General features: G+C 42.2%; 2 protein-coding genes and 1 long non-coding RNA gene across 7 annotated transcripts in view; 1 reads left to right on the top strand and 2 right to left on the bottom strand.

Moving 5' to 3' along the window:
• The window catches only part of MXI1 (MAX interactor 1, dimerization protein), a 55,290-nt gene extending 54,372 nt beyond the window's left edge, over positions 1-918 (bottom strand). Inside the window, exon 1 of the mRNA XM_039709119.1 lies at positions 682-918. Coding sequence (XP_039565053.1) covers positions 682-877 — 196 coding nt within the window. The 5' untranslated portion in view covers positions 878-918. The remainder of the gene's footprint in view (positions 1-681) is intronic.
• A 15,904-nt stretch (positions 919-16,822) lies between these two features.
• Positions 16,823-108,794, bottom strand: ADD3 (adducin 3). 5 transcript variants are annotated; one of them, XM_039708977.1, is made up of 17 exons: positions 108,680-108,794; positions 75,668-75,713; positions 56,764-56,921; positions 41,139-41,362; positions 30,322-30,460; positions 28,771-28,922; positions 28,576-28,656; positions 27,348-27,497; positions 26,304-26,447; positions 26,117-26,215; positions 24,774-24,956; positions 24,271-24,528; positions 23,116-23,235; positions 21,752-21,841; positions 20,930-21,050; positions 19,925-20,020; positions 18,919-19,211 (listed from the first exon to the last, which is right to left on the bottom strand). In XM_039708977.1, exons 4-17 carry the CDS (start codon positions 41,331-41,333, stop codon positions 18,919-18,921), a joined length of 2,121 nt encoding a protein of 706 aa, XP_039564911.1. In that variant the 5' UTR covers positions 41,334-41,362; positions 56,764-56,921; positions 75,668-75,713; positions 108,680-108,794. The 5 variants fall into 5 exon arrangements, with proteins under 5 accessions (XP_039564909.1, XP_039564913.1, XP_039564911.1 ...); XM_039708975.1 differs by lacking the exon at positions 56,764-56,921 and having other exon boundaries at positions 16,823-19,211; positions 108,680-108,792; XM_039708979.1 differs by lacking the exons at positions 19,925-20,020; positions 56,764-56,921 and having other exon boundaries at positions 16,827-19,211; positions 108,680-108,786.
• A 233-nt stretch (positions 108,795-109,027) lies between these two features.
• Positions 109,028-109,616, top strand: LOC120502004. The gene is made up of 2 exons (XR_005627430.1): positions 109,028-109,173; positions 109,485-109,616. It is a non-coding gene; the product is annotated as an uncharacterized LOC120502004 (long non-coding RNA).
• Positions 109,617-127,872: the final 18,256 nt, after the last annotated feature.

Below are 127,872 nucleotides of genomic sequence, written 5' to 3'. Positions count from 1 at the left end.
CGCGCTCCGCCGCGGGCCCCGGCCGCCCCTTTGTTCCCGAAGCGCTTCTTCCTCGCGGCGCCGCCGGCCCGCGCAGCGCGCGTGCCCGCTCGGCAGGCCGCTCCGCGGGGGAAAGCCGCGGGCTACGCGCACCCTCCGCGCCCGCGGAGCAGGAGGCTAGCGGCGCGGCTGGCCACCGCCCCGCACCGGACGTTTGCCCTGCACTGCACTGCTCTGCCCTGCCCTCTGCTCTCCTCCCCGCCGGCTACCTGGCGAGCGCTGCCACTTGCCTACGTGACTCTGCCCATGCCCCGGCGGGGGGAGCGGGGACGTGTCATCGCCTCCTCCCCCGCCGCTCCGGCTCCGCCACCGGCTCTGGCTCCGCGCGGGGCCCGCCGCCCCCCCGGCTCCTCTCGGTGCCGCTCCGAGCCCGCTGTCCCCGAGAACCGGAGATGCGCCCCCCTCCCCGCGCCGTCCCGCTCCACTCTCCATCCCAAACTTTCCCCCGGGCCCGCTTTGCCCAGTGGCGGCGGGGGTCGCACGCACGCCTCTGCCGCGGGGGGTGCAGGCCGGCCCCGGCGCCCTTTGTCACTGCGTCGCCAGCCCCTGCAGCCAGCCGAAAGTTTGGTTTATTTTTCTCACTCCCCTTGGCCGCCCGGCGGTCACGCACACGCGCGGCCACGGCCGCCAGCCCGCACTTACTTTTATTCTCCTTCTCGATCCGCTCCAGGTAGCTGGCGGCCTCCAGGAGCACCTGCACGTTGTAGAGGAAGGTGTCCATGCCCGCCGCGGGGCTCGTGTTGCAGATGTCCCCGAGGGGGCACCGGGCCCCGCCGGCCGCCCCTGCGCTCCGCGGCTCGCTCCGCGGCTCCCTCCGCGGCCGGCCGCGCTTCCCCATGCCCCGCCGCCTCCCCGCGCCGCGCTGTGCCCGTCCGTCCGTCCGTCCGGCGGGTCGCCGCTCAGCAGCCCCGGGGTGCGTTACAGCTCCGCGGCGGGGAATGACCCCGCGGAAAGGGGCGGCTGCGCTGGCGGCACTGGTGGGGGCCCAGCTGCACCCGCCCCCAGGACACAGAGGCACAGCCGAGCCTGCCCTGGCGCTTGTCACCCCGTGTCACCTCCCGCCACTGCCCGAGGGTCTGTCCCTGCTCAGGGACCCAGCGTGACAGGGGAGCCCGTGCTGCGCCCAGCGCTGGGGGCGATGGGGCCAGCACTGCAGGCAAGCCCCGAGCTCCAAAGGGGCTCCTCGGCATGAAGCACTAGCGGTTTAATGTCAAATTACTCCTCTATTATGCAGTGCCCCCCAGAAAGCTCTCTCTGGGTTCAGACACTAAAAGCAATTAATAAAATATTTTTTTCAAAGTAAATCGAAGGCAGAGGATGCACCAGCCTCCCTCACCCTCTCCATATCCATCCCTGCAGAGCTGGGGTCAGGGCCGGGCACACTACAGATTGTTTTCCCTTGTTTTGCAGTCAGGGAGGTGAGAAAGAGCAGCTGCGCCCGGAGGAGGGAGCGCAGGACCTGACCCAGCCTGGAGAAGGGCAAGGATTTGCACTTCCAGAAGTCATTTGCAATCTCGGGTCCATGAATTTTGAGGGCGTAGGCGGGGTGGACTCCACTAGCACCAGGCTGGCAACAAGTGACCTCCAACACCCTCCTGGCCCCTTCCATCGGTGACAGCAGCACCTGAAGCACGGAGCTGGGCTCGCAGCACCCAGCCCCGCTCCTGCCCGGCCGGTCGGGTCGGTCTGTTCCGCTCGGCAGCCCTGTGGGAGCGGCTGGGGAGAAGCATCGCCCCACAGATGTGCTGGGGCGTGGGGACCTGCCTGCCGTGGGGCTCCGTGGGTCTCACCCGCCTGCCAGGGACCGGAGCTGGCTGGAGAGCAGAGAAGGGAGGTGGTGGTGGCGTTTGGGAATGCTGTGAGTGCTAATGGGTACCTGGAGCCCGCAGCATCACGGGGCCCTGAATCATCTGAGAGGGGACGGTGCCCCAGCCTGCAGCGCATGCAATGCAATCCACGCGGCACCCAACTGCTGGGGGCCAGCGGGCTATTTTTGGGAAGCATGGCTGCGGGATTTCGTCGGTCACATGCCCTTCCCCCGGCACATGCCGGGGCTGGGCCAGCTCCCGAGCAGGGCGGCTCAAGGCAGCCTCTCCCGCGGCCATCTGGCACCGCCTCCGCGCCGGCAGCACCGCGCGGCTGCTGCCACACCAACAATGCCACCACTTGTCCCATCACTGCGTTTGGCAGCCCAGAACGGACTGATGTAGCGGGGAGGGCACAAAGCATCCTCTGGATTTACTGAAGAAGAGTGAGGAGGCAGAGCCTGGTGTGCTCGGGACAGAACGCCGCTGCCAGGCTCAGGTGTGCTCAGCACCCGCAGGTGGCTGGCCACCCCTAAGAGCAGGATTAGGCAAGGGCTGAGCAGAGGTGGGAGCCAGGCTGAGCCGTAGGGTACATCCAGGCAGTGAAGGTCTCAGAATGTACTTGGCTTTTATTAACTCCACTGACTAGCTGAGATAAGACACGATCCCTGCTTTACGAGCGTGCATGGGCAAACACTCCCATTAAAACATCACTCAGAAAGTCTCTGCCTTTCTAACTGTGCAGGGATTGAGCTGGTGGTGGGACTGCTGTAATGAACCTCAGCTGCAGCCACTGGGGACCTGGACACGGAGGGCACCTCTCTGCTGGCTCACCATCGGGCAGAAGGCTTTCCAGGACCTCACCTTAAAGTACAAGAGGTCATTGCTGAAAACACACCAAAGGCACCAGAGGCAGCCAGCATCAGATTGCTTATAAATCAGATGATTTAAAAATCTCAGGTGCTCTCCCAGAGGATGAGGATGTTATGGCTATCCAGAGTCCATACTGTAGATCTTGTACCTAATGGTAACCCTGTGTTACCAGCTGCATTTCTTGGTCCTCCTTGTGCACCTGCACAACACTTCTCTAGTGATTTTTGGAATGCTCTGTGTGAATTGGTGCCTGATTCAGCAGGTACCACTTTTCCCAGTGACTTCTCAGGTTTGAAGCCAGAATAATCATCATTTTTATCCCTTTCCCTTCTAGCTTAGTTCCAGGATAATTTCTCTTTAAAGGCACTTCCACAGAGAAAAGTATTCCTGAGGGAATGGTCCAAGGGCAGGCATTCAAAGGGAACTGGCTCAAGAGGAATGGAGGATTTAGGGGATGTGGGCAGTGGAAAGCACCCAGAATTAGAGAGGCAACACAGGAGTGATAAGATACGAAGTTTTGCAGCATTGCCAGCTCTGCACATCCAGCAGCCATGGTCCAGCACCCTCAGCCACTTCTGAATACAGCCAGTTAAGGGCATGCTCTCTTTATTTTCCTTCTCTTGTACTTTGCTCAGCCTTTGAGCTCATCCTGAACTCTCACTGTCAATTTTTTCTCTGCAAGGCCATGGGGAAGCTGCTTCTCAGGTAAAAGTGGAAGATCTGAGTGCAGCCCCATGGGTCCATGGCAATGGGAGTTGGGGTGAGCTGGGGTGAGCCCAAGGCCCACACCATCAGCATGGCCCGAGCAGCTCTCGCATTGTGGGACATCCCTGGACCTTTTATCAGCAGCCTGTGGCTGCAGGCTGCCCTCAGCACAGCGAGGGGAGCGTGGCCCAGGAGTGCAGAGGTTGGGTGCCCACAGGGATGTTGCCAAATTCATACCTGTGAAAGTGGGGAAAATATCCACCCCATCATTTGGGGATTGGATTAGATAAGAGGTAGGATTGCTGGAGTGAGTGCTTCATTTTGCAGTGCTGCATAACATAGCAAGGTGTGGGTTTAGGTGCCAAGCTGCCAGGTGGTGTGAGGTGCCAGGAGAAACCCCTGGGGCAGAGAGAGGGCATCCCTTCCCCTCTGCCATGGGAATCACCTCGTGTGGGCTGAACAGAGGAAAACAGAGCTCCTGCCCTGAGCACAAATGCTGTCCCCTTTGGTGGGTGTATTTTGACCTTGTTCTGGTGCTATCACACACAGCAGCTGTTTCCCCACGTCGCAGGTGTTATCCATTCAGCTTGTACCAGTGGCAGCACCAGTGTAAATCACCCCCTGGACAGACCTGGCAGGGTTCAGACAGGGTTTTAAAGGGTGGGAGCCAAGACAGCCCTGGATTTTGGTCTGCAAAAGCTCCTGGAAGCACCTGCTCTCTTTCCTTTCAGGCTAATCCCAGTGTAATCCCTTTAAAATTTCACCTGCCTATAAAAGCCTGCTGCAGTAATTTTGGAAGGACTAACTCATTTTCCAAGTGATAGTTATGCTGCTGTCTGCCATGGGCAGGCATTTCTTGCTGCACAAGAGTGATACAAAGATATTGAAAAATTGTTTGGAGGCTATCACACGTCTTTTTTTTTCCTTCTTTGAAATGGACACAGTTGTTGTGGTGGGGATGGGCTAGAGCTGGTCTGGAGCAGCTGTGCCCTGGAGGGAGAGAAGATCTCTCATGGAACCTGGGTGACTCCTAAAACCCTGATTTTGCTGTTGGACCCAGGTAGTTTTTAGTGTTACTGGCATCACTCCTAATGGCCCCAGCCCCATGGTGAGTGCAGGTATCACCCCTCTCCTTGCCCAAGTATGATTTAATGGGGGTGCAGAAATCTGCCTGCATGCAGGAGACACAGAGGTCAGTGAAATCTCATATCTCTTCTTTCACTAGTCAATAATTAATACATGTAGCTCTCCCCTGGAGCTCCAGGCTGTCCTGCCAGGCCCCCAGCTGCCACCTGCTATTGCTGCCTGTTGTCCCTTGTCCCAAGGCATGACATGGGACTGCAATTTACAGCAGGCCACACATCCTTCTGTGGGGCTGCTAGATGTTTGCAGCAAGGGCTCCATGGCCTTAGGGTGCTGCCAGAGCCTGATTCTCACTTGGCCAGACCCAGAGTGGGGGGATGCATCCAGCCCTCTTATGAAGCCATCATTACAATGGCCTTTCACTTCCCCACTGCTTCCTAAATGAAACACGAGATCAGGATAACTCAGAGGAGCTCCAGGAGAAAGGCCCTTGTCAGGGTTTCAGGTGCCTGCTCCAGCAGCTGTCATGCCTAAGGTGGGTCCTCTTGAGCACTCCTGATCCTGTGCTGGGGCTCAGGAAGCTCCGTGGATTCACTGGGTGTCTCTGGCTGCCCACACTGCCACATCGCCTCTGCAGTCTGTCCTTGATGCTCTCTTTTGGCGTGTGCTGGGAATAACTAAGCTACAAATAGTGGTGATGGTCCCTCTCGCCTGCTCCTGCCTTGCCATACTGCTTCTCTCAGATCCATTTATGATGCTGTTATTTACAGGTTCATCCTGCTAGTACCTCTAAAGCTTCTACTTAATTTCCTTTGAAATGCCTCCTTACAATCCTGTAAGGATTGGTCCTCCTTGAAATCCTGTGTGGTGCCCTCTGATCTCAGCATTCATCAGGCAAACCTGAGCAATGATCTCTGCTTTTACAATGAGCTCTTTTTTCCACTTCCAGCCTCCTAATTGCCCTCCCCACTCTCCATCTTTGTAATAAATAGTAGCTTTCCTGTCTCAGAGGGTGGGAGATGACACGAGCTCTTCTCAGCTCCCACTAGTTCTCTGCCATTCACACTTGGCCTTTCACAGTAGTTGCCATGCAGCTCTGATATAAAAATAATAAAGATTTTTTCTTGCCCACCCTTAAGGGAAAGCACACATATGGTCTGAAATTGCCTTGTGCCGGCAGAAAAAAGGCACATCTCTTGGTGGGTGGATTAAATGCTGAATATTCCTGGTGGGCCTGGGTGGCTCTGTGAGGCATGGATGGGACCTGCTAAGGCAGGTGGGAGGATGGAGGTGGCAAAAGGTCCCAGGGTGTCTCCCCTGGTGCAAAGAGCCAAGTGGAGGATCTGGCTCTCCGTCTGTTCAGCTGAAAGCTTTACACCACTCCTAGGAATACACCGATTGATCCTTGAGTCCTGGCAGATCAAGAGAAGGTCATTTGACATTGCTCCAGGCAGGAGGATCTTGTAATATTCTCAGTGTGCAATTTTGCATGGTTCAGCTTTGAGTTTTTATGTTCAACTCAGTAATGTGACATCCAACATGTCTCCAACACATTTCTGGGATTTGTGCTGTCTGGGCCAGGGCTGAGGAGCCATTAGGACAAGCCCAGCAGGATTCACTGTGGGAAGAGCAGAGAAAGAGGATCCCACACCCCCCAATGGAGGTTTGAGCCTCTTCTCTCTTTGGAATGCTTTGTGTCCCTCCCCTCAGCTGGCCTTTTAACTGGTGTCAGAGCACAGCCTCCTGGTCCCCCCAGCTCAGGAGGCCCTTCCTGAGGTGGTGGCTGCTGTGAAACCAGGCATCTCTGGGGCTGTGCACAAACTGCCCCTGCTCAGGGGCCTCGTTTTTCCCTTTCATCCCCTCAGGCCTTGTCTTGGCAAACTGGCTGCAGAAGATAAAGCCTAGAGGAAAAGAAAGGCAGAGGCTTTACAAGGGGAAGTGTCCTGTGAGCTTTCCAGCCATCCCCACCCTGAGATGGCGCATGCAGAAATGATGCCCAGGGTTTTGGAGGGGCAGGGGCTCAGTTTTGGCCTCCCCAGACTGTCCTTCAGCAATTCCTTATTTCTGATTTGCCAAAGCTTTCACAGCTTGGACTCTCCAGACATTTTCTACAAAGAGGAGATCCTGGTTTGCACAGTAAAATTAGTTTCCTCGGATTTCATGGCTAACTCGGGCTTTGTGGTACCTGGGTCTGGTGTTAAGGTGGGGAAATCCATTAGGGCACAGCTGACACTTGACTCCAGAAACAGCAGCAACTAAATAATAGTGAAAAATTACATTCTTCCCTTCAAAGGAAGGGAAGAATGCTGGTTATTCCAAATAAAAGGCTGGATGAAGGTTCAACTTTAAAAATTTGTTAAACTTCAGAAAAAATGTCATGGGCTAAAGAGGTCATGCTCAGACCTGCAGTTACTGCTCACCTGCAGGCAGAAGAAAGGGTCAGTGCCCAGGGAAAGACTGCAGGAACCTGATGGGCAAAGGCTGCTGGGGTTGGTTTGGAGGCTGGGGGCACAAGGATGCTGCTCTTGGCAGCCAGAACACAGTGGGCAGGGGAAAGCAGCCCTGGCTGGGAGCCACAGTGATGGGCTTGGAGGGGACAGTGCTTCCAGGAGGAGCTTGGCTTTGGGAGGGACCTTGGGAGCCTCCAGTGCCTCCAGCCAGCAGCTCTGCTGGTTCAGTGAATGCATCCAGAGTCATCTCGTGACTCTTGCAGTGTAATTGCTGTTGCCTAATAATTTCCTTCACTTCTTACCAGCATCTCCCTCCAATACAGCTCACTGTGCCAAAACTGGCAGGCAAGTTTTGACCCCAGAAGCTGATGCAGGAGGGTTTTCTGGTGCATCCCAAGAACAGAAAAAGCACACCAGTATTTGGATGTTTTTTCTCATTTTTACTTGCTTGACATCCTAATATTCAAATACAAATAGACCAGCCCTGCTGCTACTCCAAGCACCTGGTGCCATAAGGGGAGGGCAAAACCAGAGGGGATAGGCTGGGTCATTTAGTCCAACTATTCTGAGCAGCCACGTCATATAATCCCCTTCACAAATTTCCCAGTCTCCCAGCAGCCCCCACCACTTAATACCCATTTGTTCATGTGCCAACATTATCTGTGGTTTAAAAGCTATTTTCTCCCCCCCACCTCATCTTCCTCTGCCCCCTGTCATTGTAACTAAGGAGGAGGATTGTGCATCCTCCCAGGCTGATCCTGCCTGGCATCCTCAGTCCTCACCCTGGCCGTGGTTGATCATTGCACCAGGGACAAATCTCAGCATCCCAGCCTCTGGTTTGCTGCCCACAGCGATCCCACAGGAACCAATGGACTGAGATCCCACATCTTATGGCAGTCATGTCACAGCAAAACCCTCTGCTGCTGGTCCTGAGTCTCCTTTTGTGCAGCTTCCAGCTCTGCTGAGTGGGGGTGACACCCCCAGCCCTTCTGCTCCCCTCAGCCAGTGTGTTGCTCACTTTGCAATCCATTTCCTAATCCTCACCTGCTCTGATTCCACTGATGACGACTCTCACTGTGCTGTCAAATACCTGTCTGAAGAAGAGATCTGATCTCTTATACTGCCTGGCCTAGAAAAATCTCTGGTTGTAAAGACAATAATCAGTGTGACCTGTTCATTGCACTTTTAGCCCTGTGCCCTTCCCTGTGACTGTTGTTTCCCCCGGGACTCAGATTCTGTAGGATCCCCCAAAGAGCAAACAACTTGCAGAATAAAACCACATAAAATGCCCCAAACCAATGTGCAGGGCAAGAAAGAGTGACTGTGGGGTCCTGATAGGGCCAACCTGGCAAATACCCTTGCTTAAATCAGCAGCTGATTGTGGGCAATGGCTTTGGCAGGAACATGGTTGTTCTCTGTTAGTGATGTGCTGTCCTGCCATGGGTATTCCCCTTCCTGGGAACCCCCTGTGCACCCTTTGTTTAGGGCTCAAAACCCTCTGTAAACCTGGGACTGTTGGCTCTCAGACAGCAGCAAGCAGCACAAATTATCTGCTCTGCATTTCAGATGGCTGAATTTGGGGGCAGATGAGTCCACACAGCCAGCTTAAATCCTTGGCTCTCACGAGACTCCAGCGATGATTTTCTCATTGCCTGCTCCAGGTGCCAGAGCACTTCACCTCGAACATCACTTCAGTGATTCTTAAAAGTGCTGTTTGCAAAGGCAGCCCTCTAAATCTACCCAGAAATTCTCTCAGCACCTGCAGGAAGTTGATTCCAGAGATCCTGATTCAAACCTACCCCTGTTTATTTGTATAACACTGAGGAAACACTCCAGGCCACAGCAAAATGGCTCCCTCCCCTAGAGCATCTGGGGAGAAAAAATGATTCATTAGGGTGTCCACGATTAGCAACAGGATTCGTGGTCTGCAAAACACTTGGGGTGATTCAGCACTGGAGGCTGAGGGATAGAGATGTGAATGTGCTGTTGATCATGGCAGGTGAAACAGGAAGGGGACGGAAAATCTCATCTGGGGACAGCACAGGAGACTGTGGTGGGGTGGCACTGACACAAGCTCAGTGCCAGGAGCTTGGGTGCAAGGGCACTGAAGAAGCTGCCATAGAAAACCAGGGTTGATTTGATGGGAAACTGAGCTGGAGCACTAAATCCTAGAGGGATGTACAGGATGTGCCTGCAAGAACTGCCCACAGGGCTGCAAGGGCTGCAAAGCAGCCGGAGGAATGCTCTGCAGGGCAAAAGCAAAGTCCTGTGACCTCTGGTGACCTGACCCAGCACCACACAGGACGGGCACCACTTGGGCTGAAGTCAAACCAGAGAAAACTCCCTGGATCCAGGCATAATCCCTGCCCCGCGCAGGTTTCACCCGGCCGGGCAGCCAGACACGGCAGAGGGTAGAGCAAAGGCACAAATAAAGAGGTTCATGTTTTCCACCCGTCTCTCCCAGCTGCCATGCAGATTGCAGCTGTTTCTCCCCAGTCATGCTGGCCGCAATACTCGTTGGGTTGGTGTTTAATTGCCTCTCCCTAACGACGCATTAGGCAGGGTGTAATTTGCTGGCACTGGTCAAACAATACAGATAAACCCGGTTTGCACACAAAGGCAGCGGAGCGGGGAAACTCCGCCGTCTGATTCTGCTCCCCTTTGGAGCTGGTGGCTCCAGACATGGGCGGGATATGGAGAGACAGACGTCTCGGCCTTGGGGAGGAGGAGGGGAAATGTCAAACAACTGGAGACACCCGCTTGCACCGCGGCGAGCTGGGGTGAAGTCATGAGTGCCCACAACGTCACCAGGGCTGTGCCAGCACAGGGGCTGCCCACGTGTTGTTACAGCTCAGCACATCCCTTATCCTGCCTTTGCTTTTCCTTCTTCCTGATTTTCAGGTATCAAGATATTTTAAGACTTCTCTCTCTGCTCTTTTTTAACCTTAGTGGGTAAGATAGGGGAGATGGCAACTTCACTCCTGCTTGGCAATGACCCAGCTGGATATGAAAACCCAAGAGGTTTTTTTAACTTAGGAGGCAGAAGGGCTGTCATAACACCTCTGCTAGCCCTCAGTGTTTCTCAGGAGATTGGTTTCAGCAGAAGTAGTCAAAAGGAACAAAAAGGGAAAACTTAATTCATACTCAGATCTCACCCTGCAGCACCATGATGCTCAGAGCATCCCTGCCCTCTCCAGCTCTGCTTGTACCCCAGGCTCCAGTCAGTGGACAAAGATTTCACCCAGATGGTGTGAATATTAGGAGAGAGTTAAAAATTAGCCTGCCCTTGCAATGCAACTGCTGGAAAAGCAAAACACGCCCTTCCTTGTATTGGCCAGGGCACAGACCTCCATTTATGACCACATCTAATACAGCCATGCATTACATGAGCAATCCCCAATATTGATACAGAGAGAAGGGCAGCTATATAGACCATGGGTGGATTTTAGTGTTCCTTAAATATTTACCCAAAAGATGCTGGTAACCAGAACTGCTGTTAAAGGGTAGCAAATTGCCAGCAGGAAGTGAGCTTTCAAATGCCTAGAAATTAAGTATCGCCCTTAAAATTAATTGGGGAATCACCTCATGTTCAACACTCCAGTATTTTTGGGATAGTGGAGGTGTGATGCTGTCTGGGCAGCGGTGAATCCTGTGGATCACCCACTTCAAATCCAACCCATGCTTGGATTTGAAGGAGCCTGACTGCTCTGCCTCACCCTGTGGATGGAAGACTTGTTTGGGACAGCACCAGGCTCCCATATCCCATCCCCAGACTTCTCAGCATCCTCCTGCCATCGCTAACATGCTGCACATGCAATAAAACCAGCTGCTTTGTCACCAAGTTGCACATTAACACCCACACCTTCAGCATGGGGTAATTTATGGGAAACTGGCAGATAACCCTGTCCCGGCGCTCGGCATCCTGGCACCTGGCACCCGACGTGCGCCCAGGCACAGGCACTGCCACCGGCGCCTGCCCCGACACGGGCTGGGAGGAAGCAAACCAACAACAGAAATAGGAGCTGTTTGTTTGAAGGCCTCTGGAACAGGAGGAAATCAAGGGTGCGTCAAAATGGGAAAGCACAAAGACAGCAGGGAAATGGGGTTTATTTATAAACTTTGAGAGGATGGCTGTGAACAATAGGGTGGGTGGTTTTTATCCCACCAAGAGATGGAAGAGGAGTCTGTGTCTGTCAGGGCTGAAGAGCCCTGGCCAAGTGCTCAGCTGGGGGGTCAGAATGTGGCTCCACTGCCTTTGCAGAGCTGCATCCTTGGCAGGCAGGCATGGGATGTTTCCTGGCTTCCTCCAAAGCTCCGCCACAGCAAAGTCTCTGTGTGGGCAATGGCAAAGGGGTGCACAGCACCCACAGTGCATGTTTCTGCCTGGGGTGGTTGGGAGCACCCATCAGTGGGTAGGTTTGGGGGTAGGTCCTGTTCCTGTGCAGCAATGCTCCCGAGCATGTTTGGGAGCAGGTGATGCAACAGCAAACACACTCCTGCTCATCCGCTCTCTGGGAGCTGCTGGTAACTTACTGCACACCCTCACTTCTAGTGGCTTTTGTCTTGTCTGCCAGGACAGTAGGGCTGAGCCACGGCTGGTGGCAAATCACACCCTGGTGGTGTTCCCAAGGCAGGAATGGGCAGAGGTTTGGCAGAGCTGTTGGAGCAGCTTCTGTTCACTACGTTACCACCCGAGGAGCCTTTCACCTCTCTGCCTTAGTGATGTCTAGACAAGCTCAGTCACACTCCCATTCTCCCTTGCCATGTTAAATGCTCTCTGACAGCCACAGCTGGATGAACTGGGGTGGCACATGGCATTAAGGAGATTGGCAAGGTAACTCACAGACAGGAAATGGACACTGAACCAACAGGGGAGTAAAGGGATGAAGGGAGCCATCAGTAACTTGTCACTATCCCTGCTGCCCAAAGTGCAGCACAGGGCATCCAACAGCCACTGGCTGGCAGGGAGGAGCACCCTTCCCACCACTGGAGCTGGACCATGGAAATAGCCATCCCAGCCCCTAGACACAGCATTTTGATTAACACAGGAGCTAAGAGGTGCTGTCATTTCTTTATGACTAGAGGAATTGCATTGTCTAAATCCCAAAATCCTAAAATCAATTCATAACTGCATCTATCCAATTAAAGGCAGCTGCCAAAAGTGGCACTTGCACACGTGCTCTTGAGTTGCTCAAAGAGCCTGTCTGGCTTTGTGCAGCAAAAATTATTTAATCTATATGCTGGGCATGGGCTGACACTGGGGAATGCTTCCTGCTTGCCAGAGCTTCTCTGCTTATGGGAACTGCCCATACTGGAACTGGAAAGGCAGAAACCAAGCCAAGTGGAGTAAGACAGCCCAAAATATCTGTTTATAAGAAAACTACTGCAATGCCCAAATATTCTCCCATTAGACTGACAGTGGCAGAGCAAATTCTGCCCAATGTGCCTCTTCCAGGTCATTTGTGAAGTTAGCTCCATTAAATAAATCCAGGAAGAACCAGCTGCTCCAGCTGAAGGTGAATGATCACATGTAGGTAACATGCCAGCCAGGAGATCAGGACTTAAATGGATGTGGTTACTTATTAGTTATAAACACTGTTGAATAAATCTAAATAAACTCTACTTATTTATGCAGCATATTCCTAATGTTGGTTGGATGCTGCCAACTTTAAAATAAAACTGAAGTCAAGCAGGGTAAATGTTTTAATGCCTCTGTAGATATAATTAGCATGTGTAATATGTATATACAAATATATATAATATATGTAATTATAGGTATTGGTGTTTGAGAGAGCTGTCTAGCCAGATGGAAAGAGTAAGTATTGAAAACACTGTGCCTCTGCCTGCTAGAAAGGGGAGGATGCTTATACTCACTGGAATAAGAAATTGGTAGTTCCTGTTTGGGAAAGGGAATTATTGTCCCACATTCCCATTCTGCTGAGTGGATTTAATAGCCAGCCTCTGTCTTGTCCATCCACTTAAAGAAGGATTGGGGCTGAAAGTGTCCAACATCCAAGGGCAAAGCACTGTGTAAACTGCTGCTGATGCAGTGTGTTCAGAGTTTTCTGTAGGCTCTTTTTGGCACCCAGCAAAAGTACAATTCAGGAGGTGAGGTGGCTTTGGTCCTCTGGAGCACCTCTGAGGCCCCAGCTCAGCACCTGTCTGGGTACACGTCTGCCCCACATGGCCACTGGTGCAGGGACCTGAAGTGTCCCCAGGCTTCAGTGCCACTGTGCCAAACACCAGCTTAGAGACAAGCTCAGCAGGTCCCCACACTGCCATTAACACTCAGAGACCCCCAACATGGCAGGTTTATTTGGGGTCAGTCAGTTGCTCTCAACACCCTGGACACAGAAATTCAGCCATCTGCAGCAACCTTTCCTCTTCCATCCCATTGGGGGCATGGAGGAGAGGGAAAGGTGACAGGATGTTCACTGAGAAATTCAGTCCCTGCAAGATCCTCAAGCACAGCTACTCAAAATGCTGATGTTGGGGGCTACATTTCCCCTGCAGTTCAGGGATTATTTGGCTCCCACTACGTCAAGCTGAGGGCTAAACAACTTGGTCTCCTGCAGCTCTCCCTGGCATGGCTAAGTGCTCAGCCTTTCGAGAAAAGCCAGGCCATTAAGTTAAGCACCTCACTTCAGTCTGGGTTTGAACTTTCTGTACCTTTGGGAGGAGAGGGATGAGTGCTGTGCCTGGGAGGTCAGAGAGCAGCCAGCAGCTGACATGCCGAAGGTCAAACCCAGCTGGCAATGTCAGCCAGGGCTGGGAGCGGTCAGGACCATGCCCGGGACCACGTCACCACCCCAGAGAATTTCACTTGCTCCTTACAGAGTTCAACTACTCACCACCCTGATAAGCCAGGGCACAAGTTTTGTTTTGACAAATAACATTTGCAAATTAAAAATTTGCAAAAGCTCCAGAGACACATAGTTGTATCGAGCTACCACTGCAAATGTGAAAGGAAATGCACCTGGAATTCATCATGTGGAAGCAGGTGAGAGAGAAGGGTGTGGGAACCTCTGGCACCAGTGGTCTTCTACTGGGATCTCCTGTGACTTCTGCCCCACCATCCAGAACCACTGAGAAGTCTCGGGCCTCTAGGTAGGGTTGGTAGAGATAAAATATTGAACAAACTGATATTATTCTGCTTAGTGGAGTGAGTGAAAAAGTTAAAAAAAGCTTCACCAACATTCTTAGCTTGCTGCAAAAGGATGGAGGGGAGAGGAGGAGTCTTGACTCCCTGACAAAGCCTGCTCCATTGCTGGATTTTGAAATGAATCAATATAGAAAATGAGTCCGGCAGCCAGATGTCTGCTTTCATCTCTCTGCACTGGAACTGGAATAAAGCCCACAAAATCTCCACCAAAAATACCTTCTTTGAAAGCGCTTTGTTGGTGGCTTTGAGACTGCGGGGAACAAAGGCAGCAAACGCGAGGGTCTGATGCCACCTAAAGGCCGCTTGAATTCTCACCTCCCAGAGGCTCTGTTTGACTTCGGAACACTCAACCACAATTTCAGAGTGTGAACTCTTGTTCAACCCCCAGTTCCCATCATCAGACTTTGTTTTGTTTGCGTTTAAGTTGATCAAACTGGACGGAAGCTGTCCACGCTGTGTGTTGCTCCATGTGAAAACTGCCTGGGTGTATTTCATGTACTGCTGGCACATGTGAAAAGTACAGCTATTGTACCCCAACACTTCCAAAGGACAAAGCTGTACAAAAATACAAGTTTTTTCATAGTGTATTCTGTCAATCCTTTCTCCTGGAAACCTAAATTACTGCTGGCTTTGAAACCAAGATTAGAAACTGTGGTGAAGGGCTGAGTGATGTTTATATTGAGGATGGGCTTTCTACTATTCCCCCAAGAGTGTGCAAGTTTGGCCAAGCTGCAGAGCAGTTCCTGCAGGCTGTGTGGCAGCCAGCATGCCAGCAGTGCCCTGAATGCTGTCCTGGTGTTCCCAGCACGCTGCCGTGCCCGCGGCAACGCCCACGGCCAGACTGGCCCCGCTCCAGCTGCCCACACACACACGGCCAGGCAGCTCCTGCTCAGTGCCTTTCAGAGCCCTGCACCTCTGGAAACACCCTGGGTCTTTGAAAGGACAAACACCAACCCACGCAGCAGCCCCAGGGGTGAGGGGATGTGTTTCCCTGCCAGTCTGCAGAAAGGAAGAGAGAGAACATTGGCGCTCACGTCAGAAGTTTCCATCAGATCCACGTGCACAGCATGGGACACCAGGGCCCTTTCTCACTGTGCTTGGATACACTGCAGTACATCCTGTTTGAGAAGTTTCCATGGGCTCAAATAGTGAAAACTCAACAGTTTTGCAAGCTAGATATGTAGAAAATAGAAAACCCTCAACTACTTGCCCCAGAAATGACAGCAATTTATGCCACGTGCTCAAAAATGTGTAATGGACTCGACTGGCAAGGCAGGAAAATATGAGTCAAAATGGCCCATTACAGCCCTAACCATGACATTATTCTGTCTCATTGTGGCATCTAAAGCCTGATACACCTCATTCTGCAGATTCTGCAAAATCTGCTTTGCTATGTAACACTTATCTCCAGAACAGGTGGAAGTCTGTAAAAGACAACAACAGGCAATCACCTGGATGTACAGCTTTATAAATCCTTTTTAATGTTCTTGTGTGGTAGCTTGCATGCAATTCACAGTAAACACTGCTTCTATGTATTGCTCTCTCTTGGGTTACGCAGCCTAATGACAATAATTATTTCCTATCATATTAATGATCCATTTTGAAGCTCATCTGTCCAAGGGCTCCTACTTCCCAAAACTTAAGTTTCAATGTTTATTATGCCTGTTACAAACATCTCCTTTATTTTCATGCTTCAGCTTGCAGAATATCAGATCCTTCAAGTAACACTGTGAAAGAGTAAGATTTAAGTAAAAATGAAGGGTCTGATGTGGTTTGTAGACTCTTGGGAATAAAAGGAACCTAAAGAAGTAAATTATATATGCCCTTGGCCTTACAGTGGATGCTCCTCTGTGTTGATACAGTGTCTACTTTCACATCAGTGCAGCACTAAAAAGCCTGTAGATGCTTTTGGAGACAAATTATGGTCAGAAAAATACTAAAATCTTGGTCAAGATTTATTTAAAATGCTAAACCAAAATTATCCTACCACATGGGGACCGAGTTCATCAAACTGTCACCAGACTCAGAGGACTGAATTTTGACTTTCTTGTTAACAGAAACAAAAGGCTGATTCGTGGAAGGCCAAGGAAATAAAACATTTGTGTAGTCCTTAAAGACATTTCCAAGAGTGATACAGCTACAAAAGATATTCCACAGAGTTGATACAGCTACAAAAACAAAACACTGCAACTTCTGTAGCTTCACAAGCTCTGACACACACCATATGTCGGCAGGGCGTGACACAGATATCTTCAAATAACGTTGCATTAAGCTTTTTCTATAAGAAAACCTTTGTTTTATTAGTAGTAATTTTTAAAAGGGTAATTTCTTTGAGCTATTTCCTTGCTCTGTATGTACTCAGCACTAAAACCACCCCAGTCCCTCATGTCACCTGTGATGCCATGGTGCTGCAGAGCAGGAGGCAGCCCAGGCTGGGCAAGCACAGACTCCCCTTGGCTCAGAACAACTGCCTGGCAGTGCCCTGCCTTTTACCACAGGCCTGTCCTCTTTCCTCTCCAGCACCTGTGACAGAGACAAAAGCTGCTCAACAGCAAGATCAGGTTATTTTCTTGCAGAGCTCTCAGGATAAGCACAAGCAATAAGTCCTCTCCAGAATAAATTCTTGAGAAGCAACGTGCAAAATCAAAGCATCTTCTCCACAAGCAAGAGATGTAAGTACATAAACAAAAGGCTGCTATATGAAATCCATCTATTTAAAATACTGTTTATTTGTGATTTAACATTAATTAGCATTACATCTATGAGCAATTTCAGATAACATTTATATATTTTCCACAGGACACAAGAGTTGGCTGGCTCATTCTTTATGCCAAAGCAAGTAAATAGAGGCATTAGCAAAAGGTGCAAATAGTTCACGGTTGCATTTTAAAAAATATTTATGCACATTGCATTCATTTAGATATATTTTTAAAAAAGTTATGAAAAGCGTAGTTCACAGGTTACTGTTTCTACATATGTTGTAATACAACACAAATAATGTAGAACATAAAAAAACAAAGTAAGCAACTGAAAGTTTCCACTATGATTAAAAACACTGATTCCAGTATTTAGTGACAGCTAGAAAATTGTTTCCAGGATCCATTCCAACATTGCATTATCACACTTACACGGTCAAAGCTAACCAGCCCCCAAACATGCTATAATCAACATTTTTGCATGCCAAACCACTCTCCAGCCATATTTAACAATTATATATTGTATAATATTTCAACCGGTAATTTGGGAATCACATGGATCTTAAAAGATGTACTTCCTATTGCGATGACTGATTTACAGACATTTGACACAGCGAAGAAACCCCTATGTTAATTTCTATGTTTAGTTTGTATTTACAATACAGTAAAAGTACTAAAATGACAACACAAGTAAAAATGAGTAAGTGGCAGTACCACCCTTACCCATGGCACTAGGCTCTGATTTGCTCTGGGTTCATCCAAAGGACAACACAGATTCACGAGACCCTTTTACAATTTGAACAAAACTGAAGAAAAAACCCAAAGTGTTGCACTCTGCATGAATCCATACAAATTATTTAAAACATCTAATATGGAAATGTCACTCTGCTGATTTAATAAAAATATTTCGCAATCCATATCATATATTTAAAAAAAATAATCACCGAACTTTTACTTTCTTTGTCTCCTCCTATTTCCCTACTATTTCACTTTCCCTTTTAACATTTTTGTTTCCTTCATTTGGTTATGTTAAGAGATTATTTTTCTTCATTCATTAGCAATACCATGAGAGAAAAAAAGAACAACCCACCAATAATTTTTAAACATGAATCCAGTTCAATTTTATATGCTTTTACCCTTTGATTTTGAAGTCCCTGGATTCCTGAATTATATTTAAGTATACTCTAAACCAAGCATTCTTAAATACACTCTAACTATTAATGCTTGGTTCACATGCTTATAATACCTTTATACTGAATGGTATACAAACATTTGAACATATAAAATCTTCTTTTTGTTTTGTCAGTTAAACTAAATTATCAATGTTAAGTGTATAAAATCCCCCTTCTTGAAAAATAAGGGTTTCCCCCGCCCCAACTGATAGAATAAAAAAGAAGTCTTCAAAAATTATATTTCACTAAAATGAAATATTTGGCAAAAAAGTTATTGAATAATGGAATTCTTTAGACATTTTGTATAATTCCAAATAAACTTTCTCTTACACAGTTTTTCCCCTAGTATTATGTGCCAGTGTATATTATTTCTATATGAGCTAATCTTAAAAAAGATGTAAAGGTGTGCTGTTAATATGTACCCACTCAAACAGGGGTACAGAAACATAAAATATATGGTCAAAAACCACAATACAAAAATGTATGATCTGGTTTCCAAATGAGACAGCAGTTTTAAAAAGTCATATGATCACTCAACAGTAACTTTAATAAAGACTTTAACTGTACTGAAAATTTTCAGGTCTGCAAAATACTCCGAGCAGAACTTGCTGCTGCATACTGTGATGGTATTTGACCTTGCTATGATGGTAATTGAGCACCTGCCAGTGTAGTTCTACATGAAACTAATCAATGTTTCCAACCCTCATAGCAATTTTGGACACAGCTAAGTGAGAGATGAATTAATTTGCAATTAACATGAAAGGTTTTTTTTGTTTTGTTTGTCTCTTTGTTTGGTTTCTTTAAAGCAAAACCTCTTCCAGTTTCTACTTGTTTAGGTTAAAAGTCCAGTTACTGCACACCCCTAACACTACGCTGTTAATGGTCAACTTAAAGATTTAAAATGTGCAATGTCTCCTCACAACAGAACTGCACTTACGCTTCCACCTTCTCCTTCTTTTTACTCTTTTTCAGGAAGGATGGGGTGCGGAATTTCTTCTTTTTCTTTGAAGGGGATTTGGAAGGTGACCCCTCAGGGGACAGAGCCTCTTCTATCTTTTCAGAGCCTTTGATGGTAATCTCTACGCTGTCCACAGTACTCAACTGACTGACCCTCCTGGTGAGGTCTTCTTCCACGTCGTGTGCATCCTCCTTCCCGTTCACCACCACAACTGGCATCTCCACCGATATTAGGTTGGCATTCTGGGTGTAGAAATCCTCATGGTTTTCTGAAAGAGCAAATGATTTTGCAATTATTTATGTACACTTTCATGCAAAAAAACCCCAGTATTGAGACAAAGCCTGCGAGTCTGGACTGTGATCCAAAAAATGAAATCTGAATTTTGCTTAGGTGTGTTTTTTTTTTCCCGTTTATCCACAGTCTTAGTTGCTGTAAGCAGACAACACAGTCAAAATGTCATTAAGGGAAAATGGGCTGAAAAATGTAACCTTATCTCTGCCAGGTGCACACACAGCTCAAGCTGTATAGAGTATGTACAAATATAGTCTACCCAGCATACACAGCCTCAAGCATAGTCAGAATTACATTTTACTGCAGGAGACTGATTTATGAAAACACAGCCATTCCATACAGAAGGCACTGGAGAACTTGCATTTTAAAATGCCTACTTAGACTTCTGGAAAAGTCTTAGGCAAAAGAACCATTCTTAACATTTTCAGTAAAATCAAATTTAGTATCTATATGCTCCACCTTGGTTAATATCTAAGTTTCAGCATGCCCTGAGTTGTCTTCTGTTTGTGAGAATGTTGTATTAGAAAAAGTGGGGGAAAAATAGTTTTCTGGACAGAGTACCACCCAAACTTTGCAAAAGAGGGCTCCTTTTGACTCAGTTGACTTCATGCAAATGTAAAAATGCAGCAGAAGAGTCGAGGACTTGGGTTATTGGAGCCCTTGGCATCAAACAGAAATTGCATGGAATACCTTCTAATCTTTCTGGGACATTTTGCGGGGATTGAGTTTGTGACTGAATTTGTGACACAGATGAACCGTCATCTGAGAATAATTCCTGTTCAGCATCTGCAGGACAAGATGTGAGTTAGTAGCCAAGCAAAAGTGAAAATCAAGCAAGTGTGTCAGTGTTGATGCTACAAGATTTACAGGTCTGCTACAGCTTTGTGTTACTCATGCTGACAACAGCACAAAGGTATAATACACAGCTGAAACTCTAAAGAATTATAGATTTGTTTTATCTGATAAAATTGGTATATATTAGTTCTTTATTAGAAAGCATTAAAAAAGGTGGCAGGACTGCATTCCAAGTAGCATGTCCCATGGTTTTATCTTGCCACAGTCTGCTGGTACAGTAAGCAATTACACTATATCCTGAGTGTGACATATAGCAAAGTTGTTTTATTACACAGTATTAGTGAAGAAGAATTCACAGTAAGTGTTATTGTTAAAAACTGGAATCAACTCTGAATTAGTAATTCTTTACGGAATAGTAGTATGGGAAGAAGATATGAAAAGTGAAAGTAGATGAGACTTGCACACTGAGAGAACACAAGTAAAATTAGAGAAGCCAGGGCCAAACATCTCAGTAAACTTTTCCTCAGTTTGGCACAGACTTGAGATACTTGATCTAACTTTAGTATCAGCTCTGAGGAGAAGTTGGCTTAAGATGACCTTTGTGGATTCTTCCACCTTAAGTTATTCTATGATTCTGACATAAAAATTCATTACAGTTAATTGTGTTTTTGTCAACCCCATTTCTCTGCAAACCTTTAATTGCTTTATTTTCAGCACTAACTAAACTAAAAGAATGAACCACATTTAACAAAAGAATTCTACCACCTCAAGGAATGATTCGTTCTAAGCTAGTTGCCAGCAGTATATGCTAATAACTAACATGTACACATTTTTTACAGTAGATATTTTCAAGCTGATTATTAAAATGTAAACCCCAGCAATTCAAACCACACTGCTGACCTTCCAAGCCCTGCTGCTTGCGCTCAATGGTTTTCTTGTACTCTTCCAGTTCCTTTTCAGTGAGGTGGCTGAACGGGTTGGGCGGTGCTGGGGGTGCATGCTCATCATCAAACTGCATTGGCTGGGAAGGAGAAAGCCAAAGAATTTAACAGTTAAAAAATATGAAGCAACAAGCAAAACGTTCAGGTATTTTTTTTTTTTGGCCAGTTTGATGACAAAGTTTTGGCAGGGAATACAGAATTAAAACACACATGTACTAACTGTTGGATAGCTGGAAACTTAGAATTCCAATTCACCACAGTATGTTGGATAACCTTATTAGGAATATCTATAGTGTTTGGAAGTATATTCTAGTCAAGAAAATATTAATATGGGCAGGTAAGAAACTGGAAACCCTCTCTCCCAATAAGAAGCCTGTTTCTAATGAAGGCTGCCTTCCACATGGTCACATCCCACCTTTTTAACTCAGCTACTTCTTGGACTCAATTGTTATCTTTAGCATCACTTCCACAGACTAATGAAGGCTATTTTTGGCCCCATGCATTCCAAAGTTCTTCCTCTCTCACTTAAATGAGCTTAGATAAGGATCCTACTTCATTAACATTAATGGCAGTAAACTTAACATGCACATCTCAATTTGAAACCAACTTTTAAAACCTTTAAAATGAAACATGAATAAGGTGCATCACACCTCTAAAACTGGCATTAAAATAATCAGTTCTAACAACACATTCAGAATGAAAATGACCCAAGCTGACATTTGAAAGACAGACAGCCAAATTACCTGAACATCTGCAAATTAGTTAATTATGTTGTACTCACTGAACTTGGCTTTTTATCCACAACAATCCCTGCGAGCAGCTGAGACTGAGGTCCTGCTGTCTTTAGGTCATATCGGTTTTGCTCCCTTATCTATAGAAAGAAAATAAACCAGGTTAGAAAAAGATATTTCTCTTTAATGAACCCTATGCACATCAGTTTTGCAAAACCAGTAACACAGGCAGCAGTGAATGGCTGGAGAGTCAAGCTGTGTGCTGCTGCACCTAAAGATTAAGAACTCTTCTTCCACCTCTGAATACACAGCATATGTTGTTTGGCTCTTCCAATACTCACAAACATATACCCCAGTCCCAGTTCTTGCACTTTTTGTAAGCCAACATTTAGAAAAAAACTCCCAGGAATAGGCCCTGAACTGTCCTCTCCACATCATAAAGGATGCATGTTCAGCTATTGGAGAAAACTCTGTGGTCACACAGATGGGTAAAGTTTTTCCTTCTGTGAATAGTTTATAGTTTTCCCTAAAATAACAGCCCTAGCTTCTAATTGTCAGAGCTTAAGAGATCGACAGATAAGATATAAATACCAATACAGATCATATAGAAAAAATCTTATAGCAGAGAATTAGGAATAAACTCTCTGTGAGCCAGTGACATGCATGAATTTAAAAATCATTGCCTGGGACATGTATTATTAATCTCTGGATGATTAGAGGGTGCCTTTCCAGTTCTGAGGAAAGGAGTTACTCCTTCTAACGCCACTTCAGTCCCCAAGGACACTGATACAGTGCTTTCCAAGAAAGAAAAAAATATGCAATCCAATGAAAAGTGTCCTGAATATCTGTTAATATAGTTATGCTGAGGGTGGAGTATTTGGTCAGTCTGATAATCAGTGCCTTTCATGCTGGAAGGGAAAAGCACAGTGATATTTCTGTTTACAGAGAGATCCAACAATAATCTCTCATTTTCTTTTTTTACTGCCGTTAGAAATTCCAGCTTAACAAGCACTAGGCAAATTAAAACAGAACAGAACAAGATTAGAGTCTGAGATTGAATCATGTTGCAGATGATGCATAGCAATTCTGTTGGTGTTGACACGTAATTATCTACTAAATAAAATACTAAATAACAGAGACTACCATTCCAAATCTATCATTTCCAGAGTTAACACTCATCCTTCATCAGACTATTGCATTCAAAATTTAAATATATAAATATTGCATACATTTCTACAGATTTTATGTATATCATACATTTAGATATATGTCTTTGGTGCCAAAAATCACATATAGTGTAAGAACCTTCTTAATAAAATCAAAACATTTGAAAATGTTATTTTACTTCTCTGCTGAATCATTACTTGAACACATAATTTTATTTGGAAATGTTACAATTTTCAGTTCATTTTACCTTATTTCTCTTTTCCAACACTTCACTTGGGTTGGTGTTTAGAGGAACAAATTGGTTTGGATCTTCAATTTTGATTGGCGTTCCTCCACTAGTCTTGGAGGAGTCATCAGCTTTCATCCACTTAAAGAGGGGGAAAAAAAAAGATAGAAGCTAAAATACCCAGTATGATGGAAAGGAACAATTCTCTGTGTTCTTAATGTCAAAGAAGAGATATCAAGAAAGGACTTTCTGACTTTATTTTCAATTCCACATGACACCTAAAAATAATTCCAATTCCTTTACAGGTCTGTGTGTTTGCCCAAGAGGATTTTAAGTTGCCTTGAACATGACTAATTTTGTAAATACTGACATACATTCCTGAAAAATGCAGTGTCAGCTGTGTACTAATGATGCTGAATTTAGAAAGGATCACACTTTCTAGTAACTGGCACATAGATCCAGAGCCCTTGCTCATGCAAACAACTTCCACCTCTGCTGACCACACACTGACTATAGTTTTTTTCCCTTCTCAAGCAGGGTGTTTTTCCCAAACTCAAGTTTAGAAACCTGCCAGCCTGCCAGCAGGAGGAGCTGATGCTTTTATAGTTGTACTGGGAGCAGCTGAAGAGCAATAACACGCTCTGTAGTCCCACGAGGGCCACCTCTCTGCAGGCAGGAAACTAAGTGTAAGCATCTTGCTGAGCTGCAGGAGGGGAAAATCATCATCGTTAAAAGCCTGTAGCACGAACAGACCTTTTGAAAGCTGTTTTCAGCAGGCTCACAAATAGAAAGGGGACAGCAAGAGATGAATTAGAGCTTGTGTCTCCTTCATGTGAAAGAAGAACAACCCACGGCTGACTTAAAGCCTTACTATATTTAGTGGATAACTAATAGCACAAGAAGAAGTGGTAGAAAAACTGTTTTCTATTTCAGGAATAAAAAGAACTGCAAAATCATTGTTAAATTTTATCATAAAGTGTTACTCTTACAGTCAACCCCTGTCTCCTCAAAGGGAGGAGACCCTTAGTACCAATGTCATTAAGGCTCTGAAAAGCCAATTTAAATTGCTCAATAAACTTATTTGTTAATCCTATTCAAGATTTCCTCATATAAACTGTGCATGACTTACTTTCAAGTAGGGCAAAACCAAAGTGACTGTCCAACATCTCAACCTACCGTGATCTTAGTCCTGGGACTGGTTTCCCCGTTCCAGGACTCCTCAGGCACATTAACTTTCAAGTATGTGTTTGGAGAGTTCAGCCATCTTGTCTTCTCTCTCTGTTGCCTCTGTGCAAGGAATTTCAGGGGGGAAAGTGGGACTGTATCATCTTCAAAGGAAAAGGCAGTCACAGTGGCTGGGATCTCAACATCACTCTTATGTCTGGGTTTTTCCCTGACTAATGGTTGCCTATAGGCATAGCCAGTTCTGTATCCCTGTGGAGGAGGAAAGAAAGAAAAAAATGTTTAAAAAATTAAAATTAAGATTTTTCACTATTAAGTTGCTATACATTTGTAAGATAGTGGGACAAAATTGAAGCTCAAAGCATTATAAATTCTTTTTAAGACAGACTACTGCTGTCAGAAACAGTATGACTAAAGAATTGTTTGCTTTACAAAAGTTAATCATACACTCAAAACCTTACAGGACTACATAGATATCACCAGCAATGTGCTCTCACCAGGTTGTCCAGCATCCTCATGAGTGCTTCAAATTCTTGCTCCCCAACTTTCCATTTTTGTTGTGAAGCCATATTAACTCCACCTCCTCCCATTGCTGCCACGGCGTGTGTGGAAGGCTTGAACTTCTGCAGATCCAGTAGTAGGAGATTGTCTATCCCACCTGCTCCAGCTAGTGCATGTACCTAGAGACAGCAGGGAGTACATTTCATTTGTGAAAAAGCTTTTGTATGCTCTGCTTTTCTGAATTTGCAGTAGGAGGTTGCTTAAATACATGCTGTGGTTACTTCTCAAGCTAGTTTTCTACTGTCCAAAAAATGTATTAAAATACATAGCAAGTGACTGCTACAGAAAGCATTATATAATCTGCAATTAATTGCACTTCAAAAGGAGTAGATTGAAACACTTGCTTTCAGAGTACCTTAAAAACAGCTTTCTGCATCACAAGATTAAAAACTTTTCATTTTTCTTGTAGTTTCAAAATGAAAGAGTGTCTGAACTCAAAGGAATGGTAGGGCAAGGAAGGAAAGGAATGGGAGCCTGCCATTTGCACATCCAAATGCCTCTTTGGGAGGACAGAATCACTGGGGAACAAGACCAAAGTGATGAAGTTTCTGAAAGGTGAGAACATTTTCAGTGGCCTCTCTTCACAGGAATGGGAGCCTGCCATTTGCACATCCAAATGCCTCTTTGGGAGGACAGAATCACTGGGGAACAAGAACAAAGTGATGAAGTTTCTGGGGACGGGCTCAAAACTTATGAAAGGTGAGAACATTTTCAGTGGTCTCTCTTCATGTGTTATAGGTAACATCTGGATACCTAACCAGGTGGCTAAAGTTAGATGGAATGGAAACAGTGAATTTGTGATTCAAGTTATTTTTAAATATGCCACCCACTACCATTGCTCTAAAGACCTTCTTTTAATTTGTCTTCACAAATCTGAGATCACAGAGAGAAGCTTTTCTTGTCACAACATTCAGCTTCAGTAAAGGAGCTGGCTCTCAAGAGATCTTAAGTCACACTTCCCCATGCAGTGAGTACCAGCAAATCTATCATCTGACAGATTCCCTGCATGAGGCTCACTCTGCACAGCATGGAACAAAACCTCCTGTACCCTTTGGAGTGTAACACCACTGAGACTGTGTCAATGTTCCTAGAGTGAGTATTTGTGCTATTCCCTCAGTGATTCCCTGATCACTCCAGACTCTCTTTGACCAGGTATACAGGATTACTGGATTCCACAACTCCAAAACTGTGTGATCTAAGAGGAATTCCCATCTGGGGTACAATCTGTAACTCTGCAGCACAAGTATTTGAAATGAAACACAGATAAATTCTCTCTCACCTGAGTTTCACAGGCCAGTTGCACATTGAAAATATAGTGGAATGCTTCTTCCAGTGTCTCTCCTAGTGTTACCACACCATGGTTTCTCAAAACTAATACCTAGTAAATGAAGACACTAATGTTAAATGGTAGAAACTGGAGCAGGACATGAAAATTGTTTATGAAGACCATAAATGAGGTTGAATACCTTGCAACTGGGTCCAAGAACTTTTTGAAGCTGAATTCTCTCTTCCTGTTCATCAAGAGATCCCTGGTAGTTGTAATAAGCAACATCTCCCAGAATCAGAGCCTCTTGTGATATGGGAAGGATGCCACACTTCATAGAAGAAACCTGTTTCATGAAAATGGAATGCTGGTAACTAGGGAAAAATGGAACTCTTAAAACTCACATCTCAACCACCCAAGCCTTAGCAGGGTGTACTTTGGTAGAAGAGAGACAAACTCCACAGGGAGAGCATAGAAACAACTCCCCCACCAGTCTGATTTGCAATAGGGTGACAGAGGTGCTGCTACCCAGTCTAGGGACATATTTATCAGAGGAAACTTTTGTGAATTTTATTCATGTTTAATTCTCAGCTTACTTAATGGCTTATCCTTCTTTCTCACATTTATTACTTCAAAAAGCTAGCAGAAAAGAAATTATTCATTCTTTTATATTTTGTCTGTAGCCAAGGAATGTATATATATACATGTATATATATATATATATATATATATATATATATGTATATATATGCATATGCATTTCTAGATAAAATAAATAAGAATTTAGTTATTTTAAACCAATTCTTTCAGGTCTCCTTACATTTTTATCATTATTATCCAGACCATTTAAAGTTTATGTTAACTATAACATTTGAATACCGAGGTAAATCCAAACTAAGTGTAACAACTAATCAAACCATTAAAAAATGGAGCTGCATAATGCAAATGAAGATTATTTATACAGCATATTATATTATCTAGGATACTATAAATAAAGCTTGTGTAAATTATTTGCTTTATCTTTTTAATATTTGCTTTACAACCTCCTCAACCTTGGTAAAATAATCTCTGATCATCAGTTTATTCTGATGCCATTCCACTGTGGTGGCCCAGCCCTCTCTCACACTTTTATTTAGCAGTGCAGAGTTGATAATAAACCAAAAATTAAACTGCTGTGAGGAGAAATACGCCGTAAGTTCATAAGGTAAAGCTGTTTTCTTTCAGTCTGTGCCAGAGGAAGACTTACAGCAGCTGTGGCAGGGGTGTGGATGTGTATGACACATCTGACATCGGGGCGGGTGGAGTAGATGGCCACGTGTGGACTGAAGCCCACACTGTCAATACTGAGAGCTGTGCTTCCCTGGTCCACTACATCTCCTAGGATGTTCACCTTAACCTGAAAAAGGCAAACAGAGAAATGACACTCAGAAAGGTTGTGACAACTCCAGTTATCAATAAAATAGTCTTCCTTTCGTATTTAGCACCAAATTTCCTCGCACATATTCAAGGCTCAGAGCACAAAAAAGGTAGGAGAGCAGCCATGAATGTGTGTGTCAATAAACCACCCTGCTTGTACTTGATAACCCTTGACAGCTGTTGGTAGTTCAGTCATGGAAGAAGTAAGGTTTAGACCCTGATACAACATATATTCTACTTCAGTCAGGTTGACCTTTCCTTATTTCTGACTTTCAAAAATGCATTCCATTAACATTTCCTACATTTTAAATATGAAGGTAACTCAGAGCCTGAGAAATTTCTAGTAAGAATATTCAATGCACAAGGAATTTTCAGATTAATTTGAATTACTAAAATAGTAATTGGAATTATTAAAATAGTAATTCCTGGATCAACAAAAAACTACAGCAGGGTTATGTGTCATGGTATTTTGGTTCTGTGTTTGCTGTGTAATAGTATCAGTCTCATTTTGGTACCCCTTTCACCTTGAGGCAGCTTCTTTACAGATAGGCACTGACATGAAGAGCATATGGCAGGTTCTACACCAAAAGATGTGTGATTTAGCAGCTACCACTGCCGAAATACCAGCCTGTAACTTCACCCAGCTCATTTGCTGGGCCTGGGGAAGATTATTTGACTTTATCTCCTCACTTCTAAAGGTAAGAGGTGATTCTGATAACACTACTCCTACAGAGTCATTTCACATGTGTTGCCACACTCTCAGGTTATAAGAGGCTACACTGAGGTTATGGTGAGCTTCATCAGACAGGAACACAAAACTTTCCTGCTCCACATGGAAGCTGGAGACAAAGAAACAAAAAGTAAAACTAAACCCAAGAAGAAATACTGGCAACAAAGGCTGCAACCATCTAAGCAGTTAATCAGCTTTTCATCTGGTGGGTAAATATTAAAAAACCCCAAACAACAGCATAATTACAGAAGTCCATTTAAGCAGCCACAGAAGTATTTTAGAAAACAGGATGAACCTTGTTGGTTATTACAGCAGGTGAAACACGTACCAAATTAGAAGCTGAAGCTTCAGAAAAGGACAGCCCTCTTGGAATAATTAGAATGTGGTCATGTTCTTTGCTTACTCTTACCTGCAAAGGAGACAGGAAATGGATTACTGATCTAATTTACATTAATCAGGGGGAAAAATAATTTGAATGAATAGGTGAGTTTCTAAGTAAGTTTTTTTTCTCTAAAATACTTACTGTGATATAGGTATTTGGCAAATGTGCCCACCCAAACAAGTCAGCCAATCTGTATAAACTGGCCAACTTGCAACGAGTGAGTTTTTCTCCCTTAACAAATGAGGAGGTATCTACCCCAGGTAGGTCATTGATGGGTGTAATCATTCCATGGCCTGAAAAAAGACAAAAATAAATTATGGCCAGTTAGACAGTTAAACATATTTCCAGCTATGCCACGATCTTCCAGATGCAGTGTGGTTAGCAAATGGTTAGCACAGCAGTATCAGCATTTATGAGACTGAATAAAGGTTTTCCTGAGCTGACTCCTGAATCAATGTCCTACATGGGACTGGAACTGTGCTCTAAGACTTTTGTCACTAATGAAGTATTTTTATATGTTACTTTGAGGTTTTTTGTTACAGGAGAAGACATCCCTTGTAGATGGGATGACACCAGCTTCTGACACCAGCGAAACTAATTTAAAAAGATATCTCAGTCTCAGCACTTCAATTCAGCCCTAATGAAGAAATTAGGATTAGTGCAAGAGTTCTCAAACCCTTAGATAGAAGATATCACCTCTTAACAGAGAAATCAGTTTCTGTCTTTGACTTGTGACTACACGAACATACCCCTGGTGCTTCTCATGAATGCATGACAGCCTTCTGAGAGCCCACAACCTTTGTTTAGAGGGAAAGTTAAGACCAAAAGAGGTAATAGTAATTTTGGTTTTCAACAAAAGGAGTGTGTACTTTGAGATCTGTCCCCATTGTCCCTAGCAAACACAGCAGAGACAACAGTGGGACACAGAGTCTCAGTAACCAACCAGAGATGGGCATACGAGGTTATTTGGGCTCTCTGTTCTCTTCCACTCATTTTGTTAAATAAACCCTGAAGTACCATTTTGGGACCAAATCTCCAAAGATGATGAATGCTGACAGCTGCCACTGTACTTCAGGCTTGTAAGTTCCCATATGATGTCCACCCACAGAACTTAAACTGACTTGAATGTCTCAGTGCTTCATGACTTGGAAAGAACTTGGGTGTTAACTGCGAGATCCCAGTGACATCTTTACAAGTAGACTGCAGACTAGAAGCTGAACTAGAAGTTCTTAACTGTGGGAGCTGTTTATCTGATAATTCAGTTTGCCAGGGGATTCTCCCTACCTCAGAGTTCTTGGTTTTTTTTTTAGTAACAATCTATATGCAAGAGTAGAAAAATAAAGAAACTAAATGTATTTCTATTTCACATTTCAGTTCATATTTATGTTAAACTCCTAATAGTAACAGAACACAACATTTTGTTCCCTATGTCAGTTCAACTTTTATTAACAAATTACAGAATGACTGAGTTTGAGGATTCCAACCATTTTGGATATCATTATACAAGTCAAAGAATTTGAGAGAATGAAGCCTAAAAAAGCAAGTTAAGGCCACCATCTGCACTACTTCACAGCTGAAGCAAGCTCTGACAGAATTTTTATCCAAGGAAAGAGGAGATCCCAGCATTCCTAAGCCCTGGTAATAATTAAAAAAAAAAAAAAAAAGAGAGCAGTTTATGTATAATTCACTTACTGAGTGGAGTTGAGGAAAAACCTGTAAAAGTGCTCGCTGTAATGTACTCAGCAATCTGCTGTAATGCAAGCAGTCCAGTGGGGTTATTGCCCTTCTTCATCTGTTCTTGAATAAGGCATTCCAGATCTTCTCTAAAAGCCTGTAGAAACATTTGAGAAACATCAAGGAAACCCGGCCTTGATAATCTTATTTCTATTATAGGTGGGGCTGGTAGTTTTACCTCATATTAATGTTACATGAAACTTCCCCATAGACTTTGTTTTTAGCTGTTTTAACTTTGTCAGACTTAATCATCTGACCTAAACTTTGTATGCTAGGTACTGGCAATTTAGGGGGCAGAAAGGAGGAGTTTGGTCACAGAGGATTTACTATTTCACAGTACAAAACAATATAAAATGTATTTTTAAAAAATTATTAAACCCATTTTTATCAGTAATTAAAGTGTTGTCCATATTTTGGAAGAGATAATTGAAATTTTATCAGGATGTGTTGCTTTCTGTGCTGGATATTTTTTAAATAATGTAATCCCTCTGAAAACCCATTCAAGTTTGATAAAGTTATAAACAACTGGAAAACTGGAGCTCATCCATGCTCAAATAATATCACAGACATGCAAAAACTAGAAGGAATGCTATCTCCTCTCTATTTCTTTCCTTCCCCAAAGGGAAAAAAACCTTCCTTCTTTTTCTGAATAAAGTGACTGCAAGCCCAAGAGATAAACTCTTGCAGAACATATAATGAAAAAGTTTTCATGGTATCAAATTTAATATACTATGCACTGTGGACAAAGCCTGTTCCTTATCAAATTTAATATACTATGCACTGTGGACATAGTATAAGATATACATGAGATGATAAACAGATTATTCCCTATCTACAACAAACCCCTGTCCTAGGACCACTGCAGTACTGACATTCCTAGACTAAATAAATTCTGCTCCTTCAAACTTATAGGTTACATTTTCTAGCCCTCTCATTACTTCTTGGCAGCATCTTGCAGCTTTTCCCCAAACTTGCAGTACCCAAAGCTGCACACAACACGAGCTGAGGTGGATTGTGAACACTCCTCCTGGTTCCTTCCAAAAAGACATTTGGTGTCTTTACCACGCAGCTGGCTCCTATTATAACTCCAGACTATTCCCTGTAAGTAATTGCTCCTTTCAGTTTGCCTTCCTTGGCAGAGCACTTGCTCTCAATTAAAGAAAGAAAACAGTTCTGTATGACAAATGTAATTTCTTCACTGAATTTTAATTCAGTCCTTCAAAACACCCACTCTGTTGGGCAAAATCCACCAATCCCTTGGGTCTGCTCACCAACAGGTTTTGATTAGTAAGAGAGAGTGCTACTGAACCCCACAAAGAAATCCTCAAGATTCTACTTGATACAGCCTCCTCAGCTGGACAGATGAGTCTCCATGACTACTAATTAGCAACTTTTCAGATATCAGTGCTCTCCTTAGAATAATTTTGTCAGGATCATGTTTGTACCTGAGACTTGCCAGATCTCCCTAAGTCCTCTAAAAATTTCCCCTGACTGACTCTGATGGATCTGCTGCACAGATCTCTCAGTGTAGACCAGAATATTCACGTGGCATCTCCCAACAGCTGAAGAACCTCTCACCAGCCTGAAGATGCATAGGCAAAGTCAGATTTTTCTCTTTTGTGGCTGCTGTTGGTAAGGTCTATGCAGCAGGAGAAAGGAGCAGATGAGGAAAAGGGAAGAAAAAGCACAGAACTGAGAGAGGAAAAAACCTAACTGGGGGAGAAGAAGTGGAGGACAGGGAGCAATGTCCATAAACTGAAACGTGCGAAGCTCCAGCTCAACGTGAGGAAGAGCTTTAGATCAAGGGTAGCAGAGTGCTGGACCAGGCTGCCCACTTCTCTGCAGTATATTAAATTATTGCTCCTTCAACCCAACAAGGACTATAAAAAAGATCTGCAAAAACATTAATAGTAAACTCTTATTAGTCATACTCAGACTTCTGGAGGTTTTTTAAACCTGTACAAGTAATGTTACTTCCATAGAAGAAAAAAAAGGTAATATTAGTATTTTGGGAAATTTTTGAAAGAAAGATTTTTTAGTTTATTGTATATTGTATTTTTAATTCTTCTGCTTTTTGATCATGTTAGCTTCCTTCTTCTGAGCTTAATTTTGCACCTTAATGCTAACAGTAGTGTGTTACACATTTGCTGAGACTACTAGAAATGAGGATTTAGTGTTGTATCAACAGCTCTGTTAAACCAAACAAGCAGCTTCCCTTAAAAACAGTTTTAGAAATAAGAGAAGATAGGTAAGAGCCAGGAAAGTAGCAAATGTGGAGGTTTGGAATGAGCAGTAAAGCAGGTGAGAATATGGATGAAGTGCATAAAATCAGGTATGCAATTTATCCACATGCCAGTGCATAATGATGTTTTCTAGCAGCCTGCAGCCTGCCACATGGCTATCAATGAATATTTCACTACAGACCTCTGAAACTTGGAGCTGCATATCCTTAGGTAACCACCCCACACGTGCTAACACAACCTTCCTCCATTTCTGGTCATCCCAGTGGGCTTCTATGAAGGGCACCACGTTCTTGTGGTCAACAATTTACCTTTAATAAGATTCATTAAATGAATTATATTTATTGGGTATTTATTTCACTGTACAAGACTGATTTCTGTAAAACCACAAGCTTGCAAGGCTCTGATTCTGGGATCTGACCAGAGCAGCAGGAGCCTGCTTCTAAAAACCTAACTAGGGCCTGGAGACCAAATGGTTTGGTTTTGCTTTAATTCATGAGATTGTAATATATTTATATATGTGTGGCATTACACTGCCCACAAATGATCAAGCAAAAGTCATACAAGTAAGTCATACTGGAGAGAGATGCTTTCAAAGAGGTGACAAACATGCTGCTCCAGCACAAAGCAGATATTTTTCAAGTAGAAAGGTAATTTCAGATGTAGTATTTGAAATGCTGACAAAGCAAAAACTGTACTGTCAGATGAATGAAAAATTATGTTAGTCAGCTGTATGCTCAGCATTGCTCAATCAAGAGAAAGTTTTGGGATTTAGTAGGCTCTTTGGGTACATGTACATTGTTTTGTTTGTTTGTTTGTTTGAAACCATGACAACTTTAGACATGAGACACTAAGAGCAGTGACTTTCTACAATGGGGTACAAATCCCACAGTGAGCAGCACAGCACTTCTTGGCTGCCCGTGATCCTGTCAACACAGCTGGACTCGACACAGCTGGACACCTGCCTGTGCCTGCGCACAGCGAGGATGTAGCCTGGCTAACCCACCCCTCCACAGCTGGGAATCATCTCCTGTTTGCACAAGCATCCTTCTGTCTTCAGGGACCTCACCTGCCCAGCCAAGCACCTGTGTCCCCCTTGTTTGTGCTGAAACAGCACAAACAGCATCAGACTGAAGGTCTGATAGGAAATATCCCAAGGTATGAGAACTGGGCCTGTGACAGCTACTGGGAAGGAGGCACAGTGACATTTCAGACAAGGTGCACAGCCAGGAGGATGCTGAGTAGGGCTTTTATTTTAGACACTCAAGTGAGTAGGCTGACCTTGGTAGAATGCAGGCTGCTGCTCTGCTTCCCCCTCACCCACCTTCTGAGTGCCACTCCACCAGCTTGCTCTGAGACATGGATTTCCCCAGTACTCAACAGTAAAAATGAACAGGGCAGCTCAGCCTGTTCCTAAAACTGTTTCCAGAATTTCACTCTTTCTAAAACTGTAGTCAGCTTTTTTACACCAGCTTAGACAGCCTCACAAGTTCTGCACAGCCTGCAGAACAGACACAGCTTTTCTTGATGGAGTCATTAGTAGGATGATTAGGTCAAGGTCTTTCTAATATCATAAAATTACTTCTCCAGAACTACTTGTAATCATCTTCCAAATACACATCATAGATTCAGGCAGTTTAGATGGAAAAATCTTTCAACTTAGATCTGCAAAAGTTCTCTGAAAGTCAAGAGTGAAGTTAACAAGCTCAGTTCTGACTCATTTACTTCCATTTTATTTCAGAAGTACAGTCTAACTGTGAGCTGACAGTGTAAATTTGGGCTTTTAAGAATCAAAGCAACATTTGCATGTACCAGTTGACAACTAGTATTTTTCAGTCAATATATGCAGGAAGAACTAGAATAATCAACTTGCTAGAATAACCTATTTTACATGGATACACATATACATAGTGCAGAATAAAAACCTTGGTATTAGTCTCTTCATCTTGCTAGGCAGCTCTCCAAGGATGTTAAGAAGTACAAAGGCTTATAAGTATTTTGACTATGCTGTTTCTTTTTTGTTGACCACTGATTTCTACATGTATCCAATAAAAAGAAGTAGAAATAAAATAATAAGCAAATAATAATGGTATACAAGTCATCTACAAGTACTCTACACCACTGCAAACCATTAAGAGGGGAAAGCACGTGCTCACATTAGGACTAATAACAGTAATGACTAAACAGTTTCACATCATTCTACAGAAAAATAGCTTATAAAGCACTGCTGTTAGACTAAAACGTGGCAAATGATACAAAAACCCATTCAACCATTTTCACTTTTGCCCATTTTGATCAGAGTTTCTAATATCTTAAATCCATTTTTAAAAAGGGCATAATTCAACTTATCTAAACATACCTATACAGAGTCTCTCAGCCAAATCTCCACCACTGAAGAAAAGTTTCAAAACTTAACTGGTATTTTGTCCTCGAGAGTGAAGAGACGTTAATTTTGGTTCCTGTGCTGTAAACACAGGAGAGGAAGACCTTCACTGACACAGCCAGCACGGCTCCTGAGAGGCTCTTTCAAGACTGAAGTTTAGATACAAACAGCCAGTGCCCTCAGTGGAAAAGGGTGGAGCTGGCCACAAAAAAACCGCCAGGGAGCGAAGGCTGGCGGGGAGAAGATAAGAGTCACAAAAAGTGTTTGTCAATGCCATGAAAGAGAACAAGGGGGATGGGGCTTCTGTATTGAGACAAAAAGAAGTAGGCTGGGTAGTAAGTATGGGGAATTAGCTGAAGTTATAATAATCTCTTCACTTGCACTGAAGGTGAGGGTACCTGGGCTGGATTTAGTGCCTGGGCTGACAGCAAGGTGCTCCCCACACAGAACTCAGCCTGTGCCAGTTTTTCCGGCTCCTCTAACCTGGTGCACACTGGTTTTCCTCCATGAGCTGCAGCAGTGTTCACTCCGCTTATCACTCCTGTGATAAGCAGCCCAGAGATACCCCATGATTACAGCCAAACCTGAAGCACTGAGCTCCTTTGCCAAGCCCATCCCCAGCAGCCCAGAGCCAGCCACTCACACAACTGCTGCTCTGCATGGGGGTCTGGGTCCCTCCCTTGTGTTCTCTCGTGGAGTGAAGCCATACCATACATCCTGCTAAATGGAATGTAAATGAAATGTAATGAATGTAAATGGAATGTACAATGCTAGACAAAATCAAATTTCAGCTTGTCAGGGGTCTCACGCATTTCTGAGCATAATTAACTGGGTTTTTCAGTATGTGAGGGACTTGGAAGTGTGGGAGCACATATGGAGAGGATGCTCTGGGAGGGATGGCAGAGCTCTTGCAGGGTGTTCTGGATGCACATGCTCCTGCAGCCAAGGAGAAAAGTCACCAGTCATGGCTTTCCAAGGTTTTCCAGGTATCGTTCAACATGTATCTGGTGGTATTTATATCTAATGAGAAAAAAACACAGTTCAAACTAAGTGGAAAGGAGCAATATGGAAACAGAGTGGAGTGAAGGGAACCCAGTTTTATAGTGAGAAAGAAGGGAAATTCTCACGATGTGCACTTGTGGTGGAGGACTTTGGTGTGAATTACAGTGCTCATCACAGCAACAGAAATGAATGACAGCTGGGCAGGGGGATTTCTTGGTCCTCACAGAGGTCTAGTGGATGCCCTTCATTCGAGACAATGTTACCCTGACCACAAACTCCCTCTCACTTACAATGCTGTCACAGTGCACAGGGGATCTTTAAGGGACATTTTGTAGTATGTCTCCAATGATGTGACAAGTTGAGGCCCTTGCCTCAAAACAAAAGGCCCTTGCCTCAAAACAAAATGCTGCACAGGTTGTATGACGAAAACATGCAACTCAATAAGCTATTGCAGTGGGAGGAGAGTCATGATTTCCCAGTAGGATATTGGGAAGATGTCAGAGAAGACAAAAGCCAGAGCAGGGAGCTGTAGAGTGAGAGGACTGCCCAGTGACAAGGTCCTCAGGTGATGCAAAAGGTTGTGAGTCCTTTGTGGCCAAAGGGTGAGGCTTCTGAAGGATGTGAAAGACTTTTGAACTTCTGAGAAAAGAGCAGTAAAAGCCAAAACATATGAGGAACTGAAAGGACTTTGATATTTTTAAGAAAATAAACTGCCAAAAGGGAGTGGTATTGCAAAAATACTGGATGTTCACTCAATACAAAATAAAGTAAACTAAACAACTGCAAAAGCTGGGGAAAAAATAAATTAAATAATCCTTCATCTCTGTCCTGATGGTTTGAAAATAACATATCCAGAAAAAAAATTCAAGTGTGGGTGGGATTGCTTGTTTTTGAGGAGAAAAATCTGCCTGCATGCTGCATGCTAAGGCAGACCTCTGAATAGAAGAGTTGCTAAGCTGTATAGTTATCTCCCCACTTTTTTTTTGGGCAAGACCGACTAGTGTGGGAGGCAGGGGGGTGTGTGCATGTGCAAGGCAGGAAGGGAGGCACAGTACAGAAGTACATTTTTAACCTCAGTACAACCTACCAAAATTGTTCAGTCTGGATAGTTTCACCTGAGCCTTCCTGCAATGGCAGTACCAAGCCAGAGTGGCCCTGAATTCCCTGCAGAGTCACGGTGGGTTGGTAGACACTCTCTAGATCCAGCACAAAATTAAAGTAAAGCCTGATGGGATCCTGTCAACACAGAGCTCAACTTAAGAAAAAACCCAGCTCCGAATAGCTGCATTTTATATGTAAAAATAGCCAGTGCACTTCCAATGGGTCTCAAGAAGCCACACAAAACTTCACTGGTAAATTAAAAACATAAACTGCACGCTTAAATTCCAATAACCGTGCATTTTTATGTTTACATGAAACAGCTGTTCAGCTCATTGCTTCAAACACAACTTCTTACATTAGTAAAAAGAATGAAATATATAATATATATATATACACACACATATTATCCTGCTAGCTGAAGCCTGTAGTTAGCTTTTCTGCTAAGTGGATAATAGTTTCACAAGGTGTCACTGCACTGGAAGCAGTGTGACACTGCAAACATCCAACACCTTCTTCCCTGCTTCACCATGGCTGTGGGGGTCTTCTTGCCATCTGTATCTGTATGCTCACTCAGCTCCTCAGTGCTGAACTGGCTGTTCAGTTTTCATACACACCATAATTGCACAACCACTGCCCTTTTTTAAAAAAGTGTTTTAAGAGTTTCTGGTTGCTATGGTGACAACACCAGAAAAATGCTAGGAGGAAATAAAGGCCAGAAGGACTTGTATACCATAAGTAAAGTAAGGAGTTTGATGGTACAGCAAATATATTTTTGGTCTGTGAAAAACACAGTAACTCTGTGTAACAAGCAACATATGACTGTTTAGCATACAGACAAAACTGTCTTTAATTGCAGAGTTAAGTTGGAAAATATAAAAAACCCCAAAACAACCAACCCATCTTTTCAGATTCTGGTTATATTACAGGGCAAGTATCTTGGGCCCAATAAGCAATAAAACTAGTCCACTGCATGAATGTACTACCTTTCTTTAAAAATAACATGCTACCTGAATCCTCTGAAACTGAAGATGTTACTAAAATAAACCTAAATGGCTTTGTTCTAAGATTGGCCAGCAGTACTTCTGGATGCTATCAGGCTGCTCAGGCCCAGCTGATTTTAATTTCTTTCCACCTTTCTAACACACACAGAAGAGCAAACATGTTCAGTTTATCAGATTCTCCAAGCTATCAGATACTCAGGGGCTACATGCAGCATTAGGCAAACACATCTGAGAACTCACTGATAATGTCAGGACATTCTCCATGGGCAATGGTCAGAAAACAACTATGATTTGTTTAAGGTCTAATATGAACAGACTCCAAGGCATTAGCAAACATCAGAAGTAATGGAAATAGCTTTTCAGTAGCTTTTAAATTATTTAATTTAGGAAAGGGAAATTGCACATCAGAAAGGAGTAGTCAGATTGCACACTAGTATGGGCACCAAACAGGACATCAGAGAGATGCAGCAGCTTGATGTTTGAAGATGTCTGGTCAGGCCTGTAGCCCTTACAACAACATGTACTGAGTAAAATATACGGTGGTTCCTGAAATATATTCTCTAATTTATTTTCTTGCTAAAGGATTTTGATTTTCCTACTTGAAAGAAAGAAAAAAAGCTTGTTAATAAAACCAGATTAAATTAGTAACTAAGCTTCCTACTATGTGACAGTGATTAAACCTTTAGTTTTGCACCTCTGCTCACAGAAAGTGCATGTTCAAAGCTCACCTCATCACCACTATAACATGCTTGTGTACTTTTAAGACAGTTACTATCCTTGCTAGGTACACTTCATATTTACTAATACTTGCTAGAAGAGGAGTCACTGACTATTTCTTTGATCTGAAAGCAATTATATACATAAGACTGGGTGAAGATTTACCAGCAAAGCAAGCTCTTCCTTAAACTGTCTCTCATAATTTCTCTTCTTCTAAACACCTTACAACTATATTCTCTCTGTCAAGTGGAACAAAATCCAGAAAAGCAACAAAGTTCCATGAAAATATCTAACACAATGTAATTCTGAAGCTATAGAACAAAAACAATGCTCTTCAGTTCAATTCTGAACCTGCGTTACACAGACTGGTAACAGGAACAATACTTTCTGGCCATTGTGTGATGAATTTTAAATTCAAGAGAACAAGGTAAATGTTTTCAGTCCTGAGTCCCAAGAACAGTATGACACACAGCAGCTGGAGCCTGGCACACTGCACCTTCCACCCCAAATAAATTCTGATGGACATTTGCTCACAGATACTGTATAAAAATGCTTTCATTTCCTTGCGTGAGAAATCACTGCAGAGTTCCTCTAAATTTTCTGTATCAGGAAAAGGGAGGATAAAAGGAGATACTTGAGGGGAAGTGGGAGCTCAGACAACTCCTCTTCGTGCCTGATCCCACACTCAGCTCCCACGTTCCCATTTCTCTCTAAGCCAAGCAGACAGCAGGACCCTGGCTTATTTGGACAACTGTTCCCTTACACAACAAAAACTTGCAACTTATTGGCAGTTCTGAACAGTCACTTTCCATAAAGTGCTGGGCTCAGCTTCTCTTGCAGCAGGACACTGACAAGCAGCCCAGCAGCTCTCTGTGCCACAATCTTGTGTTAAAACAGCAGCCTAAAAACTCAGGGGTTCATACCCCTCTTCACATCCCTTCTGAAAATCTGCATGCTGACACTGCATCTACTAAATAAAACACCACAGAGGCTGCGGCAAAGGGACTTTAATTACATCTGGCAGACTTGGCAAAAGATGCCCCAAAATGTTAATGAAATAGTTACACTCATCAGATTCAATACTGTCGTCAAAAGGACCCAAAACCCACCATCACATACAAAACCAAATGATCTCTCCAACTTATTTTTACCTGGTAGGCTAAAGATTTAGTCTTTCTGTGAGTCCTGGCTACTCATAATGTGAATATTTTAACAGGAATGAGTAGACTCTGATCACATTTTACAACTGAGTATTTAACATAAAATGATCATGATTAGAACATTATGCAACCTCCTTAGAGTATTTTCCTTATAAAAGAGCCTGGCTGCAAACCCAAGCTTGCACAAATTGACTTGAAAAATAATAAATTCCTTAGTCAACAGGTTCACGTTATAGTCAAAGCAACACAGATCCAAGAGACACTCCAGGACAACACTTTAGCAAACAATCCTGTTATTCATGGATGACTATAATAGGGTGATTACTAACAGCTGTTTGCAATCTCTTTACATATGGAAAAGCTTAAAAAAAAATTACAGAAGCACCCCAATTTACAGAGGAACTGAAGACAGAAGGATCTGTAAAGCTGCTTAGCCCCTTCCCAGTCCTATTATCCTCAAAACTCGCATTACACATGGATACTCCTAAAGGATCATTCCACAGGCCTTACTCACTCCCTATGCCTTCAAAATACTCAAGACAACAGCAGTACTTTCCAATGTACTCATCAGGTTAAACTCAAAGAATACAGGTATTAAAATATAAATTAAAACTACCACAAACGTGGTTCAATAGATTGAATAGTATTAGATGTAGTCTACACAAGTACAGAACTTAAACAACCAGTAGATGAGCACTAATATGGCCAAGTAGGGGTATGATCACCCTCAAGGACATAAAAAGAACATAGTCTAGCTTTTAAATAAACTTAACCTAATTATGAATGTTAATTAAAGCATTCCTGATGCAAATGATAGGTTAATATTCAAACCCAGAAAGCAGAACACCACGTAATGCCCTAATTTGTTCCTATTTGACCAGTGACTCCTTCACTCTCTTCCCCGTTCCTAAGTTTTAATTAGGAACCCTGCAGCCAGCCACATCTTTCTGTAACAATGCAATGAACCATAAGAATATAAAAGTATCAGGAGAAAAAAAAAACACTATAAAGGCTGCTTGTCCACAAACAAAACACCACACCAACAAAATGCTGGATAATCTGTTTAGTGACTTTTCGTAGAAGAGGGTGCAGAGATAGTCCACCTAGCTGTAGCACAGATTTCTATTTTTATAACACCCTTTCCATTTTACCCCCCATTAGTGGCACTCACAGGGCTCTGCAGTATCTGGGTGACCCTCTTCCTCTGCTCCATCATGTTGAAGTCCTGTCTGAGGTCAGGGGACATGTTTCTCTCCCGGATGTACTCCGGGTCATTCTCGTTGATGCGATCGAAGTACCGCTCTTTGTGAGGCATCGTGGCAGGGGGAGGAGTAGTGATCACCACCTGGCTGGCATCAGCACTCATGCTTCACCACTGTGCAGGGAAAGCTTCCCCTGAAACAAAAGGAAACCAGGGGAAAATGTCAGTTAAAGGAGGACAGTGCATGGAACTTCCAAGTCTGGACACAATTAATGTCCCTTTGCATCTCTGCAGATTACCTAAAATGAAAAGAGAACAAGTGAGTAACTATCACAATCAGAAAATGTAGGGAAAATTTTAGAAAAATGGTTAAAAACCATTAGTAAGTTCTCTGATAATGCATAATCTTTAGTTGAGGTAAATAAAAACCAAAAAGCATACAATTTGGAGTGACATTTAAAATGACCATTGTACATTTTACGACAAACTTTCCTCTGTAATTTTACACTACACTTATCACTTCCCAAGGTTTTTTATAGCTCTCCTTCTTGAGCTGTTCAAGCAAACACCCAGAAGAGAAGGTCTGTTTAATATCTGCTCAGAGCTCATTTCCCAGCTTGAATGAAGAAATTCCTCAATTACAGCATTTTCAAAGCATCTCATAACCACAGCTTAAAGACAAGGCTCCAGGACACTCAAGGACCACCAGAGAATTTCCACTGAGCTCCAGCTGGTGCCTGCTCTTTCACAAAACACTGGGAGACATAGAGGGAACTGCAGAGGTTGTATGTTGGCTTACACAGCACCGAGGCCACATCCATGGCAAACAGCTGAGCTTTAGCTTTTCTCCTTTTGTGTGCAATTGTATGCAAAGATTCTCACTGAAGCTCATTACATTAGGAAAAGAAAAAAAAACCCAACAAAAATACTTTCATGTCTTGGTAGAAAGCTTAAAAATCTCATTAAAAAACCCGATAAGCATTTGTAAACACAAGCAAAACTGGATCAAAAGGAAAGAAGCAGACACCTGAATTTTCATACAAAGAATCAGGCTCAAAAGCACACTCAGGAACACCATTCCTCAAAAGCTACTGAAGAGGGACACTTTCTCAGGTTTGAGGAACAAAGAGAAGCAGGATTTGAAGGACAAGATAAATGTATTATGAAAATACATTTTAACATGCAAATATCTACAGTCAATACATTTAATATAAAAATATTTGCATGAAAAAATATTTGGTATGTAAATTCACATCTTCAGAGGAAAAAAGCCCAAGTCAAGCAGTGTTCAACAGTGTGGTTTGACATTCCGGTATCAGTGGATCAGTGTCCTTGCTCTGTGGCACAGCTCACCCATCCCTCGTTTGTGTCACTGCAATTGCCATTTGGGGTATTCTGTGAACAGTGAGCCAACAGGAGCATCCAAACTGCCTCCTCTGTAATCTCACATATTTCCCAGGTGGAACACTGGGAATCCCTGTCAAAACCAGCTTCAGCAGCCCAAGCCCTCCTCCTGCCTGCAGCAAGTCCTTCCAGTCCTTGTAACACCCTCTACTGCTCAGCCACACCAGGACCCAGGCTGGCAGGAGGATGCAAACTGGTTTTCAGCCAGTTTCCCACACTGATTCCCAAATGGCTTTGCTGACATTGTAAGGGAGAACACAAGGATGAAATCCTGGGGCACTGCAACCCTGTAACCAAGTATGAAACCCCAGGGAGAAACCACCGACAGAGCTGGGAAAGCACTAGCAGGTAAGAGCCAAGAAAACTATGTCTATGACTTTCTTGTGTACGACAGATTATGATAAAATTTGGGTTGAGATGAAACACAAAAGTTCCTACAGTTTAATTGGTTTTGCTCTTCCTGCCTTTTTTTTTTCCACAGAAAGAGAGAAAAAGAAAACATCATCTGGGATGCAACATTATCCAGCTGCACACACAGAGCTCCCAGGAGGTACCTGGCATGCTGGATGAACATACCATGTTCTGGGATGTATAATTCACATCCTGGAGACAAGCTCCATGAACTCTGATGGCTTCATTCCAGAGGCTGAGGAAACACTTTGGTGAGTTTTGCATTTGCTGCTTGGGTGCAGTAGGAGTTCATTCAGCATTTGCTGACTGACCCTTGGAAAGCCTGGGATGTGTGATCAGTTTAGGGATGCTGGGGAGAAAACAAGGGGTTTGCTTCAAAGTGAGAGTTTGGGAAAAATCTGGTAGAAGTATGAACGGAGCTTAAGTTTTTCTAAAGAATTAACTCTTGGGATGGTGTCTGGGGATCTGACCACCACTCAGCTTAGGAAAAATACCCTTATAAATGTAATTGTGCGTTATGTCTGTGCTCCACTGCCCTGTACCTTCCCTTTCCCCCCTGCTCAAAATGGTGAGGTTTAAGAAGAAAAAGAAAACAAGCATCAGGAGAAAACATAAGACCATGAGATCACTGCCTAAATGCCACAAGGTAAGAAAATCTCGAGACCAGACCTGTCAGCCTTCACTGCTCTCCATCTGTGTTGGGATAAGAACCTCCATCTGAGCCAGAACAGACACCTTCCATCACCTGCAGGTAACTAAAAGCAGTCTAGAAAAGCAGACAGCAAGAGCCTTGCTTGAACTGGTGACCAGCTGTGCCTCCTGCTCTTTTCCTCCTTCCCTGGAGTTGTCTTATCTCACCGTTTATTTCCCTAAAACCTGAACTGTTAACCCCAAGTAGGAGACTTGCTCAGCTGCTGTTCAGCTCAGTTGGCTGGATCAAGTACATGCATGTCTGAACTTCAAAACACATTTATTGTTATTATTATAGGTTTATGGGACATAATTAGTTCAAGTCCATTACTTTACAATTCATTCTTACAGTGACAGAAAAGCCATTCATCTGTAAAAATGGCACAAATGTGACTGGCAATACCCAAAATCCACGAAAGAGATTTTTCTAATTGCCTTGAACTTTAGTTTTTCCTCTTCCCTTTCAGCCTGGTTTGTTACCTCTAGCCATTAAGATTACAACACTGAAGTCCTTGTAGTACAAAACCCCTCCATTACTGAACATAATATGGGTGTTGGGTCCAGTTGTTCTTATTAGGTCTGGTTCAATGCCTGCTCTGTTGGGCCCAGGCTGACTCTCATATAACCCCTACTGTTTCCTGGAAAATGTTCAAACAAATCAACCATTCTTTTATTATTTATTTGCATCTTCTATTGATTTTTTTTTTAAGAAAGAGGATATTTTTTAAAAATGCCATCAGCTTTAGGGGACCAAAAAATTAGTATCTCCTTCTCAGCATAGAACCAGCAATAAAACAAAAATGTTTACAGGAAATCCAGATCTCAACACCTACGAATTGTGATAGAGGATCCTCTTCCTCACCTTTTTTTTTTTTTTTAAATTGTGCATGTGTGATACTTGTGCCTAGAGAAGAAATCAGCTTTACTGCAAGGCTACTTTTGGCTTCCAACCCCTCCAATACTGTTTATGAATTAAAGAAAGTGAGGTACCACCTTCCTGAACAGTACTGGCTAACATTTCTTATGCATGCTCCAGAGTGGTTGCAGAGACTGAGGCACAGGTAGAAATCAGAGACCCTATGGAACAGCAACAAGACACTATATATATGTCAGAACAGAGAAACATACATAGAGAAATCAATTATAAATTTGGATCTGATTCTATCCTGGTGAGAGCCATCACTCTTGGTCTGCTGAGGCACACATTTTGGCCCACATTTTGACCTAACATGCACATGCTGACACACTAAAAAGAGATTCAAAGTTAAAGAAGAGCCCACACTTGGGATCACAGTTTGCCCACACTTGGTTCAATGGCTCCAATGTTGGGCCTAAGAACTGAAATTCAGAATGGATAAATTTTTGTTACACAGATTCCTCATCTCAGCTGAAAATACTTTTAAGGACCTGTAAAACAAAAAGGCTCACAAGGTCTTGCTACAACATAACTTGTTAATCTAACACCATTTCCCCCTCCGAGCTCTGCCCTCCTGGTTCATGCTGAACTGAATTCTGATACAAAAGAAAACAGGTCGTGTCCTCCAGTGCTTTGATGCCTTATATAGCTCATGGGTTTGGCTTCCATATCCTGTTCTGTATTTTACACCCGTAACTGGGCTACAGAGAGAAAGTAGAACATACTCCCTCTGCCAGGAAGCTGTTTATCTCTCTACTTAGGAGTAAGTCTTTTTTAATGAAAGCTTCAATTTTTTCCCAGGAACATGGAACTGTTGATTTTAGGTGGCAACATTACATCCTGAGCATCCCTATCTGACACTTTGTAAAATCTAAGTAACCTGCTGTGTTGCTTCTGTTGCAATAACTATTTTCAATGTATAATCACAAAAATAATAATGAGGTCAGAGAAACAAGAAGTATTAAAGTAAAAAAAAGTACAGGAGACCAAATGTGAGGAAAATGTATACTGAGAAACCCCCCCCAGAAAGCACTGACTTGATGTATTTATATCTTTCATAACGTATTGAATGTATATAAAAATAAATACCACCAGACAGAATAACAGCAAAGGGACCAAATTATTAGATCACCTAGCAACAGAACATTAACCTACCTTTTATGCTGATCTTTTCTGGCTGGTTTCAGACATCTCCATTTTCTCTATGCAGTGCAATCCATCTTACTGAGAGTTCCCAGCAGTGCAAGCCAGCAGTGTGTGCACGGCATCATTAACTGGTGTGACTGATCTGGGGTCTGAGCACTCGGGCTGGGCTACCCCGCATCGGAGCGGCTCCTCTCAGGAGCACGTCAAGCTGTTCTGCTCCTGCAATGTCTCGCCTGCTTGTTTGTAAGGAACAGTCTGCTCTCTCTCCTCCCAGCCCCCCCTCCAATATCTTGTCTGCCAGGAGACTTGTTGGAAGCAAACTGGGCGTCTCTTGATCTCAGTTCCAGCCTCCCCATGAAACAGGTTCCAGTCTGAATCAAAGACTTGGCTTCAGCAAACACCGTCAGCTACGTACGTCAGCTGGCAGCAGCACACACACTTCAGGAATATGGGGGAATGGTTCAGAGGGATGGGGAAGTGTGTAGGAGAATGTGGACTGAGAAGAGGGTCACCAATGTTATCTTCTGGCACTAGAAAGTTAACTGTTCACCCTCCCTCCTACATATTTTACTAATGACACAGAAATGAATAATTGCAACTCGTTTAAGGTAAAAAAGATAATTTGGATAAGCACCTCAAAATTAAATTAATTCTGAAATTCACCTGATAGGGACATCAAATACCATAAATATCTGAGCTGAAAATTTTTCTTTTTCTTTTTATCTTACAATGGATTTGGGGTTTTCTTACTTTATACATTGTTCAGGTGAGTAAGATGTGTGTTCAGATGTCAGCATTTCCTAAACGCAATTTGTAGAACTGGAAATAACTAGATAGGTAGCATTTGTTCAAAATTTTATTAACCGATTTTACTAATACACAGGAATTCCTTACCCTAGCACTCAAGCCAAGCTACACCCTTAAATTGACACAAATTAATTTGCATTTTAAAATAGTCATATCTTCTCCTAGCCTGCCCAGTCATTCAATCTTTCTCCCTTTATCACATCTTCAGATTCAAACTAGAAAATGCTTGTAAGGGTTTTTAAAGCTGGTTTGGATTTTATTAAATGGATTAATTTAATAATCAGCTGTATCAGTTACCCTGCCAGATAACTGCATATCTACACAAATGTTTGTTCTGAAATAAAGATAATGATGATACAGGAGTGTCAAACACCATTTCTTCCAGTAGCAATGCAGCCATAAACAATTTGTCATACTACAGCCCAAACTGGTTACTAATCAAACAGTCTAATCCAGCACTGCATATTTAAGTCCCTCTGCTTTTAAACAGAGCAAGCTAATTTAATGTCCATCTCTTTTCAGACACCACGGTAAAGAGACTGTATGGCAGCAAGATATATTTTTTTCCTAAGAAATAAGCACTTGAATGCATTGGAACCTTGTTTTTGTGTTGCTGTGTTAAATCTAAAGCATTATTTTTTTCCCAGTTACATCACGCAATGTTAAAGTCAACACAAATAGTCAAGCTGTGCAACTCACACTTTACTCAGTGTAAACTGGAACGGAGCCAGACACACTTTATTGTCAAGAAGTGAGAACTAAGTGGGTCGCTGACAGCCACACAGAACATGAGAATTTGAGGCCTGTAGCTTTACCTTTAACTGCAGGGATGATGTTTTTTATCTGTTAAGGAAGGTTCCTTATAATGCACTCAGCCTGTAGCAGGTGCAGTCTGCACCTCCACATTTGCAGCCCGGCCTGCCAACATTTTTCAGCACAAGTGGGGAAAAAACTTCCAGAGCCCAGAATGCTGGTTTGATGTATCCAATATGCTCTACCACATGGCCATAAACGCTATTTGCATGCGTGGAGTCTCATAAATGAACTTGCATGCTTAACTCTGTAGACACAAACTATTTCCTTTACGGCTGCATGAGTTTTTCATGTAAAAAAAGGGAGGGAACCCTTGATAAGGAAGTTATCCAGTCACCCTTTTCTGAGAGTCAGTATGATAAAAGATAAAACCAGTCTCAAAAGCACAACCCTGGGAGTTCAGATCCAAGGTCCACCCTGCCCACTGTGGAACCCCTTTGTGCCAAGGAAAGGCAGTACATAACCGGGATGTTGCCATCAATGCACTGTGTGACACCTGAGCAGCCAGCAGTGCAATGGTTTCCTTGCTCTGCTCCATGAAATGTTTTCTTGTTTTACACAAAAACTGTTAAGATTGTGCAGACAATATGAACATTTTGAGATTATGGTGTTCTGTACACACAACATGCAAGTCAGAACAAACCCAGTCACACATGCAAACTAGTTACAGAGAAGTAGCAGAGGAGGAATACAGAGTTTGTTGGTGAAACAATTCACACAGATGACAATGAAAAGCACTTTATTTTTAAAGACACACCCCTGCTTATCTACATAATCACTTGTACTTAAGTCACCTAAAAATATTTCACGAGTTAGTAGACAAGAGAGCTAAATTAAAAGATTATGTTCTGGTAGCACTTATCCGTATTAAGCTGTGAAAGTAGGCACACACACATAGCCCACACACAGAGAGAACGGCTGAACAATGTCCCTGTGTCACCTGAAAAACACGAAACCTGGGTTCCTCCACAGTATAAAATAAGAACTTCTCTGTGAAAAGAAAACTTAACTGAAAAAACTGATGGCAGTCACAGCCTTCCATATTTTGCAACACTCTCCCTCTCTTGCAAAGTCTCCAGCTTTCTCTGGTGACTTTTTTCTTGGGCTATCCCTGACCTGCACACATGCAGGGGAAAACAATTCTACTTTATATAGAGATCTACATAAGGTTATGGAGCAGAAAAAATAGGTCTGTTATAGAAATACGTTTTTTGAAATCCATTGATTCACATCAAGCTGGATAGAGCCATTTGGAGTAACACAGACTACTCCCAGTAACCTGCAGGAGCCCTCCTGGGTCACTGGTACAATGTGTGACATTGGAGAGCAGGGAAACCTCTTATCAGTCCCAGGGCACATGAAAAGTCTTGGTGATTTATGGCAGTTTGATTATCCTGAGAAATGTCATGGCCAAAGCAGCTGCCTCCTGGGTTTTGCTGGAGGGTCAGAGGCTGTGATGGTGGGCAATCCAGATGATGGACATGAGGCAACTGCTGGATTTTACAAATATTTACACCAACAACCGATCCTGTGTATGGTAGCACACAGCCAAACCTTTTTATAGTCCAAACCCCTGGAGTTCCTCTCTCTTCACATCAAATCCTGACCTTTAGCACCACCGACAGCTCAGTGTAGACCCCGTTTAAGACCACCACCGTGCACTGACCATACGGAATTGCAGCTCAACGCCCTCCGTAACTCACAAGTAAGCACTGGGAAACCTGGCCAACAGCTAATCTCAGTAGAACAATTGTAACTGGAAACTTGAAGAAAAGATGAAATTGTGCCAGGTCTTCGATCATACAGTCTTCAGGACAAATTGTATCTTTATTAATATAATGCACCACACCCTGCACAACTCACCCCAGTTCATCTTGGGATCTCTGAATCACTCTTCCATAAATTTTATATGGAGAGCAATAACATAAATCACATTAATACACCAATATCAGCTTGACCATGTCAAAATAAACTGGCTAGCTTCTCAAAAAAGGAATTTTAACATTTCACTGACTTATACATAATTCTCACATTAAACAGAAATGAAGATAATTTCAAAAAGCTGATTTATGATAGCTATAGTTAAAACTCAAAATATTTTAGATAAAACAACACAACTACATGTATTGATTTCACACATGAAGAACAGGCTTAGTGTAAATGTTACTGCTGTCTTAAGGTTTTAAACTAGAATTACAAATAATAATTTTAGGGATTGATGAAAGTGTGAGACAAATGATGCCAGCCAAGCCCACGCCTGACTGTACAGCAGGCACATTGCCACTGACTGTCCATGAGCAAGGGAAAAAACCTTAGGCATTGTGAGAAGAGAGCTATCCCCTTACTCTAGCAAATGCTTAAAAAAAGCAAGCTCAGATTGAGGTGTAGAGGGAAGGCTTGTTAATAGGACTAACAGCTTATATCAGCCATGAGATGGCACAAGGGACAAAAAACTGTAAATCACTATTCACAGATTATACTGAGAGTGTCTTTTCTCACCCCATTCAAGGCTCCAAGACTTTCTTTTTTCTCCATTACCAAAATTAGTCTTGCTTTAGCATATGGGACATTTTTTTCCCTCCTTGGTCCATTTACAAACAAATGTTTGTGACTGTCAAAACACAACAAGGGAAAACTTAACAAACACACAGAACTTGATGAAGGTTATAGTTGCATCCCTAATACTTACAAAATTATCATCTTTAGAGGACTTAAGTTACACATACCTTATGCTACAATTTTTCATGTTCTCCTGGCTGCCTTGAGGCAATCCTGCCACTCCCAGTGAATGTGTTTCAGTCCCCCACCCCTGAAAATACCATTCCCTAATTGTGCTAAGCACACCTCTCCATGAAGCTTGAGTCTACAGTGGTTACACAAAGGCTTCAGGGTTAAAAATAATCTGGGGGAGGAGAGCAGGGGAAAGTGTGGAGCAGAGCAGAGCAGGGCCACAAGGACCTGGCTGATCTACTCAAAAGTTCAAAAGGCAACTACTTTATTAGCTGCGTTCACAGCATGTTGCTTTAATTATCCTTCCCAGGGAAATCCAGGGATTTACAGTAGTGAGAAACACTTTTTCTCTTTATAGTCAAATGGTTAATATTGTTTTCAGCTTGCTTGAAAATAATAAACTCTCCCAACAAACTGCCCAACTAGCATATGCAGAAAATTTCACGTGCATTCATAGTTTAACCTATACAAATATGCACATCAATCTCAATTGACTCGGCCTGAACTTGACCTCCTTCTTGTCTCTGCCATCTTCTACTCATGGTACTAGAAAAGCAAATTGAATTTACTGAGCCAAAGATCTTCTACACCTTCAGGAATGGAAAACTATTCCCCTGAATTTCAAGCAAGCCCAGCTGATGGCAGAGGGTCACTTTGGACTTAACCACAGCACTGAACAGAGAAGCAGATGTGCCCAGAGCAGCAGCCAGCACATCTCTGAACAAGTGCTCAAGATTTACTAACAAAAGCTTTGGTAAGACAAACAGCGAGGGGTAGGGTGAGTCAGCAGCAAGCCCAGTAGTAAGAGCAGCATTTTAAAAGTCAAAAGCAGAATACATAAATATTTAATAATTAGGTTACTATTATTTTCCAGTACAAGCAAGCAATTATGTACTGTTATCCCATAATTCTCCTCCTCCATCATCACTTGTAAGCACTGAAAACTTGGATAAAATAAAAGACACTCCACAGCAAACTACTCTGGTATTACAAAGCATGGCTGCATCCTGGCATGCTACACAAAATCATGGGGACTTGCACACATTGTGATTGTTCTTAGAATGTAACACCAGCTGACACTGAACACTTGTCCTAGAGATTCAAACCATGCTCTCCTTTGATCTCAGTTGCATGGAGGATGACTATTTCACGTCTAAAGAGGAGATGGTCCAATGTACTGAGAACAGAACTTCCCAGCAGCCAAGGTGGTACAAGCAACCATCCCCCCCAGACTGCTTCAGAAGACACTCACTTTATACTACAGCATTGCCATGCAAGTGAGCAATGCAGAAAAGCTTCCTGGTTTCTCCTCTAACCAGGGACTTGAAGAAGCTGCAGCAGCAGTAACTCAGAATTCCAGCTGCAAAGACTCTGTCATAATTTTGAAGGTACATGCAGCACTAAAGACTCTCCCTCAAATCCTCTCCCCAAACAATTCTTCCAATTTTGCCTTCTACTGGGTTTTTTTGTTTGTAATTTCAACAATATTCTGAAGCCAACAAATATATTAGATGGATCTGTCTTCTATTTAAACTTAAATATTTAAAAGTAATTTTATTTGAATTTCCAAAGAAGCTAATTGAAATGCTATTGGCTTGTTTGCAAATAAACCTGTGTATGTTTATACTGGGTGGTAGTATCTGTTAACCCATGGGCTGAAGTTCAGAGACTAAAATGTAGGGGCAAATTCTTCTCTCAACTCTAACATTAAGAATTAAAAGCAACAAATTTAAAAGTCAATTAGTGATTTAAAAAAAAAATACATTATGTTCTGAGCTTTGGTGATGCTTTTTCCTCCTCAATATTTGAATAACTGATGGAAATGATCCTATGTAAACAGCATTTCACCTTACACCATAAGAAAATTATTCATGATACAAAAAAATGAGGCTATGGAGATTCCATCTACTTGACGAATAAAGGTAAGTAAAATTTTTCTAGGTTTTTCAGGTTTTTTTTCACTTTTGTGTTGGGTGCTTTGTGGGCTTTTAATAAACATCTGTAAAAACCCAACATTGTTCAAAGAATTAAAGAACTCCATGCAGGAACATGCCCAAAAAATACCACAAAACTTGATTAATATAGTGCTGAATAGTAGGTGATTAGATGCTTGCCAAGGGATCCTTCATGACAGCTCTCACAGACGTGCTGGAATGCTGTGGAGGACAGCACTGACCCAGGGCAGCCAGAGCTCTGCCTTAACCACAGTGGGGATGAGGAGGAACCACATCTCTTTTTTTTGGAACTCATTTCTTAATCCAAAGAGGAAAAAAGGAATCTGCAAGACAGATCTGGTCTCGGGAGTTTGATCTCAAAGATTTCTGGAAGAATAGGAGTAGGTGCTGCTTTTAGAGTTGGGCAGTACTTAGATTTATTTTTTTCCTGTAAGATGTGTTCCTCTAACTTGCTAATTTATGGCATCATTTTGGGCAGGGAGATAGCTGGATTTCTATTTTTATTTTAATTACTGAGTGATGCTTCCAGTATGCATTGAAACAAGCACGTAAGATACCATTTGGTGTTGCTGTGGGTTTATAATTTCGTTCTTTTTAATTATCTGGCAAATTGCTAAGGAATTTTGATTTTGGCCTGCCTCATCAGTACACGTTTCTCTCTGTGATAAACTATCAAAACTAATCAAAGTTTGTACTGAAAGGCAGTCAGTATGATGTGATGAAAGCACACAAAGTTTTATGTTATATGAACAGACTTTTTCCTGAGAGTTCTGGCTTCAAACTCAGAAAAGTGGAATTCATAATGAGAAACACTCCTACCTGGCACAAAACCCCCATACCTCAGAGAGTGCAATTATACAATTATGCTGGATGAAACTTGAAGAAAGGTTTTCATTACATCTATCCGTGTTCATTTTCATGTCATATTCAACACGTTGTTTGTAACTGTGTGATACTGGACTGGGAGACCAGTGGTTTCCAGAAGACTAAATGGATGGTTTATTTTTTGAAGTTATTTTTAACTGTCACATTCACGAGGCACTGGATATGAAGCCTTCAATAATTATACATCTGATATATAAATAGCAAAACATGAGAAATAAGTAAACAAATAAACCTTCCTGGCCACTCTTGGCATGGTGCAGCAGGTTGTGGGCATGCCTGGCTGTCCTAAAGTAAATCAGCAGCCATCCTGAGCTAACACCACATTCCACCTTTTCATTCTTTGTTAGAAATTGTCTCCCACAACAGTAAGTTCTCCAAGTTGGCTGTTTCATTCTTGTATTCACAAAAAGTAAGTGCTGCCTTGTGTAATTATGACAGCACTTTCACAAGTTCAGAAACACAATGCCTTAATGTCACTTGTCTATTTAAGATTTTAATATTTTATACACCTAAAAGGTATTTGCCCCTTTAGCAGGAAAGTATGTTTTAGTCTTTAAAACTGAGAATTTAAATTATCTCTTGATTCTGCAAACTCGTGATCAAGTTCAGTTAATTATCTACACTTAACCTGGATTTTTTTTAGTCAGTGCCCTATAGTCAGATGGACTGAGCAACTTGTATTTCAGGTACTGAGGATGCTGCTCAGCATCAAAATCCTACATCTTTAACCACATACCCGTTTCTGTAAAGCACCAGAAAATAATGTTTTTACCTTTGTACCAAGTTTGGCTTAAAGTAACCAGGTTCAAAAGTTAAGTGGCAGGAATTAATACATGCATAGTGTGGTCAGGTGAGCTCTCATTTTCATAGAGCAGCAGGTGAACAAGCAGTACCTGGACCTCTCTGACCTGCAGCATGAGCCCAGACACAGATTAAGCCATTTAAAATAACCTCCCATGATAATTAAGCTGAAGTTGTGAACAAGCATAATTTTGCAAACGTGGACTATCAAAGGGGAACTTGGATATAGAAGAACCAATAATTTTCTTTCTTCTTAATGAGCAACATTTGTGCCCACGGTGGGAGTACTTCTGAAACATGAACAAAGCAATAGGTATGTTTGGAAATTTAAACTTGTAGGTTAAATTTAAAAACAGCATGAACCCTCAAAGCATACTCAAGTCTAGCCAGTGCTAAAACTGGTATCTATAAATAGCATAAGTTCATTGTTCTGAGAGGAGACCAGCATTCAAAATTCTCCATGTGCCAGTGAGCAATGACCCAAGTTAGTTCTACCTGAGCAATAAAAGCACTCAAAAAAAAGAGAAATGTACTAGTAGGGGTTGAATTTTTTTTTTGTGCTCTCCTCTTCCATTTCCAGTTGCATCATCATCACTAACAGAAAGATAAGTCAATTCAAATAATGACACTCAAGTGATCTCGTGTTAAAAAAAAAAAAAAAAGAGAACCACATTTTCATTGTGATTCTTGTGTCTCATCTGACCTCCTCAGTACAATCACGAAAAAGACAAGGGGGAGGAGGGGAAGGAGAAAAAACAAAAAGACCAAACCAAAAAACTGAACAAATTGCTGCACAGGCTCCGAATATCAGTTAAGAAATATAGCTGCCCTGAAACATTTAAAGAGAATATAAAAGGGCCTCTACAATAGTATAACCTTTGCCTCTGTCTGCCAGCATCACAGTTTACACGGTTTCCATGGAAACCCTCTGCAAACATATGAATGTGCTTGTTGCGTTAGATGTCGAACAGAAAATCCTTTGTGGCAACTCTGGAGGGCCATGGCCAGTGCCAACCTCCCAGTGGAATAATGCCCTTCACTATGCCTTGCCCAGCAGGCTCATGACACACTCGCTCACATGGCACAGCTGCTGCCACTGCTTGTTTTTCCCCAACTGATAAAAAAAGAGGAAAAAAAAAAGTGCACATCATAACCATTAAAAATTTCCTCCTCCATGGAGAGCCCGTTTTGCCTTCACCAAACTGACAGCAAAGTCTTTGGTTCTGGACCCTCACATGCAATGCAGGAACTGTTCAGTGAGGACTGACTGGGAGGCTTCCAGCAGGGCATTGGGAATACATTTGCATATTGAGTAGATAGCTACCCAGGAAGGGGATGCCACAATTCTTCATTATTATGTGCTTTGAGAAAAACACATTAAAAATACACATAAAACCTCAGCATGCAATAGGTACACCAGTCCAGAATATAAAACTAGTTTCATCACATTATTTCTCATCATGGAAAGACCAACTGACCTACAAATAACTCACTTGATGGGCTCCTCTTTCAGCCCCGGAGGCAGGAAAATTCTACCCAAGACAGTGAAGTGTCATCAGGAGGGGTGGTTTCTTTTTTTTGTTGTTAGGGCTATATGTGTAAGTGAAAGCTGAAGAACTAAAAAAATGGCTTCTGCTTTACAAAAGAGGAGTATTGCTACTGGCAAACACCTGAATGTTGTGTCCCTTCTGGATTTTCTCAAAATTCATGTCTACTCTGTAGCTCTACATATGTTACCAACACTGAAATATGAGCGCTTCTAATATAAGAGCACCTTTAAGACCAGCAGCATACATACCTGGAACATACCTTGTTTGTAAGCTAAAACATTGCCCTACACCCTTATTCCTCTGAAAAAACAAATTTCTGGTACAGGAAATCAGACATTAGAAAAAGCTTCTTCAGCCAGAGGGTGGCTGGGCACTGGAATAGCTCCCCAGGGCAGTGCTCACAGCACCAAGTCTGACAGAGTTCAAGAAGTGCTTGGACAATGTTCTTGGGCACATTTTGTGATTCTGGGGGATGTTTCTTTGCAGGGCCAAGAATTTGACTTGATTTTTGTGCATCCCTTCCAACTCAGTCTGTTCTGTGATCCTGGGACTCTAACTTCTGAGATATCAATGGCATAATCTACCTAAATTGCTCATCAATGTGCACAGCTTCAGGGGGATGACCTTCAGGGAGGATGACACCTCCAAAGGCCACATTTAAGATCAAAGTCTTTGGACCCTGCATGGGATGTGAAACCCTAACTGTGCCATTCCATATGGTGGAATATAGAACTGGGGAGGTCAGCACCTTTCTGCTTGTGACCAGACACTTCACCTGCCATTCAGCCATTTCCAGCCACTTTTACTGTCAGTGGCAAAAACCAGCAAAGTAACAGTTTTGTCTTAAAAGCTGAAGAATGAAGGAAAACAGATTTTGTACTAGAAAGAGAAAACAAACTGAATGCTTTCAACTTTGCCAGCTCTCAGTTTTTGTGTTTGCTTCTTTCCCTTTCCCAGAGACGGCCCTGAGGGGAAGCCCTCCCTGCTCCCTCATGGCCGCCCTCACCTCACAGCCACCACCAGCCCAGGCCCCCGGGCAGCAGCTGCCAAATTAACTCTGAGGGCAGCCAGTCTCTCCTTTTAGCCTCGCCTGCAGAACACAGCACCGTGGGGTCACTCAAAGCCCGTGTTGTTCCAATGCTCTAATAACCCATTGTTCCCCCGCGGTCGCCTCAGCGAGATAAAACGAAAGGCCGCGTTTTCCGAGGGTAAGCGAATTCCCACTGCCAGCCAAGGGCTCGGCCTCACATGGGGCCAGCCCATCCTGCGGCTCAGCGGGGACGTGGTGGGTTTGTTTTTGTTAGTGGGGGTTTGCAGGAACATCTGCTCAGTGAAGGGATGGTGTGGGTCTCACCATCGCCTTCCCTGAGGGGCTGTGGGAGCAAAGCCGTGTTTGCTCCCTCTGCACTCAGTAAAGATACTGCATTGACAGTCCCACAGCTAAAATCTGCCTCCCACCTGCTGGATGTTTATAATCTGCTTCCTACCTGGGGTTGCAGAAAGATTGACAATCTAATGGTTTCTACTGTAAGTTTCACAGGAGAGGGGAGCCACAGCATGGGCTCAGGGCAGAGAGCCCCCAGAGCAGGGCTGGAGTACCCCCAGCATCACATCCACCAGACTCCAGGTACACAGCGTGTAAGCACTGGGATGGGAGAAAGGACACAACAGGCAGAAATTAGTCCAACAATACAGGAAATTATAAGATTGAAAAGTCACTAGTTTTATATTTTCACCACATCCTCTCGTCCAGTAATGAAGTTCGCTGAACATCATTAACATTCCGCTAATGAGACATCCAACTGCCCAGAACAGCAGTAACGAACATGAGCTCTGTTTCCACCAAATCTACCAGAAAGATTTTTAAGGGTCTGCTTTCCCACTGACACGAACACATGACTCCCATTAGCCTTAATAAAGGAACAGTGCATTCAGTGGGAGAGAAACTTCCCAAGGTTGCATAACTGAACTGCAGCATGCTCAAGACGCAGTATAGACTGCTAAGAGAAGTTAGCAGTCCCAAAACTGCAGGGACAGGCCAAATTCTTCCATTACTTTGCCATTAACTTTTGTCATAGTTCAGACTTCCTTGCTTTAGGCAGTGAGAGTACTCAAAGCTTTTTTTATGACCGAGAAAATGGAAACATAATTTTTTTTAATGGAAAAGCAAATCAGACAGTGGGATGTTTAAGTTCTATTTTTAGGCTGAAATAAATTAACTTCAGATATGCACTTTGTTAATGCATTGTCCCTACATACTATTCTTGACTCCATGGTACATAAATTCTTACTTTTCTAACAATGCAAATTTGTTGACAGGATGACAGGTTAAAGTTTATCTTTCAGGCTGCTTCCCTTGCCCCAGTCACAAAAATCTAGTTATGTCAATTTATGTCCCTTTCAGTGCTCAGTGAGGCGAGGAAATGGAGTGGAGTGCCAGAATGTGGAAACAATGCAAAAAAACTAATGCCAGAACTTAGTATCTGCCTCCTAGGCTAAGCTCTGCTCGCCCTCACAAAGCTTTGGGATTAATATTGTGTATCTCAAAACTGTGCTTAAGAAAAACCTTCATTCCAGATGTTGAAAGCATGATTAATCTACTGAAAGTTAGAAGCTTTTTGTTCATTGCTTCTCCCCAGTTTATATATTTTAAAATACTTGGGCACTTAGCTCTTGTTTTTTTTTTCTCTTTGACCAGGGTGCATGTATGCTTTTGAATACTAGAAAATTGAATTTAATAGACAATTTAAAACTAGTTGGTCATGCCTTTACCATAAGAATCTCTCTGATTCTGGAGTAATGAAAGAATCTGATGTAATTGAAGAAATTCAATATAATTGCAGCATACATTAATGAAGGCTGTCTCATGCACTCTGCTATAGCTTTAAATGAGAGTAGACTTCTCTATTATCTATCACATTGTAATGACTAATATGTCAGAATATCTAGTCTGCTACTACTCACACAGATGATAAAAACTCATTAGCACACATACTCACACAAGTTGAACTACTTTGATACAGTAAAGAGAGATGGGGAACTACAGTGCAACAATAATTGTTGTAACTGTGTGACCAGTAATGAGCTGTTTTAGAGAGCCATCTGTTTAAACATATCAAGATTACCTACCTATAAAAAACCTCAAACCCAACAACAATTTAAAAAAAAACAATCCCAAACCAAACTCAGCCACAAACCAAAATATAATTGATTAATTTTATTTCACAGACTTAAAAGCTCAAAGGTACAGGGACCCATGGTACTGCAGCACAGTGGAATCAGCCCTGTGCCCCATGTGGCTATGCTCACTTTAGCTGCCAACAAACACTCAAAACTCTGAGCCCAGTCCTACTGAGTCTGGTGTTCTACTTGGCTTAAGCAGAAGCAAAATCAGATCTCATTTCCTTAAAAAAAAAAACCAAAACCAACAACAACAAAAATCCAACAAGTCCCAACCCATCCCATAACATACAGAATGACCACTTTAACAGACTGATTTATGGATACATGATACTAACTACAGTGGGAAACTCCATTCAAACAGAGAAACTGTAACTCACCAGTCATGTCACAACACTGAAGATAAAATCATGCTGGTGTCAAATAGAAGACACTCAAATTACAAGACAACTATCTGCAGCATCCATCCCCAACCATTCTGTCAAACACACAACTGCAATAGCACAAAGCATCTTTATGACAGGAATAAAAGGCTCTTTAAATGCTCCTTTTATTTTTTATTGAATGAACCCACTCTTACACAAAGTTCACTCAACGATGTCTCGAGCTAAAGCTCTGCCAAACCCTGTATTTCATTAGTCAACTATGGCTTGTCAGTCACATACAGAACAATCTGAAGTATTTATTGACTGCATACAATTTCTTCATGTAGTAGGTCAGGTGGTTGTTTAAGACACTGAACTTATTACTACATTGATAAATGTAGTTGTCAGGACAAGAATCTTTTCTGTGTTACACCACAGCTGACCAAACACTTCCCTGTTCCAAGTTACTGACAAAACCCAAAGGGAGTTAAAAACCAAAGCCACAGACTCCTCCTAGGCAGTGCTAGTTTCAGCATTTTCTGTAGTTGACTCTTCTCACAGATCAGTAATCTTTACTAACAGAGCCTCCCTCCAAGGAAGCACACTGCACCACACCTCCCAATTGTTTTAGAAGTACATATATACAAAGACCAAAGTTGAAAAAGATACCATCAGACGTGGCGAGTCCAGAGAAATCTTGTCCTAAATATTTTTCAAGTTTATTCATGAGAAAAGGGTGGAGAAAGAAACCACAGCTGAAAGATTCACAAACACGAACTCATTTACAGGTTTGCAAAGCAAATCATGCCACCAACCTGTCACGTAACCCACAGGAAACACAGCGCAGACAGTCTGGATCAAGATACTCACTGTTGGATGAAATTAAATTGCCCAGCTCCTATATGAGTTCCATAAAACTGGTTGGATTTTTTTGCCACTCTTAATCTTGCAGTCAGACAGGCACTAGATTAAAGTGAAGGCAGAGCAGAGAACAACCAGTCTCTAACCTTTAACAACTTCTTACATGCTGGGGTAATTAAGAACACTGTTCTCATACACTGTTTATTGCCTTGAAAGGATCACCAGTTGGTTACTGGCCATAAAAACAACTGCAGCTCTATAATTCCTTAAATATTTACTAACAACGTACACCAGAGTGCAAACCCCAGAACTCTATTCTTGATACTCAGACCTTGCTGTCCAAACACAAATTGACAAAAAGACCTTCTGGCAAAACCACTCCAGAATGCTTTTACTCTTTGGTTTTGAAGCAGAGATCTGCCTTTTTCCCCTCCCTACAACACCACCCACTCTTCCAAACAAATAAGTAATCCAGTGTTGCACAGGAATTTTAATTGTTTCCATAACTTCTGCTACCTGCCAAAAAAGTACTTAGTATGACAGATATGGAACAGAGTGCCTATGATACATGTATATTTATAATAAGATATGAACATATATATGGATATGTACAACATACAACTTATGTAATAGTTAACTTTTGTATAGCTATAAAAACTAAAAGCCCTTCAAGGAGGCAACCTTCGTTCTTTGAAGTAACAGCCATGATTTGAGTTACTGACTCCCTGGCTCAGATTTACAACCAAATTACTACAGCTGAACTTCCTGCACACCATGTGAGCCAGACTTGGGTTGGTGTCCCCTTGCGTGCTCTTAGCCACGACAGACAAGGTCGCTGCGGAAATCCCTTGCATGGAAGGCTGAAAAACTAGCATGTAAGGATGCACTCCTTTGCATTTGCTGGAAGTACAATCCCACAGCTCTCTGCAGCAGTCTCTGCAAGAGTTTGGCTGATGTGGGTGCTGAGACTAGAAGTTTGTCTCCTTTCAAGAGTTGTGCAATTTCTATTTATTTATTTATTAAAGATCTTGGTCTGTCAACCCTTCCTTACTCTGCACAGTATTTACCACAAATATTGGCCCTGGTTTCAGTGGGACCTTTGAAATACTCATCTTACAGTACAAGGACTTACACAACCCAAGCTGGTGGGGACATTTTCAGCATATTTGTACAACTTCATTTATTTAGTTATTAAGACCAGGTCTTAAAACAACAAAACCTTTTTCAAGCACTTGTTTAAACTATTCATTTCAGGTATGAGACTATTTATAAATATATGGTATGCAAATACTGTGTACTAGTAAAATACTTACAAGAGTTGTAATTATTTTGGCAAAAGAGCTTAGAGATCTTCCCCTGAGTAAATTGCATGGCAGCATAAGCCTACTAGTAGGGGAGGTGTAACAATTCCATTAAAAAAAGTGCATTTAAAGCAGTTTAATAAACAAGGGGAAAAATATCTGTTATACTTTCATACCGGAAGCTCACAAAATACTATCTTCAACAACAGGTACCACACATTTTTCCACTGATTTTACAACTAAGCCCAGCATGCTGCAGCTTCTGACAGCATTAGGGCTTAGAATCTACTTTTGACAGCATTTTTTAATTTGTGATGGGTGGTTTGTTTTTGGATTGTTATGGGCTGGGTGAAGCCTCGAGGCAGACATGCAGCCCTGTTAATAACATATGTATTTTCCAACCCCGTGATAAATTTCCCATAACTGCTGGGCTGGAACATGACTTTCAGCAACTTCACTGTTTCACATTTGGCTAAAGCAACATCAGTCCATTTTATAAATTAGCTCCAAGAGTATACATGGAAGACAACCATTTTCATAACAGATTGCTTTCAACGCTCAACTTCAGACTCCTATGTTCAGAAAACAATGATTACTGCTTTCAGAAATCCAAATCTCTTCAACCAGATTTTTTTCTCAAGCTGGAAATCCAAAGTCAGAAATTAATTTGGCAAGGTGCACCTGGAATTTGAATATCGATGTCAACAGTGCTGGATCTTACATCTTAGGAGAGGTTTTACTTCATATGCAAATCCTAATCCACACATATATTTCAGTACTCTTACATTACTCCCACTGAGAAGGTCTGTGCTGTTTTCAAAGCCTTAAAACCTTGCCTTTCACAGCTGCAAAGGAAATGACAAGAGAAGAAAAACACAGCCCAGTGCATATCAGCAATTAATTCCATCCACAACTGCCCAGCTGTTTGTGCATGGAGGAACTGGGCTGTTTCCCCTCTGAGCTTTGGCCACTGAAAGCTGATACGGCACTTTCGGAGATGTGGGCTGCTGGTAACGCGTCAGGAATGCACGCGGGATCACACGGAGCTGGAGGGGAAGAAATGAAATCCAGACTGAGTATCTGTGCTATGAGGATAAAGTTATCTGGGGGAGAGGGAGGCCGAGGGGGGACGAGGAGCTGCCAGCCAAGCCAGGCTCAGCCTGCAGGACACAGTGGCAGAGACAAGGTGGGATGAGCTCAGAAACCTGCATGTCTGTACCAGCTCTGCCAAGATGTTTTTATGCTGGCTGGTGTCAAACAGGTAGATCTGGGGGCACTTCACAAAAGCTGTTGCTGTCATTTGAGATCACGCTTACCCAGCAAAGCTGCAATAGAGACTTGGCTCCATCCATTCCAGAGTAAGACTTATTGTTGAGAAATTACTATGTATTGCTAAGTCATCTCACCAATGCCTGCAGCCCTGAGGCCCCAGAACTGAAGGCAGAATTCAGTCCTTTAGAGTCTCTCCTGTGAATGAAATCCCCTCATGCTACCTTGGGATTTCAGGAAAGGCACAGAGTACATAAAAGGGGGATGCTATTTGTACCATTGACAAACCTCACCCTGTTAGAGCCCTGGAAATTTCATCCTACCACAACTCACCAGTTTACATGAACAGCTCATTTTTTCCTCTAATACATTTAAGAACTCAAAACAACATGTATTTTTTTTCCTCGCCAGTTAATCCAAGCCAGTCCCCATTTAAAAATTCCAAATTGATTCCTTCTTGCTGGGTAAAGCCACACACACCAAAACATTTCTAATATATATTATTGGCATTTTTTTTCTCCAACACCACCAGTAAAAAATAGCTCCTTTGATTTTTAGTAGCAGCAAGTCACCTTTTCATTGGATGGAGCAATCAATCCTCTCAAAACTGCACAGGTATTCAAAAGAGTGACACTAATAAGAAAGTATTTTCACTTGACTATTTTCAAGACCAGTGCCTATGGTAAGAAGTAACTGTCACAGGGCTATTCCCTTCACAAAAAAGCAATGAAGTACCAGCTTGTGTATTTTGGTGAATAAACCGAGTCTGCTAAAACTACACGCTTGTGCCCCAATGCATGAAAAGAAAAACATTCTGCAGAAATAAAACTGTGATATGTCCATACAGTAATAAAACAAATGGTAGAAAAATATCCTTTGAGCAAACAATATTGACAAAATATTTAAATATTGCCTTTTCAAAGAAGGATGTCTGAAGTTTAGAGCTATATTTCTGGAAGCTTGGTATAGTCTCCAAAACCATGATACAAGCATGCAGTGTTAAAATTTGGAAAATAGAAAAGTAGAGGACTTTCAGTAATTTACAGCTTCCCAAGGAAAGTAAATCCAAACTCCATGGTTGACTGGAAGATATGAATTTGTACAAATGGCTTAAAATACCATCTTTTTTTTCTCTCTTGGAACCAATGACTCAATAAAGGCTAAACAGAAGCAGCACATTTTTAAATCAGAAGCATAGCACAATTTAGACTGCATGCAATCTCACTGAATTGCTGTATGAACAGTTCCACTGCTGCTGGAAAGCAAGAATAGCACTCATCATTCTTCCCACCATTTCATTTTTAGCTATTCAACATTGGGCAAATCCATTGGGGGATGATTTCCTACATTGCTTGTTGTCTGCCACAGCAAAACCTGACTTTCTCACATTAGAAACATGCACAGAAAGTTTCTGGAGGTGATCAGTCAATCACATCACACTGAGCAATGCCAAGACCTCCAAGGTGTGTAGGCCACCTTCTCAAGACCATTAGTTCTTTTCACATGAAGTTCAGCAATGCAAATAATTTTATTTCTTAATATCCTACTTATTCTAAATACTGGACAACAGAAGACACAAGTATTTTTAAACAGCAGAACATGGAGAAGTCTTTAAAAATTCCCAGGATTAAAGGCTTTTTTAGACTTACCTCAAAATGGAAGATATTGCAGTAAAGAAGGGAATGGTGATAGAGCTGCAGATGCCTGAAAAATTATATAGCTTAAAAATTCCTCCTACCCCAGCCACACTAACTAGAATGGGTGTTAGTTATTGATTTCAAATTTGTTTCTCAGGCTCAGTTTTCAGCAATATTTTGATAGGAGGCTGTGAAAATACTGATAGATGTTAAAAGTGATAACAGTAAGTTTTACTGCATCAGTAGAACTCAGCTGAGCACTACAAATAGAAATCACTGAAGTGAATCTTGCAAGTGCACATATGCCAACTGGCTAACTAAACACAACTCTTCACTGACTAGTTTCCTTGTTTGCTGCTTCTCCAGAGCAAAATTCTCTCTTGTGAAGCAAACCTATCCAAGATCTATGTATTCTTTAAAAGCTTGAAAGATCTATCCCAGAAATAAACCACAATTCTTCTGCTTGTAAGGATTTACCATTTAAATTTAGGAATGATGCTTCAAGCTGGATATAAATTTTAGTCACTAAGGCTAAAATTCAGATGCAGAGAGGGTTCCAAACCCACATACTACTTATATCCCAAACCAGACTTACATATGAGTAATAGTGAGGTTTAGCTGTGCACACCTCTCAGATTTGATATACAGCAAAAAATTTCACACCAAAAGAATGCAAAAGGGGTTTAGAAAGTCCCTAATTTTCACATCCAGCTGTAATACATGAAAATTGTTTTACTTATACTGAATATGTACACATATCACATTTGCTGGAATAATTACTGAAATGTGGAAGTTGTTTGATTGTGCCTAGAAATGCTTACATCACATAATAGTTAAGGATAAATAGCACCATCTGAACTTGCAAGAGCAGTTCATACTTCACGGTTAAATAATTTGTGAGTCACTAGGGATGACTTAAGCTCTTCTCTCTCTGAGATGTGAATCAGGAACAAAGTTGCTCAATGTCTAAAAGTTCCCGGTTTGAAATAAAAATTCCTAAGTCCTAAAGTAACAGTTGTCATTTATCATCTATATTAAGTACTGAAATTTAACATCTTCATGTTCAGCATTTGTGTTTGTGAAACCGTTAGGTCCTAGAGTGCAATTCTTTCTGCCTAACTTCAGATAATTACATACCACTTGAATTCACTGTCTAACTAAGCTCTCTCTGGCATGAAGTGAGTAATTATCTAGACTTCATTGGCTGTGCCATAGACTGACAGTGTGTCCAACAGAGGCACACAACCCACAAGCAGGCACTGATACTGCAGAGATCTCGAGTTATGCAAGGCACGTGCTGCTCTAAAACAACGACAAGCTACAGGCAAGACAGAATGAACATGTAAGAAGAGATCACTTAACTATTTTATTAGCCCAGGGGAAAAAAAATCCAAGTGCCAGATATAAAAATAAGAGTCTATTCATTAAATTCTTGCAATTCACGTGCACAACAGGTAATACACTTTTCTATGCATCTCACAACTAGAGGTCTTTTTTTTTACATTGCCCAAGTCAACAACACATATTACAGACTAATTCTTAGCAGTGAGATACAACACAGTATAAAAAGAGAACCTCAGTGCCAACTACATCCCAAGATCTGTGAGAGTAGATTAAAATATGCTGTGAGAAACTGTCACTAGGCACCAACAAGGTTTCAGAATACCAAGTGCAAGAACTGCCAACATAACAATCATTAAGTAAAAATATATGACCAATTCCTCAAAAAATATAAAGGAATAAAATCTCAACATGTAGGGAACAGAACAGGAGGAAAAGTGAAGGAAGGAGGAATAGAGGAAAGGTAGCATACATATTTTATTGGGTTTGCAATCAAAATACAAATTTATTTGATTACAAAAATGTTCATCCATGGAGACTACTATAAATCAAACAAGCTTAATAGGAAATAGTATTTAACAAGTTCCATAAATGATTTTTAAAATAATGACAATACTTTCTCTCCCATTCCCAGTAAGTGCTTGAAACTAATATGCAACTCAAAGACTGTCTTCTGTATTTTACTGTTGCTGTCAAGAAAGAAAAATGAGCCAAAAAGTTAGCAAATGCACTGCACAACTCACACTTGACATGAATGTGGTACTAGAGTCTCTACATCTCAGTGTCAGCATGACATGTAAATAAACTAACACTCCTTTATAGTAGAAATCCTTTAATGTTTCATGCTGAAAGTGGAGTAAAGGCAACAACAAACCCCTCATATCCATCAGCCCACTACAAGCACCTTGCTGAATTCATGGCAATAAAGAGTTTATTGCAGTGAAATGTATTGAATGTACTGCACTGAAATGTGTTTTGTAAAGGCTGATTTAAGCTCTCCTCCTTTTATGACAGTTAGATGAGCCAGGGTTGAATTGGCATGACAAACATGCAACACTAAGTTATGGTGAAGATGAGAGGATTTTTGAAAACTTTTCTAAATCATACAAGCTTATCAGTACCCACCTACAAACATATGCTTTCTTCCATATGACACAATGTGCAAAATAGCAATGGTGCAAACTTCATGTTTTATGTTTGAAAAAGAATAGCATAATTTTATGTAAAGTGTATATTCCCAAAGCCTAAGGGAAAGATTTGGTGAAAGAAAATATTTCCATGGAAGTAACCTTGCCTTTCTGGTGAGGTTTTTTGGTAATTTTGTAATTCTTTGGTACAAAACTGGTATAAAGCTGACAGATGCTGGAGAGGGCCTTTCAGCTGGTCTAGTAAATCTGTTTCACTTTAAAGCTATTTCACCATCATTAAGTACCTTAAAGAGGCTCTAGCCATGAAAAAGCTCGAAGCTGCTTTTAGTCCAAACAATTTTTTTTCCCTAAAGCCTGGTATGATGCCAATATGACACTTTACCTTATTATTTTGTATCTTCTTACCAAGAAGTATATGTCATCAGTAATGTAAGAAAGAGTCACAAACACTCAGTGTGATGTGTGCCAATCACATACACTGTGAGAAAATTCTGACTTGGCAGATTTCATAGGAGTCTACTTACTGACAATGCCACACATACCACAGAGTAAGCTTCACCTACATCTTGTGGTCAGAACCTGACCAAAAGTAAACAAACATTCACATCTAAATTAATGTACATCAGCAGTCAAAGATTTTTATTACATATGTGTCATTTAGTGCTCTTGAGGCAATACAGTTAATTTCAGTCCACTGTTTCCAATAAAAACATACTGGAATTTATTTATTTAGGTCCATCTAATTTATCACAAAGTTACACTGTGGTATACTATTCTGTTCCTGGCTGTTAAGTAAGTACCTTTTTCAAAAAGTTATATGATTACAGAGCAAATGATTGGGGATTTTTTGCATTTCACACCAACAGCAAGTTCAACTCTGCAAGCTGAAGAGGAGGAAAATGAGACCTAAATAACTGCATGTCCCACCCTAAGGTTAAAGGCCATCTATCTGAAATGCACATGAGTACTTCCCTCAAATCCTGAGATAAGATTTTGCCCACACATTTGCTCACGTATTTATCAATTTTGTGGTTTTTGTTCCTAATGAAACACACCAACTTGCCTGTACAGACCTGCAGGTCTGTGGTACCCTGGCTATTCCTGGAATGCTTTTAATACATTGAAATTGTGTTAGTCTATCTTCCTGCTCTGCTCTCGCAGCCATTTTAAGCAGCAGATCACGGTTGCCAGATCAGTGTTGTCACTGGTGGTTACCGTAAGCTCTCTCGGGTAAATGGAATCTACTCCTGGCAATTTGCTGCTTTTTTTTTCTATGTTCTAAAAATGTTTTTTACCAACATTTCAATTTGAGACCAGTTCTCAAAATAGACCTACAAAATGAAGTTTCTGCCCTAAAATCTCTCAGGAAAGTCAACTTGGATAAAGATAATTTAGCTTTTTTACTGTGCCGTACGTTCACCATGTATTTCTTCTATACTTCAGTCATCTATCAGCTCTCCAGTCTGTCTGGCAGGATGTTCATTCTTGATGTACTTGAAATGATTCAATTTAAAGGATTTATTGCTGGCTCTGGTATCTTTAGCAAATTGTTTCTCAGAATATTTTCTGGCCAGACTTATTACACTTTAAAATTTAATTTGTGAGAGAGTTTTTTTTCCTCTTCTATTTTCTTCAGCAAAAACTTCAACTTTTGAAAGATGGTTCCTCGTTGCTAAGAGATTCCTAAACCCTGCTATAAACCCCTCCTTGCCTCTTAAAAATAAAAAGTAGCAACAACAGAAAGTCTGAAGTCTTCAGTAGATGGGTATGTATTTTATCCATCTTCTAATTAATTCTTTTAAAAGCCACTTTACTACCTGCAGGCTTTAACTTCCTTATAATGAGCATTTTCATTTTGATGACTAGCAAAGGCAGGAGGCTGGCAGGGAAATTGCACTGCTCAGACCACTGAACTTGAATCATACAGACACGTTCCTGGGAGCCAGGGAAGAACAGCTTTGCTATCCAGACACAAACGTACTGAGAGCAACACTGATATTTGCTCAAGTCACTCCTTCAACAAGTTTGAGACTTGTATCCACAGGCTTTGGAAACACAAAATTGTTTCCTTCCATACCTTTATGGCAGCAGATTGCTGCCCCAAACGTTTGATGTAATATAAGCACTATTGATATTGTGTGTTACAATGTTTCAAAACTTTTTTTTTTAAGGAACACATACTCCAGCACTGCAAACAGAATGCAGAGGGGTTTGTTTTGTTGTTGTTTAATTGTAACATTTGAGGGGGTGACTGATTTAGTTTACTAGAAGAATTAACTCAATCTAAAGTAACAGTCTATGTGAAGTATAAGTGGTCCATTTCCATGGAGTATAAACACATTTCATTCAGCAATTCACTCAGCAATTTGTGTAGCTGCACTACTGTTAGTCCAAAAAAGTGATTAAATTGAATTTAAAATTAAGATAATTATAGGTTAGTCCAATCACTGGTACAGATAAGCTTCAAACTGAACTTCTTGACATGAAACCCTCCCTATCTCTATGTTAAGATGCAGACACTGGGGAACAGCAGCAACTGTCAACCACTGCAAAACTGTTCCTGAACGTGGAGCATAAAGCAATCAATCAGACTTTCATGTTTTGTTACTGATTGTTTTACCCCATTCCCCTTGAACCAAGACTCCCCTCAGCCTAAGATGACACACCATAAATCACAGCTCCTAGCACTCCATGCTGATAACCAGCAGATTTGAGTGTTGGCAAGTCTCAGTTAGCAGCCTAAGCTCTGCAGGAGGAGCAGAATTAAAGGAGCATCAGCTGCAAAGAACTTGACTGAGTTTGTTTTAACCTGACACACAACAAAACCAAGTCTTAAACTTGATTCCACATTTAACAGACTCTTTTCCATGAAGAATCATTGGTCATTAGCCGCAGAGAAAACCTCCATGTTACTACAACCGAACTGTCAAGAAATTATACAAATCCAGCTTCAGCAGAGGGAAAACAAAAAACTGACTTTCTAAATATCAGCATTTGCTAAGGATGTTACAACTTCTGAATACAGCTCAATAAGTGAAGGGGGGCAAATCACAAACCCACAGGCTGTTGCTGAAGTTAAATTGGTATTGAGTGGGAGAGTTTCAAGGTTTGTAACTACATTAGAAAAGAAAAATCCAGTTTTAAAACACATATTCCTCATTCACTCTATGCAGCTGATTAATAAAGCTAAACCTGGTAAAATCCAACAATCTCCACAGTAAACACACAATGGTGAGCTAATACACATCTAGCCACATTTGGATTTTTTATGCTTTACAAAGATTCAGCAGTCTTAAGTCATCAGGGACAGATTTATTCCTACGCCAAGGAGCAATTAAAAAAAAATTAAGTACAGTGTGGTAGATGTAGAGAGACACATCTAAAGCCATTTCATTAATAGCTATAATGCTAACAAAGTAGAAAGAGTTTATATTTTGGAAAAAATATTTAAAGGTGGATCTATTCTCTTGCAGTTATAAGCCTGATCACTTAAAATATACTAGTCTGCAACTCTGAATAGCATTTCCAGCTTTAATTCCATCATCATACAGAAGGAGCTGAAAATCTGATCGCCATGTCACAAGCAACTGAAGAATTACATCAGCTCCTCTTTGCAGAGCTGTTCTTTATTAATTTATAATTAAGAGGATGTGATAAAACAATCTGTATTACTAACTTTTAACAGCCTTCCTGTGTCAGCTGGAAAATGTTTTTGTGTGGTGAACACCAGAGCCCCAGTGCTTCTCTCCCCTGCCCAGCAACTCCCTGCAATTCCTTCTGGAGGTGCCCACCAAGCTCCTCTGCTCCCTGCTGCAATCAGAGACTTCACATGAATGCTGTTCTCTTCCTCCTCCTGCCTCCCATGAAACTCTTCATCACATGGACTGAGGAATTTGACTGGGAATGAGATACAGAAACTTATCTGCTGCCAGCAAACTGTTTCCATGAAAGGGACCTCGGAAAGGGAAAATGGCAAAGAGCAATCCAACACTCTTCAACATGTTCCAGGCATTCGAGGGGAAAAAAAAGCAAAAGACAAAAGGAAAAAAACCCAGCAGCAACAAGAATTCAGTATTTTAACATAAGTGAAATAAAGCCTTTGAAAGCTGTGCTGTCTTGGAAAGTCTGAATGTATTTTTCCTAAATCCTCAGCAGAAGAAAAAGCTACAGAAATTCTGCACAAATTCAGGGATTAGCAGCATGCCCGAGGAGGAAGTGGGATCTTTGCTTCAAGCACCCAATTCGCATTTAAAAGGTTGCAGGAATTTGGATAAGCCTTCCTCACTGTTATGGATCATCGAAGTAGCAGCAGTTCTGGAAGTATCCTAGAGTGATGTTTTCCTGTTTTACTTCTTAATCTTCCTCATCCTCAGCTTCTAAGCTACTCCAGCTTTCCATCACAGCGAGAGAAGCAGTACAAGTGCTCAAATGTAATCTGTTTATGCCAGGGAAACTTTAGGTTTGGCTCTTTTGAGACAAGACAATCATCACTTGGTGCTGAGGTTACAGAGAACCAGGTTCTATTTTGTAACAACAATCTATGCTGAAAGTTATTGTGTTTTTAAAATAATGATTAAAGACACAACCAACAACCCCACAGCTCTTTCACCTATGTACTAAAAGCAACAGGAGCTACACACAAAGCAAGTGTTTTTTCAGGAGAAAGGCAACTATAGAAATGTTGAACAGGATCTCCTTTAATCTTTTTTTTTATATTCTCTTTGATTACTTTAACTTGCACAATATATAACCACATTTTATTTCATTTGTTATGAGTATCTGGGCAGAGCTCCAGTGCTTTGGTGAACCGGTCACAGTGAACAGCTCGGTTCAGCATGAGCACTACCACCAGCAGGGAAAGCTGGAGAAGTGGAGGAGATAAAACACCATTGTCACATCCATACAGGACAAGGTTGAGACAGCCAAGTAAACAGGAACTGAGTTCCAGAGAGTTTCTTCATCTCAACAGGAAAAAAAAGTCCAGCCAATGCAGGACTTTAAATACAAATCATCTACACAATTAACGTGGTTACCTTTCAATCCGAGCAAGAAAAACACAGACTGCAAATATGGCGTGAACAAATATTACTGCCTTCAACTACAAATATTTAGTGAGATAAAAGCAAAGACTCAGACTTCTATGCATTGAAACTTCTCATACTAGGAATAAAAAAGTTTTAAATTGATTCTCTAGAGGAAAAGCCATCAGATTATACAATTGTATGAAATGTGCATAAGCCCAGATCCGTGTTTAATTTTCTCTTTGTTATCAGATGGCAAGACGACTTCTTTTTACTGGAAACAGGCATTTAAGGCAGAAATACACTTGTGCCACATATTCTGTTTCATCATTCATGCAGACAGGATTATCTATAGTCACTGACATTTGAAGAGCCACATCTGGCAACTTAAACAGCACCAATTAAAAAACTGACCAAAATCAGGAAGTTCACTGACAATGGGGATCAGAGGGGACAATAAATTTACATTTTACCAGAGGACCCCAGGCTTCTAGGATGATTAAATATGGTTCCATCAGGGCTGGTAGCTGACAGAAGATGGAGAACACAATCTTTCCATGTTTGCATGAATACATTCAGGAGTAAACACTTAGTAAACACTTTCCTTTGCTTGACTCCAGGAAGCATCATGCCTAAAGGGTTTTTGAGCCAATGTTCATCCCAATTCCTCCTTGATGGGCTGGAAGGGTGAGGGCTGTCTGGAGAATGGAGAGGGAATGTTGAAAGATGCTGGGCAGGGTGGGAGGAAAACACTCAAGAGGATGCTTAAAATAGTCCCACAAACACATCTAGCCTCTCTCAAGGATTAGAAAGCCCAGGGGCTCAAAACCATCAACACTACAGCAGCCTAGTTAGGAACATGACCTTCAGCAGAGCTGGAAAACAGGGTGTGTGCAGGTGGCAGGAATGGGACACTAAAGGCTGACACTTCAGTAGGGCACAGACAAAAGATTTAGTCAACTCTACACTGCTAGCATGCAAAAATACTTTGGCAACTGTCCTGCTCTGCCCTACTTTGACCTCTTCCTCAGTACTATGTGCAAGGGGATTTTAAAAGTCTAAATGAGTAATGCCACCTTAGTAATGCAGCTTAGAAATATGCTTCATATCAGAGAGAGAAAATAAAACAAGAAGTATCAGCTTTACCAACTTGCTGAATCTTAAGATTTCTGTGAGATGTTTTCAAAAATAGCCCCAACAAACCCTTTCAACATTTCAATAGTTCAAGATCTGAGCTCTCTTCACACAAACCACGTGGGACAACATGAAGAGAGTGCAGCTTTCCCAACAACTAAGAGACAACGCTGGATTTTATTTGACCAAGTTAAATGGTTATGGGTAATACAGCTACACCATCTGTATTTCAGGGAGGGCTTGGGATTTTATTGTTATTTTTGAAAGAAAAATCAACTGAGGTGACAGATTGGAAAACAGATTTATGTTAGTTATGCATCTTACTCTATTTTTGTACAGTTTACTTTTAGATTGTTCCTTAGAGCACGAAATAAAAAGGCCATTGTTTTACCATGTTCTCCCATCATTATAATGAGATGCATCAGATTGGAGTTATTGAATAAGCTCAAAACTCCCCAGGTTACATTCTTCTTCATTTTCAGCCTCGCCTTTAAAGCGAGCTCAACTCTTCTTAAAAGGATCAGGGCTGTCCTCAGGCATGCCCTGTCTTTACAGATGAAGCCCCAACCACATTTTATGGAAAAGACCTGTCAGTCTCTACCTTTGCCAAACTCCATATCAGGTTTAAACAATTATGCATGACAGTAGATTTTGATTCCAGGCTCCTCTTACTCAGTATCAAGTTCTAAAAATAATATTTTTCTTTCTGCTAGGGCACCTCCAAATAGTGATGATCCAAAGGCATTAAAGCAAAAGAAAGTTACAACTTAAAGAGCGTGACACAGATTATGAATAAAGAAACCCTTCCCATATGGAAAAGTTTTAAAAATTTGACATTTCTTTTCAATATGTGTTAATCAGAAAGACAGTAGTGAATTCTCACTGCTTCAGACAGAAAAGAATCAAACCTCTTGGGACACATAACACAAAGGCAATTGCAAAGAAGGGAGAACAATCCTCTAGTTTCTTTTAAAACCATACTCCGTGTTTTTTTAAGTGCTGGGAAAGTCAGCAGTTTGGAGCCAGCCACATGTTACTTATCAATGCTTCAAATGCAGGGTGAGTTAGAAAGGCCATGCCTAGTTCCTTTTGCAATTGGGAAAAATCTCTTTTGAAGTCTTTTTGAGGGACTGATGGGGGAGAAAGTGTCAGGAAAAGGATTTGACAGGTTCTGCACAGTGAGGGGCAAAAAAACGTCAAGAGTAAAATCCCTTGTCTAAAATCAGCAAAGAGATAGAAACCCCTCCTTCAGCACTGGAGACGCCAGATAAAATGTCTGAGAGTCCCTTGTATCTTTTTTCCAGCTACACATTAGTTCATTTTTATGCTTTTTGCCAGATTCTCATCTTACCAGGAGCCAGTAGGAGAAGCCAGTCCAACACTGCAGGGAATGCAGCCACACTGGGGCTCCATGTCTAGCAGTCTCCCAAGATCCCAGGAAAACATCTTGTATTTTAACTACCACAAGCATCACAAAGACCTCAGTTTCAGGGTGGAACCAATGATCTGAATCACCTTAAAGCAAAAGTAAAAGGACCAAGAAACTACCCAGTTTCTTGAAATGAAAGGCATTATTGATGAACACATCAGTGACAACAACACTGCTGGTTTTGTTCTTGGACAGCAGACAGATTTTGCTCTCCTGTATTTTCAATTCTGTCTAAATAACAGACATGAGCAGTTTTGTATCACCTGCAATGTAAGCATAACTACCACCAGCAGGTCAAGAACTGAACACATTTTTTTTTTACCAGGACCATAAATTGCGCTGCCCTTTCTTTTAAATTCTCACACTCTTCAAACAAAAAGAAAACGTCCATTATTTTTTCCATCAATCACAAAGACTTAATGCAACTCATCTCTAAAAGCTGTATTTATAGTAGAAATTTGAGACATTAATTCCATATAAACTGTACTCTCATCTGTAGCAAACTGCTTTTGAATGTGTGGCACAAGCAACCTACACAGCTACAAACAACACAAACTTAGCATCCACAGGACAGAAAGGACCAGAGCTCACTACATCACTACGAACAAGTAACAAGTTGATGCACTTTTAGTGGAAGAAGGCAGCTCAGCTCCTCTCAATTTGAAGTGCACAGAAGTATAAAAACAGCTTTTATTACCAAAAGCCATTGTCTTTCCATTTTGATGAAGTGATAATATTTTGACTTCCTCCTTGCTTCTGCCTCATTGCGTTCCATTTGCAAGGTATGTGTAGCATCTCACAGATAATACTTTACTGCAAAGAAAGGAGAAAAACTTTCTCCAACTAAGAAAAATCTTTCAAAAGAATCCTATCCAAGTGCTAGCAACAGGATTATTTTAACATAGTCTTTTTAGTTACATAACAGACATGAAAACGCAAATTATAACACTGTCTTATTTTAATAAAGACCTGGGGAGCTACAGAAAAGAGTGCTAGACAAAAAATGCTCCAGATAAGAGATTAGGCATTCAAATCCCTAAAATATTCCACTGTAAGAGTGTTTGCTGCCTATTATTATAAAGATAAAAACCACAACACAATATATGTTATCTATACCAGAGATACACTTGTAAGACATTAACAGAAGTGTCTGAAAAATGTATAGAAGAATCCCCAGTTCCAGCTTGTAGAATCCAGGCTGCTGTCAGGTTCTGCCATCTTCATACCACTCCTTTTGCATCTTTAGGAGCTGCACATGGAGCAGTTAACTGCTTTTAGCTAAGTCTGCTAACTGCCCTGAAGAAAGTCAAAGCTTCCATCACCACACTCCCTGGTATTTGATGATATTTATCATCAGCTGGTGCCTGTAACCCACTACACAAAGAGGGAATATGCACCTCACTGGGGCTGTAACTTGCAGGACACCTCAATACCCTTATGTCTATGCAGTTCTATTACACATTTAGAGCAACTATTATGCAGCTTTGTTCAGACTCTTGTACGCACACCAAAGCTAAGGCAAAACTTTATCCCACAAAAGTATTTTGCACAACATTAATGAGATTATTGTGATGGGGCTTTTTGTCTGTGGTTTTTAATAAAACCACTTTAAAAGTGGCAGTTCACTGACTCAGTTCCCTCTTCCCCCTTAATATTGTTACACTAGAACACAGCAAGAATTCAGGCAGCAAAATGTTTTGGGTACCTTGAATTTTTCCACAGCTCTCCTCCTCTCTAGTAATACAGTTGACCTGTAAAACAGAAAAAAGACATGACTGACTTGTGGTAGGCTTCTCAACACAATTGGAATATACTGTGTACTGTATATTTACAGTAACTTCTTGAACCCCTTTTCAGAATTTTTCATTGAATTACATTTTATTTTGTTATCATATAATGCATTTTTCATATAACGAAATCTCAAAGGGAAGTCTCACTTAAGAGCGTCTAGCTGGAAATCTCAACACTGACCAGGTTACAACTCAGAAAACCCAGACTACCTGCTGCATTTTTAAAGTAGAGCATAACAACCACAATCCACAACTCCCCTGGTAGCCCTGAGGAAGCTGAATTCCAGAGCAGCCTGAGCTGGGACAGGAGCACAGCACAGGAACACAACACCTCCCTTCAGACACTGACAGCTGCCAGTGCCCAGAGCTCCTACGGAAACAACCGCCCTGCTCTGACCCTTTCCCACCCCCGAGCAGGAATGGGTTTTCCTCTTGCATTCATCTTCTAACATGAATGTAAAATAAGTAAATAAAATAGTAATTGTTTCCTTCTATCATCTTTTGTCTTCACAGGCTTTGACCACAAGTTATCTTCAGTCAAACCTAACAAAATATTTCCATCATTTTCCTTTTTCCCTCAGCCACTCCACCAAGAAAAAACAGTTATTTCCTGGGGGACAGGGGCCAGACACCTTCTTTCATACATGCATACAAAACGTATGCTACATTTTCTAAGATCTATACATTGCAAGTTAGACATTTTATGCATTGTGAAAACACTGAGCTCAGCCTACCATGAAGCAAGGCTGGTATTTCTCACCACCTTGTTACCCCATTTGAATTCATCAGGTTGTAACAGACTCTTTCAACCACTCTCAGCTTTTCCTTTTTATTCTTTTATGACTTCACTGTGGTATCCTCAAGCATTACTGCTTAGCATATCACGCCACAAACACTTCACTAGTTTCAACACTTACAGCAGCCTGGTTGTCCCATTTCCCATCAGCACTAAAAGCTGGATTATTCAATGTGCTCTATGAATTTCATGAGTAAAGAACTGACTTCCAAAAAACCAAGATGCACAAAAATAGTGCAGTAGAATTATACAAAATTACAGGAAGACACCATCACTACAAGATATTCTAAAGCAAAAAACAAAATTCTAAGAGAAGTAAAAATAAGATGTTATTGCATCTTGCTCAAGTTGTCTATTTTCCCTGAATTATTTACTTATATAAAGTCAATGCCTTGCTCAGCAAGTTTGCATTTAGGAATGAACAATGTACTTATACAGAGTATTACAGGTGTAATATAGATTAACAGCCACAAGACTATTTCATCTACTTTTAGACCTGACAGGAATACAGATTTAGGGGACAGAATTCTCTGCCTAGGTGCTCTTTGTGGGGTTTGGGTATATTTGCTCATTTTGCTGTCCTGCCAACTGCTCCCTGGCAGAGCACACAAAGCAATGGCAGTGACTGGGGAAAGAACAAGAAATCCATTGGCACCAAAATGCCATGCTAGAGCGTGAGTACTCCACAGCATCAGGAATTTAAACACTCTAACGTGACTGTTTATTCTTGGCATGGGTACAGTTTATTTTTCATCTACTTCACACTGTTAGAGATAAGGGAATACTATTTTTACGCAAGCTCTGATATGTTATTTTAAGCGTAGCCGTCACAGGCAAGAAGAGACTCTCTTCCAGGCTAGCAGCTACTGTTTCCAGAGGGCATTGACAGACCACTCTCAGACAGGAAAATTTCAGTCTCTCCAATTTTCCAGCTTCAGGTCTAGTAGCACTGGTTTGCAGAGCACAGAGGTGCCCATATCTGAGGTGTCTGACCCCACTGCAGTCTCCCCAGAGTGGCACAGCCCTGCTCCTGCCCAGGAGGGCCAGCGTAGCCCCAGGACAGCCAGGGGCAGCTTGCTCAGCTCTGTCCCCACCTCTGGGCGCTGCACAGGCTGGAGATCCTGCAGCTCTCAGCTACTGAGAAAATTTTTTTCCTGTCCTTTGTCACAAGCTCTTTGTTACAATCTCTTTTTTCTACTTCACATCTCTTCTCCTTATTACCACTCAATGAACTTTCATAAGTTATTCATCCCTCCCCACTTCAAAATTTTCATTATTAAAACAACAAAAATACGTGACAATTATCAAACTACTCTGCCATTTAGTGCCATGACTTAATTCCCTCTGCTTAATCCAGCAGGGTCTTTCATCCCATTCTACCCACCCCTGGAGTATGAGCAAGAAACCTTGACAAAGGTACTAGTCAGGAAATGTCTTCACTGCACTTTACATTGTGTAGGTCACATTCTCAGCTCTTGTTCATCAGTTAAATGTCTCCATTCCCAAAATAAAATTACATAATCAATAACAAAGGATGAAGATCATATCAAGAATGGGAAAAAGAAAATCTGGGAAGGAGTAACAGTCACACATTAAAGAACAAACTTAGAGTCAGGTCGCAGATCAGGGAAAACAACCATATACATTCTTGGATGAATAAATTAGGAAGAGAGATGGATTTTAATGCAAGAGATGACAGCAGTAAGACAGATATTGAACATGAACAGCTTTGCAAAAATTTTCAATACATCTGAATAACCACATGTGTCAGAAATCAGACATACTACACAAATCCTAACAGGATATTGAAAATGCAAGTACAAATTAAATGCTAAATGTGGGCTTCATCCTGTAGGACAAAAGAATTTTTGTGTCAGAAATACCATTTATCTTGAGAATTAAAGTGCAAAAGCCACTTGGTTACTTGAGAGCTACCTCTGCCTCTCTTAGAGAAGTAATGTTTTAGAGCTGCATCCAGAAACTATGAGTAATCACAATGATGGATAGTCCAGGAACTGTTGGGATATCCCAAAGAAACTTGCCCTGGAATGAAATTATACTCTTCCTCAGCTACTCATATTATAATGGCTGATCAGTGTGCATTAGGAAAATACTCTTCTGGTTTGAATCCAAACCTTGAGTATAAAAGCAAAGCTCTAGTAAATATTTAAGAAAATTTTGAGTTCCAAACTGAAGAGCTGGCAACTAAGTTCTTTCTTTTTTTTTCTAACAAACAAAACCATCAAAAGATTGTGCAACTCAAAGAGCCCTTAAGGAAACAATTGGGAATTTTTCATAACATGGTATTTCCTTATACTGCCGACCACAGGAATGCAAACAGTTCCACCAAACTGAAATTTCTTCATTGGAAACAACTGACAATCTAACCATGTTTCCATCTTTTCCATTCTCAGCACTCAGCATACAAAACAGATGATATAATAGAATACAGAACTGTCATACCAGGGCCACAAGACATCTTTACTATAAATCAGCACCTGAGAAACTTAACAAAAACATATTTCCTAAGGTTTACAGAGATAATTTCTGCCTAATTATTTAGCACCTTTGATTAACAAAACTGTGATCTTCTACTTATTTGTCGAATTTCCCCTAAATACTGTTAGCGTCCCTGTCAACCCAAAACAGACCCCCATCCCCAAACATAACTCAGCATATCAGTAACAAGACTCATTCCCACAGCATTCCCTGACAGTAAGGCAGGTGAGACACAAAAACATGGGCTGGTACTCAACTGAGTTAGTGAAAGGCAAAGCAATGCTACTCTTCGAACCTTAGAAGACATCCCATGTAAATCTAATGGATAGATTTCCTCACCACCTTCTTAATTTAGGATTATTTGAACAATGTCAGCTGACACCATGAATCCCTCCAAAGGAAGCTGGAAATGTTTGTGTATCTGTACAGCAATGGTGCTCAGAACTGACATTCTACCAGAAACTGCACAAGGACACCAAGTATCAGAGATACCTCAAGGGAAAGGCAAAACAAGATTTAATTTTCCTGACAGATAATTAACAAGTCACTATCATGGAGAAAACAATTTGCACTCTATACTGAACTCCAAGATGAGAAGAGAGAAATATAGGATAAATTAACACAGGCAACTGAAAACAGTATTGCCAGAATTTAGGAAGGCACTAGGAATGGGAAAGGTGCCACATCAGCACCCTGACCAATATATGTCATTGCAAATTTGCAACTCAATTAAGGCAAGATTTTAATCAGAGCTACAACTGCACTTAATTCTCTCAATTCAAGTTGAAGGAAAGCAAGAGGAACAAGTCACAAAAGGAGAACAAAACTGGAATGTGCTACAAAGAGACCAAATTGTTTTCAAAAGGGAAAACCAAAACAAACAAAGCCAATGAAAGACAAAGCTTTATGGAGTTAGTTTGCCAAACAAGTCAAGAATTTTGGATGGTAGAAAAGACAGACAAATGTCTTAACTTCAGATAGAGACATAAAAAGACTTTGCTAGTGTGGAAGTGTTTACAATTCATGGCAGAGAGATTATTACTCTTGTAGTCAAGGAAACCACTCTTACAGGATTTCAAATTTTGGAATTCCCCTTTCAAGAGGGAACAGGAAAATCCTCCATTCTCTTCTGAAAGGAGAATGAATATGGCTTTAGTGTCCTAAACAGGGCCACAAGGCTTTGACAACACACTGGTTCCAATGGCTCCACAGAGGAGCCATCATAAATGAAACATGTCAATACTGCACTTTCATGTTCTGAGATCATCAATAATAAAATAGCCATTACATCCCATAATATTTTCACACACAAAACCATTTACCAGGAGTTACTAAACCAGAAGCTAAAATGTTCAAGTTAGGCTTTATTTATCTGCTGTATCTCTTGATGTTTTCTTTCAAAGGGATGCCCATTGAAGTCTCAAAAGCTGACCTTTCATCACAGCACACTGCTGGTCTTGGAGAATTCAACTTTTCTCCTGTTTAGATGATTCTGAGGCTCCAAACATAAATTATACCAAGAAACAGCTTGGTTTAATTATAATAGTAGAGCAAAACTTATTTTTCCAGTTTTTATCTTAACTAGATAGCAAAACCCCACTTCAGCTGATACATCAAAATGTGCTGAGATTTAGAATGGAACTCAAAAACTATCTTTTGTTTTTGCTGTCAATATCCTAAGAAAAAAATATGCACCAAAAACTTTTCAATTTAACCTCTCTGGTGTTGCTAGAGAACTACCCAGACTCTGCAGACTGAAAAGCAAAGCAGCAGCTACAGCACACCACAATCACCATAATTAGAACATAGTAATACCAAGTGATGCAGGAAATTGTTTGCTGGTTTTCATTAAAATGCACGGTTCATTTTTAATTTTTCCTACAGCCCCTGCACCAAGATGCATGTTCAGAATGGCAAGAAACTACCAGGCAAAATTTATGTAACATTCGTACTCAAGTTGAATTAGCATTACAATCACTAGAAACTTTAGTGCTGATAAGGAAGCAGAGACTGATTTTAGAAAAATATTACAAATTAAAGCTATTGAAGAGTAACTGAAAAGCTTTAATTATGACTTCTGGCTGAAATAAATACATTCAAAAATGAAGGTGTTAACTCACAATTACTTTATGGGTTATTGTTTATAGCAACACTGGCTATGTAATTTTAATTTTGTCATCTGATAAACCCCATTAACAAAGGCCCAGTACTCAACAGTTTGGCATTGTAAAAAATAGAGTTGCTTTCTGGTATCTATCTTAATGACTGTTTCTCAGCAAGAATAAAATTAGTTTCAGGTGGGCTATTTTAAGTACTACATAACTAAATTTTCACATAAGTACAGCCTAAGCAATGGTAAATGACACTGTCAGAAATCATCTGAATGGCCTTATCTGACTGCTGGGTACAGTTTTGCAATAGACCTTCTAACTGGCCTCAGGGAAGTAGTTTCTGCATTATATACTTCTGCTCCCCTTGCTCCCTTCAAATGAGGTGACCTCCCCGCATGAGAGAAGTGTGTTAATATACTGTAATATACTGCACCTCTTCCAGTAATGGGTATGTCAAACCAGACTAAACACAAGTGCTAACTGCAGCTCCAAAAAGCCTGTCAAGAGGAGGCAGACAGTGCCCCTTTAGCCTTCCTTATGAAAAATGAAAAAGCACAGGTTAAAGTTACACCAAATTCATTTAAGTAAAATAATTTTCATGTCCCAGTTGGGCAACTGTGAAGAAAAAGACACCTAGGATTTTTCAGCTGCTATTTAATGCCCCTGAACCTGTTTTTTCCCCCTCTTTGAGTCTTTTTTGTCTCACTCCACATATATTCTTGTATATTGAAGTCTTGTAGACTTCTCAGATTTTAAATCTCTCCTGAAAGAAAAATATCTTACATCCCTTTTTAAAAAGAAAAGGAAATGTGAAGGCCCAGCACGACTCCATTCTCACCTGTTAACACAGGTTTCCTGCTTTCTTCTCCCTGAGACAAAATCTCATATTTTCTACCAATCTCTCAGTATCAACTTCAACCCATTAGCTTTTACTGCAGTCTCATTACTGTCCTCTGACCCCACCTACTAATGCATAATGGTAATTTCCAAAGCTGCTCTTGGTTTCTCACCAGAAACCATCCACTCCAATCACTCCTTCCTTGTGGTCTGTAGGATCCACTCCTAGCAATGAACACTCCTTCCAGAACACCAAGACTACTCATGGTTGTAAGAAACCCTACCCTCCACCCACTGCAAGTCCCTTCTGTCATGCTACTTCTGCATTCTGGCTTCAGCACCACCAGCCCATTGCTCCTCTTCCACTGCCACGTGAACTCCTGGCAGGAGAACTCCCCAAACACACTGTGCTGGCCAACCACCTCAAATGCACAGCTGGAAACAACTTCTTGGTGTTGTACACAGACCACCCACCTCCTCCCTCCTCTGCCCAAGGGACCCAACACAGCCTCAAAGCTTCAGGAATGGAATGGGCACTCCATGGAGCAAGACTTCTGCTCCCTTGGGTTCCATTTCCCACACAGGGAAACAAGACCAACTTCCCAACTCGCTCTGGTATGTGCATTTGAGACTCCCTTCTCACTAGATTAACATGTAAAAAATACACTTAAATATTCACAGTTATAACACAGGTATAGCAGCAGTGGCCTGCCTAAGGATACAAAGGAAGATTCATATGGACTCTTTCCATGTGTTTTCTCCTATGAAGTAAAAGCAAGACCTAGCACATTCTTATTCTATGTCTAATTTCTCAGCAATTTTTTTTGTAACCTCCCTTTGTCACATCAGTCCTAAAAATGTCCATTCAGGATGTTTTTACTAAGAAGGGATTCTTGTTAAATTGATGCTTCGACCACCTGAGTAGACACTGATTCCTCTCTATTCTCAACTTTTCCTTTAATGTTATTTTGTTTTATTTTGCAAGCCATCAAATCCACAGCACCTCTTAACTGGTACACACATCTAGTTTTGTCTTTCAGCTCTGCAGCTGAAGTGTTACTCTCATTCTACTGCAGCAACATTACTTCTGAGCATTCCCAGCAAGGTTACTGGCATTCTGCAGCTCTTTCTGAGACTGACAAAACTCCTCTCATACTGTGCCTGCAAACAGGAGAAGAATGGAGGAAATAAAAGTGAACACCTGCAGCTGAAGTTTGAGGGGGCTGGAGAGGATTTTCCCTATTCTCCCAATGGTGATTAGTGGGGCAGTTAGCCCAGTTGCATCAAGGCAGGACAAAACCACCACAAGGAATCTTTGCCTGCCAACAGACGATCAGAAGATGTTTCACAACATAAACTTCAGATGTATGATATTATTTTCTTCCAGCATTAACTTATGGTTAAAGCCATAGCTGGATCCATGACACCAAATTACTGCTGCAAAGCTAATAATGTACATAAAGATCTTGAAACACTTTTCCTCCTCTCTGAAATACCAAGCCTCTTATTTATTAGAACAAGCTGTATTTGGAAGTTGAGGTTATGATTTGTTTACAAACTGACCAACTCCACTGGTGAAAGAAAAATAGGTTTTCACCAGTATTCATCCTACTTTATAATGACATTATGAACAGAAACATTGCCTCTTTATATTCTTTTATTTAATCATACTCATGAAACAGTCAAATCAGCCCTCAAACCTGAGAAAGGATCAAAACCAACTACAGTTTTATTTTTTTAAACTCTGTATCTCACTTGTTCACTTTTGACTTCTGCAAAGCTTAATTCAGCCAACCTCCACCCTAACCCCTGGGAGCATCTTGTACTTTCCAGCCATCTGGACTGTATTTACATTACTAAGAAGAAAGTCAAACTTGCTCATGAACGAAGAAAATCTCCTTACTATCTTTCTGTCTTGTCTCCATAGTTATCTTTTAAGTTCTTATTTTTTCAAAAAAATTACTGTTCTCTCTGGGGACCTCACTCAGTCTTCCTCATGAGCTCTACTGATGTCATGCAACTTCTTCGCTTATTATTTCCTAGTGCTGCCTTTAAAAAAAAATTAAAAATAGAAATTACTATTTTTCCCCTCAGTTTTCACCCTCTCTTCACAAAAGCCCTTACAAACAGTGTGAAAGTTCATGAATGACGGATTAGGATAGAAGCAATTGTACCAAAGTGTTTATTTAGACAGTAAAAGTGACAGCTTTGCAAATAAAACGAACTATTGCCAAACTAAGATCAGAGACAAATTTTAAAAGGGACATAGACAAATATTTACTTTTGAACTTGTATCCATTTTAATGGTATTCCTCCCTCTGGCAGTGACTGCTGCATCTTGGCTCCTCCAGGACAGAGGAGCACGCAATTTTTTAAAATTGCATTTTCGTCAAACTATCTGTGCTGTGACCCCTCTCCCAACACTGCTGATCCAGTGTGATGAGGAAACTTGAAGAAAAAGCACAAACTGCAGAAGACAAGAAACTACTTCAAAATGGTTTTACCTAAAACCACATGTCCTTAAACCCCACCTATTTTTTACTTTATCAGAGCTGCAGTATAAGGCTGCCTTTTAGTATTTTACAACCCTATTTTTCAGGGCACACTATCTCTTTTGATCAAAGGTAGTCTATAACTATAGCTTATCATTAAAAGCTATTTTGCAGATTTACTCTGCTCCAGTTGACATGCACCAGAAATCTGCATCAAGTTTAAATGAAAGCCAGATTGGTGTCTTAGTTACACGGAAAATTAATGAAAGCAATGAGTGATGCTTGACATTCAGCTTTTGAACTAGGAATTGAACAGCTCCAATGCTTTTTGATGCCTGACCCAAACATCTGACTAATTTCAAATATTAATTCAGTTTAATGAACTAATTTAATACTTGTGTAAGGGAAAAACGCCAATGTAACATAAATTAGAAAACACTAGGAAGAAAAATACCTTTCTAGAGGGGTGTTTGCTTAAAGAGAACTATCTACTGTTGCTTATTTTCAAGCTGAACCTCTGAATATAATTCAACAAAGTGACCCTTCAGTGGCATAATGACTTTTAATGATCATGTCAAGTATCTTCTTGCCCCTTCAGCAACTTTTCTGGAATACCAAGGAGTAGAAATTCAATTACAGATGCATGGTAGGCTGCATACCACAGCCACAGTAAGTTCATTAGAGCAGGAAATACACAGCAGAGAGTCAACAATGAATTAAAAATGTAATGTATATGCCCACATGAAAAAATAACTACTCAAATAACTCACCCAAACACTACCACATTCTGCTTGCTTTCTTTTAAAGATGCCAGTTTCTAGAATGATTCAGCATTGTCCCTTCCCAGTTTTTTCCGCCTCATCTCCAAAACTCAAAAGACCAGCAGAGTGAATAAACATGGTTTGTCAGTAAAAGTAGCTGAATTGTTGTGAAGATGCAATGTGTCGCTGCTTTAGGGAAGCACAGCCAAATTACTTATCAGAAACAAAACCCCAGGAGATCTGTTATCAGTTGAGCAATACCTCTACTAAAAAGGACTTCTCCACCTCCATTTCAAGCTGTTCAAATTTTCCCCAAAATTTGCAATATTTTTTCGTTTAGAAGACATGGACAATAAACATTCAGGCAGCCCTGAACTTCCTTTTCTTGATACACAAGCTGAACATTTTATGCAAACTACTAAAAATAAGTTTTACTTCCAGCAGTGACAACTCCTCACAGCTTTAATCAAAGGAATAGCAATCACAGCCTAATGGGCCCTGTTCTCTAGAGCATCCAAGTCGAAAAATTATCAGTAGAAGAATATTCACTGCAAAGAAGAGAAGAATCTGCCAAGAAGTGAGGACTAATATATTTGCACTTAGTCTTCCTCAATTTGGTTTTACATGTTTCTAACAGGGAGAACAAAAAGTGACTCGATGCTCAGTCTGCAGCTATGGTATGAAATTAGTTTCTAAGGAAACAGGGCAGAATCCAAGGGACAAAATTTCTGTGTTTGTGCTGCTTCTGTAACAAACACAGCATCAGCTGCAGAAGGCACATGAAGCAAAACTCCAAAGTGATTAAGGGATTGCACCTTTGGCATCCTGAACCTGCAGTTTAAGTGGCAGTCTCACTGGTGAGGCACTCATGTGTGAGGAGAGCACAGAGGTGCACAGGATGCACACCAGCTCACAGCCACTGCCAGCCTACTCCTCTCAACTGCAGTGCAGAAAGAGCCACTAAAAATAACACAGCTGGCACTGAATATAGTCTGCTCCTCCAGGCGTGCACAGGCTCTGCTGTGGCTTTTAGAAAATCTGACTGCCCACATCTCGTGGTTCCTCTTTCAGAGGAAAAACAAATCTTTCTAACTAGTGAGGCAGAAAACTTTTCTGTCCAAGAAGTCGAAGTGGGTCAGATAAAAGGTGCTGATTTTCAAGAGAGGTTTCCACACCACAAATGCCATGCAGGTTTCCCCCCCTGTGATGAGCACTGGGCATTGGAGAGCATCCCTCCAGCCTGATGGCATGGGGCTGCTCTGGGTGCTCTCCCCAGCTGGTGCTGCACCCTACATGCAGGGATTGCACTCTGGCAAGAAGGGCAGCTGCACCAGGGAACTCCAGGTGATGAGACCCTCCAGGCCAAAATAATCAGAATTCCTTGGAGAATTTAAAACTTCTGAGGTTTGTGGTGCACTCTGAAAGGAAGCATTCCTCCTATCAACCAGCCACATAACTCACTGCTTAGCAACAGAGGTTGCACACATGTACCTGTCTGCAAGAGGGAAAACAACTCTTGCTATCCATCATTCTCACGACACAATTTCTCTCTGAGTATACACGGGGTTTGTTGTTTGTTTTTTAAAATTATCTTAAATTCACATTTCAATATAAATCCAAGTCCCCTCTTCATTCAGTGAAAACTAGATCATGAATTGAAAATAAAATGTTTCTAAAGCAGTTTCAATACAGGTGTTTGAGTAAGGCTAATTTCAACTTGAGAGGGAGCTCTCTTGGTTTGCTGTGTCAGTCTGGGCAGTGACAATTCTTTTTACACAGCTTTCCTTTTCAGGAGGAAAACATCAATGCACCTCAAACCCTCAGTGTTAACAGTCTACTTCTAAAACTGTTTGCTTGATGGCCAGAGGTGACACCCAGCCCTGAAATCCCAAATACATTACCACAGGCTGGGGTATTATTTCCACTATGCTATTCCACTGCAGAACACACATCAATACTCATCTCTGTCCACAAATCAATGCAACCTATTTTAGGCACAAAAGCTCCAAAATAAATCCTTCTGACCAACCTCTCAAATTAATTATGCAAATGCTGTATCAAAGCGTACAGATAATTTTTACTTCAAATTTTTAAAATCTGCACAGATACTCTGAAAGGAAAAGAAACGAAATGCCTAATTATACACACTGAATAATCCAGATAATGGCCTGTCACATGCATCATTCTGAATGCAAATCAGAACAATGGTTTTAGCTGTAAACACAATGTGGAAACATCAAGTAACTTTGATCTTGTCCTTGGCAAGAACACACTTTCTTAAGATTACCTTCTGTATTCAGTGGGATTTTTATATATATATATATGTAATATAATGAAATTTTTTCCTGTTGAATCTCAAAGCCTTTTCTTACCAAACATACTCTATGAGTTATTCCAAGAGACATGAATTGTATTTCTCCAAACAGAAGGACGCTGCCTCTTACTGCCCTGCTAGAAACACTAAAAGCAGAAAAAACTTGTTCAGTGCTTTACTTTCATTCAAGCAGTGTGATTGGTTTTGTACCCAAAATACCCACAAAGTGTGGCTGTACTCAAAAGCTCCTGTGCTGAGGAGCACACACCAGCTTAGGAGAGAGGCAGAAAGCCATACCCAGAGCAAGGAACTGACCTCCTAATGCCTGCTGTGGAAATGAGCCCTAGCATGCACTCCAGGCGTGTTTAGGAGGTAGGATTTTCTTCATTTCAGCCTACTTATTCCTAACACAGCAAGCAAACCTTGCAGAAATCAGTGACCTACCAAAAGAAGGGCTAAAACTGAATAGATGGGAATGCCCAGGTTGGACATGGCAGTGGAAACCACTGCTGTCATCTTTGCCTGGTACTAAACAACTTCTGGTACCACTGCCCATGCTATTAAGACAAATTTCAGCAAGCGTAAAACCTTATTTCATAACAATGTTATTAAGGGGAGATTAGACTTTTAATGAGACAGCCCTGCAGTTTAAGAAGATGAGGCTGGACATTAAAAATTAGGAATTTCAGTTGTGACTATGGCTAACAGTGACTGAAATGTCTAAGTGCAAGAGGAAAGTCTGTCTGCTGTATGGTGCAGCAGTCTTCTTCTTCCCACCCAGGCTTTGCTTCCTAACACCTTTTGCCTCTTACCGATAAAACACAAGATACTGAATTTCACATTGCAGTTTTATTAGTTTTAAGGTATGAAGAAAATCTGTGAAAGTAACAATACTGGAAAATAAATGCATGACTTTTTAAAGTCACCTCTCAGTAGCTGCATTTCTAACAAGATCCTGAGCTTAGGCTAAAGGGATTTATTGCACACACCTGGATCCCTTCAACAGAAATTATTTTAAAGGAGGGAAGGGAACATGTGCTGACCAAACAGAACACTCCATTAAATGGTGATGCAAGACAGCATGAGATACACATTGAAGGCCAGCAGAATCAATCCACATCCAGGTCTAAAATAAAACAGTACTACAGAATTGTATGATTTCCTGAGTATGTGCACCTCAGCCAACTTACACATGCCCTTACCTATCTCTGCAACTCACTTTTTGCCACCGATGAAACTGCCAAACTCAAGAATAACCCAGCCACTTTCATGTGCTACTTCTACAAGGCAGTCACACTGAGAACTTGTACATCAAATTCAGTTAGGAAAGTGAGCAAAACCAGGACAGACACCTTCAGCTTGAATTTGTTGAATGTTTAAATGATTCAAGTCTAATTGTGAGGTTTTAGCTAAGCTTTTCTTTTTACTTTTTTATAGTAATATCTGCCTATCCAGACCAGGTTTCAAAATGTAAACAGGGACTTGTTACCTACTTAAACAGAACTCCTATGCAGTGTAACATTTATTAAGACACTACTTAAAACACTGTCTGTATTCTCCCCTCTCTGTCTTCCTGACATGAACTCATGCCTCATTTGCTGTTCCATTCAACAAACTCTCCTTACTTGGTCCATTTCTGCTGGCAAAATGCACAAGTTTGTGTTTGTAGGAAAACAACCATAACTACTTGACAAATACCTTAGGAATTGCAAGCTGCAATTACCAAAACATCTCATGAGCTTTCTCCTAAGTTTGCCTCAGCCTATATGCTTGCTAGCAAACAGCATTCATGCATGCAAGTTTCCTGTTTTAATATTCCTCCTCCTCCTTTTTTAAGCAAGATTATTCTCATCCTTAGAAACAGGAAGTCATTAAGTTAAAAATGTTTATACTAAATGAAAACACACATATTGCCGTGACTTCTACTCAGTGACTATTGGGTGGTCTCAATCTGAATCCACTTTCTGACCAGCAAGTGCTTCCCTCGGAGAAATTATCAAAGCATGGCCTCAGAGACCAAGGATTGGAAAGGTATAAACTATCAGCTACTATAATTACAGTTCAGGATTTAAAATTTTTTAGAAGACTTTAATATACCCCAACAAAACTTCAAACATCTGTTTTCAGTAAGTATTTAAATAAATGTTTTTCCCGAACTATATCAGAAATTGGCTGGTGCTGTGTGTTTTTTGGGATGAGGTCAGCAGTGTGTGTCAGAGCAGAGCATTTGCTGCAGTAATCACTGTGTTTATTTGTTACAGAGTGTGGTTGAGGGGGGAAATCCACAGACCACTGGCAGGCTCCACTGTGACCTTCAGAACTCATCTGCAACCGCCTGTGATCACTGCCTCCAACATGCCAACTCTGGTCATGCTCTTCTTATTCATAAACTCCTCATATTTCCTCTTCAATTTGATAAATATTTTTTTTAAAAAATCTTCATTTTACTACTGTGATAATGCATTGATGGGTGGCTCACAAAGACTTCCCATGCACAGAATATCTGACTATAACTCTCCCCACACTAAGAAAAAACTGTCACTTGCTATTCTAGTTTATTGTCACACTTACTACCATTTGCTTTTTATGGAAATAAAGTACTTCTCAGGAAAAACCAAACTTCAGTCCATCAGCACACATTTTCAATAGTTTTTTAACACCACCTGTCCTTATTACAGGAAAATGGACTTCCTCCCAACCTCGATATTTTAATTATTAAATAATTGGAAGAAGTGAAGAATGCTTCTCAGAAGGGAGCTGCACAGCAGTTCCTGAGTGATCATGAGCACTTTTGGGAAACTTGAATGCTCTTCCAGCACGCCCACTTGCTTCCTGTGAACAACCAGCATGCAGAATTATTTGGAGACGTCTTCCAAAGTTCTGAGAACATGATTTCTGTGCATTTTGATGCTCTATGAATCACCCAGAACAGAATACGAAGCCAAGAAACAGTAAAACATGCACATGCACATACAACAAAGTAAGAGCTGCTAAGACTAATAATAGCAAAACATATCCTGAAAATAGCAGGAAAAGGCCAACAGGAAGCTGCACATTATGCCACTTCCACCTGAGACTCTTTACTTTTGTTTGGACCCACAGATCAATATGAATGTCAGGAATTAATAAAGCTAAGCAGGAGAGATCAGCTCTCCAGAGACCAGCCACATCTGCTCAGCAATGCCAAGCTGCCAGCTGGACAGAGTCCCAAAAGCCTTTAAAGGGTCATCATGCACAGCAAAAGCTTGTACTCAAGTAAAAACCTTTTAGCTTAGCAACTAAAAAGGTAATAGATATTCTGTTAATTACATTAAGTAATTAAGTCATGTTTAGCTCTGTTAATTAGGATGCCTAATTTAAAAAGGTCTAATAGCAACAATATTTAAATTTCTGGTTTGTTTGGGTAATGCAAGAAAAATCTATTGTAAACCACTGTCATTTTTTTGGACTGACTCAAAAAAAGAAGTTATGATGTTACCAGAAAAGTTAATCAGTTGCAATGAAGAGTCAAATAAATTATTATTTGTTGAGTACTACATATTCTAAGCAGCTTTCGTGTATGAATAATCAGTTAAGAAACGTAAAATGAAAGACACCCGGATCTCAGTCGAGATCATCAAGCACACAAGGATACTTTATCTGGGTACAAATTGTCAAAATGCTCTTTCCTTGAGCACATTTGATAGGAGCCTGTTCAGGGAAGAAATAAACCCTGCAGCAGATGACATTTGCCTCCCTCCCCAGTATGTCCCTCACTGACACACGAAGTCTGGCAGGGTAGAAAAGCTCCCACCGAGCTTTTGATACACAAAGCTATTTCTGAAATAATTGCTGGCTGCATGGAAATTGATCCTTCCAAATAGATTCAGGAGTACAGTGCCATCCACGCTGAGTTAAACACAGCTTCATCTACAGCTGCAGGTGGCTCAACTTTCATGTTCCAAAGACACAGCTGACACCCTTCAATACCTGGGCAGGCACGTGCTGAGCAGATCTGCTGGTTGGGATCTCAGCAGAAACCCCACTGCAGCTCCCCCTGCTCCCAGGGCATCACAGCCCAACACTTTTTCATACAGAAAATCACACCTGTGATGTTTGCAAGGTATTTCCAATTCTTATCTTTTGGCTTGTTTGCAAACAGAGCCCAAGAGGTGAGTCCAGGCTGGAGCACTACCAGCCCACAGACAGCTTGTTCTGTAAGCAAAGAAGCCACTCCTAAGAGCACAGCTAAGATCACCCTGCTGAAATTAGTCTGAGCAATTCCTGTTCAGCACAGCAACTGCAGGGCTGGCCATTTTAATAAAAGCAAATCACTGCTCTCAAATTTCACTCAGAGCAGTGGCCACTACCAGAGGGTTACCACCAGTCCTAAAAGGAACTGTGCCTGTGGAGGTTTGTCACTGCACAGTAATGCTCCTTCTGACTCCATGCAATGCATCAGGAGCACTTCCAGCATCACAGCCCCATTACAGAATGTGGGACACTCCCCAAGAAGGCACCTGGAATTATTAGCCCCCATCCAATTAGCAAATTCAGCTACTAATTTTATATGCCTTTAAGCAGGGCTTATAAACCACACAACACAGTGCCCCAAACCAGCCATCTGGAAATGCAGATGTCATCTGCTCACCTTGGTAATCTGCTGCAAGGTTTTTCAGATGAAGATGTATTTCATCTTGTGGTGCTATATAAATAAACAAAGTATTATAAACAATCATTTTATCTGACTGGGGTTATGTCATATGGTTTGCTTTCCCTATGAAAGAAAACACGTACATAAAGTGCAACCAGATGTTGTTGGCAGAGAATCCATTTAATATGGACTCATTTCTAAAAACATGATTACAGATGTGGCCTACATCCTGAACCCAGTGTTTAAGGAAAAATTCTCTCTATGTGAATTTCACTCATTTTCTATGTTTTCTCTAAGTCTCCTAACTCACAAAGAAAATGTTTTCTAGAACTGAAAAAGTTGCATGCCTTCCCCTTTCAGAAATCCACCAAAAAAAAAAATTCAGGCACACTTATTAAAAAAAAGCCCTGAACACGCACTGAGGAAATCCTGCTTTGTAGCAGCTCACTGCTATACCAGCTGTGAGAAGGCAATGATGCAGGTTACAACTAAGTCTAGACTGAGCTTCCTTGCCACAAACAATACTTACTTAGAGCACTGCACCTGACTTGTAATTTGATTTTCAGGCTGCAAAAATAGCTACTACAACTCTGCTTGCAAAACTGTGGAAACTGCAGATACTGTAAGCAATTATTTGTAGTGTTTTAAGTAGAGAAAATTAAAAGTCAGCTAAAACATATCAAAGTTTTTGATTAATAATATAATATCATCCTTGAAATCTCTTAAAAATTTAGAGAGCTCTTAGTAAGGCAATTAAAATATAAAATAAAGATTTAATTGGTGTACTATAGAATTGTTTAGGATATAGAAGGTTGTTTAATTCTAATAAAACCCCGAGCAACCAACAAAAAGAACAGAAACAACAGAAAAGTTTTAAATTCACAATCAGTAAAGTCTGAATAAGAACTCCACTGTTTCATGCTTGTTGATTTATAAAATCCTATCTAGACCCTCAAGAAAATGAGAATAAAGTTCAAAATCTTTTCAAAACAGAAGAGAAACAGCACAGAAAGACTGACTGCATCATTCCACATCTGAACCCAAGAGATTTTCACCATATTTCATATCCAAGTATTGAATTAATTAAGAACAGTCCTCTTAACAAACACACTCCTGAATTAGATCAGACAAATTCTTATTCATATGAATAGAGAATCCAATGCTTAAGAAAAACTGTCTCTCTTTATAATCATTACTCTCATTCCACATTCATGAGAATATGAAGTTAAAGGAGTAAACCCCCCAAATATTCAGGGGTTACTGAGACTGTTCCCTTAGCAATGTATCTATTGAAAAGCTGGGTTAGTTAACTACCAGTAACATCACTGAGAACCAAGAGTTGAAAAGAAAGCAACCCCTTTCCCCAAATTATCTTCTGATTAGACCTTCAAAAAATAAAACTAACCTTCAGAGCACAGCGCCACTTAGGAGCATCTACATTTATTGGTAAAGCTCATATATTTGATTAATCTAGATTATCTTTTTCAAGCAAGGTTTTAAAAAGGTCATATGAAATGATGAAAAAGTCAAAAAATAAAAAACAAACCGGGGAAAGTCCTGCTTTCACCTAAGAGATTGTGTGTCAGATTATGTGAATGGAAGTGAAATTTTAAAATCCTCTCATGACCAGCCAATTTCTAATCAACAGGTACATTGCTACTTGCTTCTGGAGGCAGGACGATGAGACAACTGGAATTTTACACAACTATTTAAAATGTCCCAAGTGACCTTTAACAAGAGCTTTGAACATCTGTTTTGAGAATAATTTTAAACAGGATTAAATATATATGCATGGCTGTAGAAACACTGTCTTTAGTGGGGAAATCAGGTTGATTTAAAGTGTGGTTACACCTTGTCCAGAGAGGAAGCTCTGGCGAGGATGGACAAACAAACACTCCAAGCCCAGAGGTGAGCAAAGCACTTGCTCCTGCTCCACGAGGAAAAGGTTCTGTCACTGAGAGAGGCTGCTGGAGTGCCCAAGCTCTGAGGCTCAGCTGGGCTCTCACCCAAGTGCTGCAGCTGCTTTGGTTTGTGGGTGTCATGCAGTCTATCTGCAGAGGATTCAAAAATCACCTCCCAACTTCAACTGCTACAGCCTCACTTAAAAAGAGAGCCCTGATGTGTAGGTGCACTCACCCACTATTTATAACAGAAGTCTTTGCTAGCAAAGCCTTTTCTTTAAATGTAGAAGAAAACCCAGTTTGAGAAGCCTAGCTAAGGATGGGGGTAGGAGAAACAAATGAACACGTGTGTGTATTTGTTTATTTTCTTCTTCTATAATGAAGACAAATAAATTGAATTGCTTGAGAATCCAAAACCTTACAGGTAGTTTCTGGACACATTAATGAATCAATGGCAAAACCTTCATTCATCTACTAGTTGCCAACTACTTCACATGAAGGATTTAATGTTGCCAAGATGTGTGAACATGAACAGCTGTCACATCAGTATGGGATAAAATACCTTAAAAAGAGAAAAATAACATACTGCAGCACTTGCACAGCTTGTGTCAAAAAGTTTGAAAAAAAACCCAAACCTCACAGCCCAAGTCTTCTGAGACATTAAGCCAAAATGCAGAGAGAATATTTAAATATAACAGCAATCTGAATATTGAGCTGAGAATTAACAGAGAGTTGTTATCTGGGTGCTATCTGCACAGAGCTGAGAGGACCCACAGATCCAGGCCCCTCACACCAAGAATCTGTATGCAGGCATAACAACCCAAGTGTGCTATTCACTGCTCTGCTGCGGCACCTTAATTAGCCAGCCAAGCCCTGAGTTTGCCTTGTTTTGAGGCTTCCAGCATCCTTAGAGTGTTCTCCAAATAGCAATTGAAAGCAGGAATGTGATGAAGGGGAAAGCCTTGGCTGGCCACAAATAGTGCTGTGAATACCTCCTGCCTTTCTGCTCCCTCAAGGGCTGAGCCAAAGAAAGAGCTGTGGCTCTAGAGAACATCTTGGGTCCGAGTGTGGGTCTGAGTCCAGTGCAAATTCCTCCCCACAAGCTGCTACAAGAAGTCACTGCATCTCACAGTGATGACAGTTCTCCTTTCTGCTTTTACAACCACCACCCCTCAATGCTGATCTATCAAATACACCAAAGAGAGCACTCTTAGAGAGTGCACAATTGCACACTTTTGGTCATTTGTGCTAGTTCAGATCTTTGGTCTTTGTGCTTACCACAAAGAACAAACAACTACAAGATCAGATCCTCTTACAGTAAATAACATCACTCAGACCTCTCAGGAAACTTAATTTCACACAACTGCAAGGTAAATAAATAATTTGAAGATATCAGCTGCAACCTTTTATGTTTCTCACACCGAGTTACACAACCTTGCAGCCTCAAAACCCACAGGTTCCTGTAGATGAGTAGGAATTTACAAAGCATCTGTACTCGTGTCACCTCTGGTCAGAAGTAGACATTGCAATAAATTTCTGGACAGACAAATCCTATTTTTACAAAAACTTCAATAACTTTGGCACTTCAGGGCAGACTTTTTTTATTTCTTATGTAATGCCCATTGCTGGAATCCAGAGAAATATTTCTAAAATTTTATCCTTGGGGCAATATGTAGTTTTACTTCTGTCAGCTTGCATTCATTCTTTCATCAAGCAGAATCCTCTTTTACTACATATTGCATAAAAAGAATAAAAACACTGTGTCCAATAAATTTGACCATAATGCATAGGGCTGATGCACTGCAAGTGTTAATCTCAAATCACATACAGCTTTTTGCTCCATGACAAATCTAATTTTCATCCTCCAAAGTGCTACATGTTAGGCCACTCTAAGGGCTTTAATTTTTACTTCTAAGCCACTAAAGGTAGAAAATATGCAGGAACAGAAGTTAAAGTTATTGAACCCTAATAAGAGAAAAAGTTCCCCTAATTAGGAAAGCTTCTCCTAGATTTCTGTGAATAAAGAATTGGATAAGGTATATCAAAGAGCACATGCAGAAGAAGATGGGAAGAGGAAAGAGTTTTATGTACTGGGTATCAACCACTGCATCAAATTTTACCAATTGGTGAGCAAAGACACAGAAGTTTTTAAGAATAAGAGTAGGGAAAAACACCCAAAAGCATTCTAAAATAATTAAAAGGGCATTTAAACAACAGCTACAGTTTCAACTTCAGCCTTATGTAGTATCTCTTAGTTCGTAAATGTCAAAACTAGTACTAAGTTTTTTTCTCCTCCTCTCTCTCCTTGAAAAGTATCTGCAGAAAACTGCAGTAGTGCACTCTCTCTACCCCAAAAGACCAATGTTCTGGCACAGCAGAGGCAGTGAAAAACAGATTCAGCATCATTCCCCTTCTGGCAGTGCTCAACATGAGAAAGAGAGAAAGCTACAGGCATACCCTGTGTTCTTGCTTCACACTGTATTTCTGGCTGACAGTCATTTATTTATAGAATCTCACAGCAATTTTGCTTGCATCCTGAAGTGCATTCTGATTATTTTATCCCTATTTTAGCACATTACAGTTAATAATGTTTTATAAGTGTAGTAAAACACAAAATATACCAATAACAGCTAAGGGAGTTGCAGCAAGTGAGAGGCTACAGAAATGAAGGTCGGGTACTCATTCTGCCAGGAAACAGCACTGCTTCTCACTAAGCATGAGCTCAGTGCTTGGAATCAGTGTTTCAGAAACCCCAGGCACAGTCAGGTCTGTTACACTGGATTTAGTGACAGTCCTTTCAATGAATCTGGATGGCTCCTGTTGGATTTACTGCTCTAATGGCATTTGAATCAAGGCAACTTCCTGAGTAAGCTGGAATTCAAAATAAATGCATGAAGATAGGATATAGTGATTAAAAGTATTGCCCAAATCATCTGCTATTGGTCCCTCAGTTCCTTCAGGCACTCAAAGTGCCTCAATTTTAAACTCTGCTTAAAGTAAAATGAATGAACGCCAATAAAAAAGTTTGATGGAAAATCCAACATCAGCCAAATCTGGCATTGTTTGTTTCAGTTATATGGAATCATTGTGTCCGGTCCTTGAATCCTCTTTATTATACCCTCATTTCCCCTGACTGAAGAAACCTCTGTAACAGAAAACCCTCAGGAGCCATAATTTAACAAAGACAGCATCCAAACTTGATACAACGACTGTATGAATGAAGCCAGTAATCTGGGTATGGTTAGAGTTGAAAAAAAAAAATTTCCAATGGACAAAATGAAAAACTACATTTGATAATAAATCTTCTTTTTATGACTAGGCTTAATATTCTTCCTCTTGGTACAGGAATGTAATACTGTCTTCCTTGCCAAGAAAAAAAAAGGACAGAAAACCCACACATGACAAGAACTGTAAAACACAGAATAAACATCAGATACACAAAGTACTTTCAAAAAATTCTCATCAACCAGACTTTTTAAGAACATCACTGCTTTAAATGAGTCCTCAGAAAGGCAGCAGAAGTCAGAGACACACCAGGGCTGGGGCAAAATGAAACAATTGCACAGGAATTACTAGAAAGCCCCTCCACACACTATCCTGTTACAAGAAAGCAACAGGCTACACATGTGCAAGCACGGCACTCACACACAGATCTCAGACCCACACCACCTTTTTACTACAAACAACAACCAATTGAGAACCCAAAACTAACTGAGCCTAAAGGAGGGTGGTGTTTGCACCCAAACCCAGGCACTGCTTGCTCACAGTGTGAACAACAGCAAAACTGCTGCTACTCCTGTTTGTGCATTCAAAAGGTGCCCACTACAACAAGCTCTCTCTGAAGCCATTTGGCTGCTCACTTTTAAAATTCAGGGGCTCTGTTTTGGTTTATCTAACACTGAAAAGCTACCAAAGAAACCAAGTTCACACTGGGGCAATACTGCAACAGGCAAAGTAATTTTCAGAAGCTCTTTCTCTTGAAGTCAGTATCAGGTCGTCCAACACGCTGACACAGCTAGAGCAGTTATTTTTAAACACAGCCATAGTCTATTTAACTAAAGCATCTTTACTCTGACTGAGCCAGTATTACTTTGATAAGACTCCTTAAGTCTCTACACTGAAGCCTGCATATCATATGAAACAGAAAATGCAAACTTTGGAAGACAATCCTTCTCTGCAGCTAGAAGAAGAGAAAAAAAGGAGAAGAGAGGTGCAGGAGAAAGCTGGGAGGACCTGGCACTGGAGACAGTAAAGTGCTATCTGCAGGACAGCCGTTCACACTGAGAGCTTGTGTCACCCACCACCTGCACAGAGATGCACTGGAACCATTTCAGCCAACTCCAACAGCAAAGAGCTTTCTGCTGCTAGGAACTCAGCATTACACTCCTAAAACAATTCTTCTGCCAGGTTTTCTTACACATTGTTTAACTGATGAGAAGCTGGATGGAAGGAGAGAGGCAATGCCATTGTCAAAGGCACGTAAGAGGCTGCAAGCTAGAATTTGCATTTTGGACGGCTCACTGAGACATGCTAAGCAACTTATTTGTATACATCTTCTTCAATGGCATTCTGAATTCTTTATATCTAAAGTAAACATATCTTGTATCTTGTAAACATATGCAGAAGTTCATTACTAGAACCAAGAGCAGCCCCACCCTCCCCTCTCACCAAAGAAAGAATTTGTTCTATACATACAGTGTGGCCTACTTGATGTAATAAAGTTCTCTAAATAATGGCAGTATTTAGCCTCCACTTCTTATATATAACTTATGAAATAAAGAAAAAGTAAAAGAAGTAATGGTATACACTACTCAGTAGTGCAAACCTTTGAATTTTACTATAGAAAATTTAGTTGTGCATCTTGTGCTATGCATGGACACTGCAGGCTCTGGAGGCAAGGGAAGGCTGTTGTGGAAAGCAACACCAAGTGCCCAAGACCAGCACACCACAGAGGATTGTCACCCACTGGCAGGGCTGGGATATGGGAGCCACACAGCCTAGCATGCTGAGATTATTTTTATTAAAATATTTTTGAAATTATGTTGTTTTGCCAAAACATTGCCTTTATCCCAGAACCTCCCTCTAAACACGACTGCTCCCCCTCAGATTCTGAGGGCACTTGGGAGGGTAAGGGAGAACCTTGCAATCTGGGGGCTGCTACATGCTGTCTCAAAGCCCAGAGCAATTATTTGATCACTCTTGCTCTCCTGCCAGCCAGTCCCCTGGCAGAAGACTCACTGACACCTCCCAGGGCTGCAGAGCATCACCACACCAGGATTGTGGGGCTGGAGTCTGCCTGTGCTGACAGTGCCCCATCTTCTTACCCCCCCTTTTCCCTGCTTCTCCCCCCAGCCTTCGACACCTTGTACACACCTAGTGCTCACTCAACCCTCTCTTGAGTTAATTCAGCTTCCTATAAGAGAGTTAATGCAGTCAGAGGCGGGAGAGGAGCTTTTCTGCAATTCACAGCGAATTGCACAAGTTCAGCAAGCAGCAGAGCTTACACAAGAGAGGATGAGGCAGGACCACAGGGCCAGGAGGGAAGAGCAGGATATCCCCTTGAGCTTGGTTGCAATGTACAACCCAAATATTTCAATCAGATGGAAATCTGTCCTAGAGAGGAGTGACTGCACTAAAGAGGTGATTATATTTATTGGAACAGTGACATGCAGACTTCTTATTCAACAGGGCTCCTAAATAGGATTACAGGGCTTTAATTTGGCTCTTTAAATTGGTTTTGGAGAGAGAGAGAGAAACACAAAAAAAGTTCAGAGAGAGGATGGAATAACCTTGGAGGGACTACACTACATTATGCCATGTCAACCATAATAGCTTCCCTAGCACAAATATATGCTTGTGCACATTCTCCAAGTTAACTAATAAACAACAGACCCATAAAAAAGATAATTACTTACACTATGCATTTGCACACTGCAACCAGTAATGTTGTAGCTTTAGTTCCATCTTTCAAGTATCACTTATATTGACAAGGAACAGTGGCAGCAGTGTATATCACAAAAGGAGTAAACAAATGACCTTTATCTGACTTTATTAAAGTAATAAAGGGCAGACATTTTTTTTTACTTACTTCAAAGAGAGTTTTATAGCTAGCTACCAGCAGGGTGTGGACTGAAGCTAAAAACTTTGAAATGGGTCTCTGTGAAATCTGAAACCAAAATACAGCAGAGGTCACCTCTCTGTGAAGAACCGCCTTGTCTGTATGTATACTATAAGCAAAGCTCTGTTAGCTCAGCCTCAGTAAAAATGTAATTCAACTTAGCCCCTGGGAATAGCAGCAACATCAGGTTTCTACTACAAAGATAAATTTACTGCACACAATATCTGTTACTATATATTTGCAGCATGTTTTATAGTAGCCAGACACTAGTGTTACATGGTATACCTCAAGCTATTTTCTCTTGTTAAAGGCTAGCCCAGGCTATAAATAATTTTTTATTCTTACTCTCACCAGTAGCCAATTATTTTTAATCAACATTGCAGGTACATTACTTTTATGCAATATACTAGCTAATATTAATAGAAAAGGAAGCGATACATGTGGGAGTTTTTGTTTTAATTTTTAAATATTTTTCCCATAAAGGGGAGAATTCCATCCCTTTTCAACACAGAAACTGATAATTTTTCCAGTGGAGAGAGAGAATCTCCTAAGACAAGTATTGGGACAATAAGACTGATACACTTCGGTCTGTCCCGTGGGTTCCTGTGGAACAGTGACAAGTGCCATACAGCACTTGAGGTTCTTGGAAAGGGACCATGCACACACAGCTCTGCTGACACATATGGCCTAGGCTGTCTGTTCCTCCAGCTCTAGGAAAGGAGCAGGCAGATGAAGCTGCTGGCAGTGGAAGCACTGGAGGAGCCCGGGCTCCTGCTGGCCCTGCCTGCAGAGCAGAGCGCTCCTTCCCTGTCCCCATTCCCTCCCTCTCACCCCGAGGTCTCTTCTGTGTGTTTGCCAAATCTCTCCTCAGATGCAAATCTCCACACCTAAGCAAAGACTGCCCAAAGCACTGGACTGAAGTGTTGACCACCCTTGCTGGATGACACCTCTCTGGTACAGAAGAAATAACAACACTGAACGGCCTCCATCTCCACTTTGGGTCCACTGCTTGGAGACAGTGCCTTGAATCAGGCAGTTGGAGACTTTCACACTTGAGATACTTTGAAGGACACAGGATCCCACCAGACAATACATTAAGTGCCACTTGATTTGATTAGAAGCACTGACATGCAATAAAACACTCATGTTAGGAATGGCAAGGAAATAGAACACTTTCTGCTGACCAGACAGCACAAGTTTCCATTTCGAATGGTGTGGTGCTTGAGAAGAACTGAGCAATCTTTGAAATCCAGCCCTTACCCAGGAGCTGTCTTAGGACATGTTAAAACGAGGGGCATGGACCTTTAAAAACATCTAAGTTTAAGCAAACACACAAAGAGCATAACATGCATGCAACAAGCCTTTAAAGAGGAAGCAGTATTTCAGTTTCTCCCCACGTTCTTGGCTCACAGGAAAACATCTGATGTAAAAAGGGAACCAACCCAATCTGCGCCCCTGCCACCTCAGGGCAAATTATCTAGGCACCTATAAAAAAACCTCCTGATGCTTTACAGCTTGAATGTTTTATATAGTTAAACTAAGTTGCCTTGAGTTCACATACTTTATGTTATTTGATATGTTTTAACTAGGAAGCTACCTGGATTCATTTCAAGATTTTCTTTTTTTTTTACCTAACCTGTTTTTGAGCAGACTCTCTCATGCTAGCACTAAACAGATGTATTCAATCTCTCTGCATGCTGCAGAAGTATTTAAACAAAGTTTGAAACGGAGTAAAAAAATGGCGGGGGGAACCTGACTTCCAGACCACTTGGTTTGCTCTTGTGTTGGGTTCATTTATGTATTTTGAAACACCATGAATTTCAATGTATTTGCAAATTCTTCTGCATTTTTTCCTGCTCTATACCAGACCCATAATTTGGATCAGGTTGATAAGGAGCAAAACAAACACCTAAAGAGGGCTTTGCTGGTTACGGATACTTGGCTTTACATAATATTGTACCAGCCATTATTAAAACATGCATCACAAGTCCTTTTTTCTTCTTGAGATGCTCAGAATTAAATCTTCGCAATAAAAATATTTATGAAATTTTGACTGAGAGATCTACTTTGGACAGTTTGTCTTACAAGATGGAGTTTTTTGTTCCAAATCATGCACACACAGAGGTATCTGCCAAGCTCTCCAACTGTGTCACTCCAGTCTTTAAGCCATTTAACACAGCACATGCACGTGTCCTTTGAATGCCAAATCAGCTACGTGTCAAAGACAAACAAAGCTCTGCACAGCCAACCCATTCCAACCAGCACATCAGTAAGAAATCTCATTTGTATTCAGCATTATGCCCACTGATGGGAATGGGGGAAAAAAATTAACACATACCCACAAATGCCTTTACAACCTCAGTAACTTTAGGAGTAAGAAGGTCACACAGACTTTGGTCTGAAAATACACAATTTGCCCTAGGGGGAAACAGCTTCTATTTAGTGGGTGAATTAAAGATCATGAACATCTTTGACTTCTGCCCTGATGGCTGGGTCCAAAAACATTTGAGTTACCAGGAGGATTTTGCCTTTGCCTGTATGTTTAGATATATTTAGGCATTTAAAGACAGTTGCAATTGAAAGGCAGAAATTGTACAGATTAACTGTGAACACTACAAAAACAATTATCCCTTAACCAGGTATTTAGTGCAAAGTTTCATCTGCAATCAAGATCTGAAACAGGATGATGGTCTTGTTGTGGGTACTATCGCAATTTAAACACAGTAACAGAAATATGTTGAACTAGGTACTCATTTATTATTGCAGTAATGCTGTATCAGGAGAGCTACATAGGCTAATGTTGCATAGGAATGCCAGGTATTATTTTAATATACAAGTTCTTACACCCTAAATCTCAACACCCTCAAAGAACTGTAGTCAATACAACTGAAAACAATCATTTGAGAAAACTTCATCTGACCTTCCACAGGGCACACCTTCAAATACTGTATAAAGTCTGTATGTTCCAAGAAAAGAAAAAATTAGGTTAGGTTTTGGTGGTTTAGGATACACAGCAAATATGGTATGTTGCCTGGTGTGCAGAAATAATTTAAATAATATTGAAAGGCAGCTTGCTTAAATTGTGGTTTACTCCTGCTTTAGCATTGACCAGGAGCCTGGAGAAATTGTTATGCAATTCATTAACACTCCTAAAAATGGTTGTGTATCTGAGTCAGGAAAAAACAGAGGTACTTGTGAGGTCAGTACTTTCGAGTTATTGTGTTCAGTTCTAGACAGAGCTGGATGCACTGCCTAGTATTGTCCACTGTTTCCGTCCCAAAATTCTATTTTCTATTTCACCTAATTTTTCATGCTAGGCTGAAGGTTGTCTCTGCTAAGTGTCTGCTAGATCTGAAGCATCTGAGCCAAAACACTTCTCTCTTTCTGACATCAGGGCTCCTAAGTGTACTTTCCAATGCCGTAATTTAATTTTTAAATTGAGGATATTTTCTTTGGAAAGCATTACCCAGCTTTCAAATACTTGACTTTGTGGCCTTAGTGATGCTCTTTATAAATACAGAGGTTTTTTGTATATACATCCATAAAGACTAAAACATCATATGGGTTGTTAAGACAGTACTGGGATACTGGATTATATGAAATGACTTACATTAATACCAGCAATCTCTTTGAACCCAGCCAATTTATAATTTACATTGCTCTAGAAACTATTTATTTGACTCACACAGACAACTTCAGTACCAAACTGCTCCCACAGCATTCTGTCAAGACTTCTAGAGCTGTCCAACTAAAAAAAAAAAAAGTAAAGCTGATCTACATTTGTAGGGGGAAATATAATATATATTTACAATTATATATTTTTTTCCTTCCTTGTTTTGACTGTATTGAACAGTTAAGCAAGCTTTACCCATCAAGTAAGCTTTCCTATTTTGCACTCTGTTTACCACAGGACACATGCAGGTGTCCTTCCAGGGCTGACTTTTACTGTGCATTTGCAAACAGAATATGCAGATCCACCTGGCCTCTAACCTAGATTGTGTTCAGTGTAATAGCAATGGACAATATGCAGAGGGATACCATTTTCTACAAGTCAAAAAACCCAAAACAATGAAACTTAACACTTGAATATATGCATGATATTAAAAAAAAAAAAAAGCTTGGGATCAGTTATTACAGGTATAGATGAAGACAACAAGCAGAGATTTTCAAAGCAGTTGAATTTGAATGAATCCTCTTGGTCTGGCCAACACAGCAGAGCTCAGCCCTTGGCTGAAGGGCTGCCAGTAACGCCAGGTACTCGCTCAGGGCAGCACAGCAACAATGGGAACAGCAGCAAGCTGCCGTCAGCTCCTGCTGCTCAGGACTGCCACGTACTTCAGCTGGAGAAGTAACTCCAGGAGATTCCAACTGCACGAGGGAGAAGGGATTTACCAGCTGTCAGCTGCTGTGGGTCAAGAAAACACAACGTGAAATGCTACAAAGCAAGCCCCAGCTCTCACACCAGCCCGTGATTTACGGATCCTCACCTCAGCCTGCTGACTCACAAGAAAACTGCGAATTCTCCTCCTGCTTTGATGCCACTTGGATTTTAACACGCTAGACAATACAAGGCAAGAAAAGAGTTTCTTCCTAGCCAAGACCACAGACGAGAACAATGAATGAGGCTATTAGAATATTTCCCTAATTAGCACTTTGTAACAGCTGAATTGCATCCTTGTCGAGCAGAATTGACATTACTACCGTAAGACACAAACAATGTTTAATATGCTCCCGGAGTCCTAAATAAACAAATACCTACATCATATTCACCAGACTGTAAAGATGCAGGGGGCAATACTGGGAGCCATCACCCTCCCACTGAGGTGTGATGCTCTCAAGCCTTCTCCCATTATCCAACTTCTCAATGAATCCGTAGAAATTTTCAAGTTTTCAGTAGTCAGCATTTTCCAGTTTACTCTACAGTTTTGAACCGCCATCCCTCTGCCACCAGCCCAGATTAAGAGCATGCCATAACTGAACATACTTTCTTATCTAACCAATTAAAATTTGTTTCTCCTAATTAATAATCTAGATCATAGATTATCTGCAAAAAAGCTATGTACTTGCTAGGATATCTTTAAATGAAATCCCTCAAAATCCCATTTGTGATGATGTACAATGACATGTGTTATCTTGAATACAGGAAAGAAACAAAAGTGTTTTCCCACATGTCAAGTGACTCAGAGTTCATATAGAAGCAGAGTAGACTCTGTGGGCAAATAGAACTAATATTAACACACAATGAGTAAGTTACTGCTTGCTCCCTGTCAAGTAGTTTTTATTCATCTTCATCTGCCAAAAAGCAGAGTAGACTCTGTGGGCAAATAGAACTAATATTAACACACAATGAGTAAGTAACTGCTTGCTCCCTGTCAAGTAGTTTTATTCATCTGCCAAAAGTACTACACAAAAGAGAACTAACCCCCAAGAATCCTACCAGAAGCCACACCACCATCTCTCATACGGCAATAGGCATTTCAAAACATAGCTTGAAGAAAAGCGTGAGATGTAAGGGGAAGCAATGCTATTAAAAAATATAGATTGCATTCTTCTAAGTCAATACCAAAACAATGACCAACTCGGTTTTTGAAGCAGCAGCACTATGAAAATGCAAAATTGATTTACAAGGGAAATAATAGCCAGAGGTTACTATGGCTGCTGAAGTTACAGGACATTTTTTAAACTAGAATTCATATCCAGTTTAAAAAGCGCTAGCAAAAAGGCAATTTTATGCACCATCTCAAAGTGAGGCAAGTTATTCCCCTAAATTAAAATTGTTTTTTTAAAGCATTATCATTCCAGCACCATCCACAGCGCAGCAAGGACAGCGCTGCAGTTTTAACTGGCAATGATGATTTTAACAAGGGAAAAACCAGCAGCCTTTTGCCTTCTTTCAGCTCAGTTCTTGATCCGTAAAACATTCCCTTACAAAAGGAAACAAACTAATGCTGGCCTTTCTTAAAACAGTTTTCGTTTCTCATCTCTTACATGTTAATTTCTCACGATTTTCACTCTTACACGTCAATTTCTCACGATTTTCACAGCAAACAGAGTCTTATGCCAGGTCATTTGGCCTCTAACAAGTGGAGCTGAACAAAAGCAGGCGGCCCCTGCGTGCAATGTCACCTCTAACATCACATGCAACAGGGCCCGTTCCAGCACAGCTACGCCGAGCCCAGCTGGGCTCAGCCAGCCCTGTCCACCAGCTCACTCCATAACCAGCCAAGGGGCACTGCAAGGGCTGCAGCTCACCTTGCTGGCCAAGGCACTGACCCTGCTCCATCCAACCACCCTGCAAGCACTGCAAAGCCTGGGGGGTCACAGCATCACCTGGATCTTCTCTTTGGGTTAGATGATTGTGGGGTAAATGACAGCTTGAATGCACCACCCTAAAATCACCTTTCCCTGAAATAATGTCAGCTGCCTCAATCCTCAGGCAAGAGTCAAGGATAATGACTGATTTAACCAAGAGACCATTAAATCCCCAGATATCCTAAAGCATAGCAGCACTCCATCTATTGGTCAGGAATTAAGGACGTGCTTAATCATCATCATCATCGTCGTGCACTAACCTCTGTCATTAAACACTCAACCCCTAAGCAGCCCACCCCTTTCTGCCTGGGACTTCACATTCTTCCAACAAAAATTAAACTCAAGTAATAATATCTTCTGAGAAATAATGCAACTAATGCTAAAAGCATTAACATGACAACATCTAAAGTTAAAGCTGGTATATTCTATTAGTTACACAATTATCTTTTTGTTTCATTGAGAAATACATGCACTTCTTACTCAAATCAGCATTGAGGAGCTTGTCTGATAACAGCCAAAGAGCTCATGCTGTCCCCTGGGTTGACACTTTCTTTCCCTGCGAGTACTGGATGCCACCAAGGAGGTTTGTACAGTTTGTTCACACACAGCTTCCAGCCAGCAAGGCCACTGAAGTGACCGGGAGTGTCACCCTGAGAACTCCCTGGTACAGGGCAAACCGTGGCAGGGAGGCAAAAGGGAGTTCTTCACAGCAGAACTGCTGTCAAAGCAGACACGTGCAGAACCTGCCCCGTCTTGCACCACTCCCCCAAAAGCCACCACCATCCCCTCCCAGCAGGTCACACACAGCCAGACTTGTGCCACACCTGTGCTGCACTCCAGTCACCAGCAACTGGACCAGAAGGTAAGCGAGACAGCCTGAAGCTGCCCCAGGCACACCAGAGCGCTCTTTGAAAGGCTGAGGTTACATTTGTCAGCTTCATTCCTCTGGTACCAAAGCTCATTTAAGCAGCAACTTCTCCCACACAATTCAGCAATTCCATACATTCATGCTTTTATAACCCTTGGCCATTCATTTTTTGGCCCGGATATTCATTGCCATTGATTTTATCTATTTGTTGTTTTAAACTTAACTCCTCCACACAGTGGAGCTACGCAGATGAGGCACATGCCTACACATTTTCCCTCCACTTGGTATCACATCACTACCCTCCAGACACGAGTCCAGGACATGTGAATGAAAACCAGCAGATTCAGGCTCAACCTGCTTGTAACATAATGATGCTGAGACAGAAACAGAGGCAACCCACCTCCACGACCACGTCGTTGCTTTTGAGGCATGCTCTACCCTCCTTACAGAGCCACTCCAAGGCTTCCCTGCCAAAATCCCATCGCTCAGCCATGCAGACACTGCCTGCCCTGAAGTCTGCAGTGAACACTGACTGATAACTCCGCTCTGAATTCTTAAATAAGCTTTTTAATGCGAGATGAAAACTGACCAACACCGAGGAACAAACTCCCGAAAGGCCCATCGTAAATCCTCATTCCCGGAGCCTAAAGTTCAAGGCAGCAATCCTGAATTTCCTCCTCCCTAGGGCGAGCACAGAACGGAGACAATCCCAAACGGCGAGCAGGGCTGGGTGGCCGGGGCGAGCCCGCAGCAGCGAGCGGCGCTGGGCTGATGCCGGTCACGCCGGTGGCTCCGCGCTGCCGTGACCGGAATGCCTGAGCCCGCACCGGGAAGCGCAATCCCGGGCGCTCCGCACCGCGACCCGCGGCGAAGGGGGAGCTGCGCGCCACTACAGCACCCCCAAATAATGTACATTTTAAGAAGTTTTCCGAGGGGCGCAGGGAGTCCGGAGCCTCGCGGCAGAGCAGGGACAGCCCGCGGTTACAACAATCACTCCCAAGGTTTTATTTGATTAGCGGAGTTTCGGAGCGGAGGCGCATTATTTAAAGCGCCGTCCTCCTCCTCAGCCCGGCGCCGAGGCAGAGCGGCAGCGCTGCAGCATCTCCCGCGGCGGAGAGCTGGCGCAGACCCGCGGCCAAGCTCCCCCTCGGCCCCGCACCGCCCCATCCCGCGGCCCCGCGCTCCCCGCGCAGCCCCGGGGCGGCCGCGGCGCCGCGCCGGGCGGGAAGGGAGATCCCCGGTGCCCGCCGTGGCCCGGCGGTGCCCGCAGCCCGGGCGGCGTTACCTCAGCGGGCCCGCGCCTTTGTGCTGCAGTCCATCCCCGCGCCCGGCGGCGGGAGCGCCAGCACCACCGCGGGAGCGGGCGGGGAAAGGGGCGGCGCACGATGTGGCAGGAAGGGACACCTGGGCTCCTCCTCCCGCGCCGGCCCGCCCGCCCTGGAACACTGTCTGGCAGCGCTGCGGGCTCGCCCGCCGCCCTTCCCCGGCCGCCCCTCGGCCAAGTTGGAATTACGGCCGCCTTCCATCGTTCTTTCACGGATTCCAGCTTGGCCGAGGGGCGGCGGCACCGCCAGCGTCCCCCGCCCCGGCTGCGCTCCATTGTTGCCGCCCGGCCCGCGCCCCTGCTGTACCTGCAGTGCGGGGCTGGAGCATCGATCCCCAGGGGCCGGAGAGGGACCCGCAGTGGGGGCACACAGGGAGCTGTGTGCGGGAAAAATGAATAAAGAACCCACGCCCACTGAGCAAACAACAACAAAACCCCGGGTTGGAAGGGAAATGGTGAGAAATTTAAACAGTTGTTGGGGCTGAAAGGCGGCAGACGGCTTCTCCAGATGGCTCGTGCTGCTCAGGAGAAAGCTCTTTTGCCGAGAGCAGCCCTGGCTAAAAAAAAAGCTGCACAAAATGCTAAAGTCATATTGGCAAACACTGTCCTTTCTTTCGCTTTCTTTTTTTTTTTTCTTTTTTTTTTTTTTCCTTTCTTCCCTCCCTGTTTTTTGTTTTCTTGGCTTTTTGTAGTTGTTCCGCTTTGCGGCTGAAATCATCCCTGTTCTTGGTTCCCCACCCAAAGTTACTTGGTTTCTCGGTTTCAGGGCTGGTTTTGTTACATCTGAGCGGCTCTGACCAGATGTTTGAAGCCACGGAAGCACTGGGTGATAGTTCTCCTTTTTATGCAAAAAATAAAACAAAACAAAATCTAAAACAAAACAGAACAAACAAACAAACAAAAAAAACCCCTCTGTATTTTAATTATGTTTTTAATTATTTCTAAGACGCAGAAGTCCTCAAGTTCAACGAGTCCCCATGATCCAGGCTAGGAGTGAATTACGAGCAGGATAAAGCAGAAACTTTGTAAAATATGCTTGAAAGTCTTAGAAGGTCCCTTTGAAATCAGCACTGCTGTTCACAGGTGTAAAATCACACATTAACTAACTCCATGTATATTCGGAGGACAAAACCTTTTAATTCTGGGTACTGCTCACTTTTAAAGAGCCCCTCGAGGACTGTGGTCATGGGGAAAGCAGCAGGGCTGGAGCAGGGTAGGATGAAGATCCTGTGCCAGGACTCTCTTCTGATGGAGTCAGCCTCACAGCAGTGGAGGAGCTACAGGACCATCACAGAAAAGTGAGCTAGGGCCCTTGGGAGCTAGAGGGGTCCTTGGAGAAAAAAGTGCCTGAGGCACCAAAATGTCCAGCCATGGGATGGCTGACTTGAATACAGAGAGGGTGCAGAACACATTTTAACTTTGCAAATGTGTGCCCAGCACTGAGATGGCTCCACCTGACTGCACCAGAGCCACGGGAACCTGCAGGTACCGGCCACTAATAAGGGGATGAGGTGGCACAGCATCTGTTATTTAGAAGATCCCTTAGTTAAAGTCTTAGTTAAAGTCTTAGTTAACTATCTGGTGGGTGTTGGAAATTAAAACTTCCCTTGGGCACAGGAAGAATATATAATTACATGTGGAGCGTGCTATGAAGGTTGGAGCAATTTGCTTTCTCCAATTTGCCTATTAATTCAGTTTAACACTCGTGGAATTAGTAGGGCTGTTCCATCCGTGTTCATCCCCTCATTTTTATTTCCTTTTGGAAAAAAATTACAGCTGTATCACATTTTAATAAACCTTGAACGTGAAGAGGCCAATAAATTACAAACTTTAGGTGTGGTTTTGAAAGTGAGTGTTATACTGGAATGAAATTGGTGGATTGGGATTTGCCTTGAATTCTGAGCTCTGGCCCAGACAACTGCTTACTAGAGAGGGTGCAGGCACATGAAGGATTGAATAGGAACTGGCCACACACAAATTTCAGCTGGAAACCAGAAGAGAGCTGTTAACCATTACAGCAATCAAATACTGCCTTTTCTGAGAGGGGTATTTGGAATGGAAAATCTCACTGCTTGTAAGTTGTAGTTTATTAAAGTCATTATACAATGCATTGTCTGCAGCAGCAGGGGACAGACTTGATGTCTCAGGAGTGCTAAGGTGCTGCGTGACATTGATCACACACACTGATATTTGAATTTCAGAGGCAGCAGTTGCTTATCCCAGCAGATGCCTTTCAGGTTTATTGTAGGGTGAGTTTTCTTCTCCTGGGCATGTAGATGAGCTCTACTTTAGTCTTGGAAGGATTATGATATGAAGCTGAATGTACTGATGATTCAGGCTATAAATGGACTACAAGCATGATCAAGGAGAAACTTTCCTGCATGGAAGAGACTTCTCCCATTAGTTCTGGAGCTTTTGTTCCCTCCTTCAAAAAGCTGCCAGGTGCTTCTAGAGAGTCAGTGGCGTGGGCCATTCTTAGGCAGATCTCTGTGCTGCAGCTGCTGCAGGTGGTGCAGCAAATTGAGAACTCTGCCTGTGGGCTCCTGCAGTGCCTGGGGCTGCTGTGCAGACATCCCTCTGTGGAGTGGGACAGGTAACACCCACAGCAGGGAGGACAGGCGATAGGCAGGACTGTTCTTCTGGGTTTGGACTGTATCTTAGCAGCAAACCCCCCCCTTAACAAGTGAAACCAAACACATAGCAAGCTGCAACAACAATTCTTGGAGAGTGACCCCTCAGACATACACCCGCCTTTGTTGCCCTCTCTGGACCTCACACTGTTTCTCTCTGTTGGCCATGTCAGGGAAACCCTCTCTGTGTACAGTTCTTGCTAAATCCGTTGAAAAACATCCACACAAGAAGTAAAGTGGTTCCTTTTCGGGAACCCAGTGTGGCAGAAATGCTTTGCCACTCTTTGCCACTTTACATGGTAGGGCAGCCTTTTCACTCTCCATAGAGCCACGTGTCTAATCAGTGGACCTAGCTGAGCTACTCATTAGAAACTTGGCCAAACCACAAACATTTGTTTCCTTGCTTTATGCCAAACTCAGAGAAAGGACGAGGGAGTGGCATGGAGCTCATGTTAATGAGTTCTTCATTCCCCACAGAGAGATAATCAGAGCACTGCTCAGAGATTCATCAACTTTTTTTTTTATTAGCACTTTGATGACCTACATGTTTGGGGTTTTTTTGAGAAGTTACTTCAGCTAAGAGCTAGATAATTCCTCATGCAGCTGTGGTTTAGGAAGTAGCTCAGGGGACACACATGCCAAATTACTTTAGTTCTAGTTTAAAAAAAAATATAAATATACCACAAGGTTTCCTGGGTGCCTCCCTTTTCAATCAAGGGCATTATGTCCTCAATCTGTCCCTTCTGGGTCACGTGTGGGGGGGTGGTTTCTTTTTCAATCTTTGCAGCTTGGTGAGTTGTACAGCAGAATGCCAAACACTGGTGGTACTGCATGTTCCCCACAGACAAAGGCTGTAAGAGCTCCCTGACCCTGCTCACTCTGGGAGGGAGCTCCCTTGGGAGCAGTTAAAGGCATTTCCAGGGATCAGCACAGATCCCACAGAGCCCAGCGGGCTGCCTGAGGAACAGAGCTGCTGAATGCTGAGAGCTGGAACCTTTTCCATGTTGCTGCAGGGTGAACCTCTAACCAAGGGGTTCTGCAGTGCCTGCTGAGGAGCCTCTGGCCCTGCACATGTGGTGGGAACTCACTGCAGCCATCTACACATTACAGTGAAGGCCAATGACAACAAAAAGCTCTCATGGGCTTGGCAGAGGCTGCTCAGAAATTATCTAAAGTGTGGTATTTGCAGCTTTCCTCATGTAAGGAACTGCTTATGGTGGCAGTCAATAATGGCAGCTGCTCAGGAGTCCCTTTGGTTTAAAAGTGAAGAGCTGCTGGCCTTTTGCTGTCACTCAGGAGGGCCATCGGATGGAAAATGTTGTAAAATCTCTTCCCATGCCTCCCCTGCTCCCCAGTGACCAGATTTCCTTCTGGTCTTCTGGAGAGAGCTGTGAGAATATATACATTAAAGACAGGGATGTAGTCAAATACTGCAGGATAGCCGGGGTTATGAGAGTGTTCTAAAGGGATTAGATTTACTTTTTCCTGAATCAAGCCCCAAGTGTTTCCTGTCAGACCTTGGTACAATGGGATACAAATGTACAGTCCATTACGTTCACATTTCCTCCAAACTGCTGTCTCTTTCCTTGAACACAGAGTACAGGAAAGGATGCTTTCTGCCCCCACTCATGTTCTCAACTGACTTTATCTCATTGGAAAAGGGAATTGAGACATTTAGCATGCACTGTCTTCGGTAGGTTGCCTCCCTTCTAATGTCTATTGCCTTAGGATGAGAGAGGTTGTAAACATGGAGGAATGCCTTTGATATCAGAGAGCTTCACTGGAGTAACATCAGCATGAATGAATGCAAAATGAGGTCCATGGGGAATACAATGCTAAGCCTGGGGAGAAAAAAAAAAAATCAAGATTCACAGCACTAGTCCAGAAGAATAGTAGCTCATACCATATAAGAACCCCATAGTTCTCATTTCCTCCTTATCCCTTCAGGACAGGAAAGAACATCCTGCTCTTCTAATATGAACAAAATAAAAGTTATTTTTGGACGGAAAAACTCATGTTCGGAGCACATTTTTAAAAAGACATCGCTAATCTGTGATTCTGATGATGCATTTGGAGCACAGCACATCCCTTTGCATCAAGAAACCCACATTTATTGACTCAGCACCATCTACACTCAGGCAAAAGGTTTGTGTTGGTTGGACAAGATGGGGATTCTTTGTCAGCACATTAATGGTGACTTGAAGTTCAAATGCCATCTCTGACATGGGTATGCTGTCACCAGCTGGGAAGCCCAGCCCTCTCCTGGGGGAGATGGACAAGATGGGGATTCTTTGTCAGCACATTAATGGTGACTTGAAGCTCAAGTGCCATCTCTGACATGGGTGTGCTCTCACCAGACACACACCAGCTGGAAGCCCAGCCCTCTCCTGGGGGAGAGGAGCATGGAAGTATGGGAGCCTAAGGTCATGGCACACTGACAGATGTGCATGTTGACTCAGTAAGACTGAAAAAGGTTCTCTGTAATTACCCTGGAGTTCCACTTTCTTCTTAATTCTTAAACCCTAAAACAAATTCAGTAAGACTGAAAAAGGTTCTCTGTAATTACCCTGGAGTTCCACTTTCTTCTTAATTCTTAATTGTTAAACCCTAAAACAAATAGAATATAGGACAGAGTCCCCCATCCTCAGTGTTGAGGTATCTTGGCATGCTGTGCTTTTTGTGCTATCTCAGGGCCCGCAGAGGAGCATGTGAAGCAATTTCCTGGACAAATGTTTCAAAGTTTAGAGCATCCAGTCAATTTCAGAGCTGTTTGGGTCAACTGTTGCTTTTTGTATTTGATGGATCACTTGAAAGGACAGCACAGCAATGAAATCAGCCTCAGGCTTGTTAATATGCTTAAACAATATTAATTAATGAATAATGGGGTTTCTTTTTATTTTGATAAGTAACTGTCACTCCCAAAGCTTCTTAGGAGGCAAGATAGAAGAATGTGTATTAGTGCAGTATCTAACAATAAGGACAAACAAATTGTAGAGGAGTTAATAATTTACCAATTCAAGATTAGCAAACAGCTAATGTACTATAAAAAGAGTTCCACTTTCCCTTTAAAAAGCATTCATAGAGCATAAGATTTTAGCTCCTCTCAGTGTCAAGGGCCCCAAATACCTAAGCAGACTCTTGGGAATGACCTCATCTGTAGTTTCTGAGTTTATTCCCAGGGATGTGTAATGCTAGGAATGGCTGGATGGAAAGCTGGGGGCAGGAGCTCGCTGCCCCAGCACAGCAGGACTCCCCAGATTGCAGCACGGGCCAGCAGTGCCTACAGAGAGCTCCTGCAGCATCCAGAGTGTGCTCAGGGCAGTGTCCTTCTGCCACTGCAGCCATTGGAGCAGGCTGAAAAAAACCAACCCGAGATATTCCTATGAAGTCAGTGAATTACTCACATACTTAAAGCACTGATTTCCCTGGTGGGACAAACTGTGTCCAGTGGTTTTCATACGAGAGGATGTGAGATTGCTGCTGCTGACTGTCTCCATTTGTTCTCAGACAGGAAGTGGAGAAGGGCAGTGGGACCAGTGATCAGGTCTGTGCAAACAGACACTGGAAACTCAAAACAAATCAGTCACAGAAGTATGTGGATAGAGAGAAAAGAGAAAAACCATTGCTTCTCTTTGCCCAGCAAATCCTGGTAATTCTCAGAATGTGTACTAAGCAGTTCCATGTCTGTCTCTTACCCTGTCATGATTTACCCTAAATTGCAAAGTCTGTGGTTTTAACTGGGATATCTGAACTCTCTGGGACTCCACAGGGGAAAGATAAATGAATCTACAGAGCAGACTTCAGTGTCACAGCTGAGGGAGATAAGGAAACTGTGGAGAAGTAAAAGCACAAATTCCCTTTAAGAAGGGAATGAACAAGAAGGGTATATGAACAAATTCCCTTTAAGAAGAATGCATAATTCTACACAGCATCACTTCCATACCAGAAAATAATACACAAATCCACTATCTAGTTAGAGTTGTGAATGTGTGTGTTATACAGCAGATGAAGCAGCTCAAACTACTGTGCAGAAAACAGATCTTGGATTGTCTAAAGATAGATGGTGAAAAACTATCAAGCATCCAGAGTTTCCTAGACTTCACCGGAGTGAGAGATACATCAGTACAAATTGAGTCTCTGGCCTCCTGGAGCTCTGCAAATCATCAAAAAGGACATTAATGTCATTAGCAAAACCAGCAAACGTGCCTATACTTATTACTTGTTTGTAATAAGATTTGGCTAGTGTATAATTAGCAGGCTGCAGAAGTCTTTTACGACCTCTGAGAACAGTCTCTGCCATGCTGAGGCTCACCAGAAAACTCCCATTCTTTCCACGTAGTTACAACTTCCCCATTGATTTCTACCCCATCAGATGGACTGACATAAGTATATGCTATGTGTCATATGAATCCATGTGAAATAAATAAATAAATAAATAAATATACACATACTCATACATTACTTTGGTTTGATAATTTATTCCACAAGGATAATCACAGAATCACAGAATAATCGTTGACCAGGAAGGCTTGTTCCCCAAGGGGCAATAACACTCTTCTGCCAAGCAGAACAGTGAGTTATCTTGCGCATTTGTGGTAGGTAGACACAGGATTACCCATTAGTTGGCTTCCATTAGTTGGCTTGAGCATTGAACACATCTCACTGTGTGTGGCTGATTGAGCTGGTTCTCTGCCCTTCTGCTGGGATGCTTTTTTCTCAGGGCTTAAGCATGGCTGTAGTGAGTTCTTTAAACATGTGTCTAACTAGGGCGAGGGAGGCTGGAATGTCACTGGGACAAGTCACTGAGTAGCTGCTGAACTGGGGCCCTGATTTGGATCCCAGTGCCAGCTGGGTGCCAGAAAATGGCACTGAACAAGACAGCAATTCATGCCACCACTCTGTAAAAAGCCAGGAGAATGTTATTCTTTGGTTTAGGCTTGTATGATGGTGGATGGGAGAATGGCACACAAGTGTTCATCTGACACTGAAGCAGATGAGAACAGCGGTGTTGGAGTTGGCCCTCTGTCAAGCTGAACTGCAGCTACAGATCAGGCATCCTGCCTGGCTTTCAGATAGGAAACCAGCTCCAGACCTCACAGCTCTGCTGCGTTTTTCTACAACGGGGGGCTTTTCAAAGCTGTTGAACGTATACATGAGAACCGGCTGTTCCACTTCCTTTTCCAACACCAGAGGTGTAAAGAGGCCAGCACACAGCCAAGAAATGGGGCCCTGAGTCAGCTGGGATTTTCTGAGCATCTGACTGATAGATACCCTTCCTCGGATGGAGCACTCCAGCTGCTGGAGCTGGCTGCGGCTGCTAGGGGCCAGCTCTCAGGTTCCTCTCATGTTCTCTGTGCTGTGCTCTGAAGCTCAGCTCAATCACACAAGTACTTTGGGAAGCTGGCATGGAGGGACCTGCTTTGTGATACACCTCCTGTCCCTTGCACCAGGGTTGTGCCCCCCATGCTTGGAAAAACTGCTCTTGGTTTGCAAAATGTGTAACTCAGATGTTGCCTCTCTGCCTTGCAAGTGGCTGCCTGGGACAGCAATGTGCTGGGACTGTGGGAATGATTCCTTCCCATCTCATGGATGAACAATACATTCCCTTCACTTGTGATATTGTTATCAATGATTCCAAATGAGATAGCAAAAATTCTTTCCATGCTGTGTAACGAGCTTCCTAGCAGAGAGATCCAGCTGCAGATATGATACTCATGCTCTGGTGCTTTCAAGGATTATCAGTGTAATGTTGGATGCTAATGGAAAGATACACTGAGTGTTAAAAAAACCCCCAAAACAACTGCTGTAATAAAACAAGACTGTAATTCTGTTGCTGCTGCAAACTTGGTGTATGAACATGGGCAGATCTTCAGGAGAAAACATTAAATTTGCATGCTCAAAATTTTCTGGTGTCCTGACAAATAGTCTTTCAAGTCCCATTATAGCAGGTATGGCCATAATTCATAATCTTTCTTCTACCTGGGTGCTCATTTTCCCAACCCTTGACTAAAGTGTCCTGAGCCACTGATTTGTCTAACTGGATCCAACACTATGCTTCTGTTTTGAAGCCTGCTAGCAGGCAGACAACACCAGCCAGCTTTACTTGCAGAGCCCCTCCTGTTTCTGGGGAACTTTCATTTCTCTCAAAGTCAAACTGGCAATTCAAGACTAATGAACTGCTGTGAATACTCTGCTTTATCAGAGGAAATAGTTGGAGGCTGAAGTCTTGGTCCCTAACAAGTCTTTGCGAAGATATTAACATGTCTTGCCAAGACCTAGTAATTCCCTCGCAGCCAATGCAACATTCCTCAGAGGCCATAAGGCAAGACTGGGAAGGGGGATCATGTGGCTGGGCCCAAGCTGAATTAGCTACTCCAGAGAAACACCCTGAGCATGTGACTTCTTTGCAGACATGGATCTAAAGTAACAAACCCACCTGACTTTGGTGAATCTGTTCAAAACATCTATTCTCAAGATGTCTTGTGTAGGAAAAATAAGAATAAATTTTCAAAAAGGAAATGAAGAACTGTACATACAATGCTATAGCCAGAAGAAAACAATGATTGATGATTGGGGTAAAAAAAAAGGAAGTGGGGAAGAGCACATTGCCCAGCTATGCCTACATTTTATTTGCTTGCTCTCCTGTGAGGAAAGTGTCAGGAGAAGAAAAACAGAAAAATGCTACACATATCCCCTGTAACTAATTATGCAAAATACTGTCCTTCTGGGAGCTGCTTACAATAAGTTAAACCTGACTTTCAGGGGATGAACAGCAGGTTTTCAATTATGGCATTTGGGACCTCTGGAATGGGGATTATGAGAAGACAGCATAAGTCAGATGGCCCTTTTGAGACGTGCTTTTTATTCAGTGACAGACGAGCCCTCACACTGGTACTCTTGCAAGCACTCAAGGTATGTACAGTAAAGGGCAGCACAAAGATCTTCAAACAGGCTCCAGGAGCAGTGGAGCATGGTTTGGGCTGGGGGAGGATCAGTGCCTTGGATCCCAGGGTGTTACCATCGCCGTGCCTCTGCTCAAATGCCATGCAGCTAATTAATTGTGGGAGCAGCCTTGGTGCCTGCTGTTGGGTTACCTCTGTGCCACATGCTATTGCTGAGCTATTTCCCCAGCCTGAAGGGCAGGGGGAATTTTACCAGCAGGCTCAGTGAAAACAGGCCAGCAGGCAGTGCTTTGCATCTCCTGCACTGAGAATCTTTACTTGGTTCACCACTCATTGTTCTGACAGTTGTCTCATTTATTCACTTTTTACATCAAAATCCATTCCTCTAAAGCTTATGTTTAGCCTAAAGCTTCAGCATGTGCTAATAGTATTAATCATTCTGGAAATAGCTCTGTCTGCTCTGCTATCAGTAGCTATCTTGATGACACACTGTCCCAGCTCCACGTTGCTTCCCTGCTCTCTGGGGGTGGCTCTCGAGCAAGGGCACAGCAGGGAAGGGGGACAGGAGGCAGAAGGAAGCAGAGGGGGATGCCCTTGGGCTCTGCAGACCTATTTTAGAGGCTGTCCAAGGTGCATTTAGCTGCAGTGCTTTTCAGCCCTGGTTCTTTCTGGGGGGTCTGAGCTTCCCCTGAGTGTCCCATCTGTCCTGGAGGAGGCATCACACAACAGGTTTGGGCTGGTAAACATGGTCTAGAAAGCTTCCAAGAAGGATCCTTTTGTCACAGGCTTTAGGGGCAGATGGGACTTGCAGATAGGAGAGCCAGGTCTTGGAAGTGCTCTGGGGTCCTGCAGTTCAGCTAAATGTTGATGTTGCTGTGTGACCTGCCCATATGGTTTTGCCTTTTTACTAGCCTGACTTCTGTTTATGCTTCCCTTCAGAAAAAGGAAGGATATTCTGGAGGGCTTCAAAACCTTCTCCTGAATATATTAAGAAATAACACCACGTGTGGAATCACCAGCAGAGAAATTAAACTAAGACTAAAAATAGAGTTTCTTTTTGTTTTCTTATAAAAAAACCCAAAAAACCAAAAAACCCCAAACAAAACAAAACAAAAAAACCCACCCCAAAAAAAACAAACAAAAAAACAACCAAATGCCCAGATCTTGGACTCTCATGTTTCTTTATCTAATGGACAGTCTCCAAATAAAAACATCCTCTGGGGCAATGCCATGTTCTCTTCACAATTGTCTGAACCAGTTTTTCCCTTTTTTCTGATTGTATAATATCTCACAGCTAGCTATGGCAATTGTGGAAAAATGCCAGTAACAGTAGTAAGGGAGCAAGTAACACATTGCCAGCTTTTTTGAATATAATTTAGCTGCTGAAAACCAAATGATGGCTACAAGCATATGACCAGTCACCTGCCTGCTTCCTGGCCCACGGCTTAAGAACTTCAAAATAGTACAAAAATATCTGCCAGGTAATTAAAAAAACCTGACTTTTATGAAGGTCAATAGAGATGGCTCTGCCAAGGAATGCACACACACAAAAAAAATCCAGCACAATTGGCAAACCACTTCCCATGTCTTACTTTCCCATTTTAATATAATACAAAGTACTTGCAGACCTGACTTTTCCATGATCCATAGCAGGTGCCAGAAGAACAAATTCCCACTCAGGGCATTTGGTCAGGTAAAGTACTACTGTACTGAAAGTTGCACATGATGGAGTCATCAGTGAATAGAAAAACATGAGGTCATTTTTTAGATATTGATAATTCATGGAAATGTAAAATATATGGGGCATAAGTGGGAATGGAACAGAATTCTGCTATGGTAATTGTCCAAGAAATGTTATGCTTTTATTCACAAACCAATTGACAAGTCAACAAGTTCATCTGAGATCATTGTGTATCTGAGGTAGTTCTGCAGTACTTGAATTTTAGAACTCCAGTATCCCATAGCAATGTAAAAATATTGTATGTGTAGTTGAAATTAACATAATTACCTGACTTCTTCAGCATTGATCATTTATTTTGACTCTGTGGTCCTTGGGGTAATATTCTTCCTTCAATTCAGAGTATACTGTCAGCATTAACAGTGAATCATAGACAGGAGAGAATAATCAGCTTGCAGCTTCATCTCTTTTCCAGCTAACCTTTCACCATGAAGCACTTTTAAAAGGCTGAAAATGAACATAAAATTGAAAGTTGACTGAGCTATTTCATGGTTTTTACTACAGCAGCAACAATATCCGTGCCACTAAACAAATTTACTGAGAAAATTATTTTTGCTGTCAACACTGTTGGGAAAAAGCCAAAGTTCCCAAATTACAATTCCCAAGTTCTCAAATTACAGCAGTACTGCCCAGGCTAAACAAATTTAAAAAGTGAGGATTTTGTGATTTTGCTTTTACTCCCTCCAAAAATGCGGCGCGTTTCTTGCCTCATGAGCTGACATCCTGTCAGCCACATTGTTTTTTAATCAAATGCTTTCCTTTACCTGTTGCTTGACATTAACCCATTGCTCCTCCTCTGGATCCTCTCCTCCGTATCTGTGCTCCCATTTCCTTTCTGCTGCTGTGCTTTTCAAGTTAACATCAATTTTAAAAGTTCCCTTTTAATCAGCCCAGGCCTGCTGGCATGAGCTGTCAGCAGTATTCATTTCTCTAGGCTCTTGCCTTGTGTTGCATTGCCTTGGCAACAAGATTTAGCAGCAAGGCAACAGTCTTGAACTTGTCAGAGTCTGCTGCAAGGCACCGAGCATGTATTGCTCTCCAGCACCTCAGGTTGCTATAACAACTACTAACAATAAAACTCATCTCCTGGCTTTTAAACACAGGAACTTCTACAGTCTGTTTCCTGGCAGGACTGCAGCAATATGATGTGATTCCTGGCTGTGCTTGTTTTGCCTTCTCCTTCCTTTTTGCACATGATAGCAGCCTGCAGGAGCTGGGGATGGGCAGCGCAGCTGGCGTCGGTGAGCATGGCACTGCCAGGGCTGACAGAGGGCTGGGGGAACAAAATGCCAAGAGATCCCAGGGGCAGTGCAGGCCACAGAGCCCCAGCAGCAAACTCCAAATGCTCCAGACTGGTGGTGCTCAGCACCTGCCTGCATCAGGCCTTTGGCTGCGGCATTTTGGGTTTTTCCCCTGTTCCACCAAAATACACCTTGTGCCTGGTAATGGCATCCTGGGGAGGAGACTGCAGCCATCAGAGGTCTCTGTCAGCACAAAGGGCTTTCTCACATCCTTGCAAATGTTCAGCTGGCAGAATTGATGACAATATAGGAGCAGTATAGTGTGGAAAGTTGGGCAGGGGACCAATGACTGTCATAAGATCATATAATACTTCAAGCTGGAAGGGACCCATGAGGATCATTGAGTCCAATTCCTTGCTCCTCACAGTAGTACCTACAAATAAACCCTATGACTGAGAGCATCCTCTAGATGCTCCTTGAACTCTGGCAGAGTTGGTGCAATGACCACTTCCCCAGGGAGTCTGTTCCAGACATCAACAGCCTCGCAGTGAAGAACCTTTTCCTAATGTCCAGTCTGAACTTCCCCTGACACAGCTTCATTCCATATTCTCCTGTCACCCAAGAGAGATCAGCACCTGCCCATCTCCCCATCTCCTGCCTGCTGTGAAGAAGCTGTAGCCTGCAATGAGGACACCCTTCAGTCTCCTCTTCTCCAAGCTGAACAAACCAAGATATCTCAGCTGCTCCTCTCAGTCTTGCCCTCGAGGCAGCATCTTAATTGGACTCCTCTTAGCACAGTCTAATAGTTTGATGTCCTTCTTACATTGAGGAGCTCCAATCTGCACAGAATACCCTGCAGCAGGGCAGAGCAGAGTGGGACAATCTCCTCCCTTGACAAGCTGGTGATGCTGTGCCTGGTGCACCTCAGGACTTGGTTGGCCCTTTTGACTGACAGGCACTATTGACTCATATTTAATTTGCCATCGACCCAAAGTCCCATGTGTCTTCCTGAAGGGCTGCTCCCCAGCCTCTCCTTCCCAAGCAGGTACATATAAGCAGGTCTGCTCAATCCCAGTTTGTACTGAGCTACCTGTACCCTGAAACCATGGGTTGTCACGATACAAATATTGCAAATTAAGTGTGAATCACTGGCACTAGGTATTAAAAAAACCTTTTAGCAGAGACAAGACTGTTAATGCCAGAGGAACTCTTTATGAGGAATATTTTCAGTCAATGAAAATGCAGGATGAGGATGCAAATTGAGCCAGTGCAGAATGACAAACCATGGAAATTTCTCAGCAGCTCACCCAGTGCCCTGTCACATCTCCTTCCTGTGGCTCCATTCATGAGGACAGAGCAAAGCACTCATCCTTTTCCTGTATGTCACATCCATGAGTATCTCGTGCAGACTCAACACCGTTCTCACTTTTCCATAACATGGCTCATATTTCTTCAAAGGGACAGAATTCATAACCCGTGACGTGAACAATGGGAAGGCTTGTACAAGAATAACTCAGGATACAGCTCATTTCAAGCATGGTGAGGGATGCAAACAGGAACAGAAAAGAAGCAGCAGATCTTTCCTCCTTTATGAGTGAAGCTCAGGTTGTGCAGCCAGGAAGCACTGCCTGTGATACAGCAGTGGGAGGTGGGAAGAGGCAAAGCTCTCTCTGAGCAAAGGTCTGTTTGTTTAAACAGATTTTATAATGTAGAAATGGTGCTTTTCACCTTCCACAGTTGCTGCCAGCTAGGACAGTGGTTGCAGGTGACAGGAGCTGCTGGAGATCTGGTCACACTGCTTTGCACTGGCTGCCTTCCTGTGGGGCCAAGGGCTGAGATCCCTCAGGGTCCCCAAGCACAGGGCACAGCCTGGACCCCCAGGTCTTCTAGAAATGACCCCAAGCAGGACTCATGTGGGTAATGCTGATGATAAAAGAATCAGTGCGGGGCACAAAAGTTGCAAGCAAGGAGCATCCCTGGATATGCATGATCTTTCTACAGAGAAAAAAGTTACCTCATTTGCTTTCTCAGGCTCCTGCTTTCTCCTGTACAGAGTTTTAAGTAAACATTCCTTGTACAAAGTTGCTAAGAGTCAAGGGGCCAGCCTGACAGAGACGCTCTGGCCTCCAGATTTCTCCTCTAGAGTGCCTCATATTTCATGTTTCATTTGGAAAAAAAAAAAAAATCAGCCCAGGTTTTCTCACTCCTAATCTAGAGTTTTGGTTTAACAGACAACACCAACTAATCTAATATAATGAGCCTTTATTTTAAGGAAAACAGCTAATTTGAAAAGCCCAGTTCTGCAGTTAGATCTCAGGACAGCAGTGTCTAAAGAATTGAAATGTCACAGGTGGGGTCTCAGAGGTCCCAAATCTCTCACAGATATCAGCTACAGATCACTGTCCCAAGGAGCATGGCCAGATACCAAAGTAAAGAACCTCAGCCTCACAGTTTGGTGTAATGTGCAGGGCATGCAGCCAGGTTTGTGCCCAGGCGCTGATCACAGCCTGGAAATGCCTCATGGCAACTGCAGGTTTGTTCCAATAAGGCCAGGAACAGAACCTGGGCTACATTTTTAAAGTTTCTACACTGAACACATGTAGAATGTTTAATCCCAACTTTTCTCTGCTTTCTACTGTTATCTGAGACAGACAGTAACCCAATACTTTGTGTCTGGACTCCTGCACTCACTGGAATAAACATCTGTTTCTTGTACTGTGATTCATTTAATATATTATACAGCTTGGGACACCAAATTATTTCAACACATTCAGGCTCAAGGGATTTTTCAGCAGGTGAGTGGGCCTCGCTCACAAAGGCAGGGACTTTGGGTGGGAACTGGGCTTGTAAAATGTGGCCCTGTTATATATTTATACAAATAAATGTCTATTACCCTGCAAATATTAATTAGAAACAAAATCCACTGGCAATCTCAGACGCTAAACTGGTGTTAACATTGGGAGGAGTGACACTATCTCAAGCCAAGGCAGGAGCTCACAGGAGGGCTCTCATTCACCTCCCAAGCAGACAGGACCTAGCAGACACCTGGCTCCATTAGTTTTATTGCTGGAGCAGATAAGGAAACCTTGTGTAATAAAAATATTTCCCAGGTGTCAGGCCAAAACACAGGCAGGCCACTGCACCCTGTTAATGTTTGTGCAGTGAAGACTTTGAGGAAGAAGGGCATCATAGGAACTGGATAAAGTTCTGTTGTGCAATGAGCATGATTTTAAAATTTAGACATAGAATGTATTCGTAAATGTATGCAATTAATCAGGATATACTTCCTTGGCAGAATGGAGTTTTATGCAGGCTGAAGAAAGGGTCTCCTAAAGCATTTAACATCAGTGCTGCACCAGTGACCACTGTGGTCTCTTTTGCATACATTAGATCTAGCTTTTGCCATCTCTTTTCCTGCTAGAATGGACAAGGGAAAACTAAGGAATCCTGGAAATAGCCACAAGGCTCAAATCTGGGCCATGTGCAAGGAGGCAAGTGCAGGTGACAGGGGATGTGTGTGCACTGTGTGGTGTTGAAAGGGAGCCAGGCAGAGAATGCAGCAAACATTTCATTTTCATCTGAGTCGTTAAAGGTTTGCAGGCAAAGCCTGAACATCTGGTATTTGACTTAAAAGAGCAGATGTGGAAGTACTCAGATATCTACCTGGCCTACTGCTGCCTCCCTTTCCTTTCCAAATGTGGCTGCTGGGAACCACCCAGCCATGATCAGCTTCCAGTGCTGGCCAGATAAATTGTCCTCCCAAGAAAAACGAAGATAAGATCTCCAGATAGGCTTGTTTCTTCTCTCCCTGCTATCTTTTCCCCCAAACACAACATTTGTTGTTGCAGTTTCTAGTTTCACTGTTTCCAAACACACAAAATTTATTTTAAACATGATCCAAGAGGACTCATGCCACATGTTTGAAACCTTCATTTAAGTCAGAGCTGAGAGCTAAAAATACAAACAAATTTTTGCTGTTCTCAGGCCCTTCCTTGTCTTGGCACATTACAGCACTGCTGTTATAATGCTACCAAAACACTGGCTTTAATTGTTGTTAGGTAATCTTCTAGAGTGGAAATAGGAAGAAAACTGCACTTGCTGTCCCCCACATGGACACAGTGTGCCCCTGGGCTGGGAGGATGTGACCCTGCCCAGCCAGAACTGAGATGTGAGCACGGCCAAACTCACTTGGGTTGTTGTGAGTAAAGCAACTTTCACGTGACAGTGTGCAGGACAGCCCCTGGAAACACAAACACAAGAGGGTGGTTATTGCCCAGGCAACCCCAGAGCTCTGACACCGATGGGAGGGACTGTTCAGTCATGTGTGCAACCCTGTAAAAATGTGTTTTGGACCTGTGTTGGCAGGGAGGAAGTGATCCCACACTTCACCTCCAACCCCCTGCATGTCTCCTGCTGCATTTCCCAGCTTGGAAACAGTGCAGAGGCTGTGGCACTGTGGGGCCATGGCAAAGAGCCAATGGTGCTGGTGGCACCAGCCTGTGTGAGAGGGAAGAGGGGCTGAGAGCACCCTTTCTTCTGCCCAGTGGCCAGGAGATGTCCTAAGCCACTGGCAGACACCACTGGCATCCCCTGTCCTTGGCAAGAGCTGTGTGGATGCTCAGCCCCCTGCTACAAATCCTCAGTTTCTATTGCTCTCTCCCACAACAATCTGCATTACTTTGAGGGGGAAAAAAAATGTCCTGGTCACAGACTGGTTGCTGGGTCACTTCTGACACCACAGTCTCACCAAGATGCCAAACAGCATCTGCCATCAAAAGGCTGTGGGATGCTCCGCATGGGTAGGGGGCATTTTTGGTTATTAGATTGCAAAGCAGGAGTCTAAATTTCACAGGTGCCCCAAAAGACGAAGGTGAAGGAAATGAAAGTTCCTACCACAATAAAGGTATAATGGGTATAGGAGGGTTGATAAGATAAAGCAAGTTCTTTTATGGCTTGTTTCCTGGCCTTGATCACTTGATACAGATCAAGATGACAACAGTTAATGGCTGCTATTTGGTGATGTTGGTCTCTGGGAATTTTGATTGCTACTCCTCAGGTCTTTCTCCCTCACTCCTCTTTTTTGTTATCTCATGCAAAAGCAGTATTATAAGGGCATAAAAGACAGCCCAGTTAGGAAAATTTAATCCAAAGCAAGGTAGATTGAAGTGCTTCCATAAAAGATCTTTGCATCAGAATTTTTACCATTTTATTTGAGGTCAAGCAACCACTTAGGACACTTTCATCTCTTTAAACATTTCATAACATATATCATAGACAGCTCTGCCTGATAAATGAATTATTAAAGATTTTACATTATCTACATTGGCAAGTTCATTAGGACCACTTCAAAGCTTCCCAGGGACTCAAGATGCTCAGGAAACAAGCATGAAACCTTTTGGCTTAACCGGAAAGCTCACTCTGCCTTCTCTTATTTAACTTATTAGTCATATATTATTCAAATGAAATAAATAGTGCTGCCTCCTCGGCTCATCCAGGCAAAGCCTTTAGCAGCAATCCACTGGTTCATTCAGCCTGCACCAACCCCCCATGCAATCCAGACCCCCTCAGGGCTCATCCATGGGCTAAACACCATTCCTGTTGGCTCAGGAGGTGCTTGCAGTGTTTAGACCCAGGTCCTGCAGGCAGACAGGGCAGCAGCTCACAAGGCACAGTCACACCTCCCCCTGTGACATGGCTGTTCACTGCAGAGGACTGGTCACCAGCACAGGCGGGAGATATCTGCAAAATGCTTTGTGACCTGAAAATATCTTTTCTTACAAGATCATTACTCTTCTGGAATGAGGTTCCTATGCAGAATACCCATCAGTTTGTCGTTATTAATTCTATCAGAAAGGAAGCAAATTAGTCTAAATTTCCGTGCTCAATGAGTCAGAACCATTTAGAAGTCACCTCTGGGTACAGAAACCTTAACAATGTGGCTCTGCAATACCAGGCACTCAGTAACAACCTAGAAGCTCTTCCAGACATCAATATTTTCCCTTCTGTTTTCTGCTTCTTTAGCACATTTTTAGGAGATGAGAATGAAGTCTTTTTTTAACCTTTATTAAATAAAGAACTTGATGAGGAAGACAGAATGGGGACACATTTTGGCCACCAGACAATGCAGTAAGGTGTTTTTGAGTGGTGGCTTAACTCATTTCAAATTACATAGAGACATCAATATCACATTGATAGTCTGTCCACAGTGATGCTTGTTATTTCTGCCCTGAGCTGGGTCCAAAGTAGAGAAAGTTAATAAAATTCAATCCTCCTGGTTTGTTCTCCTCTCTTGCTGAGGCTGCAGGAGGAGGGAGGAAAGACCTGCTTTCACACTGTAGTTGTTTTCCTTGGACTGGCTGTGGACAGGCAGAATGGCATCTCTAGACCTGGAGAAACTGGGGCAAGTTCTGTGAAAATGCTGAGCTTTCCCCTTCCCTGTCCTCCCCCTGGTACACTGGGATCTGCCAGCAGCTTGATTATTTCATACTGTGCACGCTCCCCAAGTCACACTCCCACATACAAGAAGTATTTTCTTTCCTCCCTGTATTTGATTGCCACTGCTCCCACGGTCCATGAGCTAGCCCAAAGTGATATATAATGATTTGCTGGCAAAAAATAATCAAACAAACAATTTCACTGGCAC

Source organism: Passer montanus, unplaced genomic scaffold, assembly GCF_014805655.1.
Source record: "Passer montanus isolate IOZ18808 unplaced genomic scaffold, ASM1480565v1 scaffold21, whole genome shotgun sequence".
NCBI lineage: Eukaryota > Metazoa > Chordata > Aves > Passeriformes > Passeridae > Passer > Passer montanus.
Note: the sequence above shows the minus strand (reverse complement) of the source record. Positions and strands in the feature narration are given on the sequence as shown.

Coding starts and splice junctions, on each gene's coding strand:
- ADD3 (XM_039708977.1), bottom strand. CDS start 41,333: ATGAGTGCTGATGCCAGCCAGGTGGTGATCACTACTCCTCCCCCTGCC. Junction 23,236..24,270: donor GTCCCAGGACTAAGATCACG/GTAGGTTGAGAT, acceptor CCCCTCTTTAAG/TGGATGAAAGCTGATGACTC. Junction 19,212..19,924: donor TGTCCCAGAAAGATTAGAAG/GTATTCCATGCA, acceptor TTGCTCTTTCAG/AAAACCATGAGGATTTCTAC.